Source organism: Ixodes scapularis, unplaced genomic scaffold (assembly GCF_016920785.2).
Source record: "Ixodes scapularis isolate PalLabHiFi unplaced genomic scaffold, ASM1692078v2 PGA_scaffold7__128_contigs__length_106722199, whole genome shotgun sequence".
Lineage (NCBI taxonomy): Eukaryota > Metazoa > Arthropoda > Arachnida > Ixodida > Ixodidae > Ixodes > Ixodes scapularis.
Window position 1 is genome coordinate 28,080,770 of NW_024609882.1, and position 144,179 is coordinate 28,224,948.

General features: G+C 46.2%; 2 protein-coding genes and 3 pseudogenes across 2 annotated transcripts; 4 read left to right on the plus strand and 1 right to left on the minus strand.

Moving 5' to 3' along the window:
• The first annotated feature begins 24,946 nt into the window (after positions 1-24,946).
• LOC115320678 lies at positions 24,947-57,830 on the plus strand (annotated as a pseudogene).
• On the plus strand, positions 34,137-35,450 carry LOC121833327 (piggyBac transposable element-derived protein 4-like). Its single transcript, XM_042286520.1, has one exon. It carries the CDS (start codon positions 34,149-34,151, stop codon positions 35,448-35,450), a length of 1,302 nt encoding a protein of 433 aa, XP_042142454.1. The 5' UTR covers positions 34,137-34,148.
• Positions 57,831-61,076: 3,246 nt separating the features above from the next.
• LOC115320682 lies at positions 61,077-94,014 on the minus strand (annotated as a pseudogene).
• Positions 94,015-95,881: 1,867 nt separating this feature from the next.
• Positions 95,882-96,601, plus strand: LOC115313875 (annotated as a pseudogene).
• Positions 96,602-117,056: 20,455 nt separating this feature from the next.
• LOC115329367 lies at positions 117,057-119,381 on the plus strand. The gene has a single exon (XM_040214511.2). It carries the CDS (start codon positions 117,089-117,091, stop codon positions 118,328-118,330), a length of 1,242 nt encoding a protein of 413 aa, XP_040070445.1. The 5' UTR covers positions 117,057-117,088; the 3' UTR covers positions 118,331-119,381.
• Positions 119,382-144,179: the final 24,798 nt, after the last annotated feature.

Here is a 144,179-nt window from a genome sequence, read left to right on the forward strand (position 1 = left end):
CGGCCACTCAAGCAACCAGCGACGTCATGAAGGAGATTATTTTTTGCTTGTTTTTGTCATTTTAATGTGTCTATAACTTTTAAAATAAAGCGAAATTCGAAAAAAAGAAAAGTTTCATTAAGTTACTACGTTCAGTGCAATCAGGTTCGGTGCAAAATAAAAACCAGTAAAAAAGTCCTCGCAGGGCCCCTTTAAGGGAGGCATTGCTTCATGTCTACAGACGACCCTAGAAAAGTCTGCCACCATCAGTGATGAAAGTGGTATTTGACCTTTTAGTAGCAGGTTCTGTAGCAGGCAAAATATTGATTTGGAGCAGCCACTGATGTTTTCGAAGCAGATGCCAGCATCTGTCAGCACAACACTTGAGAATGAAAAAGTGATTGCATCCCTACATAAGCTCATTTAGGATGGTGATCAAGGGTTCCTCTTTGATACTCGAGCATATTATTATTGTTTGTGATAAGAAAAAAATGAAAGTCATTTACAACTCCCTGTAACGCCGAATTAGAGCACAGCTCTCGAAAAGGAGGAGGGAAGGGTACTGGGAGGGGGGGGGGGGGGGGGGGGGGGGTGTCAAGTAACCTCGGGGGGGGTGGGGGGGGTCACGTGACCTTGGGGGAGTCATGTGACCTTGGGGGGTCATGTGACCTTGGGGTGTCACATGACGTCGGGGGGGGGGGGGGGGGGGGGGGGTCACGTGACGATGCCCATGGCGTCATCAGTGACGATCACGATGCGGATACCGATGACGTCATCAGTGATGATGCCGATGACGATCCGTATGCCGGTGACGTCATCAGTGGCGATGACGTCAACGGGGGGTCACGTGACCTCAGGGGGGGGTATCCCCAGGTCACGTGGCCCCGGGGGGTGTCACGTGACCCTCGTGAGGGTAACCCTAGTAACCCTTGTGAGGGCAACTCTCATAATCATTGTGAGGTTAACTCTCATAACCCTCGCGACCCTCGTGAAGGTAACCCTCTTGAGGGTAACTAACCCTCGTAATTCTTGTGAGGGTTATGAAGGTTAGTAACCCTCGTAGCCCTCGTGAGGGTGACCCTCATGAGATTAGCCCTCGTAACCCTCACGAGGGTTACGAGGGTTACTCACGATTACGCCGACGGCGACAGCGACGCCGCTCAAGCTGGGTACGGGTGCCTAAGAGCTGCGCTCTAATACGAGGGTTACTCGCGGTTACGCCGACGGCGACGCCACTCAAGCCGGGAACGGGTGCCTAAGAGCTGCGCTCTAATAGAAAGGGCATAAAGGGTACATAGTTTTCTTATATAAGGCTCTGGCCAGAATAGGTTTCATGTAAAACGGGTATTAAAAATGGTTGAAAATTGAATCGTAACACAATAGTTCATTGGAAAAAAATCCTCTCTATCCTCCACATTTTACACTGGGTAGTTTCTTCAGCCTGTAAATATTTCTGTAAAATTCCAGGAAGAACCAGCATATCCGCTAACATGTTTACTAGGATAAAGGCGTCTACGTTCAATGAGCTTGCCATACTCAAGTCTTCAATATCATACACTGGAAAAACAACTGCCAATAAATAATATAAAAGCCTACACTGGCACTTTAAAGGTGACACTGCTCTTTAGCGGCGTAGAAACCAGAGTTACGTCAAAGTTTGCTGCTCTTTCGATCGACAGCTGCACAGAAACTACCATGACTAGCGTATTTATTCAAATATATATAGATGCTTTCTTCTCTCCCTTTTTCTACTCATTTTTTTTATCATTAAAGATTAATTTAAATTTAAGACAAAAAAGGTGTACCCGAATAATCCTGAGCATAATTTGCGTCCGTATCGCGCTAAGCCAGGAGCTCCCCCGGGTCAGCCGCTGCTCCTAGCACTCCGGTGCAAAGCGGTGAAGAACGAGACGTGCACGCCGGTGAGAGGCAGTAAAGGTTGACGCACACGGCACAAGTGCCACGGTAATTTGCATCCACGGAACGAAGGTATTTGGAGGACATGATTATCGAGTGATCACATCAGGAGTGCCAGACCCTGGTTCGGTTTCATCCCAGTAGCCGCAATCGGCAATCCTTCTATTTTGCAAAGTTTTCTCTGGACTTTTAATTCCTGACGTCAAAGAACAGCCTCTGCAAATTTAGACAATGTCGGAAATCAACCAGCCAGCACATAAAAGAGCCAGAGCAGTTCATGCCCAGCATCAACGCCTCTGACCGGATGATTCGCAGCATTAAAGCACGACATCATGGCATTCGTCACCTCCTTGGGCTGCACAGCCCTATATGTAGGCCAGACTGGCCAATCTGGGAATGATCGAGCATGCAAACATGCACTTTTGCTGCGGTCTACCACCTTCCTTTACACTGTCAAATGCACGTGTCGGCCGAAGTTTGGCAGCATCACGATTTTGGGCAAAGGGGCTGATAAAACTGCGAGAGAATTGCTGGAAGCCTACAAGATAGGAAGGAGGGTGATAAATGTGACAAACATTGCTGTATTTATACAAGAGATAACTTTTTGAGCATGTGTTGGTGCTATGACGGTGTGGTTGTTTACCTCGGTGTTTTCTTTTCATTAACGCAGTGTCTAGCGTTACTTCCGACAGAACCCGAAATAAAAATTCAAGTTATGTCCGACCTAATTTTACCCCAAGGTTTCGAGTTACGTCCGACGTTACCCAATATGAAAAAAAGTTACGTCCAACAGAACTCAAAAATAAAAATTTAATTTACATCCAACCAAACTCCAAATAAAGAATAAAGTTACGTACGACAAAACCCGAAATAAAAGTTAAAGTTATGTCCTGTGTAAGCTACGCAATCTCTGCGTATGCTTCGCTTTACGACTGCTACACGACGTAAATACAAAAATATTGAGAATTATTACTGCCTTACGCCCGATCCAGCGTTCGTGAGTCGATTAAAATCTCAACTCTATGGGTACCTTCAGCTTCGTTGGGAAGGCTGGAGTGTGTTGCTCGCACATCGAGGCTGCTGAAGCTGGATGGGTTGGATGCCCGTCACATACATTTCTTTCTCTTTTTTTCCCTCCTTTAAGACAATTTATTGCATTTTTTGTATGAAAACACTTCTTCCTATTTTTGACGCGTTTGTTACACCCGCTTGTAGCCCATGCTGGCTCGGGCTGAGAACATAGTTCATATGGCTAAAGGTCGAGGGTCTATTGTCATTCTCATACCCGGCAACCCCCTCAAAACATCTCTTTATTTAAGACACCCTGGAAGAAAGCACTGCCAATAATGCGCATGGCGACTTGGGTGGTACGTGAAGATTGTGCCAGTTTTCAACAAGTCTGCCGGAAACCCTGCTGCCGTAAAGAGCACATTAGTATCTCATTGCCATTCATCTGTCTTAATAATTACTTTGAATGTCCACGATTCTCAGAAAGCATTGCAAGAAATCGTCTTAAAGGAGAAAAAATAATTGTCCTGAAGAAAGGGAAAATAGGAGAAAGAAAAAATAATAATGTGATAGGCATCTGTCGCTGGAGGTACAGATAGTCGCAATTTTAATCAATTAACGAATGCTGCATCGGACTTAACCTAGTAATACTTCATGATATGTTTGTGTTTACGTCATGTATCGGCCATAAAGTGCAACATTAAATAAGGCTGCGTAGGTTACACAGTTAAACTTTAACTTTTATTTCCACCGGACGTAACTCAAAACCTTGGGGTAAAGTTACGTCGGACGTAACTTTTATGGGCCTGTTGGCGGCATCTGGACGAGCGCTTCTACGACGCCTCAAAGTCGGCGTATATATACGCACATTTGGCGACCCTACCGAGACAGATCTAGGCACTTCAGCGTATTTCGGCATGGCGTACCTGGAAGCGTATGCAGTGATGTGATTGGCCTAAGTCGTTTTGGAGCACCTTTTGGAGCAGCCAAAACAGTGTTTTGGAGCAGCAAAAGTGGTTTTTGGAGCAGCCAAAACAGTGTTTCGGAGCAGCAAAAAGCAGTTTTTAATGCAGATTTTTTTTTTTTTTTTATAAAAAAAAATATTTGTTTTAACTGCTGGACAAAGGAAGGCACTTTACTCGCCACAATAATCAAATTATGGTCAAGTTAGACGACCTGGGAGTCTTTCAAGTTGTTAACTGAAATGGCAATGATACAACATTTTTTTGCAATGCTTCAGTTAAATTACATATATATACATATGTACCCGCTATAGATAAATAAGAACCAAATTGCACACACTAAATTTATTTGAAAATGACCAGCTTAGCAGTAAATAGGAAAGCATAAACGTCACTGGTTATATAATATAATAAATTGAAGCAGTATCCAACTGATGAAACACGTAACTACTGCAATGCGATACGAAACTGTACACATGAAAAAGGTGCAGTGCGACTGGTGGGTGCTTTTCCTTTTGCTTGTTGAAACTTTCTGCAAGGCTGCTGCACGCCTCGCTTAGCTTTCGGCAAGTAATGAATGTCCACTTTCAATGTCTCCAAAGAGACGTTGAGACATCCCACAAGTGTACAGTGCTGTAGGCGTTGCCGAGCAATTCCAAAACGTCTCCCACCGTTTTACTGGTTCCCGACATGCCAGATTTTCGTCAGAAGCAAGCAAATGTAAAGCAATGGATTGCAAGCGTCCCGGCTGGTACCTCTGTCGTGCAATCATGTTCACATGCACGTGAGGGCAACTTCGGCAGCTTGCAGTTGCACGCGCTTCGTTATGCGAGCGGAGACGGCTGTTCGATCGAAACCGAAACTCTGCCACTCCGCTCCGTCGCCATCTGGTCCCCAAAATTGTATGCAAAGTGTAACAATCCAGAATAAAAAAAGAAAAACAGTCCAGCGGCGCGTGCTTGCCAGGCCAGTATGCGAGGCACAAGCTAAGTTAAAAGGTTAAAAAGCGCAAACAAAACAAGGAAAATAAAGCTAATAAAAAAAAAAAAGAACCTGAGCGCATCAATGCAAGACATCGCGAATCAGGGTCAAAAAGTTCTCGGAGCGCTTTGTGCAACAACTGAACTCAAGATAAACAAGCGCGCTGTGCGGGTTCAGCGTGCAGGCATTGCCTTTTGTTGCTTTAGCTAACTTGTCTTAAACTTTCTTTTGCGACAGACTTTTCACGTACCGGTGTCCCTCTCAAAAGAAATCCGACCGAGAGAAACCTAGGTAAACAGTACTTCGACACAACAGTCTTTGAGCTAGAGGGATTTTTGTAATACCGTTTAAGTTAAACAAGGACAAGATTGCTGATTACCCTGCAGCGGTCCTTACGTTTCATTTTAGAAAGCGCCATATCTGCAGCAATGTGTGGACGGGAACACCCGACGTCATAACCACGGCGACTGGTAGGCAGGGACCAAAGATAGTTTTGCCACGGCCGTTTCTTTCAGAAGCGAGTGCTTCAGATCAGAAGCAACTCCCAATGCTCAAAAACGTGGTTTCGTTTTACAACATGACGGGAGCACGAGAGCGCATTCGTTTTACAACATGAATGCGCTCTCGTGGCGAGACCCACGAGAGCGCGAAATGAGGAACGGCGGGAAAAACCATGCTGGACCGGATGGACGATTGATACAGCCTACCTTCTGTCGGGCGGTCGCTTGCGCCACCTAGCTCACGCATGCTCAATTACGGTACTCAGTTTAGTTTCGGTTTTGAAAGGCGACCGAAACTGGTCCTTTGGCGCAGGCTTGGCGCAGATTACCCGTATTTCGGCGAAATGTAGCAGGATGTAGCAGGGTTAGCCCCTTGGCGCAGTTTTGCGCAATTGGCGCAGCAATCACATCACTGCGTATGGCGTGGTGCCGGCCAATCAGCTCCCAAGTTGACAGCCGGAAGTTGCTCCAGGGTTGGCTTGACTAGCTATGCGGATGGCAGGCTGGCTTGACTAAGCCGCCGAAACGGGAGCTCGCTTGGCGCGTTCGACGGTTTACTGGCGAACTGTACAAAATCGCGACATCTCTTTGGAACGAGCAATGAACGACTGAGACAGAAGAAAGTACTATCTCTGTTGCGGGTGATGTGAAACAATTATAAAAGGAAGGGTTCTGAGCGGAGATCGCAACCGTCCTCCTGCTAGGACTTGTTGGCAACTTGTCGATTGCAAGGAACATTTATGAAACAGGCGCTAGCAAATTAGGCTTTCGTGGTTGATTAACATTTCTTTCTGTCCCCTTGTGGAACGCAATAATATAGCAGCCGATCTAAATTTTGCCTCCTTTCATAAAAGGCGAGAGTCGGGATCCAATACACCAAACGTCGCGGAGATGTAGACGAAAAGCGCCGCGTGCGGTTTGGCGACCTTCCCCTCTTCCATTCTGTAAAAAAAAAAACGCTCGCCAAATGTTGTGATTACGCCCGCTGAAACGCGCGTAAATTCGTCGAGAATATGCCGTATGTGGGTCGGCCTTAATATTTTTTTCCCGGGTTCCGTCGGATGTAACGCTAGACACTACGTTTCATTAAAAAACGTTCAGTTGAAGTTGGGCACTCGTCCTGTCCATTCCTCCCTTTGTCTATTTTTTGCGCGCTGCTAACAGTTTGTATTCACGAACCAATTCGCCTGCATCGCTCCATTGATCCACTACAACAGTGGTTCTCATATGGGGGTCCGCGAAGGCATTTTAGGGGTCCGCGAAGCCCTGCCTCATCAGTCAAGCCCGGCAATAAAAGTTGTCTTTTTTCAGGTCGAGAAGGAATGTTTCAGTTTTTGGGCGAGGTTTCTTGTTTATATGTCAACAAGAGAAGTCTACTTCATACTAGCCTTAGTTATATCCGTTCATTAAATCATTATTATATTACACCTACACCTTTCCCCTCCTCTCACCACGAACGGGGTCCTCCAATATTTCCGCCGATCCACAAGGGGTCCGCGAAACATCGGTAGTTGAGAACCACTGCACTACAACCTCAAGGACGAGGGAGAGAAATGTACAGGTCCCGTCAAAGTAAAACGGAGCGCCGGCGACCGAACTGCATCGCCGCGCTATCTAGCAGCGCCGGCTGGAACTGATAGGTGCCGTCTGCGCACGCGCGCGTGCCGTTTGCGGTGTCCTCCGTTTTCTTGTTTGATCCTCGTACTATTGGCGTCTCGAGCTGCCAAACGCTATTCCGATAAACACCGCTAGGTGTTCGACTCACACTCGGAGATAACGTTGAATGCAAGTGGGAAAGGGCCAGTGTTGTCAATGAGCACCGCCCCTTGTGCTATCAGGCGTCGATTTAAGGAAAATCGTTGCGCCGCTCGAACCACCGATAACGTGTGGGTCGGAAGAAGAAAACGGAGGCCCCAGCGGAAGGCACGTGCGCAAGCGCAGATGTAGCCTATCAGTTCCAGCCGGCGCTGCCAGATAGCGCGGCGATGCAGTTCGGACGTCGCTCCGGCGCTCCGTTTTACTTTGACGGCACCTGTACACGACAAGCGCTGACTTACAACTGAATTTTTATTAACATGAGACCCTCGAACCACCAAAACATAAAACACCGCCAATCTCATCAGTGATTACAATCTTGCTTCGTAATGACACATGTAAGCAATCTGCAATCTCGCTGCCAAACAAGACAAAGGACGCCGAACTGACACACATACCCTCCCGCACCGTGACACTCGTCCACTACTCGTTTACCTGCGAGTCTCCTTTTAGTTTTAACTAGTCCGTTTATTGCTTCAAACGGGCAGGTAAGCGCGACGTTTTCACGGCTTCAGGTGACGCTACTTGGGCGCAAAAGCGCGAAAAGTCGACGTTGAAGCAACGGCCGTAAGCCCCGTAAGCACGGCCTTCCGAAGTTTATGTCAAAACTATCGCCTCGCACCTAACGATTCAGTCTAAGGAACAGTACCTGTTTCTTGACCAGTGAAGTCTTCGAACGTGAAATGAACTTCACCAACTTCACTTTCACGCGGGGCTGTTGTTGCTGAAAATAATGCAACACGAACGATGGATCAAAGAACACAGCTGAAGCTCAAGCCCTTGAATAGGGCGGCGGCTCGCGCCCTCTGGTCAGTGAGAAAAGGGTGAAAAAGGCTCCTCTCGCCTAACCAAAGGACACACCCCGCCAGAGGATTGCGTTTCGCTGCGTTTCCATTTCGTTGTGTCACAGCTGTGCATCCGTCGTCGTTGCCATATGAAAAAGACTGGTTATTTTGAACCGGGTCCTTCGGAACCGAACAGAGAAGCACAATCGCTACACAAGGATCATGTGACGGGCTAGTTGGTTATACATTACGAATTTAAAAGTAGCGCTAAAGACGAGGACAAGTAAAAAAAAAAAAAAAAAATTGGGTTGTGTAATATGTTTATACAGCCTAGAACTTGGTCTGCCTCACAGGGGCGACAAGTCTCCCAGCTGTAGATGAGAAATTTAGCCAGTGCAGTACAACCGCTAGCCTGGGGTCTTTAACGTGCATCACGCAGTAGCGATACACGACCGCACGCCGGTACGATGCTCATCCATGATCGAAACGGGCAGGGGTGGGGGCTCGAACCCAGGATCCCTGGGCTCTGCAGCGCGAGCTTTCGCTCCACGTGCTCCGAGCTGGTGTGCGCTAGACCACTCGGCCACCGATCCCCCCACGAGGACAAGTAGAAGACACAGACACGGACAGGCGCTGACTCGCAACTGATATTTAGTGAAGAATAAAAGGAAGATAAAGCAGAAGTGCAAGGACATATACGAAATGAAAAAGAAGACTAACCAAAACGAAAGAAAGCAACAATTATTTTTGACTTCAAAATTAAGAAATAAGAAAAAATACGGTAAAAATTAAAAAATTTTAAAAATTAAAAAAATGTTTACACAAAACATTCAAATGAAAACCTACTCTAATTAAATGAAAGAAAGAAAAAGAAGAGGACTCTGAAAATTAATCTAGTTAAACGAAGTTCTCACACAAAACGTTGTAAGTAGTGCAATTCCTTCGCCGATACGGCTACCGACAGTGCACTGATGCATGTATCCCCTTTAGCTGCTATGACTTGCGCCTCATAAATTTCTCTTGTTCGTTGATCACTGAACTTTTTTAGAATTTTTGTTCGATGGAATAGAGGAGTACACTTGCAAGTATATGTCGTTAGTATATGTCCTTGCACTTCTGCTTTATCTTCCTTTTATTCTTCACTAAATATCAGTTGCGAGTCAGCGCCTGTCCGTGTCTGTGTCTTCTACTTGTCCTCGTCTTTAGCGCTACTTTTAAATTCGTAAATTCACAATCGCTACATCGGCGAGCCCTCGCTCGAGGTACGGCCGGCTTTTCGCACCGCAAAAATAAACTACACAGTTTGGGGGGAGTTCCAACTCCGTCAAAACACAGCCCCAGCTGTTCGAGCAAGACGTGAAAACGTCAACACTTACCATTACCTGAATAAAAAGTTTGAGGTAAAAACTGTTTTCGCCTATGAGGGGACGCCGTGCGTGAGAAGCAGCAGACGAAATGCCTCTGTTTACGAAAGCACCTCACAGATGACGCTTCAATCGGCCAAGTGTTTTCTCGTTAGTTTCGGTTTCGGTCTGGCGGTTTGCGGCACAGTACCGCCACACCGTTTCTCAAGTGCTCCGCTCAATTTGGGTACAATTCCAGGTTGTTATACTTCGTCTCACCTTAGTATGAACTATTGTTAGCTGCGCCTGCTAAAAGCGCGAACTAGTTGCTTCGAATGAAGCCTCGGCGGCTGTACGAGCGCTCGTGCAGCAAGTGCTCCTGTCAAGACAGGCAAGGCTAGCTAGAGCACTGAGCAGAGATGATGATGATGATGATGATGCGGCTTTTCCCTTTATACCGGGCGAGCTCGAAAAGTCTTCGTGCCCTAGCCAAAAAAAAAAAAAAACTATAAGCTATCTGTTCTAAATTCTCTTCCACCAGTGTTCCAGACGCGCTTTCGTCCTTCGCACGCACTGCATGGTAGAAATCTCATGCCTGTCTTGTGGAGGGTCGTCTGCTTCGCCCGTGTAGGGTTTGTTTGAGTCAGCCGTCGTTTTAAAGCCCAGTGCATATGCTAGCATCGCCTCTGAGTGAAGCCGGCGATCTACCAGTGGGGTTGGCAGCAGGCACTCACAGTAGAGCACTATGTGTTCAACTGTCTCAGGTTCTTCTCTGCACGCGCGGCACATCGTGGAAACCACCTTGGGGTCAAACCGCGCCCGGTATACCAGAGTTCGTAGAGCGCCCGCTCGCGCCTCGAACAGAAGGCGGCTGCCCAAGCTGTTGTCATAGAGCAGGGTTTCAGCCGCGATCAGTTGCTTGTTTTTACTGTACACCAGCAGCGTTGGCTTCGCTTGAGCGGCTTCAAACCACTGGAAGACTTCCCTCTCACGTACTCTGCTTCTCACTTTCGACTCCAACCTCTCGCCCGTCGCTACCTCTAAGGGTTCTGCAAAGAAGCCATACTTTTTTTGGAGTTGATAAAGGCGCTTCTGCCACCTTGTTCTTGTCCCAGTCATGTGAGTGTATACAAAAAGTTTTTTGACCCATCGGTTTCGATCCATGTGGCGGAGTCGTGTATCATAACTTATCTTGCTGGTGGCTTCCCTGGCTTCGAAGCTAGACCATCCTAGGTCTCCCTGGACGGCTTCGTTAGCCACATTTCCGTGGCAGGCCAGAGCCTGTCGTCCCACTGCTCGTTGTCGTCGCTCCAGAAATTCTCGTAATTCACCAGGGACGCACACTACAGCATTCGCGAAAGTCAAGCCTGGAATCATTACTGCCTTCCACACTTCCCGTGTAACTAGGAACCTATTGCAGCTCCAGAGTCTTCTTTTTCGGAGGACGTTGGCCCCTCGCCCTGCTGACTGGCGGAGATGGATGAGCGTAATGATCTCGAAGGTATTCCGGCGTATTGGCAAGGACGACACCCAAGTATTTGTACGAGTCCTCAAGTGGCACAACCTCGTCACCCAACTTAAGTGTGCAGCAAAGCGTGTCTTCGACCCCTGAGAACTGTACAAGCGCAGATTTTTTTGCGTTGAAGCCTAGGTGTCGCACAGCAGCCTCCGCAGTGCATATATCCAATAGCCGCTGCATATCTTCCGCTGTCTCAGCCATTAAAACGATGTCGTCGGCGAACGTGAGCCCTGGAAGCACCCAGTTCACCTCCTCGCCGTCCTCTAGGTGGGTTAAAGAGAAGCCCACTCTTGACTGAATTAGCCTCTCCTCCATCCCAGCCACGTAAAGCATGTAGAGGAGCGGGGAGAGTGGACACCCCTGTCGAAGTCCCCTAGTCACTATCACGTCTTCGGATTCTACCCCTTTCATTTCTGCCCTCACCTTATTGCCCTCATAAAGAGATTGGACGAGAGAAACACACTGTTGTGGCAGGTCTAGTTGTTCCAAACACTGAATGAGCAGTGAATGAGGGACACTGTCATATGCTTTGGCAATATCCAGAAAGCAGCACAGTAATTGTCTTTTCTCCTTTCTGGCTACCTCAATGCACTGAGTTATTGTGAACAGATTGTCCTCAAGTCGGCGCCCTCGACGAAAGCCTCCCTGTAGCTCAGTAAGGTGCCCAGCCTCTTCTGCCCATGCAACCATCCTCTCCTTGAGCATGTATGCGAATACTCTGTATATTGTGCTCGTCACCGTCAGAGGCCTGTAGCTGCGGAGATGTTGGCGATCGTTCCCTTTTTTCGGGATCAAGACCACCTTGCCGAGCCTCCAATCATCTGGTATAGATGCTGTGCCACAAAGGATGTCGTTTAGTATAGACGCGAGGTGTTGTCGGGCGTCCTTTCCTAGGGCTTTGAGTACCGTTGCCGGGACACCATCCAGGCCTTGGGAGGTGTTCTTCTTAAGGTGGATTAGTGCACGCACTACACTCACTTCACCGATTTCCCACCGGCTGCCGTCGGATGAGGACTCGGCTGTCCATTCGGCTTTTGTGGCAGTGGGCTTGCACTCGGGAGAAAACAAGAGTAGCGCAATCCAGAACGCCGCCTCTCGGCGACTAGCGGCGAACGCCCGGAGGTTCCAACTGCGGTCAGAAATGCATGGAGAACGTGAGAAAATCGTTGTTTCTTCAGCATTGTGGGAATATACGGAATGGCAATCGTTTGTGACATAATAATGGAACATTTTAGAATAATTTGCGCTAAGTTTTGTGACCCGCAAGAACCTGACTTTTTTTTAAAAATTGCTTGAGCGGTATCATGCAGCAGACGACACGGCGACGTCACACCATTCACGTGACCCGCTCCGGCCAACCCGAAAAGCCCATCTCCGCTGCGAGCAAAAATCGTCTGCTTCAAACGCCATTGCCTTGGAAATTGCCTTCTCAAAATTTGCACACGCATCCGATATTATTAAAACTTTGACAAAGTGTTTAGTGCTTTACTAACTTCACGACAGACTAGTTTTGAAAAGTGTGAACTCGCCGTTCATTTTTTAATCAGCCGTGTTGTACCGATCTCCATGTATTCTCCCATAGGGCGGGCCGCCTCCTGGAACCCTGAGTACCACGTGACTCGCGCCGAGCCGCTCTGTCGGCCATCTTGTCGGCAAAACACGAGGTTCAAAGGATTGCGCTACTCTGCTCCGTAGGAGCTATATAGTGCTCTAAGGCTAGCCGCTCGTGCTAGCACAGCCTTCGCGGTTAGTCCCTACTAGTGCCACTAAATAAGCTACGCTTCAGAGTAACGACACTTGGCCATATTGTGTCGTAAAATCAAGGTTGCCAGTTATCTGAAGCTTTATCTGAAATTACAGGAAATGTTTAAACCGTTCGCGACAGAGCAAAGCAATATTACATGACCTTCCTAACACCGAATCTAATGCTGAGGAAGTGGCACTTTTGAATCATGACGATCGGCCGTTGCGTCTGTTCTGCATACAAGCCAAAATGGCAGCGCCCACAACAATGTCGGGGAACGGAGTGCCGATACTCTAAGCGCAGCTTATTTAGTGGCTCTAGTCCCTACTAAGGTGAGACGAGGTATAGTGGACTGCTTTTTTAAACTCAGGCTAGGCTCGCTCAGTTGTATAATGCTTTTGTTGATCGTGAATAAAGATGTTTTGTTGCTTTATCGGCAGGCTCTGCATTTTTGTTGTTGTGACGTCATCCTTGAAGGTAATAAAGCATATGAACTCTACGTAACAAAGTAAGCGATATCTGAGAAGAGAAGACGGCACATACAAAGAATCTAATCTGCATGGGCATTCAGAGACACGGGGAAGCAGGCGCGTCAAGATTGTGCCAGGCTCCGTGACGACAGCTTTTGGCAGCCCTAAAAAGGGGCTTTGTATTAAAATAAATAAACCATACACTTGAAGGGAAGGTGTGAGTTCGTTCCGTAGACTGTTTTCAGATCTATTCTAGGCAGGGCAATATACGGCTCTAGCTCGGTTGGAACCAGGGTTTCGACGTGGCCTCCTAGGCGCCAAGTGCACAGGCCAAGTCCTGGTCACGTACTTTCCGAATGCAGCAGCTCGAATCTCGTCCGTGATGAGAGCTGACGCTGCCTCGATGCGCTGCTTAAAGGGACACTGACACCACCCAAAAAAATTTTTTTTATTTTTTGCCAGGCGCTTCATTATGGTATCGGAGGACTACCCAATAAATATTTTGCAACAGAGTAGCGTATTTTTTTAATAAAGCCAAAAGACGCAACTCCTCGAAACCGAAACCGAAACCCGACGGAGGTCGGAGAAGTGGAGAGAAGAGAGTGAGTGGCGGAAGTCACGTGGCTACACCCCACCGTGCTTTTTTTTTTTTTTTTTTCTCCTCTCCGGTAGCAGACGACAGGACCAGAGGACATGCGGCGTGCGATGGGGCGTGCGGGAACTGCTCGCCGTGCGATATTTTTGCAGTTATGTTTGTTCCGCTCGTTGTTCTGTACTCCAAGACGAGTTGTTTTGTACATTGAGGAGTTGGAGATGAGTAGTGAGTGCCCGTGGTGAATTTCCATGATCGGCTCCGAAAAGAATACACCCAAGATGTTGCGTGAAGAGCTGGCTCACATGCCCTGCATCCGAAAAAAAGTGGCATTGTGCGAACGAGTTTCCGAAAGATCAACGGGATCGGGACCAACGGCTGGCTGCAATTCCTGTAGAACATATACGGGCACCTCGGAAAGCGGACGTTACCTGATTTATATGCTCCTTGCATTTTGTGGAAAGTGATTACATTGAGCTCGCAGGTGTCAAAACGGAAATCCCGTACCATTTAAATTTCAGCGAAGTATCGTCCACAACATTAGTTTGTTATTTTTTTGTTTGTTTCTTCAGTGATGATTGTAAAAAAAAATTATATGTAAACATCGGAAAATGTTTGAAGAAAAAAAAATAGAGGTTCACGGGGGATAGAACCCGGTCCTACCGCGTGTGAACCGGACGTCTTCCCCACTGAGCTACTGAGGCATCGCTTTTCTGTTGGATCTCTTTCCTTAATAACAATTCAGCCGGTAAACTGTAAGTTGGAAAGTTTGCTGTCGATTTTTCTCCAGCAAAAGCACTCCTGGGTCGAAGTCGAGAAGCACCACGCTTTGGGGACATTCGCACCTAGTAAAGAAATCGTGCGCGTGCATATTGAACTCCAAGTAGACACGTCGTGCTTGACGTTTGCGCGAGCGATGTCTTCAGCCACGAGAAGGGAGCGACGGCTCGGCGACGTCTTCGTGCAAATCGGCTTGGTGGCCGGGAGTGTGGTACGGGATGAATACCAATTCTTTTGATCAGTCCCAAATTTCTCTTTTAACGGTAGACAGAATTCGCCGGTACCGCGAACGACAGTTCTGAAATAGAGGTCCCACGCCCGTCGTCCGCTGCCATCGCCGTCCCCGCGAGTCCCACGATACGCGAAACGACGAACGCACAGAATGCTTCCGGTTGTCTGTGGAACTTTTTTTTTTTCAATCAACGTATTTACAGCTTTTTAGAAGCCACAAAAAAATGGGTTTCATATTTTTTTCTATTTTTAATAATGAGTGTGTGCCTTCAGTGACCCACGACTTTGATGAAATTTGGTGGTCGCATCGATACCTTAGAAAACGGCCCGTGACCGCGAAAAAGAAAGTGAGCGAGACTCGAACAGGCCAGTTCTTGATCGGCGGTTTTCGGGCGGAAAGAAACCGAATTTCGAGCCGCAAATTCTGTTCTGGGTAGTTGAGCTCTCATATGTCACGTACAACTAAGAACCTCGGCGAGCATAAATACCCTGTCAGTGTCCCTTTAAAGGGACACTGACACCACCCAAAAAAATTTTTTTATTTTTTGCCAGGCGCTTCATTATGGTATCGGAGGACTACCCAATAAATATTTTGCAACAGAGTAGCGTATTTTTTTAATAAAGCCAAAAGACGCAACTCCTCGAAACCGAAACCGAAACCCGACGGAGGTCGGAGAAGTGGAGAGAAGAGAGTGAGTGGCGGAAGTCACGTGGCTACACCCCACCGTGCTTTTTTTTTTGTTTTTCTCCTCTCCGGTAGCAGACGACAGGACATGCGGCGTGCGATGGGGCGTGCGGGAACTGCTCGCCGTGCGATTTTTTTGCAGTTATGTTTGTTCCGCTCGTTGTTCTGTACTCCAAGATGAGTTGTTTTGTACATTGAGGAGTTGGAGATGAGTAGTGAGTGCCCGTGGTGAATTTCCATGATCGGCTCCGAAAAGAATACACCCAAGATGTTGCGTGAAGAGCTGGCTCACATGTCCTGCATCCGAAAAAAAGTGGCATTGTGCGAACGAGTTTCCGAAAGATCAACGGGATCGGGACCAACGGCTGGCTGCAATTCCTGTAGAACATATACGGGCACCTCGGAAAGCGGACGTTACCTGATTTATATGCTCCTTGCATTTTGTGGAAAGTGATTACATTGAGCTCGCAGGTGTCAAAACGGAAATCCCGCACCATTTAAATCAGCGAAGTATCGTCCACAACATTAGTTTGTTATTTTTTTGTTTGTTTCTTCAGTGATGATTGTAAAAAAAAATTATATGTAAACATCGGAAAATGTTTGAAGAAAAAAAAATAGAGGTTCACGGGGGATAGAACCCGGTCCTACCGCGTGTGAACCGGACGTCTTCCCCACTGAGCTACTGGGGCATCGCTTTTCTGTTGGATCTCTTTCCTTAATAACAATTCAGCCGGTAAACTGTAAGTTGGAAAGTTTGCTGTCGATTTTTCTCCAGCAAAAGCACTCCTGGGTCGAAGTCGAGAAGCACCACGCTTTGGGGACATTCGCACCTAGTAAAGAAATCGTACGCGTGCATATTGAACTCCAAGTAGACACGTCGTGCTTGACGTTTGCGCGAGCGATGTCTTCAGCCACGAGAAGGGAGCGACGACTCGGCGACGTCTTCGTGCAAATCGGCTTGGTGGCCGGGAGTGTGGTACGGGATGAATACCAATTCTTTTGATCAGTCCCAAATTTCTCTTTTAACGGTAGACAGAATTCGCCGGTACCGCGAACGACAGTTCTGAAATAGAGGTCCCACGCCCGTCGTCCGCTGCCATCGCCGTCCCCGCGAGTCCCACGATACGCAAAACGACGAACGCACAGAATGCTTCCGGTTGTCTTTGGAACTTTTTTTTTTCAATCAACGTATTTACAGCTTTTTAGAAGTCACAAAAAATGGGTTTCATATTTTTTTCTATTTTTAATAATGAGTGTGTGCCTTCAGTGACCCACGACTTTGATGAAATTTGGTGGTCGCATCGATACCTTATAGCGAGTTCGTTTCACGGCACTCGTGCCCACGCGTGCCCACTCGCAGCGTGGAACGGGTTCGTTTCGGCCGGCACTCCACGAGTGGTTGCACTCTCCGAGTTCGTTTCAGCGCTGACACCCCACGCGTGCATGCACTCGCTGCACCGAGAAAATCGGGAGTGCGCCAAAATGCAATCCCGTCATGCCTCGCTCCGGTCGAGCCGGCGAGGAGCGGGAGCAGACGACGAGGGTTCGTCTGCTACGATGTGTCGCGGAACCGAACGGGAAAAAAAGTAGATTTTCTCATAGATATCGCGTCCCGCGGGCCATAAAATCAAACGCGAGCTTGAATTGTGAGCGTCTGCTATTTCCCGAAGGAAGCAATTGACAACCCGTGATTTATTTGCAGGTTTTAAATCGCTCTGTTGCCGCACAAATGCTGAAATATACCAGTGTGTAAAGAAATGCTCAGAACAAACGCAACAGCGGCCCCCGAGATGTCTATCACCATCCGTGTGCGGGTGAAAAATTTAACATTTTTCGACAAAACTCCCCCAGCAGAAACCTCTGACTGCCCAATGAGCATCAGAGAAAGCTAAAGATGGAGACTTTATCCGAGGATTGGGCAACATCATCATGTTTAACATTTACCTACGTCAGCTAACTTACCCCGTCGTATTTTGTTCGAGAAAGCTCTCATTCTCGACGCCCTCGCGCCCGATCCAAATCGAAAGTCCCAGTTTTGCTGGATATTCCAACAGGATAGTCTTAAGCCGTACCCTTTCAGTGGTTCACGAGTAATACCATGCTCAAACGGATCAAGCTTCTGCTCGGACAGCATCATCAGTTTTCTTCAGTGTAAACGGTTATAAGAATTGAAAGATCGCAACCAGCTGGTTTGTAGACAGCTGGTTGCGGAAATTTACGCCGTCTGTAATTATCTCTACGGCAGCCTAGCTGCTTGAAGACATTGCAACTATAAACTACAGGTTGCAGCGACCAACGTTTGTAGATAAACGTTGGTAGCCGACTGCATTCTCGCATTCCCACGCATCACTCCGAACAGAAAGGCGCTAGTTTCGGTTTGAAGTCGCTACCTTTTCTACAACATAGATGGCGGCAGCGTCAGTCTTCTGCACTCGGTGCATTTGGCGAGTTCGTTTGAGTCCAGTTTTCCGTGCAACACTCTGTGAGTGCGATGCATTCTGGGAGAGAACTCGAACGGTGCCAGTGCGTGTGAAACGAACTCGTGATTAGAAAACGGCCCGTGACCGCGAAAAAGAAAGTGAGCGAGACTCGAACAGGCCAGTTCTTGATCGGCGGTTTTCGGGCGGAAAGAAACCGAATTTCGAGCCGCAAATTCTGTTCTGGGTAGTTGAGCTCTCATATGTCACGTACAACTAAGAACCTCGGCGAGCATAAATACCCTGTTAGTGTCCCTTTAAGGCGTCGAGTTCGGGGATGCGGCCCTTGTAGACCTGGGACTTCACAAACCCCCAAACGAAACAGTCGGACCTCTTGGCGAATATGTGCTGCCACCTAGACACCCGACTGGGTTCGAGGCTAAGTGGCGAGAAAACAACGCGCGCGCAAGGCCTCTCCCACCCGTTCCACACCCAAAACGTCAGCTACATCCTGTTCACCCATTGAGGCGCTGTGACCTAGATAAGGCTCTCCCAAGCTCTCCTTCGTCCACATCGTGCGTAATCTTCCTCCCGAAGTCGACACAACGAAACCATCTTCCCTCTCTGCTCGGCCAGAAGGAAGAGAGAGAGGGTACTGGAACCATTTACTCTCGAACCGATGTTTCTACAGAATTAAGGTCTGGCGATCGGGCGTTCCCACGGCATGTTCGGCGATCCCCGGCCCATCCATGGCATCCTGGGAAGGTGTTGTCCAGCCAGTGCCTTACACTCGTCGACCAGTGGGGTCGCGCATCATCCTGCATAAAGATGCATATACGTTCCGCTGCATGTGACGTATATTTCCAACTCGGGAAGGAACTCATATGCTGCAGCATCAGGGGCTTCCATGTTACGTTGTCATTGAAGAAAAAGGGGCCATGCGACGCCCTCTCGCCAAATTCCGCACCAGTGCATGTGGATTTAATTGTCGAACACCGATAGCGGTAAGTTGTCACCTGCCCGTCCAGGTGATTTGTCGCGCCTCATCATTGAACAACAGAAACTGCAGATGATATTGCCACGCGCGTCGACGAGCAAGCTCGTGCGTGGCCCAGTGTTTACCGTTGGCTTACCACGCTTGACTTTCCCGCGGAAGGTGTATACTATAGGTTCGATTCCAGTCAGCGGACTGTCCTTTTATTTATTCTTTCAATTCGGTCTTCGCGTAATTAAGTTCGAGAACATTCTCGTCTGATCGAGTTCGGAATATTCTACGCACCGAAAGTTCTACGCCGAATGATCCAGAAACCCACGAGGGTACATAAGGGACTCCGCAAGGCGAGCGGAGTCAGTTTTCGCCCCAGCGTTCGACGCTGCTCAGACCGTTCCATTAGGGTCATAGCAGAGAGGGTAAAAGAGAAAAAGAATGCACTCCCCCTCTCACCCCGCACGTTGACCGCTCCGCCGAGTGGGCTGTAGCTAGCGTCCGGCTGGCGTGCAAACTCTGTTTAAAATCTCGTCATTTTGGAACTTTCAAGCGCAGATGCGCAGATTTTGGTATGCCAGTTGTCGTGTAATACTATTCTAGATAAAAAGACTCACAGGGTCCAATTGCGGTGTTACCTGCGTGCAAATAAAAAACAAAAATAGGGAAAACTGTGTCAGATTGGCCGGTCTCTTTGGCGAAAAGAAAATCCGGTTGCTGTACCTTTTTTACTATACAAACGTTCGTACTGGTGTAGGCCTTTAGCGACCATGAGTGGAAGTCTGAAATAATAAATAAAACGTGCTCTCCTGCCGCAATACAAGCAGTAGTTGAGGGTAGTACTGCCGGCTGACTCAACTGCTATTTAAGTAACAGAAATAAGATAAGTCAGTTGATCATTTACCGAAATAGAACAACAGAGAGCTAAAGGCTGATTTTGGAGTAGCCACAACTATTCTAAGAACGCGAATCACTTCACAACGGCAGCCACGACCGAGAGTTCGATGTTCGGTAGAGCCCGCCGATACAGCCCAAAGATGGAGAACGGCAACTTCCCGGTTTGTCGTCTGCTAGCGGAGTCGGGCGGGTGCCCTCTCTCTCGTTTTACCCCGTCGAACCCGCTGAACTTCCCGGATGTGTGGAGAGGGCGCTGCGGTCAAACAAAATGGTGCCGCCCAGAGAGCGCTAAATGGAATGCCCCTCAAAATGGCAGCGCGTAGCCCCGCTGCCATTTTTTTTTTTTTTTTCCATCGCGCACAAGTTGGGTGGACTCGGCTCGGCGCCCCCTCCCAAGTGGCGCCCCAAGCACTTGTAATCCCCCCCCCCCCCGCCCCTTCTAGTTACGCCACTGACTCTGCTGTCACGCCGACTTCGACGCCCGCGAAGCTCTATAATTATCTTTTGTACCCTTTAATTTTTGGCACAAGTTCGCCTCATTAAAGCTTTATTTCTTCCTGTTTATTTATCGTCTTTTTGGTCACCACCCGTTACAATATGGATGTTGTCCAATCCTGAGGATCTCGTCGGTGTCGAAAAGATTAAACTCCTGAAAAATATTTTGAAGTGTCTGGATCGGACATGTATATCAGAAAATAAAGTCTCCGCGAACCATTTCTTTAGCTGAAAAACTACTGCATGAGACACATTTTGAAGTAGAAAAGAAACTGAAATTAACACCTACAGTACCGTTCCCAGGGGAAAAAAGTCAATCCATAATATAGAAAATAGGTTCGGTTTCGTTTCTGGATTAGAACGAGCCTGAAACACCGTTTTGAAAGAAATGAAATTAAGAGCGGACAGAAACTAATTGACTCCGTAAGTGTGACGTCATGGGTCCAAACAAACCGTTGCTAGGGTCGCTGCTATGGACAAATACATGTGGCTAGGTTTCGCTACGAAAACCCGACCGTTCAAAGATCGGGAGTAGGTTTCAAACTTCTAAAAATCAGATATAGAAAGCTTGAATGTCATATATGTTTCGACAGAAGCGTGCCGGTAATCGCTTGTTTTCTGAAACATTAACGACTTCAACTACCGGTTCTCAAGATGCCTGCAGCAGACGACGAATGCAAGAATGCCATCTGCCACACGCCCGCCGGCCATGCCGGCGCCGGCGTCTGAATCCGGTAAATAAAGACGAAATCCAGATATTCCATTTGTTTGAAATATAATGAGTTTCAGACATAAGAATTCATAGCACGGTGCGATACGAAATATGGTTTGTCGAAAGTCCGGGCGTCGATCGAGATGGTCGTCTGCTAAGATCGCAATGCACCCGTGAGAAAAGCACTTCAGACGATCAGTAGAGATCCCAAATTTTGTTTGCGGACTCGCGCTGTTGGAGGGTGCTTCGTACCTGGTTGTAACCATCGCGTGGAGAAAGATTCTTGCAGTTTCTTCAGATTTCTGCAAAACCCCAAAAAGCGAAAGAGCTGGATAAAAAAAATAAGGTGAGTTTATTACAGATTGTACGCTCATCGCGGGTTCAATGGAGATATTCACCGAAAGAGCACATCCACTAAATTTAATGTATAAAAAAAAATGCGAAATTTCGATAGACATGCAATTTTTTAATAACCTGACAACCTCAATAATAATAATGTTAACAAACGACTTACCTCGACGGCGTACGATTTGTTTGTCATGCTGGCCTGCACTACGCCAGTAATGCACCTAAGGTCGTCGTCGTAAGTTATCTGCAGGACGTAGTTTGATTTTACGGAATTTTCGCCCCTCTGAACTAAGCTGGGTTCTTCACAGAAAAAAGACGCGCATCGCGGAGGCACTTGCTCGTGTTGCTTGTGTCGTCTGCTACCAAAGCAAAGCGGAGTGGAATACTTCAGAAATTGCTTTCAGCGTTGCAATGCGACGCTGAGATGGCAAGAAGATCTTTATAATTAGATATCAAGAAGTTAGGTTGCTTACAAAATATTATTTACTTACTTGTAAGCGAAAATCTAGCCTCGTGTGGAGTCTCCATGCATTAGTCCATAGCGACGCCCCTAGCAACGGTTTGTTTGGACCCAGACGCCATGTTGTGACGTCATCACTTACGGGGTCAATTGATAATATAATAAATTAAGCATATTCATAATAAAAATAAATTAAGAATATTCATAATAAATTTTACAAATTTGTTTGAACAAAAAAATTCTAAAATCGGGAAATATTTATAAATGTATTCACGGCCGACTCGGTGTTGCAATTTTTGGCGCTGCTTCCACCTAGAGCACTATATAGCTCCTACGGAGCAGAGTAGCGCAATCCTTTGAACCCCGTGTTTTGCCGACAACATGGCCGACAGAGCGGCTCGGCGCGAGTCACGTGGTACTCAGGGTTCCAGGAGGCGGCCCGCCCTATGGGAGAATACATGGAGATCGACATAACACGGCTGATTAAAAAACTAACGGCGAGTTCACATTTTTCAAAACTAGCCTGTCGTGAAGTTAGTAAAGCGCTAAACACTTTATCAAAGTTTTAATAATATCGGATGCGTGTGCAAATTTTGAGAAGGCAATTTCCGAGGCAATGGCGTTTGAAGCAGACGATTTTTGCTCGCAGCGGAGATGGGCTTTTCGGGTTGGCCGGAGCGGGTCACGTGAATGGTGTGACGTCGCCGTGTCGTCTGCTGCATGATGCCGCTCAGGCAATTTTTTAAAAAAAGTTACGTCCTTGTATGGCACAAAACTTATCGCATATTATTCTAAAATGTTTCATTATTATGTCAAAAATGATTTCCATTCCGCACATCCCCACAAAACTGAAGAAACAACGATTTTCTCACGTTCCCCATGCATTTCTGACCGCAGTTGGAACCCCCGGGCGTTCGCCGCTAGTCGCCGAGAGACGGCGTTCTAGATTGCGCTACTCTGCTCCGAAGGAGCTATATAGTGCTCTACTTCCACCCCCGGTCACAGTCCCAGTTTCGCGGCGCTGACATTAGCGTCGCCACCATCAGCGGCGCTGTGCATAGCGTCGCCACAGAGCCGTAAACGGCTCTGCGTCGCCACCGGCAGCAGCGCTTAGGTGGTGGGGGGCTCTCATTAATACAAAAATACAAATATAAAACTTTGTCCGCTAACAGTCATTTCAACAAAACGTCTTCACCGCACCATGAAAATAAAATGCAATTTATTTTATATATTTCTTTCTGTTCGTTCTGTTTTCGGTCTAAAACCAAAACTCTAAACCGACCCGCTGGCCTCGCCGGTGCCCTGGAAGGCGCCGCTCTCCCCCCCCCCCCCTTCGCTCTACCCTCGCCCAAATTTGAAACTTCGTAACGGCGGACGGCGGCGTCGCGTGGTTTTGTTTACCCAAGGGTCGTGCGAGCGTAGTTTCGCGCTCCGGCGTTCCGCGCGCCTGTCGAACTCGATGGATATTTTGGTACGAACTTTCAGAGACTGTTGAGAGGTGCATTTTACGTGGCCATATCCCGATGGTGCACGAACAGCTCAAATGCCAAGACCACAAGTTTTTGTTTGTTCATTTTTTTTTTTCAAGATAAGGCAGTTTTATTTGCTCAGCGAACTTACCATTAAACTTCTGCTGCCCATAGCTGTTAGTTTGCAGGCTCGTTCTCGCAGTAAAAACATATGCTTTCCCCCGAACAAGTACGGTTTTAATGAAGTTAATGGTATACACCTAGCTCCACTTCGATTTGTGCACAACTGCTTATTTAAAGTGTAACAATTGGGTTTAATCTTGAAAATGGTCTTTGGCGGTCCTCGAACAGACGGAGGATAATAAAACAAAAGAATGAGGCTTCCTATATATTAATTTGAAGTTTCATTTATTTCTGCATGGTTCCGGGTGCGACAATGGCATTATGTCATTAGTTTGTTCGCTGTAGATGGACATTTGTTTTGTTTTAAATCTGTTTAAAATTTTAAACATCATGACCACATTGTCATTACAGATGCTGGGACATATAGAACGAGCATTTGAACGTCGTCTCAAGGAGGAAGAAAGCTTCGGACACTTCGTGGTTCCCAACAAGTTATCCAGCCTGTTGAGTGCCAACATTTTTCGAAGCTTTATTTCACATTTTCATCTTGCTTGCGTGAGAAGCTTTGAATATGTAAAAATTAAGGTAATGATTGCTGGGGGCCACCTAAGTAGCTTATATTTCTTAAATCAGTGAACAACTTTACTTTCAGTGAACAGCTGATCCAACTTGGCATGTTGAATGCGTAATTATGTGGGTCAATGTGTACACTTGTAAAGATATATGTTAGTGACCATTCCCAAGAAGTGATAGTGATAAAGTTAGTGATAAAGCCCATTCCCAAGAAGGTGTGCGGCCAAGCATGTAATAATGAAGTGATGAGATCGTGCACAGATGACTGAGATCGTGCACAGATGACAGAGAGGTGCTGGCGATGTGCAACTGCAGCTGTGGGCGAGGTTGACGAAATGATTTTGCCAATGTTTTATTTTTGCGCGTATGCAGGTGCAGTGCTGTACTTAATTCCGTTTTAGCATCTGTGCAATAAATGTGCCTCGAAATATTTCGGTCGCAGCTGTGGATTCCTTACTGGACGGCGGGACGCCTCGAAACAGAAGAACAACGAACACACATGACTACGCACCTTATACAGCTGAAAGCGAAATCGAACATCGTATATTACGTTAGGGACTTTTAGCGAACTGTTACCGTGTTCCGCGTACTGCACTATCGGAGCCTTTGAAACATGCTTTATAGGCGCGCACCCGGAGTGATACCGTGACAGCGGGGCGCGCACTTAAAAGCATGCTTCAAAGGCTCCGATAGTGCGATACGCGGAACACGGTTTGTTAAAAGTCCCCTATTATTACACTACCGGGACCGGGCGTGATGCTCAGGAGCCTGGATCCAGGCTCCAGCACGACCCCGAAGCGATCCATACGAGAACCACCCTACAAAAATAAAGAGACGCCATGTTGGATTCTTTACGGCTTGGCTTAGAAACGGCTTCAAAGTAGGCTACTACGTCCCAAACGTGTATATAGAAGTCGTTTTGAAAAGTAAGCCAGATATTTTATTAATAGCATGGTTAGCTCTTAATATAATTTTACAATTTACCGAATATAAAATAATAAGTTAACTCGTTCAAGTAATGAGAGCCCCCCACCACGGACGAGGAATTCGGCGCTACTGTACAAAACTCGACTCCATTGGCCCTATGGAATCCGTCCGGGGTTTGCTGCTTCTGTTCTGGTCGCTGTTGGTGGCTCTCTCTGGAAAGCTTCGTTTGTTGAGATCTTCTGGGGTAAATTTCAAGCACTTCAAGGAGCAAAGGAGGGCGCCGATACGGATGGACTGGTTTTGACTCTGTGCAAGCCAGCGGTAAGTGCCGATCTCGACAAAGGGAAGATGGGGGAACTACCGCGTGTGTCAAAGGATCGACGGCCGTTTCAAGGCTCTGGTATGCCTGTCCCCAGCTATGTTAATTAGTTTTACTTCATTCAGTTTTCCCTTCATGACTTCCATCAATCTTCTAACCTCCTCTTTGTGAGTATAATCCTTTTCACCTCCGTTATTTCATCCTCACCAGCACCTTTGCCAATTCAAAGAAAGGCTCTCATCACATGACAGGATCACCTTGAGCAAAGTGGTGTCATTTTTAAAGGGATGCTACAACGAAATTTCGGCCCTCATTTTCTGGTCTATTTGTGATCAAAGGAGCAGCATCACATCGAACATACCAATATCTTGTTAGAAAAAGTCACGCAAAGGAATTTTAAAACGAATTAAACGATTAGCAAAGAGCACCTGGTGGATGTCGCTAACGCCTCGCTTGTAATGCCCGTCTAGGAACCTTGACAGCTAGTGACGGAGGTTGTGTCGCCTCCGGCCACGACGAGAGAAGAGGGGCAGGAGGAATTCCCCTCTTCCCGAGAACGCCTTTTCTGTGTCGCAGAAGTCGCTGTTGTCCCCCTACAAGATTACAGAAGATTAACCCATCACTCAAACTCCGTACAAAAGCAGCCACTTCGGTGGCTGGAACGACTAGGCTATCCTCTCGACGTCAGCCTCGCCGTAGCTTTGCTCGTCCTGAGACGACCTACGTCACGATTGCGTTGGATGTCACGTGGTCTCCGCTGGGCTTTCTCCGAACACTTGCCAGAGGGGGCCGTTTATAACGAAAAATACAGCCACCAGGCTCAAAATACATACGTGCGATTGTCATTTACGGATACTGTGGATTATATTCAACCTATTTTTGAACACGACGGGAATATTTCAAATTTCGTTGAAGTGTCCCTTTAACGTATAAACCGCATGCAAGCGATTAGGCGAGCGACGAGACATGCGACGGCGACCCGCTTCGCTGTCGCTCGCTCAGTCGCGCGACGAGGCAAACCGCAAGAAAGCGACAAGAGCAAGCGACCGAGGCGATGCCGTCCGACGGCACTCCTCTCACTCCTTCAAGTGCCATCCGAAAGTCTCGTGTAAAGTGAAGTGTCAAAATGAGTTTTTCGAAGCTGTAGCGTAGTAACTTTACTTCAAGGTTTTGAGTTATGTCCGACGGAAATAAGTTACGGCCTGGTAATTTACGGAACCTTATTGAATGTTACGCTTTGTTCCCGAAACACGACGTAAACACAAAAATATTATAAATTGCTTCTGCATTACGTCCGATGCAGCATTCGAAAATTGGTTAAAATCACGGCTCTATCCATATCTCCAGGTTTGTTGAGGGGGTTGGAGTGTGTTCCTCGTATGTAGAGGCTACGTATGCCCGTCACATACGCTTTCTTTTTTTTTTTCTCTCTCTTTTTTTAACAATTTTTTTAAGAGGATTTTTTTTTTTTTTATATGAAATTAGTTTTTCTTAAGAGGGCGCGGTACCTCTATTTATTCGTCCGTTTCAGCCACCAGATGGCGCGCGGCTCGAAACGTGGTTGAACGCGCAACTTCTAGATGGCGCCAGTATCGAGGTGTGAAAAGGCCCGCGTTATCCGCTGCGTGAAATAGATCCCGAAATGTGCCGTGTTCTCCCGGCGGAGGAAGTTTCTCCCTCCCTCGCGCGCGCTTGGTATGTCTGTAATCAGTCAGCTCAGTGTGCATAGCATCGGACGTCAGTGATAATACGCACGGTGGCCGAGTCCAGCCTCTGCACTGTGTGATGCAGTGGGTGGCGCTCGTTTCTGTTCGGAGGTGGGAATAAAAATGCCGGTCCCCTTTTTTACGACGCTCGTTTCTATAGCTTGTTTTTCTTTTTTTTATCTCAAGTGACCTACAGTACCGCCTGTTCGAAATCGTCCTTTGCGGTGAGCGATTGAGAGTCAGGTTAGCATTTTATTTGGGTCAGCACTACACGTTCAATGGAGACCTCGGGCGGCGATGTAAATATGCATTGCTCCCCAAAGTGTGTCCAAGGTGCGCAATGACAATTGGAAAGGGTATTGAAGGCGCGCGACCGTCGGTTGGTAAAATACGTGCGTTAGATTCACTTATTCAGTCTAATCATTTTTGCCAACGTCTTCTATCTGTTTCGACAAATGACATGGTCGAGTCTATTGATAACCTTAGCTTGATTGGACGTACGGAGTGTCCGGGCTTTAAATAAATTTGCTTCGTTTATGTGAATGAATAACTGTTTTCTCTTTTCCGTGCTCGGTGCTATGCAAAAATCGCTGAGATGTTATGGTAGCTCAGTGTGGCGGCGTTTTGCACGCTGACTCGCTATTGCATTCGCTGTGCACAATATGTGTTCAGATGGAATGTGCCAAATCGTGTTTCCGATCGATATGATAGATTTACTTTGCTACAGTGTTAATTATATTTTCCTGATTTAAACTGGTTCGTCCCTGATCCGAGCCTAAGTTCAAATTCGAAGGGCAGACAGACTTAGCGTCGTAACAGCCGTAATGCGCAGAAAGAAATTAGTACCATGAAAGAAAAACAAAAGGATACGAGGTGGCTCAGTGTTATAGAAGTAATGAGTGTGCAAAAAATGCCATCGTACGTGTTTTTTTTTTTTTTTTAAGTTTCCGCATTGCTGGGAAACGCTCAAGGTACCAGCAAAGACAGCGAGCTGGCGTGAAATTTCCATCGAGTGGAAAACGAGTGTCATTTTTATTTCATCATGCGCTTTCATTTTGATATGGCTCAAAATGGGCGCGAAATAGTAACAGGTAAGGCAACAAAATTTAGATGTTAGGTCTGGAGCACCGCCATACTCAGTCGTGTTGGGGCATCTCTCGCGAGTCAATACGGCAAAGGTATTGCGCGTCGAACTGTACGTCAGAGTTATCCATTTCAGCGAAACCTTGATTTCGCAAAACTATTGTGGCTCGAGTCGTGGCTTCCAGTGCTTGGAAGCCACGAGCGAGAAATAAATGACAGTTGATTTTGAAGGACAATCGCGACGTGGAAACCCATAAAAGAGAGTTCCAATAAGACGAGAGCTTCCCCTTCTGTTCAAGTGCGTGGGTTAAGCGCGAAACACATGTACGACGAAACCGTCCGATCCGACGTCCGACTGCGCAATACGACGGGCGGAGGCGACGACGAAAACCTTCCGATCCGACGTGCGGACTGCCGGAATGACCTTGGGGGGAGAGGGTTTTCGTAGCATCGGAGAGCGTTGAAAACCCTCGCCTCCGCCCGTCGTATTGCGTGGTCGGACGTCGGATCGGACGGTTTCGTCGTACATGTGTTTCGCGCTTTAACGCTCTCAATCCTGCACCTGTGGTAACACTGCAGGCTCCTAAAATCGCTTTAAAGGGAAGATGGGGCACTTCTACATTTGAGAAAAAACGCATGAATTGCGTTCATTTGGCCTTTAGAATAACAGATATCAAAATTATATTTCAATGCGACGCGCCGGAGAGCCACAAGAGCAATTTCAAAATAGGGCTGAAGCCCCGCCCCCCTAGCCTTGGGCAGCCAAAAGAGCCGTCGATGACGTCACGGACAGCGACTGTCTTTCGCGTTTTTCTCGCGTTTACCAATACTTACGCAGCAAATGGTTTGGGTATTCGGGTTCACGGGGTAAAAATACACTAGAATTCACTTCTAACTCATTTTTTCCAAGAAGCTCCGTAGCTTCCCTTTAAAAACGTTCCTGATCGCAACAACTTTTTTTTTTTTTTGTCGAGGCGCTATTTTCTTTTTTTTTCTTTTTGTCTACCTTGATACCCATCAGCACAAAAACTACCATAAACTAAAAAAAAAAAATAGTGGGCATACAACGACAACGCACCCACTGGGACCCGAGTCAAGGCAAGAACTAACTACTAAAAGGGGAAAAAAATCATGTTCGCATACACAGACAGAACGCCTCCATCGAAAGAAATGAATCATGCGCTTGTTCTGCCAGTCTCGTTGTGCGTCTGTCAAAAGCCACAAAGGAGGAAGACAATCAGCGCCTACACCACTCCCCTCCCCTCCCCCCCCCCCCCCCCCACCACCCCTAAAAAGAAGAAAAAAAAAGGTTTCTTGGGCGCGCGCGCGGTCGCCCAAGCGATGACCTTGGAAGGGAATGCGATTGTAGCACGTTTGTCCCCCGGTTGTGCCCCTGTCTCAAATGCCACGGTCCGTTTCTCCCAAGTGCCCGTCTTATCTTCCCGAGTATCAACTCCGCAGTGATTCTGAATCATTCCGATGCTTTCCAACGTTGCAAAACTGTTAGACGAATATTTGCACAGAAGTATACACTGTTCGCAGAACTATCTACGGCGCTAAAATTCAAAAGCGCCGTGTTGGATTTGGGAACTCGTGTAGGTTTAGCTCATTGTTGGAACATTCTTATTCGCTCCATGAATTCCACAAAACGTGTAAATATTAGAATGAACTTTCCAGAGAACGATAGTTGTTGTCGGGGTTCCAGGCGACCGGACAGGTTGCAATTATTGGCTGATTAAAAATTTTATTTCATAATCACAATCGTATCATCAAGGGCACGCCATTTCCTCATCATTTCTTCTACGAAAAGAGCTGCTGTATTGGTAGCACAGACAGACGGAAACGGTTGAGACTGTGCCCAAATAATATCTTCTTTTGGCAGGTACTGCGCAGCGATTACACACAATGCCTCTAACATAAACATGCTGCTCCACATGTCTATTCACAAGATGCAATACATCGTTCTCCCAACTTTGTTGAAATGGGCATGAAAGCGCGTAACCGTCACTTTTTTTAAGTTCTATTTAGAGGTGAAGTGTTTACCGTAAAAAGTCGTTAATTATTTATTTTTTTCCGTTCCACTACAAAGCTTGATTGACTTAAATTTTTGTTTTTATATCGTCTCTACAGCGCTTTTACGTCGGTACTTTCGTGTTAGAGGACATCACATAATATGCGAAAAAAAAACAACAAAAAAACGGTAGGATCGATGCTGCATAGCCTTTTTTTTTGTGGACATCAAGAAAAAAAAAAGATAGTAGTTGTCTTCACTTCGCACTGCATGTTTTAGCACGGAAGTTCCTATTTGGTTATGATGTCTTTATTTTCTTAAAAATTGTATGCAGTAATTTAAATTACCGAATTACAAAAACGTCGAAATTGTATAATTGTTTTTCGTTGGGACGCCATGACGACAGCGACACTCGTGTTTCCTCGTGGTTTTCGCCAGCATTTCTACGATGAATTGCCAGGATCGCGATATGCTACAGCGTGACACTCCGTCTTCTGTGACGTCATTTTTTGCACTTCGGGACCACTTTTGATGTATGGCCAGCATAAGACGCTAAACACACCAGTCGGAGACGCGCTGCAGGTGCCATAGTACTGCTCCTAAAAGTAGCTGTCATGTGCTTTGCTCCGCGACTGTGACTCCCTCACAGCAGCTCTGACTGAGGGTTGCCAAATTACGGTGAAACGGAGTATAGACAAAACAGACCGGAAACGAGCTGCCAGCATACTCCAACAAAAAGGATTAGTTTCTTCCCAAGCTGGACGACATTTACCGGGCATCTTTGGAGCTGCGAAGCTCAAAATCACGCATACTCAAGATTTTTTTTTTCTCGCGTGTTTGTGATTTTTATGATGTCCTGCAAGCAAGAAAAAATATATATATGGTGAAGTCACTCCGAGGGGGTACCGATAACTGCGAGCCACGAACATGAAGGATTCGCTAACATCCGTCAGGAGTGTGAACGGTAAATCGTCACGCAAACATATTCTCACAAGCTGCAAATATTTATTTGGCTTAGCAAGTAGAATAGTAGTATACTAACGACATGTGATTATTGTACACAAGATACCATTTCTCGGTTCTTCAAAACCATTTCCCTAGTCTGAACGGTCGCGCTACGGGCCGCGGCTAGCCGTGCCCTCGATAGACTACGGAGCTGCGTTGTGTCGTCTGCTACTGTACCGCCAACAGGAGAGCGATAGCTCTGTGTGCTCCACAGATGCGTGTTGCGGTATAACTCTGTACGTCTGTCCTAGAGGAAGACAAAAAGAGAGGCTCTGTGACCCCCTCCTAAGCTAACAAAAACAAACAGAAGTATACTCGTTTGGACTGAAAGGTTTACAAAATAGTGACCAGACATTGGAAAAGCATATGTCACAGAACTTGGTTTATGAAATTGCATCATTGTTTCGAGCAAGAAATCACCTGCTCACCACTGGGACGATGAAATCGTCACTATTTATTGCGTCAGGTATATTTGCGCTCATGAAGAAAAATCTGAACACATCCTTCTCCCAAAGTCCTATGTCGAATAATAAACACTTTTTTAAACATCTATGCACAAATAACTCATTTTTTTCTACACTTGTATATACACGTTAATTAAACGACGTCAAACCGCATTTTTGATTAGATCTTGATGTCTACACCAACTACATTCATATTTTTAGGGCTTTATTGAACGATAACTTCAACTATAGTTAATGGAACACGATGGCTCGATCTCAACAAAAACCTCAACGTGCGAAGCTTCCACAGACGGTCGCTTGCGAGTATTCTCAATGTGAGACTTCAGAAGCTTTCGCTTGCCATAGGGAGCTTGATTTCGACTACAGCACTGCACGGGCCCGGAAAGCGCGGAGCGCGCTGCTGTGGGGAGAGGTTGACTTACAAGATGACGTGTTACGTGGTCACGTAAGATGGCGTCATTTCGTGCAGCGTGATCACGTAAGATGACGTCATTTCGTGTAACAAGATCATGTAAGATGACGTACGTGTTTGTGTCACGTGATCACGTAAGATGACGTTAGTTCGTATGAACTGACGTCATCTTACGACAACGCCAACAACATTAGTGCTGTCCGGAACCATTGACCTTAGAAGCGCCTCTTCGCTTGAAGAGCTGATATGCGTTGATTGTTATTTGTTTCTTTTGCCTACTACAGACCATTCAAAAACTCGCCTTCTGGGTGCCACCAACTTCGTCTAATGGGCTGTGAAGCGCGTTCGAGCGTGCGCAATACCTCTCGAGGCCGAAAGATTGTACACTGAGTATGCGTTCACAGCTCAATGACTTAGGCATTTTTCGTCAGGATAGATGCTCCCACGAAAAGAGCGTAATGGATATGTGATTAGAATTGGAAATTTGAAATGTTCTTGTCCAATCGCATTTTTCTTTGGTTATCAACGCTTCTTAGCGTCATCACAAGACGTTCAACCCATAATACACTGGTGATTAAAAAATAAGCACCGAAAAACATGCACCGATTTTCGCTCAAAAATAAACACCGGAAAAAACATACCGTAATCATTACCCATGCCACCTTTTTGGGTGATATGTGAATTTCCAGAAGAGCAGCGAGTTATCACCCTCCCCTAGGAATACCCTGACTACAGAGCAGGCGACCCGTTTTTCCCCGCGTTAGATTGCGGTGACTACGAACCGTACGGAGGTCACAGGACGTCCGTGAAAAATAAAAAGGAGGCAAACAACGATCTACTCTGTGCACGCTTCATTCCCGATTTCCACGACCCCAAGGCCGAAGGACGTTTGTGTGAAGGATAACGATAAAATAAAACTTTGCGTCAAAAAAAAAAGCCCGTTTTTAAAAGAAAAAAAAAAGTAGAAACAAGCACAACGCTTTGACGGACCGCGAGGTTGTGGAACACCTCGCGGTCTGCTTGCCACAGGACGGTTGTCTTCGACCCATAGCTTCAATGTGAATTTGCCACTTGCGAAAACACGGAGACCTACCCAGCGAGAACCAGGAAAGTAAGACACGCACACTGACGCCTCGGCGTGCAGAATGAAACAGGATACGGGCGCGGAATACGGCCGCGGAAGAACACCTCGCACAGTGCCGATCCGGCCGATCTCCGAACGGACGATTTCGCATTTCGTGGACAGCGAGTGCCACCGCACGGGAGAGAGAGGTACCTTAAAAACGACGAAAACAAGCACCGACACCTTGGTTCTTTATATTTGCTGTAGTTACGGAACAAATCGACTTACATGAATAATTTGAATATTATTCGATTCCGTAATAAATTTAGAAGACATTAAGCGCAATACTTCTTATGTTTGAATTTAGATAATTTTGTAAATTCGCTCCGAATGCAAGAGTGCCGAATTAGCCGATTTTGACCATTTTCATGATTTTTTAAAGAATATAATTAAATTTATGATGAAACATTTGTTGCCCTTAGTGTCTCGATAATGACTCAATGTCTTTAAAGCCGAAAATTTCAAGAAGATCCGCGCAGCCGTTATTATGTGAGAACTTTTTTAATTTGGTGAAAAACCTCATGTATTCTCTATAGGGCTCTGAGGTGCGCCCCCTCTTAACTCTTTCGCTACCGCGCCTATTCAAATCAATCAATTTGATCGACGCACTTCCAGTTCGAATTTTCGCTCGCTCGCGCGGTTTACGGACGCCTAGCGCCATCTAGGTTAGAAAGTGGGAAACACAACGTGCTCCGCTATGTTTTGTTAGTTTCCTGCTTTGCGGCGCTCCTCCCCGCGTCGCAAAAAGTTTAGCTTTGACGGGCGAGCGCTTCGATCATGGCGTCGTCATCGTGCGCGGGCGCTCCCAAAAGATGTCGTGCTTCTGGCCTTTCAAGCTCTTTAGGAGCCGATTTTGCGGATGCAATCAGCAGTAGTGAGACTGAAGATGATGTGGACACATCAGATTTCAGCACCGATGACGAGGATGCACCAACTCAAGCCGGAACATCCAGCGGGTGAGTGTCAGCTCTATGTGGGGCGCACATTTAGATTACTAATAAATAGTTATGACCGGCGGAGCATGTACTCACAGCTATATTATTTATTTTCAGGGTCTCAACGTCATACGGACATGATTCCTTGCCAGCAGCTGTGAAGCACGTACAGTTTTTTCCTAAACGAAACCCGGAAGTCAAAGTTGGCGGCGCGGTCCGGAGTAGCGCACGGCGGTTCGTCCGGGCCGTCGATGTCTTCCAACTCTTCTTCACCGCAGAGCTAATCAACATGATCTGTGAGAACACAAACAAATATGCGTGGGCGCATATTTTAGAGAGGCAAACGTACACAGAAAAGGACGGCTCATGGAAAATGTTCAGTCCCAATGAAGTGATGCAGTGCATAGGAGTCCTGATCTACATGGGAATTGTGGAACTGCCTCGCCTCCATCTATACTGGAATACCTCGGAGTTATTTTCCGGCCTCATTCTTCCAAAGATTATGGCCAGAAGTCGATTTTTTGCGTTTCTTGCTTTTCTCAGTGTCATGGACCCGGAGAAGACTGACGCTGTCCGCGATGGCAAGCTGCACAGGATCACACATCTGCTGCAACATATGAATGACGTGTCATGTCAGCATTTCCAGCCATACCGAAATTTGTGCGTGGATGAACGAATGGTCAAATCAAAAGGACGATCGGGAATACGCCAGTATATGCGTGACAAGGGGGTCAAATGGGGGTACAAGCTGTGGGTCCTTGCTGACTCAAGCACAGGCTACACTGTGCAATTTAGCGTTTACACCGGGAAGCGAGAAACACCCAGCTCAAAGGGACTGGCTTATGACGTTGTAACGCGCCTGTGTGATGCATATTTGGATCAAGGCTACATTATCTACCTTGACAACTTCTACACATCCACCTCCCTCTTTGAACACCTTCTTGAGAGGAAGACTCTCTCTTGTGGAACAACGCGCAAAGATCGGCGCGGATTTCCCTCCCAGTTGAAAGACACCACTTGGGAGAAAAGAGCAACTCGAGGGGACATTCGCTGGCTGCGGTGCCGTGATGTGCTGTATTTGCAATGGAAAGACAAGCGCACTGTAAACATGATGAGCACAGCCCACACTGCCAACAATCACGTCAGTGCAATGCGAAAAGTGAAGAGAGGAGACCGATGGACGAGGATCCCCATAAGGAAGCCACTCATAATAGAAGACTATAATAAGGGCATGCTTGGTGTTGACAAGTCCGATCAACTTATCGCTTCTTACAATGTCTTGATGAAGTGTGTCAGGTGGTGGAAGACACTGTTCTTCCACTGCATTGACATTGCTGTCGTCAACAGCTTTGTCATCTTCCAAGAACACAGGGAACATCACCCCGAGATAGAGGAGCTCACCAGAAAGACTGGCTTTGACCAGCTCGCATTCCGTATTGAGCTGGTCAACCAGATTTTCGGGATGGACGACAGACATGTTCACCCTCCGCCTCCTCCAAAGAAGTCTGAGCACAAGCCCCAGGTGCAAGAAAAGCGCCGTAACTGCAAGCTCTGCTACGAGAAAAAGAAGGTCGAAAGGAAGACTGCAGTTTTTTGTGAGCCGTGTGGTGTGTATCCGTGTTTCATCCCAACGAGGGACTGCTTTGGAGGATGGCACGCCACACACCCACGCTAACTTTTTTTTTCGCGCAAAGAACGGTTTTCAGCAATACCCTCTGAAAATTGTGTTATCATTTTATGGCATAATAAGCTACAGAATGCATATCTTGAAATTTTTTCACTCTTGATATTTTTAGAGTTGTCCACCTTTGTCAAGCAGAACAACATCCTCACTGTATAAAGTTTTACATTAAAACATTTTTTTTTATTATGTTGTGCAATAAATGTATATGCAGCATTTATGTTATCGAATAGAAAATTCTTTTAACTACATTTTGATACCAAACAATGTAAATAAGGCATTAGTGAATCTGCACCAAAAGATATTTCCTTCCACCTAGTAAAAATTGCCCTTTCTCCCGTGGTAGCGAAAGAGTTAAGGCCCGTTCACACTCTTGCGACCGAATACGACCGAGAGAGACCAGACCGGTTTTTAAGCCTCTTGCAATCTCTTAGGACCAGCTCCGCTGCATCGCATCCGGTCTTAAGAAGTCGCAAAAGGCTTAAAGACCGGTCTGGTCTTTCTCGGTCGTACTCAGTCGCAAGAGTGTGAACGGCGGTGACACAAAAAAGAAAAGAAAAACATTAACACAATGGAAACCGCAGCACGCATGCTGCGAGCCTGAGATATCAGTGTTGGTTCGTGGTTTGTACGACAGATTGAGGGCCCATCGTCTCATCTAAAGTGTCTAAAACCCCTATATGTGCCATGATCTAGAAAAACCGTGTTGCTCGTATGTTTCGACAGTTTTGATGCCAGTACACTCCACAGGTGACTTGTCTCTTAGCTGTAGATGAGAAAGTTAGCCGTTGCAGTACAATCGCTAACCTGGGGTCTTTAACGTGCACCACGCAGTAGTAATTACACGAACCGTTGCCAATACCACAGCCTGCGCCGGTATGAAACTTATTCAGGTCGAAACGGCAGCGGGTGGGGGTAACTTCATTTTTTATTTAGAGTTCCGTCGGACGTAACTCGAAACGTTGGGGTAAAGTTACGTCAAACGTGACTTTAATTTTTATTTCAAGTTCTGTACGCAACTTTAATTTTCATATTGGGTTACGTTGGACGTTACTCGAATCCTTGACGTAACCCGGGTTCTGTCGGACGTAACGCTAGACACTGCATTCTGTTTTTACGATTAACATTGATAAACAAAAAAACGAAGGTTGTTGACGAAACTTCGCAGAGCAAAAGGGTATGGGACTCCCTTTCCGGAGGTGCATGGGGGACAGCGTGGCTTGTGTTGCTGGCTGGACGCTGCGAAGTGGCGTGTACGGCCGGGCCAAGTGGGTTAATAGTTCTGTAATTAGCAGCCGCATTTTGTCGCCACCAAGCGGCGTGAATGCAGGCGGGGGGGTGGTTTAACGAGCTCTCCTGTGATACACGCGTCGTCCGGCTTTTTTTCGGACGGCACTGCAGACACAACCTAAAAATCCGAAAACCGAGCGATTCGGCAAGCGACAGTGAGAAATTTCCGTTGCTCTTCACCGACTCCCGTCGCCTTTTCTGTCGCTTGCAAAATCGCTCACATGCGCTTCAGCCTTTACTGTAGCACTTATTTGGACCAAATGAAGTGTGTCATCAAAGTACTTAGAATCTGCACACTATCACGCAAGGCATTTTCTTTTTAATTTTTATCTGAGTATATACTCTTCAAAGACTGCTGTGTCGGAATATTGATTACCTAGGTTTCTCTCGATGGGCTTTTTTTTGAGAGGGACCCTAGTATGTGATAAGTTTGCCGCGAAAGAAAGGTGAAGAGAAGTGAGCTAAAGCAAAAAAGGCAATGTCTGCACGCTGAACCCGCACAGCGCGCTTGTTTGTCTCGAGTTCACTCGTTGCACGAAGCACTCCAAGAACTTTTTGACCCGGACTTGCAATGTCTTTCATCGATGCGCTCAGGTTCTTTGTTTCTGTGTGTTTAGCTTGTACCTCGCCTGCCGGCCTGGCAGGCACGCGCCGCTGAACTGGACTGTGTTTTGTCATATTCTGGACCGTTACATTTTGCATACAATTTTGGGAACCAGTTGGCGACTGAGCGGAGTGGCATGGTTTTGGTTTTGATAGAACAGCAGTCTCCACTCGCACAACGAAGCGCGTAGGGTGACCACCTACCTGCTAGTGAAATGCTGGACACGCAAGGGGGGAGGGTCAAGGAAATTCATTAACACATGCACCACGAACCGAGGCTCTGTTAACACATTTAATATCCTGTGCTGTTTATACACCTGCTAATTGTATTGCGCCCATTAAGCTCGATTAATTTTCACTCCCAGTGATATATCTTCTATGCCAAATGTGTTATTAATGTGTCGAAGTTGAAAATATAAAAACCGACTGTAGCAGAACTTAATGCATCAAATGGAAATAAGAAACAGTAAATCTTTTTCGGGCAATTGTTTCCTGTCAACGCTTACTTTTATCAACGTGGTCCTACACAAATTTTTAACATTATATTCTTTTTCGACCGTTGAGAGTTGGAGGCTTTTTTGCCGTTTATGGCTGCCTTCACTAAAACAAAAATCCACAGCAGCCCTTTCGCGTTGACACAGTGATTTCAAAATAATTACAATATTTTATATTGAAACCTTTGGTGAGCAATTCTTAAAATATTTTGCCAAGGGGAGAGGCACAACGGAGCATGCGCGTTGGTTCTCCTGCAATAACGACGGTTGCTTCCCACAATGCTCGGATAGAAAATGGTGTACCATTGCGATTTACACGATAACCAGTGACATCCGCGCTTCCCTGTGCCCTGTTTTTCGGCAACAACATGAGTTGCAGTGCGAATTTTGCTACAGTATAAAATGCGGGACATTTTGAAGATTTGAGAACTTCTTGCGGGACGCGGGACACGAGCCCTCAATGCAGGACAGTCCCGCGAGTCGCGGGACGGGTGGTCATCCTAGATGCGCGTGCAACTGCAACCTGCCAAAGTTGCCCTCATGTGCATGCGAACATGATTGCACGACAGAGGTACCAGCCGGGACGCTTGCAATTCATTGCTTTGCATTTGCTTGCTTTTGTCAAAAATCTGGCACGTCGGGAACCAGTAAAACGATGGCAAGCAGTTTTTTGGAATTGCTCGGCAATGCCTACAGCACTGTACACTTCTGGGATATCTCAATGTGTCTTTGCAGACATTGAAAGCGGACATTCATTGCTTCCGAAGGCACACCGAGGCTTGCAGCAGCCTTGCAGAAAGTTTCGAAAAGCAAAAGGAAAAGCACCCGCTAGTCGTACTGGACCTTTTTCTTGCGTATAGTTTCGCATTACACTGCAGTAGTTAAATATGTGTTTATCAGTGAGAGACTGCTTCCCTTTATTAAATTATATAACTAGTCAACTTTTTGCTTTGATATTTTCTACTACTAAGCTGGTCATTTTCAAATAAATATAATATGTGCAGTTTGGCTCTTACTTATCTATAGCGGGTACATATATATGTATCATTTAACTGAAGCATTGCAAAATGTGTCATGTCATTGGCATTTCAGTTAACATGTTCAAAGAGTCTGAGGTAGTCTAACTTGACCATAATGTGTTTATTGCAACGAGCAAAGTGCCCTTCATTTGTCGAGCACTTAAAACAAATATTTTTATTTTTCTAAGAATATCTGCTCCAAAAGCCACTTTTGCTGCTCCACAACGGCTTAGGCCAATCACATCACTGAATGATGTTAGTGTGGGTTAGGGTGCTTGTACATAAGCTCCAGTGAGCGCATTCAGTAGCGGCCCCTTCAGCTCCGAATGGAGTCACGCGGCTCCTCAGCTGCTTTAGTGCGATTTCCGCTTCCTCCCCTGCCAGACGGTCTCCGAATAAAATGGAAGCAGACGATGCCGAGCACGATCGCTTTTATTTGACGCCTTTATTGAAGAAGTCTTGACAAGGTCGTTAAAGAAAAAGCGAGTGACTGTACCCATCAGCGCTGCTGTTTGAAGCGATTCAACGCCTTCGAGCCCTTCGCGGGGCGGTGCAAAGGCTGCTTCTGTTTTAAAAACCGAGAAAAACGTCGTCAGCACACCCAAAATATGGAGCTCAGTGAATCTCTTTCGCCGGTCGCGATACTTTGATACGGCCATGCGTTTGTTCTGCCCTTCGTTACAAACTTCCTATAAAATGTATTCGTATATACACGGGAAGTTCGGCCGCGCTCGGCGATCAAGGTTTTGTCGGCCGAAGCGAGCATCAGCCAACGTACACCCCGATTTAGCTACGACAACAAACCATTAATCGGGATCATGCTCTGCGTGAGTGTCCGACCGGCTACCAAAGTCGCGTTCAGCCTGCCTTGCTCTGTTCAGCGTGGAAAGGACTACCGTCGATATTCACCGAGTTTCCATGCAACGGCGATCAAGACAAGGCTACAAATAAACCATCTACGTTGTTTATTAGCATATTCAAACCGAACAAAATACGGTCCAATGCATTTTCCGAAAAGAGCCTTACCTGGAAAAAAAATACAAACGTGTTATTCGTCTTACCTTGAGAACTTTTCACTAACAAAAGCAATCAAACTGCACACCCGCAACAAAACCAACGTAACTTATCCTGCCATTTTATTATTTTTTTTCTCTTTTAGCGTTGGAATTTTGTCAGCGATCCGGAATTACATCATGTTGCGCCCCTTTCCCTTCTCATGCACCATCTCCGGAAGTCGGTTTTCGCCGTCTAGTGGAAGGAGCGCTGACTCCTTGACTCCTGGAGCCACTACTGAATGTGCTCATTGGGAACAGAGTTGTTCGTTCATCCATCTTGAAATTCAAAGTTATGCAGGAAAGTCACTATTCACGCATGCAGGTGCCATGCTTTGACGAGTACGGCTGGTGCTTTGAGCTCATACTTTTCATTATCACTTTGACGACCACGCCGCACTTGATTCTGTACTTGCAGGAAATATTTCGCCGAAGTACTATTTAGAAGATGAGCCATGCAGCACGACACGCAAAGAAACTTTCAAGTAGGTATACTTTTTCTCAACAAATTTTGTTTCGTGAAGAAGCACGCCCATCCATCGTTGGTTTTGGGCTCTCGATGCCAAGCAATTATCGCCAACTTTTTATCGCAGTCTCCATACTAATTCTGGCTGCAGGTATCAAATGTAGGGGTGCGACATTGAGCATATTAAATGCTAGCAAATTTGTGATTTAGTGTTAACAATGAACTGTGATTCAAATCTATAAAAACATGTTTTTGGTCATCTGCTCTAAAAAAGTTAAGTGCCGATAATCCAGTAGTTAAGAAAAAAACGTTGCTTGCCTATTTTATTTTATTAAAGAATCGGTGAAATTATGAATGCTTAGAAAAAAGCTTTCCCACTAGTTCAAAGAAAACATATTTGCTGCAATAAATTAGCTGGGATACCATGGTTCTATAATGTAATGGCACAGACAGCCCTCATACTAGGACTTGATTTTTCGTATGTGGTGAGTTATCTTTCCCCGCTAAAAAATCAATGTGCTTGGTTTCGTGACGGGATTAGTCAGCAACTGAAAGAGTGAGTACCAGTGGCGTACCAACTTGTTTTTGAGTGGGGGGGCAAACCCGACCCTCTTCCCCCCCCCCCCCCCTTAATCGAAAATTCGGCGCAACTTTTGTCGAAGTTTTCTAAAGATTTGGCAATGATTCGGCAAAATTACAACGTTACCAGACTTAACATTGATATTTTGTTTTTTCTCACGAAAAAAAATTTGCTTCTTCTTCTTAAAATAAATACAACTTGTAGTACCTATTGAAACAGTTATGATTAAATAAGGTGATATTCTACAAGATAATTGTATCGATGTCGCTTTTGTGTGTTTACTGGCAATTTTAGTGTTTGCTTGCAGAAAGTGGCGTGACAACGAGGTTGGGTAGTAGCCGGAGCAGTCACGAATCACACTACGAGAGTTTTGATTTTGAGGCTTCATCAGCGCACGCCTGCAAGTGTGTTTACATTGTTAAAATGAAGACAATCACTGCGTTCTTACTTTCTCTGGGAGTCACCGTTTCGTGCGCGAAAACGGATGCAACGGTTGTTTAGCCTTCACCAGAAGAGATAACAATACTGTAAATATGCATGTTTTTCGATTTGAGTCACTTGACGTCAGCTTTGCATGAAAGTGCGCGTTCCATATTCGCAACGTGCCGTTTTTAACCTTTAAAATTCCGGTTTCTGGTGTTAGGACACACACGGACGTTTAGGAAGATGGGGAGAGTTAGGAATGTTGGATGTGCAACGTCGAGCATGATAGTTCTGTGTTTAACGAATACTTTTCATCAGTGTTTACTAACGAGTGCTTGGACTTCGTCCCCACTCTCCCTGAACAGCTTTACGAGCGCATGCATCCTATTAACGTTAACTCCGCTGGTATTAAAACATTGATTGATAAACTAAAACTTACTTCGTCCGCTGGAACCGATAACATCAACCCTAAAATTTAAAAGAAACACCCGTGTTATTTCTAGTGAGTATTTGAAACTCATCTTCATTCAGTCCTCATGTCAAAGCTGCCTTCCATCTGACCAAAAGGAGGGAAGGGTAATTCCCAGTCTTTAAACAGGGCAGCCGCTCTTCCGCATCTAATTATCGCCCTAATTCATTGACTTCAATTTCTTGCAAACTACTTGAGCATATCCTCTACTCCAACATCATGAGGCACCTATCATCCCATTTCTTTTCTTTAAACAGCAGCACGGTTTTCAAAAGGTACTTTCCTGCGAAACGCAACTCTGCGACTTCATCCATGACTTGCACACTAACCTTAAATGTCACGTCCAAACTGACACAGTTTTTTTTTTTTTTTTTTTTTCCAAAGCGTTCGGCCGTGTTCTCCATCAACGCCTTCTTTCTAAGCTATCATCTTTTTGCCTCGACCAATAACCGTTTGCATGGATTCGTGACTTTCTTTTTTCCCGTGTACAGGTCACGTCCATGATGATCATGAATCTTCCTTAATAAATGTATCTCCTGGTGTTCCCCTGGGGTTCGTACTTGGGCCCTTACTCTTTTTGATATTTATTAATGACATTCCCATTGGGATTTCTTAAAAAAAAACGCTTTTTCGCCGACGACTGCGTCATCCATAACAAAGTAACTTGTGTGCAAAATAATAACCAGCTTCAGGAAGATCTAGATAAAATTAACAATTGGTGCAAAGAGTGGATTATGTCACCAAACAAGTATAAACGCAAACTAATCCACTTCACCAAGAAAAAAACCACTCTGTCATTTAATTACTTCTTGGACTCCGATCTGATTGAGACCGCTACTGTGTATAAATACCTTGGTGTAAGACTAACATCTGACCTTCCCTGGAATAACCACATTGAAGTCATTACCGCCGATTCATCTGGAACTCTTGGACTAAGCAGACGTAACTTAAAAAATCGCTCCACCCTTTGTCCCTAAGCTAACCTTTAACACGTACGTCAGACCAAAAATAGAATATGCTTCAACCATCTGGAATACCCATCGACTGTACCTCATCAATACGCTGTAGAGGCAGTTCAGAACAGAGCTGCTCGCTTCATTTCATCCACTTATGACTTTTCTTTCAGTGTCTCGGCGCTAAAAACTGAACTAACCATGTCCTCTTTGCAGCTTCGCAGGAAAGTCTCTCAGCTGTGCCTTATTCACAAAATCTACTACCACACTCCCGACCTCAAAACCACTTTGTTATTACCCCTCGACCGAACATCTCGCCTCAACAACGTCTGCACCATCAAACACACTTCTGGCTCTATGAACGCTTTCAATTGGTCATTCCTTTCTCAAGCCATCAGCCACTGGAACAGTCCCCCATCCTCCATTGTCACCATCTCGGGCCCTGCTGATTTCTCCTCTGCAGTAAAACTACACCTTTCTTGGCCCATGTGATGGTGTGCGGGGCTAGGCAGATCAGTGAAAACACTTACGCAGAGCGCTTGCCAGGCCAGACTTGTACGTAGTTCAACTACTTTACTCAAGTTACTGTAGTTTAACTACTTTTCTGGGTAGTTTAGTAACTTTTAATTACATTTCTATTGTAGTAATCAGTAGTTTACTTTAACTACTTTTCCGAGTGACTTCCACTCAAATTACAAATTACTTTCTAATTTTAGTGGTTGTTTTGCCTATCAACAGAGAACAGAGGTCGGAAGGTCAGCTGATATTTGCAGAGGGGGAAGCATGCAGAATAGAAAAGGGGGGGATGGGAAGGAAGAAAGTGATTTAGATAGTCCAAAAAACCCCAAAATTTTAACGAGCCCCCCCACTGCAACAACACTGCTACGAGGCGCGGGGAGCGAACAGACACGACGCAAGAGAGGTCGAGTAACTGTGGGATTAGCTCCGAATAGTGGCGTTTCTTTGTATTCCGAAGCTCAAGGAGACTTGACGCATTTGAAGAAAGGGCTTGTCCCCACTTCTCTCCAATGTAGGAATTCTTGCCCACTACAGGAGGTGCACACACTGCTCCTTTTACGGTGCAGGCGATAGAACCCCTAACAACGACGCTCACGCCGGATGGGCTGCTCGTGTATCACTCGAAGCGCGTTAACCCACCCCCGCGCCTGCGTTCACGCCGCTTCGCGGTGACAGTGTGCGGCTGCTAATTACAAATCTATTAACCCACCTAGCCCCCCCACCCCCCGTACACGCCGCTTTGCGGCGTCCGGTCGGCAACTCAAGCCCCGCTGCCCCCCATGCACTTCCGTAAATAGAGTCGATACGATTTAGTTTAGCGATGTTTCGTCAACAACATTCGTTTTTTTAGTGTTAATGGTAAAAAAGAAATGTAAATATCGCCAAATGCCTCGACAAGACAAAATGTTCGAGAAAAAAATAAAAAGAAGTAAGCCGGCCCACACCATAAATAGAACCCGGGTCTGACACGTATGAGGCAGACATCTCACCACTAAGTTACGCTACCTCTTCGGAAACTCGCATTGCATCCGCTGCCTATGTTGACGGCGGCAGCGCCTATCTCCAAGCAAGCAAGCAAAACTTTATTTTGTGTAAGGGCCTACGTCCTGGTCTGGACGGCCCGTCAGGCCCATGTCTCGCGGATGGATTCCGTAAGGTTACCGTGTAGCCTTGTTCGTGGAGCAAGGCTTTACGAACCAGCCAATCCGGCGTGCGTGAGCACCGTTGCTAGGGTTTGTATCGCCTGCGCGTTAAAAATATGCCCGCGCGGGTCGGGGGGCAGTGCCCTTGGTATTCCTTGGGCGCCGCAGGCCTGTCTGCTCTGCCCAGTGGCGGCCGTTTCAGGGGGGGCAAAACGCATGCCTTGCCTTCCCACTCTGAGAACTGGGGGGGGGCAAGTGCCCCCCTTGCCCCCCCGGTTGGTACGCCCATGGTGAGTACATGTATTTATTTTCTGCTTCATTTCGAGACAAAATATTTTCGGAAATGTATGCCATAATTATCAAAGTTGCAACTAAATTGTGAAAGGCACTTTACCTTTCACAATTTAGTTACAACTTTGATAATTATGACATATATTCCTGAAAATATTTCGTCTCGAAATAAGGCAGAAAATAAATACATGTACTCATGATCATACATTTATTAATATGCTGCTAAACAAAGGTCACAGGCTAATAATGCACTTTTGGCAAAGAACTCTTGTTCCATGAACCCTTGTGCAGCAAGTGTCTTTTAAGTTGCTAGCTTGCCCGCTCCTTTGACTTTCAAAGCAGGAGGCACAGCGTGTGGGTATTTTTATTTTTAATACATTATTATAATATTAGCAGTTTTCAGAATTGGGATGCAAAAATTCTAAGGACGTCAGGTATGAATAATCATTAACTATAAAAATCATGCAAGGAAATTTTGTTTATCTTGTACAGGTTATGTTAACAACATTTTTTTGCAACACTCCGAAGTGGACTGATTGCAGAAACAATTTTAAATATGAAGAAACATCTGGCATCAAGTAGGATTTGATGCAGAAGGTCCCTCAATTCTCCCTAATTGAAAAAAGAATGACGGACAAAAATAGATGAGGAGAGAAGTAGAAACATGACAAGTAAACGAAGATCACACTTTTACTCTCCAGCGTTAAAAAGAAGGGTATATTTTTCCGTTCCTCTTTTTTATGCTCCGATATACCTTAGTAGAGTAGTCTGTTTGGTACCAAGATAAGTATTTTGGGCAGTACTGCAAAGTCATAAAGCATTACGGCTTTACAGTAGCTTGGATCCCTGCATACTGAAGGAATTCCAGAACTGCATTTTCCGCTAGCTGTGTACAAAATTTCTTGGTACAATCGCACAAACAATTTTGGTATGATAGCATTGAAGTCCCATATGTTGAGTGTTCACTAGTTTCACACTCTAATGAATGTAGTCTCACCAAATATGAGCATATTTTCAAGTTGTATTACAATTCCACTGATTAGTAAAAACATTGTAGCACTAATTCCGAGCATTGCGATTATTTTGTATAAAGCAAGGTTGATGCTGCTCCTTCCAAAACAAAGATCAGTGCGAACAGTCTTCCGGTGACGAGCGGCCGCCTGTGCCAAGTGTTCCTATGACAACATGACCTAGATCGAGTAGGCCGCTGTGACCTGTTGTAACAAGTTTTCCGGTGACGAGTTGGATTATGACGAGTGACCTGGTTCCAGGGGAGAACAATCAACTCAGGCTCCCTTACAGAAAGCCAATCTAGGATGTCTAGTCCGAGCCATGTGTAAGGCCACAATAATTAGCTGCAACAATCAGGCTCTGTGCAGTTTTCATTTCAACTTCGTAGCTCTTTTAAACACTCATCTATCACTTGTTGGACCATACGTTCGGGAACTGCAACATCTGCCTTCTGCCCTGCTCGCGTAAGACCAGGTGCAAAGATGCGGAGGTGGCATCCTCCAAAGTTGATGTCACTTCATTGCAGACTATACCAGCTGTTTTTGCAAACGCTTTCAAAAGTTCCTACTACTAGGGTGTTCGAGAAATAAACTCTTTTCGGGAACAAACTTCCGACCACGGGGGACGTCGAAGATTGCAGAAAAGAACCACGAATTATTGAAAATGAACAAATGGTCCTGACTAGAAACTTGCTGAGCGTCGTTACAAACTCAAAGATTAGTCAATTATAGGAAGACAAAGCATATGCGAAGCGTGGGGATGTGCTGAAGTTCCCACTCGTGAAGCAGGAAGAAGGCTGGCAATGTGAAAATGTTGATAACAAAATGATCAGTGTTTTTGCATCGCCAGCCTTCCATTCGCTAATTAAGTGGAAACTTCAAACACATTTTCACGCTTCACAGATGCTTTAACTCTTCCCAAGGTTATTTAATTTAAGGGTTTTTGATAAGTCTTAGCAAGCTTCCTAATGAAACAGTGTTTATTTTTTACAAATTAACAAATTAGTACAATTTAAGTATTTGATTTTGTAAATATTAAAAATACCGCAGAAGCGCCCACTTCGTTCCAGCGCCAACTAATTATAATAATAATATTTCTACCGGCTCAGGACAGCCGTGACGCCACAGAACATTTTCCAAACTTCGGAAGTTTACAAATTATATGTTAACGGCCCGATTGGACTGGACAAGTGCCCATGTCTAGATTAACCCTATTTTCAGTGAAAATGGGGTGGATGATTCCCCAATATTTTGCGGTAGTGTTTTTTTTCTTTTGTTTTTTGTAATTTCTGATATTTGCCTTAACTGCCAGTTCGTTCCCGAAAATATTTTTTTCAACAACCCAATTTAAAGGAATTTTTGAAACTTCACAGTGTGCGAATGCTTGCAATGTTAAGCATTAAGCGACACTCGAAACATTTCTTGGAAAGAGGGACATGGCGGTCATCCTGTATGGGTGGATCTGATCATCCCAAGTTCAGTCTGATCTATCTAGAAAAATTGAGCGCTCTCTACTAAACAAATTTAGAAAATATATAGGGACAAGTAATCGTTTCCATGGCATAATTATCTCAGATTTTATCTTTTGCCAGTCTCCCCCTTAACTGATAGGAATTTTACTGTAATGGCAATTCGACAGAAAGCCAGAAAACGGATTGTGTTAACATACACAAACAACCACCCATTGCTAGGCACACGGCATTCTGTTTTCTCGTCCATTTGTCACCCCAGTTAAAAATAACCATTGGGTCCAATTAGTTATTGACAATTAGAACCAATGGGGAATCCTATCTGTGATTTCGGACTCCTAGTTAGGAAAAGTCAATTGGTTCTAATTAGTTATCGACAATTAGAACCAATGGGGAATCCTATCTGTGATTTCGGACTCCTAGTTAGAAAAAGTTGATTGGTTCCAATTGTCGAAATCTAATTGAACATCAATTCGAACCAGTTCGGCATAGTCAATAGGATGCAACCAATTGGAAAAACCTTTTTCTGCTTTCGGACTCCCAATAGGAAAAAAGCAATTGGTCCAACTGTTCAAATTATATTGACAGATACGAATTCGGACAACTATTAGTGTTCGGATATCCCAAACTAGAAAAAGTTGCACCTAGATCTAAAGGTAGATAATCACGACAGTCTTTATTTAACTTATTAGAAATGATTTCTTGCTTCTAGGCACCGTTGTTTTCTTCCAGGATAGCAGCTGCAGCTTCCCTAAAATAAAGGATAAATATGCATTAAATGACCTTATGGGACTATAAATGTTTAAATCAAGCTTAGAAACATACTAAACTTTTTTTTTTTCGCTGCAAAGAAATTAGTTGCAGTGGTATAAACCTGCAGGCCTTGCATTAAAAGGCAAACATCCCTGGGTGACTGAAACACATTGGTCAAAATTAGGAGATGAAGCTTTTGCCGAGACTGGGCTAAATTCGCATCTGGGATGGTTTAAGTACTAAGTTTCCTATGAGCCTGTGAGACATATTCTCTGCTATAAGGAGAAAAAACAGTCAATTCAAAGGGATCTCTGTAAAGCTGGCCAGTGCACCTGAAAAATGCTTAAAGTGTGCATGGGTGAAAAAATAAGTGTCTTTCGTATCTCGAAAAGAAATCGTGCATTGCAGGCTGTGTTCCAAATCTTACTCGAATGGATCAGAGGCAACGCTGGATGCGGGTAGGTTTTTGAACTTACCCTGAGTGAGACAGAGTAAATTTTGAAACATAGCTGCAAATAGTCCGCCGGATGAGATGCAAAATTTTCGGCACCTACTGTTATTTTATTAAGAAGTCCTCAAATTCTGGAGGTAATGACCCGACATCACCGACCGACCGGCCCCCCCACCCCACTTCCCACTCATCGAAAATTCCTCCAAAATTGCTTAATTTTGAATCCCAAAGCTTCAATTTTTGAAACTGTGCCCAGTCAGTGTTTTCAGCAATTCATAGTTCAGTTTTGAGATGCTTAAAACGCACTTAACTTTCCTCGCGGATACCCAACAACTTCCGAACTGATAGCTGCCCGGAACATTTTCTTCTCTAAAGCTATACATTCACGCTCGTATTGTTCACTGAAGATCAAGCAACGAGTGTCTCAGCAGATCTAACAATCCGAAATCCCAAAACTGTAGCGCAGCAAGGACAAAGAAAATTTCTTACCTTGCTCCCATAAACGTTTGTTGCCAATCCTTCGCGCTCTAAGAAGCTGGCAGGTCAAATGAAGTAATTATCACCGCACCATTGAGCACTCTGCAGCAGTAAAACACTAAAAGGAACTTTCTTGAATCATTGCCAGAACCATGCTACGAATGCCGTGCACGCCATCGGTGCCATGTGCCTCATGCATCCACCGTCCTCGCGGCGCCATCTTTGCCGCCCAGTGTACATCGACGCTGCCGGCAATTCCGACTAATTCTAGCAACAGATTTTTTTTTATTTTTTTTTTATTAAACAGCGTACGACTTTTTTTCCCCTTTTCAAATTGCGATGTTGAAAAAACTTATTGCAACGCAATACTGAAAACAAAAAAAAAAAAACAAAAAAAAAAGAAATTGCGATCTTTGGAAACTTGAAAATTGGAAACATTGAAAACATTATTGGAAACATTGAATCCAATTAGAGTGACCAATTAGGTGACCCAGTGCCAACTGAATTTTGTTGGTCCTAATTGGGATAACCAGTTGGAAACATTGAATCCAATTAGAGTGACCAATTAGGTGACCCAGTGCCAACTGAATTTTGTTGGTCCTAATTGGGGTAACCAGTTGGAAACATTGAATCCAATTAGAGTGACCAATTAGGTGGCCCAGTGCCAGTTGAATTTTGTTGGTCCTAATTGGTGTGACCAATTGGAAACATTGAAACTAATTAGAATGACCAGTTGGATGACCCAGAACCAATTGAATTCCATTGACTCCAATTGGTTCCAATTGAACATCCTAATTGGAGTCAATGGTTATTTTTAACTGGGACTGTTATCTCAATATGGCAAAATTGTGGATGTCTCTTGTGTGTTGTCCTCATAGCTGTCTGGCTAACCTGATGTGCTTGGAGGGTGTGCCTACTTTGTTCTTAATCACGGCGATTGCTTTCTACATTTGGTCCCAGTCATCTCAAGTGGTCCTCTGCCTCCTTCGTGATCGTCCATGCTTACGAACCTGATGACAGCCAGCAATTCTAATGGAACCGATCCAGTCCTTATGTCTTGGTAAGTTTTTCATTTCCACCTCTTTCATAACGAGAGTACAGTGGCTGTGTCTAGACTACAGGTGGTCATAGCCCAAAGCAGCGCTTTTTGTACAGCTGTCCACAGATTCCTACCAGTTTGTGCCGATTCGGAGATCCTCCACCAGGGACGCTCAGATAAAAATGTGCAGAGTGATATGGATTATGCTTCTCAGGGAGGGAAGCAAGTACTAGGATTGAAGTTTAGGGGAAGCTCATGGCAGCGGGAAAAGTGTGTGAGGAAGGTAAATTTGGAGTTCCCATATACGGGAAGGTGAAGATGAGATAGAGGAAGCGGGCTTTCTGCGAGGTACCAGGATAACATTGGTAAACAATGAACAGTGTAGAATGTCAGCCATTGCTTCCTAATTTTTTTTATTCGCAAAGCATGCCACAACGTTTTAGTGAAAATCTATAATTTGTGCAAACATTAGAAAACATTCCTATTCTTGGCCATCTGATGCATCCATTTAATAGGTGTTGAGCATGTCATACTCTTGAACAGATTCAGGATGGCAGAGAGCAACATCTAAAAGCCAAGTGCTTTTTTAATTTTCTTGCAAATTATGGTTTTAAAGAGAATGTTTAAGGTGGTCAGAGGGGGGATTGCAAACACTTGCAAACTAAAGTCCTTGAGTATTTCTTCTTCGGCTAAAAACATGCACATTGAGGTCATGCCACCTTTTTTCATGTTGCTGACATCTAATTTTTTCCGGGTTTTGTGTGTGTGTGTGTGTGTGTATGTGGGGGGTGTCAGGGTCGGCAGTTTGATAAATATAAAACAAACTACAAAGACCCTAAATGCTGCCATCTGTTGGAAAGTGAACAAATAAGCTTCCAAACTCAAGCATTAGCCAGACTTGTGGTTCATTGTGGTCCATAACAGAAAGCACGAAAGAAACTCCTATTACCAGCCTACCGTGCGTAAAAATTGAGATGTAGAAAGGAGAACCTTTTTATCAGATCGAAATGGAATTGTCTATCGTCTGAGGTAAAGACGGGGGTACTAAAGACCACGAGTTATAGGTAGAGATATGAGGAGACACTCTGGGTACAGGCAAAGGTAACAGCAGAGCATGTAAGTATGGAGAGTCCGGTACATACATAAACAGAGGTGGACTTTTGTATTGCTTTGGGATGGGAGGGGCTGATGAAGGAACAGGGGATCTCCAAATGGTTAAGCAAACTAAGAGAAGGCTGGAAGTATAGTGGGAAAAGCTAAAGAAGGCAGTTTCTCAAGGGTTTGCTCAAATCAAAGTGCCATGCCCCAATTCATCCAGGATAAAAAATATTGTTGAGCCAGGAATCTTTCTATCCAAATTTCATGCAACGCTAACTGTCTGGTTGCCAGAAGGCTGCCTTCCATTTCCAGCTGTTTTCCTCTGAGACTAGCAAAATCTATAGGTAGCACTGACCACATGAGAATGGTAACCTTTTCCAAGGGACAACAGTAAACTGCCACTGTTGGATGATGGCCATTATGTTAAGAATGGCAATGCTTGCCACCTCTATGAGGAATGGACCAAGCTGGTTCCAAGTTTATTGGCATTTGTAAAGATCAAAGTGAAGCAAATATGTGTGACGCACGAGTGTCACTTCAGTGCGTGTGGACCCAACAATGGCGTAATAGGGCTCTGACCATTGTAAAGTTTACTTTTGTGCACTGGCACCATAAATGTAAGCTAACTCAGATTCTGCTTTCTCGAAGTTCATTTTGTGGCTAAATTAGCGGGTGTTATACCTACCTAAGCCACATACCTAAGCTTGCCTCAGGATGGGAGGATTCAATGAAGGAATAAGTGATCTCCAAAATGTTGAAGCAATCTAATGAATGCTGGAAGACTGGTGGGAAGGGCTCAAAGAGTTCAAGTGATCGCTCAAAACAATTGCTTTGACCTAATTCATCCATCCAGAATAAAAAAAAAATTGTAGAGCCTAGTATCTTTACATCTAAATTTTACACAATGCCGTCTTGCTGGTTTCCAGAAAGCTGCCTCTCATTTGCAGCTGTTTTCTTCTGAGACCAGCAAAAACCTGGGTAGCACTTGCCAAATGATAATGGCAACCATTACTCTAGGGACAACAGTACACTGCCGTCTTATGATGACGATTGCGATGAAAAGGCAGAGCTTGCCGCATGGGCTGAAATGGTTCCCACTTTATTTGCATGCATGGTGCTCCAAGTGCTTCTCATGAGGGGCACTTCACTGCATCACCTTGTGGGCTAAGCTATTGTGTGGAAGGGCTTAGAGCAGAGGTGGACAACATGCGGCCCGCGTGCTGCATCCGGCTCGCGAAAAGATTTTCACATTTATCTTGTAATATAATTACAAGGAAAAGCACTTAACTTAGCAAACAACATTTGTATATTGCATATCTCTTAAGGAAAATGCTGCTCAGCAAGATATATTTTTGTGCGGCTTTCATGTAGAGAGAGCCTATTTGGTCCTTATATTGCCTATCAAAGATCTGCTGCTTCTCACGCCGAAGGCAATGGGTAATTAAAACTTCTGGTATATCTGTGATAGTATTTTGGTATAGAAAAGTAGGCAAGTCTTACAGAAATATTTGTTTATGTTAGCATCATCTTGTAAACATTGAGATAAATGGTATGTGCAGAAATTAAACATGAAGAATAATTGGTACTTTTTTCACTGATATAAATGCAAGATATTGGCGAGCTAGAAAGTGAAGGGGGCCGCCCTCAATTTTCTTGAACCAGGCCTTTGAAAGACTTAATCTGGCACTGCACACGGCCAGCACCACACCATTCATAATAGAGCCAATGGTACAAAATTTGAACTTCTCTAACAAGTGCTGTGTCAAGGTCAATCAAACCACGAGGTTTTAAGCAATGCTTCTCTTTCCCCTGTTCTACCCCTTACAAAAGTAAAAACTAGTGATGGGCCAAACTTTTGCCGAATCCAAAATTCTGCGCTGAATCTTAGGATTCAGCAATGCCGAATTTTTGCCGAACTTTTCGAAAGATTCGGCAAAAATACATTGTTGCCAGACCTAGAAGTTGATATATCGTTTTGCGTGCAAAGGGAGTTTTTAGGATTTTTTACTACATATTGACACAGTTATTACTAAACAAGCTAATATTCTACAAGATAATTGTATCGGTGTCATTTTTGTGTGTTTACTGGTAATTTTAAATTGACTTTTTGCAGAAGTGGTGTAACAATGGGGTTTGGTAGTAGGGGGCGCAGTCAGCGCAGTCACGATATGCGAGTTTCGGTTTTGAGGCCTCATCAGTGCACGCCTGCAAGTGTATTGTTGAAATAAAGGCGGTAACACTGTGTTCTTACTTTCTCCGCTTTCTCTGCGAGTCACCGCTTCGTGCGTGAAAATGAAGGCAACGGCTGCTGAGCCTTCATCCCAAGAGATAACAATGTTATTGTAAATATGCATGTTTTTCGATTTTAGTCACTTTAGCTTTGCATGAAAGTGCATTCCATATTCGCAACATCTCGTTTTTCACTTTTAAAATGCCGGTTTCTGATGTTTGGACACACCGGACATTTATGAAGATGTGGAAGATTTAGGGATGTCGGTTGTGCAACGTCGAGCATGATAGTTGTGTGTTTAGTTTTGTGCAGGTAAAGATGGAAACCGCGAAATAACATTAACTGAAAAGCAATATTATTTTGTTTTGGTACAAACTACTTGTCAGCCGAAAACAGGATTGCTATAATGGCGAGGAGTGCTTTAAAGTACTTGTCAGTTGATGCGGCAACTACCTCGTTGCATCACTGGAAAGATCAAATTAAAATCATTTTATCCCAAATGTACCACATCATTTGTCAGTTGCGCAGTGGACTGGGTCGTTTTTGCGTCAATTTTTGGTTTCTGGTCGATCTTCCGTTCTTGAGGCAGAGAATATTAAAGAGAACCACACTCACAAAGGCTGAACACAGTTACGATGTCGCCCACTCCGCACCCTGCCTTAACCGCTGGTAGCACTACACAGTACAGTGGCAACCGCACAACCACACGGCAGCCATTTGCAATCCATGGCCCCATCGCGTTCTCGGACGTGCGCAGACGCTTGCCGAATTTTTGCCAAACATTTCTTCAAAAGTTCGGCATGTGCCGAACTTTGCCAAATCTGAAGTTCGGCAGATTCAGTCCATCACTTGTAAAAACCTTTGCATCGCCAGGTCCAGTGCAATTGATGTTTGACCATACAATTTCCTACAGAGCCAATCCTAATTGTCGCTTAAACCTGTTTTGTACAATTTGTCTCTTTAATTAACACAATAATGTCCTTCTCACACTGGCAAACAATTATTGCCTCGTCTACATCTCGCCATTTCAGAGTACCATTGAGACAGGTTTTCGTCTTCTTGTCTGTGGTCTACTTCTTAGAATCATGTGTAACATTAACTAGCCCTCAGTAACTGTCTCTTGTGGTAATCTTGCTTGAAATCAAGGCTGCAAACTTTGACTCAGTTGTCTGGAACTCATGTGCTGTTTCCCTGAGCCTTGCAGATACTATTCTGAAAGCAAGCAGCAACAGTGTGTCAACTGAGTACTTAGAATCTGCACACTATCATGCAACACTTTTTTTTAAATTCTTATTTGAATATATATAGAGGGTGTCTCCAAGCAGTATTCAGGCCTAGCAAATTGTCTGTTAAGGGTTATTAAACTTTTTACTGTCTTTTGATAATGCATTTATTATTCTCAAATTTGGTAAGTAGGTTTTAGAGAAAACATGTTGACTGAAAAATTCTTATGCACCTACCGTAAAATATAAGCGCCTTCCCAAAATTTGGAGATAATTCGCCTGGATATAGAGGGGGCTCTTACTCGGATTGGGCCTAATATTCAAGATGGCGACCACAAAATGGTGGCCAGTAAAAGTAAAGAAAAAAAGCATTATAGCCTGCATTATTCAAACATTTATTTACGGACACTCCAATCAATATTCAATTCAGAAAACGGAAATTCTGGTATTCACCTCAGTCGCTATCAAAGCCACAAAATAATTCCTCAGAATCAGATCCAACTCAGGTCTAGGCCCTCAGTCCGTAGCTCGTTGGGTTTCTTGGGGACAACGGCGCCGTTGTCAGACAGCCGTTCATGAAGATCGCCCTCCTAGCCGCACGTCCAGAGTTCATTTCGCGCTCTGAGAACTAGTACAAGGTGTCGTCAACTTCACTAAAGATGGGCACCAATGCTCCATTTGCGTTATACCTTTGACTCCTCGAAGTTGTGTTGCAGCAAAACTTTGTACTTCGTGTCCCTCTTGCGTACTACCCTCTTATGTCCAACTTGAAATGGCAAGAGGTCAGATAGACATTTTTGCCATTTTTCCGAGGTCAATCCACAAATTTGAGTTTCTTTTGCTCCGTATACGGATGCTTGGCCAACAAGACAACCGCTCCCGACGCAAGCACTAAGGAAATGGCAGCGATGGCTGGTGGTGCGTTCTAGCAGCCTCTTGAATTGGATGGGATTGAATATTGGCTTTGCACACTGTGACAGCCGAAAAGCCCGAAACAAAGCTAGGAAATGCCTTCGGGATGGGCGGCTATGGGAGGGGGACGCTTGCTCGGTCGTGTACAGAAATGGGAAATTCCTAGATGTGGGGGGGGAGGGGCCACTTGCTCAAGTAGGGCGCAGGCTCGGTATTTTATGGTGGTCAAAACCTTCTAATTGATGCCTTTTCACAGATTGCACAACATAAAGCAGACAAAAGTTTCTTTGATATGAACGCCCAAAAGCAAATCCAGCAGATTGAGTGTGTGGTTCCATCTTTGAGTGGCAGTTCCAACCGGATGATTCTAACTTTTTCGCTCCCTGTTCTTTGGCAAAAATATGATGTTTCAACTTAGCTAAAGTCTACACCCATGAACTTTGAATACAATAGAAGCCCCACCTAAACACAACTTCGTGAAAACTTTCATTGCAGCCAGTTCAATGGATTCTTTGTACAAGTTTTGCTATGTTGCTAAGCACATACCTTCCACATTATTTCACACGACCATGTTTATTTTTCTCTGGATGAACAAGTAGGGCAGATCACCGGCAGGGTGCAATGATGTTAGTGTCGGCTAGGGTTCCTGTATATAAGCTCCCATGAGAGCAGAGTTGTGCATTCATTCATTTTGAAATTCAATGTTATGTGGGTAATCCACTCTTCCCACGTGCAGCAACCGTGCTTTCACAAAAGTGGCTGCTGCTTTGAGCTCATTCTTTTCATTATCATTTTGACAACCACGTCACACTTCATTATGTACTTGCAAAAAGTATTTCTCCAAATTACTATTTAGAAAATCAGTCAGGCAACACAGCATGCAAAGAAACTGTCAAGTGGGTATTCTTTTTAGCGACAAATTGCTTAAGGGTGAACAGAATAGACAGGCTGGCTGTCGTGTGACGTGCTTTGTGGCTTTGTGTCCAGGTGAGATGTTTGGGTACCAGGGATGTATCAGTGAAAAGGCGGATATCTGTCAAAGGACAGGAGGTATGAAATGATCTGTTTTCAGATTTTTATACCGAAAAACAGGCTTTTGACTTTCTAACTTTTATTGGCTTATGAAATATGCTATTAATTTAATGCCAAACTACATTTTTTTATCCCAAGCCAAAATTTGTTTCATTGAGTGCTTCTTTGAACTGATGTAAAAATGGAAAAAATGAAATTCAACCACTCAGCTGATGCAGAACTACAATAATGGCTGCTTATTTCTAAAACATGTGGCTATCTTTGTTGTGCTTTCTTAGTGTATCCTAATGCAATGAGGCCTTGTAGGAGACGGAGCTGCACTTTCGAGAGAGACCAGCTGCCCATTGAAAGCCACTGAGGACATCTGGTTTGGGTGTTGTTCCTGTACCTATGACACCAGAGATCAGCGTGGCATCGTGAACCACCTGGTTGCCCATGGTGATGAACAATCCAAGAGCCAGCATCCTCCCGTGTCCTCTCACTCCAGGTCCAAAGTGCCAAGCAACGCTCAAAAGCACAAAAGCGACAAGTTCAAGTGCAAACTGTGTCCTCAAGCCTTTGCTAGTAATTCCCAACTGACCAAGCATAGCCAAACACACACTGGTGAAAAGCCATTTAAGTGCAAGCTTTGCCTAAAAGCCTTTGCTTGGAATTCTCATTTAAGAAGGCATAATGTAACACACTCTGGAAAAAAGCCATTTAAGTGCAAGCAGTGCCCTCAAGCCTTTTCTCGTAATAGTGCTCTGATCTTACACAATCGAACACACTCGGGTGAAAAGCCATTTAAGTGCAAGCTGTGCCCCCGAGTCTTTGCTCAGAATGGCGATCTGATTCGCCACAACCGAACACACTCGGGTGAAAAGCCATTTAAGTGCAAGCTGTGCCCCCGAGTCTTTGCTCAGAATGGCGATCTGATCCGCCACAACCGAAGACACTCAGGTGAAAAGCCATTTAAGCGCATGCTGTGCCCCCGAACCTTTGCTCGAAATGCCCATCTGCAAAGCCATAACCAAACACACTCAGGTGAAAAGCCATTTAAGTGCAAGCTGTGCCCCCAAGCCTTTTCTCGTAATAGGGCTCTGATCTTACATAATCGAACACACTCGGGTGAAAAGCCATTTAAGTGCAAGCTGTGCCCCCAAGCCTTTGCTCAGAATGGCGATCTGATCCGCCATAACCGAACACACTCAGGTGAAAAGCCATTTAAGTGCATGCTCTGCCCCCGAACCTTTGCTCGAAATACCCAGCTGCAAAACCATAACCAAGCACACTCGGGTGAAAAGACATTTAAGTGCAAGCTGTGCCCCCAAGCCTTTTCTCGGAATTCCAATCTGATCCGCCATATTCAAACACACTCGGGTGAAAAGCCATTTAAGTGCAAGCTGTGCCCCCAAGCCTTTGCTCAGAATGGCGATCTGATCCGCCATAACCGAACACACTCAGGTGAAAAGCCATTTAAGTGCATGCTCTGCCCCCGAACCTTTGCTCGAAATGCCCATCTGCAAAGCCATAACCAAACACACTCAGGTGAAAAGCCATTTAAGTGCAAGCTGTGCCCCCAAGCCTTTTCTCGTAATAGTGCTCTGATCTTACATAATCGAACACACTCGGGTGAAAAGCCATTTAAGTGCAAGCTGTGCCCCCAAGCCTTTGCTCAGAATGGCGATCTGATCCGCCATAACCGAACACACTCAGGTGAAAAGCCATTTAAGTGCATGCTCTGCCCCCGAACCTTTGCTCGAAATACCCATCTGCAAAACCATAACCAAGCACACTCAGGTGAAAAGCCATTTAAGTGCAAGCTGTGCCCCTAAGCCTTTTCTCGGAATTCCAATCTGATCCGCCATAATCAAACACACTCGGGTGAAAAGCCATTTAAGTGCAAGCTGTGCCCCCAAGCCTTTTCTCACAATTCCAATCTGATGCGCCATAATCGAACACACTCAGGTAAAAAGCCATTTAAGTGCAAGCTGTGCCCCGAAGTCTTTTCTGAGAGCTCCAGTCTGATCTGCCATAATTGAACACATTCAGGTGAAAAGCCATATGAGTGCAATTGTGCCCCCAAGCTTTTTCTCGGAATTCCAGTCTGCTCCGCCATAATTGAACACAATCAAGTGAAAAGGCATATAAGTGCAAACTGTGCCTCCAAGCCTTCTCAGAGTTCCGGTCTGATCTGCCATAATCGAGCACACCCAGGTGAAAAGCCATTTAAGTGCAAGCTATGATCTCAATCCTTTTCTTGGAATCCAAGTCCAATGTGGCATAATTGAACACACTCGGGTGAAAGCCATTGAAGTGAAGCTATGCCCCCAAGCCTTTTTTCGGAATTCAAGCCTGATCTGCTATAATCAGACTCAGGTGAAAAGCCAATTATGTGCAAGCATTGCCCCGAGCCTTTACTCAGAATCGTAAATTAAGAAGGCATAATCTGACATACACTGGTGAAAAACCATTTAAGTGCAAGGTATGCCCCCAAGCCTTTTCTCAAAGGCATTCTGGTCTGGCATAATCGGATCCATACAGGTCAAAAACCATGCAAGTGTAAGTTTTGTCCCCAAGCGTTTGCTCTCTATTCTGAACTGAGCCACCATAACCGAACACACATTGGGGGAAAGCCATTTAAGTGCAAGCTGTGCCCCCAAGTCTTCTAAAAATCCCGATCTGATCCGCCATTATGGAACACACTCAGGTGAAAACCATTTAAGTGCAAGCTGTGCTCCGAGCCTTTGCATGGAATTCACATCTGAGACACCATAAGCGAACATTGGTGAAAAGTAATTTAAGTGCAAGATATGCCCCAAGACCCTTTTTCAGAGTTCTTATTTAATCTGCGATAACTGAACACAGTTGTGAAAAGCCATTTGAATGCTAGCTGTGTACCCAAGCCTTTGCTCAAAGAGTAAGCTGATTAAACACAGTCAAGCACACGGATTATAAGCCATATAAATGCCTGCTTGCACCCCAAGTCTTTTCTCAATATTTTCATCTCTGATGCCATAATCAAGCACACAGATGAAAAGCAATACAAGCAGGGGTGGAAGCGCTGCGCCATTGTGTGCCATTCCACTTTCGCTGGGCCATCCTCTCCCAAGCCCAAATGTTGCACCAAAACTATCCACAAAAGTTTTTTCAGTTATGAAAGCAGGTGACTTGTTTGTTTGATAAAAACAGGTGTTGATTGCCCATTTTAATCTAATGAAAATTATGATTTATTTCAGACCAGGTAAGTAGACAGTGCTCCATTTCGTTTCATAGTCATATGTTGATGAGCTGTCAAGCGCCAGCAGCGCAAGGGAAGATCGCGTGAGTTAGTTTAAGTTTCCGTTCCGTACCAGTGCCGTCGAAGCACTTGTCTGGGCGTGTTGCTTTGTGCCATCAGTGCCACAGCTCGGCCAACATTGCATGTAGATGTCTGATCTTTGAAAATGGGAACTGCATAGGTGGCTTTGTCAGAAGTATTGAGACTTACTTGCTAGTTTTGTCAGCCACTTTTTTTTAACAAACTCCTAAACAAGCTTTCTTATTCTATTCAGTCATGCTTGTTTTAGTACGGTCGTAGGCACGTGTGTATGAGCAGAGAAGATATGAATTTTTCAATTATCTGCATTTGTACTATAATGAGAGATTTGTATTCTGTTGACTTGAGTATTGGAATACATTTATGTTTGCTAAACAGGGACTTGGGGAGCATTTGTATCCCCTAACAATGAAAACTGTAGTCAGTTAGTATTGGGCTTAATTTCATCCCATACTATTGCATTTTTAAATGGTTTTGTTTTCAAGTTATGGATACTTGTGATTTGGGTTGTTAAATATGCACGTTTTGTTTTCATGACGCTTAAGCTGTGCTTATTTTGTTGACTATGCCTTCTATTGGAAATCCATAAGAGGAACGAACCCTCTACCAGGACAGTTTGCAATAGCTACCATTTAGATAAATTGCATTTATGATGTTTGCTTTTTAATGGTAAGGGCTGGATTAGGATGTAAGGAAAGGGTATGTTTGGAAATGGTGCTGTACGTTACATGTAGATGCTTTTTCGTTATGATATTTGTTGTACTTAGAAAAACATCTCTGCGCTTACAGACCCAAGTTCGACCTGTGGGTGACCAGCTCCAGGATTTACTTTAGCCGCTACGAAACTCTACTTTTGTAGTTCCTGAACTGTTCCAAAGGGGCATCTTTGCTGCTCTCAGACCTGCTACAAAAGGCTGAAGCTTGCTTCCACCCCTGTACAGGTGTCCCCAAGCCTTGGCTCATTCCGATCTGATCCACCATAAACAAACGCAGCTGTGAAAAACCTTATGGTGCAGCTGAGTTTCCATGACTGCTCGGAATTGCAACTTTATGAACCTCACCAAAAACACTCATAAGTGAAAAGATATACAAGTACAAGCTTTGTCCCCCAACCTTTGCTTCAAATTCTCATCTGGCTTATTATATTCAAATGCACACAGGTCAGAAGCCTTATAGCTGCACACTGTTTACCGAAGCCTTGCATCAGAATTGAAATCTGATCAACCACAGGTGAAAGGACATACAAGTGCAAACTTTGATCTGAATTTTCGTATCCCTCCGTAACCGAGTGCGCACGGGTGAGAATGACATTTTGATCCGCCACAACCTAGTGTACTTTAAAGTACACTAGTACACTAGCTGCAAGTTTAGCCTTCCATGTTTTGTAACATGTGAAATCATTTGACTCATGCAGAGATATACACCATTTCAGTTGAAGTGTATAAATGCATGCGGTGCCCTAAAATGACATTAATGCATTGGCTTAAAGAGTACAGCAATGTTCCTGTAGACTTTATGATGCATCCGCCTCATGCTAATCTGATCCACCATAAACAAACACAAAGCTGTGAAAAACCTTATAGTGCGGCTGTGTCTCTGGATGACGAACCTAAGGGCGATTGCATTAATCAGGTGGTAGGGAATGGCCTTTTGCGCTGTCGACTTCTCAGAACGGTTGGTTGCATATCCAGTATGGTTACCACATTGATTGTGCACACATAGCCGAACTCTTGCATTGCTACAAGCCTTTCATCTGAATGCTACTGTTTGTAATCACATAAATGTGTTGACAAGTAGGAAGCAATTCCTTGCCAGAAGTGATCAAGGGGTTGGTCAGTGTAATGACAAACCTTTAAAATTTTCAGTAGATTGAAATAGGTCAATGTAGCTCATTTGAGGTTTCGTCTCATGTTTGTTTTTACTCCTGTCTGTATAAAAAATAAGCACTTGCAGAAAATAAATGTGAGCAGATTTTCTTTCGATTATCAAAAAAAGAATCAGTTTTAATTTCTATACTGGCTTTTTTCTGCTTTTGCGATCCTAGTACCCTAGTGTAAAGTAATTTTTTCGGTTTTAATTTTTTTATCCTGTAGCATGCCCTTCCATTTTAGCAATCAACTCGGCTTGGAACTGATTTTTGAGTGTGTGTGCACTGCAGCGGTTCCTGCTCCCAATTTGAACTTTGCTATACTCGGGAACAATGTTTTTTTGGAATTACCGTCAAAGGCACTGGCACGCATTCCTCTCCGATTTTGAGCACTTATGGAAGTTGTGCGTGCGCTCTCTTCTCCGAAAGGCAGAGAAAAGCTATCCCCCTAGTATACCGTAAAATACCGGGCAAGCGCCCACTTAAAATTTAGAGATAATCGCAAAAAATGGGGAATGGGCACTTGTCCGGTCATTAATTTTACACATAAATGTACTGTGCATATTTTCTCAGATCTTAGAAACTTGTATATCGGCGCTTAATGTGGAATGGGCGGATGCATGGTATTCTACGGTAGTCGTATTCCCACACCACCAAGCAGGTTTTACAATGGACAGCGTGTCAAATTTTAATACTCCATAATGCATGTTCAACACTCTGTTGAAGGAGGGATGTAGAGAACTGAACTGGCTTGAACTCGCTTGTATTATAAGTGTTCTTACTTGTGACAAGTATGTAGCGCCCCCCTCCAGTCCACCCGTCTGCGGCCACCTGGCTCGGTGGGCAACATTGTTCACCGCGCTAATAAACACCGTTGAGCACACGTGCTCCGGTCAGTCATCGTCCACCCTCACAACCAGGCTGCGTGTCGTCTCTCCTCGGCGGGTGCTTCGGCCCCCTTCGTCCACGTTCGAGAAAGATCGTGACACTGGCGACGAGGAACCGTGGCACTGGAGGCCACCAACGTGCACGGTTCGGCCCACGCCGCCGAGAGAGTCGCAACACCGCCCTCCGCTCCTGTCGCCATGCCGCTGTACGGGAGGCTCGAGCCGTTCGAGGGAGATGGGTCCGCCTGGCCTGTCTACGAAGAACAAGTCCACGTGTTCTTCGAGGCGAACGACACGCCCGAGGCGAAACGGCGGGACATCTTCTTGGCCAGCTGCGGGACCCGCGTCTTCAGCCTCCTGCTCGACCTCCTCAAGCTGGCCGCGCCGCACGTCAAAACGCTGGGTGAGCTGCTCGCCACGTTGCGCTCGCACTTCAGCCCGGCGCCATCCACGCTTATGGAGTGGTTCCGCTTCAACAACCGGAGCCGCCGGGACGGGGAGACCCTCGGGCAGTTCGTCGCTGCGCTACGAGGGTTAGCGAGCACCTGCGCCTTTGGCGACCAGTTGGACTCGCTACTCCGGGACCGGTTCGTCTGCGGCATCAACAACCCTGCCATGCAGACGCGACTCCTGGAGCTCCCCGACCCCTCGCTGGACGACGCGGTGAAGGCAGCGCAGACGATGGAAGCCGCAGCAAAGGACGCCAGCGAGATTGCGCGTGCGGCCGGCTCACCGTCGACGGAAGCAGCAGAAGCGGCGATGAACAAGATGGCGACAAGGAGCGGTGCCTGCAGCCGCTGCGGTGCTGCCCACTCCCCCTCGCAGTGCCAGTTCGTCCAAGCACAGTGTTTCACGTGTGGGAGAACTGGGCACCTCGCACGTGTCTGCCGAGGGGGGAGGACGAGCGGCGGCCAGCAGCAGCAGCCTGGTTCAAGCCCGGGTTCCAGCCAAGCCCGCGGCCAGGGTGGTCGTCGCAAGAGAACGCGGCGGGGACGAGCGGCACCAGGTCCGGGTTCGTCTTCAGCCAGGGTCCACGTCGTGGCCGAGGACCCGCAGATTTTCGACGTGTGGCACACCAGGAGAATTTCATCGTCTGTGCCACCATACATGGTGTCTGCCGAAATCTGCGGCCACCCCATCACCATGGAGCTGGACACAGGGGCCAGCGTGTCTGTCATGCCCGGGAAGCTGTTCAAGCAGACCTTCCCCGGCGTGTCTATCGAGGCGTCTGACGTCATGCTGCGCAGCTACTCCGGGCAGCTTTCCCAGGTCCAGGGTCGGGCCCAAGTCAGCGTTCGCCTTGGCGACAGGGAGGCAATCCTTCCCCTTTATTTAACCAAGGGGTCGTCGCCGACGCTGCTGGGCCGGAACTGGATTCACTCGCTGGGTGTTCGGCTGCCGGAGTACCAAGAAGCTGCGCTGCACGTGGTGAAGGACGTCTTGAGCCTCCTGAGCGACTTCCAGTCCCTGTTCCAGCCGGGGGTGGGCACCTGCGCCGGCACGACGGTCGGCATCCACGTACTCGAGGGAGCCCGGCCTCGGTTCTTCAAGCCGCGTCCGCTGCCGTTCGCCCTGAAGGACGGGGTCACCCAGGAGCTGCAACGGCTGCAGCGAGAAGGAATCCTGGTGCCCGTCAAGTCTTCCGAGTGGGCCGCACCGATTGTGCCAGTCCTCAAGCAAGACGGCCGCGTCAGGATCTGCGGGGACTTCAGGGTCACCATCAACCCCGTCGCTACCGTCGAAAAGTACCCGCTGCCTCGGGTAGAAGATCTCTGGTCGGCCCTGTCCGAGGGACAGAAGTTCTCCAAGCTCGACCTTCGAGATGCCTACCAGCAGCTGGTGCTCCAGGATGCCGCCCGGAAGTATGTCACCATTTCAACAACTATGGGACTCTTCCAGTACACGCGCCTACCGTTCGGCGTGGCCTCAGCCCCAGCCATCTTCCAGAGAGAGATGGACAACCTCTTCAGGGGCATGAGGCACGTGGCGGTGTACTTGGACGACATCCTGGTTACCGGTACCGACGATGGGGACCACCTGCAGAACCTGCGCAAAGTCCTGACACGACTACAGGACGCCGGTCTCAAGCTGAGGCTGGACAAGTGCGTGTTCCTGACCCCCAGCGTGGAGTACCTGGGACACATCATCTCCCAGGCTGGCCTGGCCCCGGCACCCCGCAAGATTGAGGCCGTGCTCAAGGCGCCGAAGCCCAAGAGCAAGAAGGAGCTTCAGAGCTACCTCGGCCTCATCAACTTCTACAGGAGGTTCCTGCCCAACCTGTCGACGCATCTGGAGCCGCTGCATCGCCCGCTTCATGATGGGCAGCAGTGGGCCTGGAAGAAGGAGCAGGACTTGGCCTTCCAGCGCAGCAAGGAGCTGGTCGTTAAGGCTCCAGTGCTGGTGCACTTCGACCCGGCCAAGCCTGTAGTCCTCACCGTGGATGCGTCGCCGTACGGGGTAGGAGCCGTCCTGTCGCACCGGGGTCCGGATGGTCAGGAACGCCCTGTGGCGTTTGCTTCTCGTCGGCTCCATGCGGCAGAGCAACGCTACAGCCAGCTCGACAAGGAAGGCTTGGCCCTCATCTTCGGGGTCCAGCGCTTCCACCAGTACCTGTGGGGCCAGCAATTCGAGGCGGTCACGGACCACAAGCCACTGCTGGGGCTTCTGGGACCTGACAAGGCAGTCCCAGTGCAAGCATCGCCTCGTGTGGTACGCTGGGCCTTGACGCTGGCAGCCTACAGGTACAAGCTGGTCTACCGCTTTGGGAAGGACCTGGGACCTGCCGATGCCCTGAGCCGCCTGCCCCTGCCGGAGGTGCCTGCTGCCGTTCTAGAGCCAGCCGACGTGTTCCTGCTGGAGCGGGCCTACCCAGGGGTGCTCACCAGGACTGCGGTGGAGCAGGCGACCAGCCGGGACCCGGTCCTGTCTCAAGTGGTCAAGGCGGTTGCCCGAGGGGAGGAACTGCGTCACCAGGCCTACAGCCACAAGACCGCCGAGCTGAGCTTGGAGCAGGGCTGCCTGCTGTGGGGTTCCAGGGTGGTGATTCCACAAAGTCTGCGGGCCAAGGTGCTGCAGTTGCTGCACGCGGGGCACCCTGGCATTGAAGAGACCAAGATGGTGGCACGGTCGCACGTTTGGTGGCCTGGCTTGGACCAGGACATCGTGCACCAGGTGCAAGGCTGCCAGGTCTGCCAGGAGAACCAGCGAGCCTCGCGCCACGTGGAGATCACCCCCTGGCCGTTCCCACAGAGGCCGTGGTCCCGCTTGCACGTGGACTATGCGGGACCCTTCAAGGGCCACTACTTCCTGGTGGTAGTGGATGCCTTCTCCAAGTGGGTGGAGGCACTGCCAGTCACCAGTCCATCGGCAAGCGCGACCATTGCGGCTCTGCGGCAGGTCTTCGCGGCGCAGGGATTGCCAGACATCATTGTGTCCGACAATGGTCCCGCTTTCGCTAGCGCCGAGTACCTGGACTGGCTGCAGAGGAATGGGATCCGCCGGATGCTGGTTCCGCCGTACCATCTTGCTTCCAATGGTGCAGCCGAGCGAGTGGTCCAGACCATCAAGGACAAGCTCAAGAAGAGCCAGCCCGGAGATTTCCGAATGCAGGTGGCCCGGGTACTGTTTCAATACCGGACCACACCGCATGAGGTCACTGGCCGTGCCCCCTGCGAGCTTCTGCTGGGCCGGATGGTCAAGACCCCCTGGACGTCTTGCATCCAGACCTCCGGTCCACGGCGCTCCTGAAGCAGCTGAAGCAGAAGCTGGCTGCTGACCGAGGGTGCCGTCCCGGGCCTTTGCCGGAGCCGGGAGCGTCGGTGTACGCCAGGAACTTCCGTCCTGGCCCACCATGGTCTGCCGGGCGTGTGGTTTCACCAGCGAGTGCCTCGTCGCTGCTCGTCCGCATGCCCGACGGGACCACCATGCACCGGCACGCCGACCATGTCAGGCCTCGCTCCGGGACCTGGCTTGCACCCTCAACCGTCGCTTCGGAGGACCAGCCTGCAGGGGGCCCAACAGCACCAGTCGTGGCCAGCGGAGCGCCACCCACCCCGGAGGCGACAAGCATCGCCACTCCTGTGGCACCAGTGCCACCCCCAAATCCGGTCCCTGCAGCTCCACCGGGTGGAGCGCGACCGATTCAGGCAGCGCCCGGCGTTGCCACACCTGGCCCGTCGACACCAGTGCCCAGGCAGAGTGCACGGCAGCGGAGGCCACCTGACCGCTACTCGCCGGGGTGACCTTCATCGTCGACAGGCCGGGACTTTGCATGACCAGACGCCGAGATGGTGTCGGCCGTGCGCGCTGTGTATTTAGTTATTTTGTTTTTTAGAGAAACAAACTGGGGGGGAGGAATGTGACAAGTATGTAGCGCCCCCCTCCAGTCCGCCCGTCTGCGGCCGCCTGGCTCGGTGGGCAACATTGTTCACCGCGCTAATAAACACCGTTGAGCACACGTGCTCCAGTCAGTCATCGTCCACCCTCACAACCAGGCTGCGTGTCGTCTCTCCTCGGCGGGTGCTTCGGCCCCCCTCGTCCACGTTCGAGAAAGATCGTGACATTACTTCCTTTCCTCCACTGGCACCTTCATAATCATGTATTTATATGACACCTGCTTTGAGATATTGCTCTTGTGTTTAAGTTATCACAATTTTCTGTTGCTCTGTATTCTTGTTCTTGATACAGTCAAACCCACTTATAACGATCCCACATATAACAAACTATTGGTTATAACGACCAACTTTCAGAAAATATACAGATTCAAGGCCCTCCCCATTAAAATTTGTCCCGATAAAACGTCCGTTTTTCAAAGCATTATACTGTTGCAACGAACACAAAGTCCGCTTTCGAAAGAAAAAAAAAACAAAAAAAAACTCCCAGGCGGAAAAAGGAAAAAAAAAAAAAAAAAAAAAAGAGAGAGCAAAGATTAGAAGAGCTACACTCCGGGCGCGGCGGTCCGCGAGACGCTCAAGGTCATTTTCACGGCCTTGGCATCGCAGGAGGGAAAAAACAAAACTACAAAAGCAAAAATGCCCTCCCGGCTCTGCTCCCGGATCGCGTAGTCTGCTCATTGAGCTTGCGCGGGAAAGAGAAGAGGAAGAGAAAGTCAACTCTCATACCGTGCTGCGTTCGTTTGTTCTACGTTTGCAAACTCAAACTCTGTATGCAACTCAAGAAGAGCTCAACGTTTGGTACAAGTTGGCTAGCCTCATCGCCATCGTGACAGTTTGTTTATGTTTGCCATTTTGGTATCATGCACATTCTCTCGCGTCTACGGACTCGTGTCTGTCGTTTTAAGATGGGAAAAAAAATCTTTTAAACGAAAGGGCATCACGCTGGCGGAAAATGACAACGGAGCAGCACTGCGTGGCCTCGCAATCCCAACCACCTGACGAGCTCGCAATTGTTTGAAAGGCGACCCTGCCAGAGGCGACGGCCTCGGACTCTTACATGCGCAGGAAGCGCGGCACTTAAAACACTTTAGGCCAAAGCGAGTATTAATTATCTTTGTGGACAGCGAAGAACCATCGTCGTACTAGTGCACGGCATTCATTTTTGTGCTGGCGTGCGTTTCATAAAGTCTGTTCTATGAGGTATGTGATCAATCTACATTATTTTACTTGGGCGGTAGAATCCACAACAATTTACTTTTTATTTATCTGAAAGCTAAATCTGCAATCGCGTTACAATTGGGGGCCCGTTAGAATCGTGTAAACAGTTTTTTTAAATAAAGAGCTGGCAGAGTGAAACTACCAATACCAGCTTCATTATCCTTATTTATAATGTTTTAAAGGGAAGTCCAGATATAACGAACTACTGATAAAACTACCACATTTCGCGGAGCTATCACGTTCGTTATAAGTGGATTTGACTGTAGTTGTTTCCGTGTACCTGTATGTCGGAGTTTTCGGACCGCAGGTGTCATGTATGCCAGACGATGACTTTTGTACTACCACATCCTTTTTTTTTTTTGCTTGATTTACTGCATCCTGTGTATTGTTGGTCAGTGTGTGCATAGTTTTGCATTGTGTTATGCATTTGTATATATCTTAAACTGCAGATAAATGTGTAATCAGAGTTTTGTATCGGTGTTCCTCCAAATAAAGCTAGACAGTTCGAGCTGCCAGTGTTAGTTTTCTTTTCCAGCCATTGCATATTTTAACTGAAGGAATGCTGTTAGCAGAGAAGCTCTCTGGAAAGTTTTATTTCGGCATTTCCGCCCCCCATCAAAAGAAAAAAAAATTACAGCATTTTTTTACCACGAAAGTAAACTACGCATAGGTGAACACTCATTCTCCACCCAAATAATATCCTAGTGGTCTGAACCAGATACGAAAGTTCCAGAATTAACCAATATCTATTATAAACAAATTTCTGAAGTTTTTATCAGAAAATGGCAGTTAATAAAGTTTTCGAATTCATGAAGCTGAATGGCACCAGTCACCTAAAAACGAGCTAAAATGGGCCGCATTTTTCCCATTAAAATGTTTTAGAAAATCACTTAACTTTTAAATGAGATGATGGTTAGTTCTGAAACTGGCATCAGGTTCAGACTGCTAGCACTACACTTTGCCTTTGAATCATCCATAGCTTATTGTTGCAGTGAAAAAACGCAACATTTTTTGGCGGGAGAACACGTACATCATATACTTGCTCTACGGCTCTTGTGCTGCATCTGCCGAGTCTATGGTGGCTTCTGCCCCTGTCCCAATAGCAAGAGCCTCCAGGAACAAGTCGATTTCTGGCTGTGACCTTATACCTTTGCAGTCCATCACTATATGCCTCCTCCCCTCAGCTGGCGCAAGCTGTCTCTAGGTCTTCGGTGAAGTGGGTCCTCCACTGCCGTCTTTGGAGAGTCCCTGCCCCTGCATTGATTAAGAAACTGCTTCCCCCGGTGTTTTCGTGAAAACACTCTCAATTGTGTCCTCTACCCCGTGCATCCATGACGATGATTTCTAGGCCATGCTATTTCTCCATTGTTATCTCTCTTGCTCTTGCACGAGCATCCTCGCCGCCTTGGCTTTGGCTGCAGCGTGGTGCTCCGGTCTTTGCTATCCATCAAAGGTCGTGTTGGGATGTGACAGTGATGTGCGAGTGTCCTTGTTTTTTCCCACCACTTGGTGTTCTGGTCGCTGGAGACCATGTAGGTCCAGATCTTGTCCACCTTCTCTGATCCATCTGTCTCGGGTGTCTCCTAGCTGGGCTTCACCACTGTCTCCTTGTCCTCTATGCTCAACCAGCCGAGGTGTCCTTGGACTGCTCTATTGGAGCCGCTGGAGGAAGCTCCAGGGGCCATTCCTTTTGCCTCTAGCTGCCTTGTCTTTAGAAAATTATGCTTGTTTGATTCGAGGCCAGTCGCCCCATTCCCGTACGTGATGCCTGGAATAACTGCCACCTTCCCCAGACTTCTTAACAGTTCAAAACCGTATACATTTTCTTCCAAGGATTAATTTTCACTCGATCGCTCTTTTGTGGACCTGTTCTTTATATTGTGCCAGAGAATTCCGCCCGCCCTGCTGTAGAACTTTCCGGAAATGTGTGGTGCCCTACCATCTACTTGACGCATTGTGACGTTTCTATGTGTAGCACGTGAGGTTACCAGGAACTGAAGGCAAAGTTCATGTTGGTTGACTATTTTGCAATTTTAAAGGCAGATAAAAAGCAAAGCAGTATGTGATAATCAGGGTTGTAAAGTGTCTACCGTAAAAATACCGAGCAAGCACCCACTGAAAATTTGAAGATAATTGCAAAAAATAGGGGATGGGCGCATGTGAAGTCATCAATTTTATCTTATGTTCTGTGCATATTTTTTCAAATGTTTCAAATTATGGGGGTGGGTGCTTAGTGCCGAATGGGCGGATGCACAATATTCTGCGGTAGGTACACGTACCTGGCAATCGGTACCTAGGTATTTTTGTTGTACCCGAGTTACACACCTAGGTACTTTCATTTCTCAATTTCTGTATACTATGTATCTTACGTACTTTTTCCAGTAACTTGTAACTAAGTGAAGTTACCGTAAAAACCCACATAAAATATGAGCCCGCGTATAATACGAAGCATGACTTGAGAACAGCGAAGGAAAAAAAAAGTTTTATTCACGTATAATACGAAACAATTTAAGGACCGCGTAAAATGTGACCCAGGAAGTCTTTAAAAAATTTATTTGCGTCGTAATTGAACCTTAATCACTGTCATCATTTCCATCAGACTCCTTATCCGACGCCTCCTCCCAAAGGCAGTCGTCTTCAGTGCCGTCGAGCGTATTTGAAATCCCGCACTTCTTGAAAGAGCGAGCGATGAGTGTGCGCCGACGCAGTGGAAACGCGGCGCGGCGCATAAAGCGAGCAACCCAATGTCGGCTCGCCGAAGTTCTCTTGCAGCAGCTCAATATTTACGGCGAGGTGCTGTTCACGTTGCTCTTGTACGAAGTCGCCGAGACTTGCCTCGACGTCGGCGAACATGCCATTCTTTGGGCTCCTAAAGCTTCTCGTTCCGTTGAACGCAAACAGAGCTTGCTTTTGTCGTCTCCATCCGTGGATGCTGCCTTCATTTACGACTGATTGTCGTCCGGCAGCACTGTTGCCGATGTCTTCCGCAACCAAAATGACTTTTCTTTTGAAGGCAGCCGAGCCAGCTGAGCTATGGTATTCTAATACATGTATGAAGGGTCAGTTCTGCGGGCACACATGTTGCATAGGCCCCCACCTTCCCGCAGAACTCGCACGCCCTCCATACTCTTCTTTTTAAGTGCAATAAAGTACAGTATGATTACAGTGTACTAAAAAAATTGGGTTGTGTGTGTGTTTATACAGCCTAGAACTTGGTCTGCCTCGCAGGGGCGACGAGTCTCCCAGCTGTAGATGAGCAATTTAGCCAGTGCGGCACAACCGCTAGCCTGGGGTCCTTAACGTGCATCACGCAGTAGTGATACACGACCGCACGCCGGTACGATGCTCATCCAGATCGAAACGGGCAGGGGTGGGGCTCGATGTACTAGAATACTTGGGTAGTGTTGGGACCGCAGCGGCTCGGCAACGGGAGCTCGTGAGGGCGCGTGTGTTGACAGTTCGTGGCGCGCTGTAGTGTAGTTATCCAGCTCGCGCAGCCCGCCTTTTTTTTTCACTCTGAGCGGTGCACGTGTCGGTACCACGATTTTATACACTCCGTTTCACCTTATATTGTACCGCAGCGAAGGCTAGAAGTGCGAGCTCAGCATTGGCAGCTGCATGCCCTTAGTGCACGAGAGCTTGTGCCGCCGAGATGTGCCCTAGAGCAAGGAGCTCGCGCTTGTAGCCTTTCCTGCGGTACAACACAAGGTGAAACAGAGTATAGGGCACATAAAAAAAATCGGTATTTTCAAATCTTTTCTTTTTTGAAAATTTTGCGGTAGGCAAAGGGTTAATGAACGGTTTAATGGGCCATGTTGCAATTGCAGCTTTAAAGGGAGCCATTGTTAAAGGCCAACCCACTTTAGAAAGTTCGCGAACAAACAACACGCTTTGACCGAAAGCAACGAGGCGCTCGTTTTTGTTGTGTCTGTCCGTCCCTTCTCGTTTTCTTCCTCAAGATTAATTATCTCTACCAACCCCGGCTCGTTCTGTTTTGAGATATTCATCGCTAAAATTTTGCCTTTCTTCGCTTAATTAAAAAACCGGGCGCTGAAAGCGCGAATGAGGTTGTGCTGATATCGATGCGTAGAAAAATGACAGTTGTTTCTGTCCCCTTGTCACTAACTCGACAGCGTGTCTTTGGTGGACTCGCCGGCGCCACACATCAAGACGACTATTATTATTCTACATATTTTCATAACGCGGTTTCTGAATCAAGCGAAGGAAGGCAAACTTTTACGATAAAATTTGCGAGCCTCGTTGCTTTTTCGCGAATTGTCAAAATTGTGCCTTTAAAGGGGCGGTGAACCGATATTCAATTGGAATGTTTTTCATTTTACACGAGCTTACTGGCACTAGTGGGACTCAAGGATACTCACATGGAACGTCACTGGCCAAGAAACTCCTTTGTTGCGGTGTAATTTCAAGGACAAAAGCGATCATTTTCATTCCATCTCTCCTTTGCAAAATTTGATGATGTAACGTGGGGATCGCACTACACCCCAAGGACGATATTTGAATGCGGTTCATAGATTGGACCCGCGAATTGCGTGTGCACTCGAGTTGGGCTTGTGATAATTGCTAGTTTTAGAAGCATTCGGGTAGTGGCCCGTGTCCAATCGCTGCAACGACGACAACAGCCGAGCCATAACAATGTCTGGAACTAAGCGCGTGTCCTGTGCTTTGCCAACCCCAGCGCGTAGCTATGATCAACACTGGCGGCATATAATCGGCTCTAGATCACGTGGCCGCTTGTTCTGGCTGCGAGTTGAGGGGGTGGGCGCTGCTCGTTTTTCTTTAATTTTATTCTGGGACTTCTATTGCGTTGGGTGAAAAACGAACGCGTGTTTCATAGATCATTAACGTGAGGGATCCGTTCTAAGTGGTATTTGCACAAAGTACGAAAATTGTTGCATTGCCCTTTTAATAACAACTCCTTTTAAAACTGCAATTGCACCATGGCCAATTAAGCCGCTAATAAACAAGTTAACTAACAGATTTTGGTTAATTATTAAACATTGCAACGGTTATTCACCCATTTATTGTCCACCGATCAAGTCTTACAGATATTGTCACGAATGGCAAGTGATGAGGCGATACTAACTGAAAAAACTAAACGTTTAATGGGGCGAACTTGTGCCCAAGAATAAAAAGGAAACAGAAGAAAGCAGAGCGTCGCAGGCGTCGAAGTCGGCGTGACAGCAGAGTCGAACGCTGGGGCGAAACTGACTCCGCTCGCCTGGTTCTGGATCGTTCGGCGTAGAAGGTTCGGCGCGTAGAACATTCTAACCTCGAATCAGCAAGACGGTCTCGAATTCACTAGAACATCAAATTACACTGTCAACAAAAATGTGTAGTCGCGGCCAGGAATCGAACCCTGGCCTTCTGCGTGGGAGGCAAGCGCGATAACCGTTAGGACACGCGCGCGCTGCCTACTTGTCCAGCTGCGCGCGCGGCAATATAACGAAACACGGCATCCACATATCTGCCACATCCTTTTTTTGTAAAATATGTAAAGTTCTGTACATAATAAAACAAAAACACCCTGTATGTCTGCGTGAACCAGATACGCCCCCTGTGGAACCATGGGTCTTTCCCTTCAAATACCCAGCTCAGGCGAGACTTGCCTGGTTGTCAGAAGGCAGCTGTCGGTTAAATGTATTGTTATGAGCGTGTAGGTTTCAGATGGTTTACCCTCAAGAGGATAATGCGCTGCATTGTAACCATGTATGTGCTGCACATTGTAACGATTATTTCAATGCCGTGCTGTAAACTATTACAACTTTTTCTTTGCCTCATCTACGTCTGCTCATGTTTTCTGCTCAAAATTATGTGAAATACTTTTTTTTTTAATCTTATAAAGCATTACTTGTTCAGCCCACGTTGTCTCAGTTTTTGGACTTAAGTTCAATGTTAAAACGCGTGATAAAAATTGTCACGACTTATAAGCCATTTATTACAAGTGAACGTCGGGTGTTCCTCGGATGGTCGTGGCAGCCATGAAGAAATAGAAGATTCTCACCCCTTTGCGACCGTCGCTTGGGTGGTTCGTCGCATAAATGAACACACGAATGAGTGACAAGTGAAGCGAGCTGATTAAGGTCAAGAAAAAGAAGACGGGCAGAAAAGATGACAGAGAAGTTAACCTGGGGTATTAAAAGCATACTAAAACAATCTCGGACTTTAGTATGTGCCGTTTCGTTCCATTATAAAATAAAATAGGAAAAAAAAAAAAACTGCTTCCGAGTTTTAGATATTCCTTTCAAATATCTAATGTTCGGCCTTTGCGACCAAGGAAATGGGCATTTCATTTAAAATGCTCGCCATCAGACAAACCGAAAGTTGCAGCTAATTCTACGCTGAAACAACTTGCAATCCGCTTCTTTAAAGTCGCAATTGTTTTTATGTAAAGGAAGGGTAATGTAGCTTGTACCGTCCAATACATTGAAGCATCATGTTGCTAACGTTCGTGTCGCAGCGTAATTGATGCCGCGGTACGACCGCTGGCAGGTCGTAGCTGTATCAGAAATCCTATGTGCACTCCACCAAAGTGGCACCAAAGATTCATAATTTCGCGCGTGCAGCCGCGCATGCGCACACCTTCTGGATAACGCGCCGGTGTCGACACCTGTCGCGATCAATACCACGCGCTTCAGGCGAGCCCCTCCGGTCCCAACACTACCCAAGTACTCTAGTGCACTGTAGTATGATCATTGTTTTCGCGTCGACGCCATTGTCTAGCCTGACTGTGGACGCATGATGGCGCCTCGGACATTGTAATTTTAATGATAGCTGCTTTGAACGGCATATTGCTTTGAAACCGAAACTGCGTTAGATCGCGCCTCATCGAAGCTGAAAATTGTTGGGACCCATGTATAATACGAGCCGCAAATTTTACATGGCAAAATTTGAGAAGAAATAAACAAAAAAAACTCGTATTATATGCATGTTTTACGGTTCATTTTACAGGTACTTTTCTACTCACCTCGTCAAAATGGTAAACGCTATAAATCTTGAAGTATTGGCACACTACCATGTGCAATGATTAACGTTGAGTTGGGCACTACCTGGGAGGCACTGACTTGATCGAGCGACGTTTTAGCAAACAAAGCCCCGCCCATGATGTTTCATCGAACGACACTTTAGTGAATGGCGGTGTTGATTTGAGCAAACGGTGGATTAGCGATGCTGTTCTAACGACACCAATTTATCTAATCGCTTCGGAACTTCGTTTAGAGAAAATAGCGACCTGCTTCCCTCATCTCAAACCAAAATCGACTTGAAAGATGTGCGCAGTTTTTGTTGCATGTATCTTGTCCTGGTGGTGGCTCTTTTCTGCCATAAATGCAATGTAAAATATAATTGAAATTAAATTATAATTACAATCTTAAAGCAAATTAACATCGCGTAAATAATAGTTTCCACTCAATAAATCAGACTCAAATTTTGCAGTTATCAAAACTGAAAAGTTCCGAAAGAAAAAAAAAAGCTTCTGATTAAGATGCAATTAATACAAAGGTGCAAGCGAGCTGGACAAGAATGGCACTAATAATCCCTGGAGAAGGGGAACAAAGGGGACAAAGGACAAACACTAATCTCCAAACGCAGCTATAGGTGACTGCTGCCCGACCAAAAGCAATCCGGACTCCGGATTTTTTCGGTTGCGCACCAGTCACCTAGTTGTGTTTGGAGGTTTGTGTTTGTCCTCTGTCCCATTTGTTCCCCTTCTCCGGGGATTATTTTCGTCATTCTTGTCCAGCTCGCTTGCACCTTTGTATTCATTGTATCTTAATCATATCCTTAAAAATGCAGGCCGTTCACCCTTGTTGGTGTTAGACTGGTGGCAGCTGGTAAAACCCGTTTGCTCTACTGACGTCTAACCCCTGGTTAATTCAGTTGGTAGAGCACTCCTCTGAAAATGGAGAGGTCCCGGGTTCGATATCCGGACCAGGCGGATTTCTTCGGTTCAGACTTGGACGTAGTTCAACTACTCTACTCAAACTACTGTAGTTTAACTACTTTTTCCAGTAACTTGGTAACTTCCAATTACAACTTGATTTGGGTAATTAGTAGTTTAATTTAACTACTTTTTTCAGGTAACTTCTACTCAAATTACTAACTACTTTCGAAATTATATACTGCTAATGTTGCCCATCTCGAAAGTTTGAGCGCAGAAATGAATAAGACGCCGGCAGATAAAGTGGCATTCCCGAACAAGGGGCCCCCTTGTTCGGGAAGACGTCCTTGGGCCAAGGTGGCGACGAGCAGCCAAAACATAACACCGGCACGCACGAACGCAGGAAGAGATGCTTAAAGGCCGGCCCGCAAGCAGAGAGAAGGAACCCGACCCTCACTTTCCTTCTCGCCACTGTAAAAGGAGGAAATCGCCTCTCGTTTCCTCCTCGCCATTTTCCGATTTTTTTTTTTTTTTTTTACTAACTGTTTTTTTTTTTTTTTTTGACAAGTTTGGGGTGGAGGAAATGAAAGCTTCAAGGATTTGAAAAGATTATCCAGAAGCCAGCCGGCACACCTGCGACAAGGAGCTGACCGAGTAGCTGTTTTGAGCGAGCTTGGAACTTGCTCTTCCCGACGAGTTGCATTGGCTCTTTTTTAGCATTGGTTTGGAACACGATTCTTTGCTGTTGTGAGAGCACCAATGCCTTGTTCTGCTCAAAGAAGTAGTCATTGAAGTATAAATTCCAATATAAATATCTGATTTGGCATCTTTCGTTGTTTAGGCGTGTTCATGGCGACAACGGGATGTACGAGCGGCGTTTTCTGTATATTAGGGATGGTGCTCCATAGACCAGTGCTTCTGAATCATCATAAACGATCGTAAACCGGCAGAGGTGACGGAGGATCCTATCCGTAGTGGGTCTAGTACTTTTCGGTGTAGAGCGTTTTGCTCTTGGGCATTTCGGTGCGGACTTTTTGGTGCACAGACATTTCAGTGTATGGATTTTTTGCTGCAAAGACTTTTCGGTGTGGGACTTTTCGGTGCGCGGATATTTCGGTGCGCGGATATTTCGGTGCACGGACATTTTGATGCATGGACATTCGACGCTATGGTTTGCTCGCCGGTATCTCTTTTCCAACGTACGCAGACACGCTTCACATCGTGTTTGTGCGTTGAGTTGATAGATTGTCTCCTCTATAAGGTTTTGGCTTTATTATTGGTCCTGCGTGTAGGAAACGACCCAAACAGTAAGTCGTTTGAAGTTGTTTGTGTATTCAGAACAATTTTGAATATCTTCAAATGCGCCTCCTCCGCGTAATCGCAGAGCTCCGATTGTTAATAATAAATTGTAATGACCTCGCACGACAAAAAAAAAATGTAATTGTCACTTGTAACTCATTAGGGAATAAAGTAGGCGTGTGCGGGTTCAAAATAAGTGTAATCAAATCAAATACCGATTTGAATCAAGTAAACAAGCCGAATTTGGTGAATGCTCAATCTATTTTATTTGGTATCAAATGTTGCTCATTCTGGTACGAAAAAAAAACAGTGACCACAGATCATACACAGAGTATGATCAGTGGTCAACGTCCTTCCATGCCGTAATGATGTTGCCGGACGTAAAGAACTGCCTTACAATCGTGCTTATACAGGGCAATTTTTTTTTTTTTTTTTTAACGACTAGACATTTTTCTAAAAAAGACGTCAGAGTTACGCAATTGCGGTTTGTGCCTTATCTGTACTCATCAAAAACACAAAATCATTCATTTTTAAAGAGATGTAGTGGACGTGAAGTGGTTCACGGCGTCCTAAAAAGCCTAATTTGGACGCGAATCGTGTTACCGCAATCTTTTCGCCCACCGCGCTCCTCGCCCCTTCTACAGTGGCGTTGTCACAGCGATGCGCATGATCTGTCGCTTTGGCTTCATGGCGTTAGGCTGTGCCACGCGGAGATGGAGCCCACATAAAATCAGAACTATATTTTCGCGCCCAATTTAGGAGGACGCCGTATAATAAATAGTGTACGCGCGTTACATCTTTTTTGAGAATGGACGGTTTGGTGGCTTGCGATTATGGCCAACAACGTTCTAAATACAAGATGCCGTTTTCTTTTCTAATTAAAAGGTTAATTAGCGAATTTTAGGCAATCGGTCGTTTTTCAGTTGCGTTCGTTATTGAACCTAATCCTCGCCTGGCCGTATAGCTCACCTACACAAACCGCAATGGCGCTAATTTTCACTGGACAATTTGGTGGCTTTCGATTATGCCCAACAACTTTATAAATCAACTATCCCGTTTTCTTTTATAATCAAAAAATCCATTAACAAATGTTAGGTAATCAGTCGGTTCTTGTTGCGTTCTTTCTTGAACCCAATCTTCGCCTGCATTTACAAAACGTTAATTTCCACGTTTTGTCTAATATCTAGTAGGTGAAAAAAAATAAAATAAACGTATATAAAACAAAGGGCAGTTCTTTTCTGATATAAATAAAGCGTGGGGCACGCGTCTTGCATGCATCTCTTTTTTTCTTTTTTTTTTTCCGGCCTATGAAAACAAATCCCGGGACATTCGAAATTGAGTTTATGATGGTGCGGGCGCTTTATCACGGGGTATTTTGTCATGTTTCATAAGCTTTATTACTAGTCAGAAGGAAGCCACGCGAGCCTTATCACGTTGCAAACAGCTAGTCGGGTGTTTCTCGAGCAGCTCTAGAACTTTCCATTTGACATTTTGGTTCTTAATACATCTAAAAAACGTTTGGTACTTAGTCCTAAACATTCAATTTATTAGGCATAATTAAAATACTGCAACTCTCGCAAGACGTCTGCCCAAAACATAAAGTTGGTTTCATTGGCGTAAAGTGGCTGCGTCTTTCATTTTTATGCTTGGTCTTTAAAGATTCGTGAAAAGCATTCGCGACCTTATCTGTCAAGCCGCGTACGCGGACAGCGCGGCCTCCTCGGCAAGTTGTTCCCTCATCGAAGACGACAATGAATAAAAGGTACGATAAAAATCTTAATGCCTGAAGAAAGCGCAAGTTTAAAATAATTCTAAGGGTGTCAGTTGATTTTATTTCTACTATATTCAAATTTCAACTCTTGTCGCGGGCAGCATGAAAGGAAGCACTGCACTCTTGGCGCAAACCAGTGCCCAGTCAACGGTCCTACACTCAAACAGGCATCACCACCCGACCTGTTTGAAAAATAAATAATTTCCAGTACTTTTGGTAGAAAAGGCGAATTTTATACTGAGCGTGATATTTTGTGGACCCAAAAGTCCTGTAGCCGAGATCGGTAGTTCATAGCTTCAGGAAGACGAAGAACGACGGATGCATTATTTCTTGCGGAAGTACTGTTTTGACTTTGAATTCCACATAAAATTGTATATGCACAAATCGTGGCACGATACCGAACTTGCTTGATTACTTTTCTTTTAAAGACAACATAACCAGGCATAATCTACATATATTGCAGAATTCATTTTAATTGGCGTACAGCGCGAAAGACAAGTATGGACATAAAGAACACAATAGAGCTCTGCATTTCTACTGCATTTCTTTCCGTACTTGCGGACAGTTAGTCCGCATGACTATATTCAAAAACTGCCAAATCGTTTAAGCCTACCCCTTTTTATAGTTTTTTTCGTAGATGAATTGTGGCGAATCCCGGCTGGGTTCGGGTAAAGATCTCGCACGTGTTCAAAAACACATTTCGGCATGATTTCCTGCTTGGTGACGACGTCGAGCTGACCGCTATTCCGCTTCTTTTCTAATTATCGGGGAACGCCAGACGCCCAAATTAGCGAAGCAGCCCCAAAACTTGCGGCAGCACAGCTTCCGAACTCCTGGGTTTTTTTGGAGATGGCCTTCGCCCACCGTGACAAAGCCCCAAACAATTATGTAAGGGCTGCAGAGGCTATCTGGGCATTCCATTTCTTCATCAGCGAACAAATGCGAACAGAAGAGAATGAAAACTTCGTAATACCTGCTGTCTTTTAATAAATGGCATAATATGCTACTATTGCTAGTTGCACTATTTTACGCGAAGAAAATTGTGATTTTGAGGTTCAATCTCCGTGTTTCTCGTTCTCTCTGCTAATACGCAAGATATTTGTCGGGTGTCGAGTTTTCAGTTACATTGGTTGACAGAAACTAAATGCACGTTTGGCCACGAAGAAATTTTTTTCAAAGGTTGAAGATACATGAAATATGCCATAAACCGTTTCAGTTTTTATGGAAGTTTGTTTTTACTCTTCTTAGTTGCTTCAACGAGGCGGCCGTCACTCTAGAAAACACCTGTAGTACGAACCTATATATTATGCCCCAGAAATGGTCAGACTGTGTTCCTCTGACTGCAATATCTTTGACTTGTAATTACTCATGATTATTAGTTTGTACAAAAAACAAAAAACAAAAACACAATAGTGATACAATCACTCTTCAGTGTGCCATTGTTAGAACGACAAATTTTCAACTCTCTGGGTAGAGCTCAAAGTTCGGATAAAAATACCCATCTTTTTTCCTTCTGCGGTGATGTTCAAGTTCCGTTCACTCGAGATAAATATGCGGTGTTGTAGCGTGTGTGGCCGCATGCGGAAGTATCTGAATATTAAAGAACTTGTTGTTGGGCTAGTTGGTGTTGACTATCTGAGTGTGTTTTAGAACTGCAGAAAAAGAGCAAAAAAAAAAAAGAAGAAAAGCGAGTTAGCCCGAACCCTTCCGAGCTCATATCCAGCGTGCCTAACTAATCCCTGGTGTTTGGGATTGAAGCAAAGAACCTTGAAGGGTTACAGAGATTTTGTCGGGGGGCCGGTAAGCCCATTAGCACTCGCGCGAGAAGGCCATAAAAAGCGAGGAGGAAAATGGAGGGGGAAAGGGGAGGGGGAAAAAAGAAAAGAGGGGGAATCTTCTGCCACGCTGAAGAAAATTTTGAGCGCCCGCCTTTAACAAGCCTTGGTCGGGTATTGACGTAATCCGGTAATGCACGCAGGCGCCGCGTTTCCAGCTGCAACCATGAAAGACGAGGACACTCCAAGAGTTGTTCTTGTTTTCGTGTTGTCTGTCTTTATTGAGTTCTGACTCAAGCGGCAGGTTCCACGGGAGGCGCCACTGGAATGACCTCGCAGCTGGGCGCCTGTTCCCATGGTCGCGTTGTCGTCAGCGCATATGCCTTTCCAAAGCCGGACTCCCCCGCGCACAAACCCTGGCACGGATAATCCGTTCATGGGAGCACGTTCCCGCTTCCAGCTGCAACTGTATACGAACGACGATGCTTGTACACGTAATCCTTCGCGTCCTTCCGACCATCCATGCCTGGGCGACCTCCTCTTTGTTAAAAACGATTTACTTGTCAGGCGTGTCAGGCGCATCAGAATATTGTAGTCGCCGGGGAGGATTGCGAGTTACCCTTGGGAGATCATTTTGTTGGACCCGGCGTCAGCGGCGAAGTATACTTCGGTTCATCATCTGTTAAACCAAAACAATTTTTTTTTTTTCCAGTAGCGTAGCACTAGCACTACAACGGGACGCGCAGTCGTCCGGATGATCTCATCGTCGTGGCGCGAGACTTGAATCCTTGACAGTCTGGTGCACTCGCTAAGCGTACTCTCAGAACGACGTCGGAATAAAGAGAGCCAGTCATAACAATCTCAACTTGACGAAGAAAAAAGAGAAAAGGAGGAAAATTTGTTATAAAAGTTCCTCTACCCGAGGCAAACCTCACATGTTTCGTCATGGACACCTAAGATGCCGACACTCGCTTACCCGACCCTGCACAGCCTGTTTCTCGAATTCAACGCTGCCGTTCCATCCAGCCCGTCGGTGGAACGTCTATTTAGCTTGGCTGGGGACGTCCTTAGAAGGAAAAGGGGAAAACTCTCCTATCAAGAACTTTGAAAGTCAATTGCTTCTGCGAGCGAATAAACTATTTTGGCGAAAACGCAAGCCATAGATAGACTGCATTTATTTTAGGCTCGCAGGGTTTTTCATTGATCAAAACTGCTGTTCATTTTGCTACCACAAAAATATAAAAAAAGTAACTTCGAAAGTAACTTCAAAGTAACTCGCTACTTTTTACAGTAGTTAGTAGTTTACTCAATTACTATTACAAATGCGTAATTTCTACTCTACTCCAATTACTTTTGGCGTCGATACTCAGTAACTTAACTTAACTACCTTTTTTGAGTAATTTGTACATGTCTGCTTCGGTTGCGCACCAGTCACCCGTAGGCTATAGCTGTGTTTGGAGGTTTGTGTTTGTCCTTCGTTGCCTTTGTTCTCCTTCTCCAGGGATTATTATTGCCAAAAGAAGCTTGTTTTTTTTCCGACTAAAAAAAAAAAAAAAGAAACGAGGAAGCTTGAAGTTTTTCGCTCGTCGTCGCAAAGGTTAGGTGCATATGCACTCGACTCATGCGTTTCTTCATGCGACCGAAGTCTTCTGGGCCCGTCGACGTCGGCACCGGCTCTGAGGGAAAGAACGTCAATAAGCGAGTTTCGGTGTGATGGTAAACACTGGAAGCTGTGTCCGCAATGATCCAATCGGAGCATGGGGATAAGGCACGCGATGACTCAACTCCGATGTGCACATCGCATTGACACCAATAAAGCACATTTATCGAACGCGTTTTTCTGTGTATCCTTAGTGCAAAAATCTTGACTTCCAATATATTCTGACGAATTTGGGGAAAATAAGTAAAGTATGTGAGGTAACTGTACCTGGGGGGTACCTAGGCACATTTTTAAGCGAGTACCTAGCAGGGATAGAACTGCTGTGCCATTGTGCACCTAATGACTTTTCATGCGCCAGACTGATACAAAAGTATTTACAAGAACGAAATTGTTCCAAGAAGTGCCCAAACAATTGTGTCGTATTACACCTGAGACTGCGGTGGAAGAAATCGGAAGAACTTTCAGTAGAAGGAACAGACACAGAGAACGTCTCTGTGTCTGTCTTGAGACGTTCTCTGTGTCTGTTCCTTCTACTGAAAGTTCTTCCGATTTCTTCCACCGCAGTCTCAGGTGTAATACGACATGATTAGCTACCACCAGCTCGCCTGCACTCTCACTGTCTTTTCACCAAACAATTGGTTTTATTTGGGGGTGGGGGGGGGGGGGGGCTACCCATGTCAAATTGCTTTCCGAGAAGGGGGGAGGGGGAATTCCCTTATTTTTTATTTGGGGGGGGGGGGGGGGGGGCGCCCACGTAGCCCCCCCCCCCCCTTCCCCCCTTGGATTCGCCCCTGCTCGGCGGGAACCTGCAGAGCTTCTCGCCTGCTAAGCTACTGGGGTTGCGACAGTCCGGTACGCAACAGTGCCTACAGCTTCGGCGTTTGCTCTTCTGCGACATCTGATAGCAATGTTAAGAATAAAAGACCAAAAACGCACGACTCAACACCTTCAAATCAATGTGTGAACAGCCCCATGAGCAAGCAGGCTGGCGAAAGGGCTTTCCCAGTGTTGCAAATATTTGGAGCTAGATGGCGCAACGTGTCACACCCAACCAACGTTACTAGAACACTCAGTTGGGAAACTTGCCGTCGAAACCTGGGCCGCTGGCGTCCACCGAGACCGAGCTAAATGCGACAGCAGCGCCACTCTTTATCGTTTGTACTGTGGTCACCTTGAGCTTTTTGAAAGCCTGTTTTTGCGTAAAAACAAACGGAAAAGACTCTTTTTGTATGAAATTTATTGGAGGTTAGTACAAAAAGAGGGGCGCGTTATGTTTTTAAAATCTTTAGTTTGCAGGGTTTTGCGGCACAATTAATATTGTTTTTATACAACCATGCCTCAGCGGGGCTTTCAGGTAGCGCGTCCCGACCTAGGTGCATTTTAACTTCGGTACTTCGACGCGGCGCGTCCGCCGGGGAGACAGGGGTGGCACCCCTGTAACCTCTTCCACTGTATCTGTTCTTAAAGCCAAAATAGAAGTCACGTGCACTTCCACGAGTGGCCGCTGCGGGAGAAGTGGTGGCGTTGTGTTCGTCATTAGCTCGGTGCTCGAAGACAGATTGGGGCCACTTTTTCGAAGCTGTCTCTATGGGAGTTTCCCAACTGAGTGTTTTACAAATGTTGCTATACACCAACTCATGTTTGGATGGATGATGGATGGATGAATATGGCTGAGCCCTTTGGATCGGGCGGTAGCTTACGCCACCTAGCCATTTTGTTTTACCATTTAAGCTTAGAATATTTAAATGTGAAATCTATATTCACTCCGCATTGCAAAGAAAGTGAGGCTGTGGAACCACCTTGCCATCAGTGAATAAGAAAATACCTAGTTTTCTCGATTTCTGCCACCATTCACTTAATCTTTGCTTGGTAATCTCTACAGTCTTGAAATCCACTCTCCCTTCGCTGTCTCTAAAACCCAATGACTTTATTAAATCTATGTTGTCTTCGGTAGGCATAGGGTGAAGCCCTTTACAGTAGAGTATCAAGTGCTCAGCCGTCTCGTCCTCCTCTCCACAAGCAGTGCACACTGTATCCGTTTCCTGGTACTTCACTCTGTATATTCTGGTTCGCAGAACACCCGTCCTCACCTCAAGCAGCAATGAGCTTCCCCTAGAATTGTCATAAATGCTTTCTTTGGCAATAACTGTTTTGTTTGATCTATAGCTTTCCAGAGCCGTCTTTGTCTGCATTCCCTCTAGCCACCGATCTCTTTCTGTGGCCTTAACTTTCTTCTTAACTGAGACTTGCCCTTCCGTATCTTCGCTATAGCCCAAAACTTTCCTCTTAATTTCCTAGTGCGCTGTCTCCACTTTGTGTCTACACTCCTCATGTATAAATAGCTGAAAACCTTTCGTGCCCATTGCTGCCCATCCATTTGCCTCAACCTATCCTCAAATTCTATCTTGCTCACCGCTTCCCTGCTTTCAAATGACGCCCATCCCATGTCTCCTTGTACTCCCTGGTTTGGCGTTTCGCAATGTGCCCCCAAAGCCAGTCTACCTACTCCGCGCCGTTTTATTTCTAGTCTCGCATGCACTTCAGATTTCATGCATAGCACTGCGTTTCCAAAAGTCAAGCCAGGCACCATGACTCCTTTCCAAATCTCTCTCACCACCTCATACCTGTTGTAATTCCAAAGTGCCCTATTTTTCATTACAGCTGCAGTTCTGTTGCCCTTGGTGTATTTTTTGTGATTCTGACAAAATAAAACTTGGAAACGAAGATTTCATCAAATTGAAAATAGGAAAGCGAAACTTGAGAATCGCTGAAGCAAACACTTAAGTGAAAGTTACTCCGTGTATTCTGTTGGTTCCAATCTGTTCTGCGAGTGCTGGTCTCTTATTATTTCCGAGGCTATTCCTTTTTTGAATTTTGTAAACCTAGTAGACAAACATTTTCGCAAAACAACTGGCAGGATGAAGTGGTGGCTGGCTTCTGGAGTTGTGTCAGCTAAATCCCTGCTCATTCACGCGGTCGAAGCTTGCGAGGTCCCTCGCAATCAAGGTCTTAAATCTAGTACGTGGCGACACTTCAGCATCCCAAAAAATCAGGTATACACCTGCTATAAATTGCTACCTTTTGTATGTTTAGTTTTACGAATGCAAAGAATTGAGTCTAGTGCATGGTGTGCTTCTCAGCGAGCAATTTTAAATTTGTAATCCATTCTGAGTAAAAAATGGATAGAACAAATTAGTGGTTTGATTTTGCCGGGCCATGTCCGACAATTCAAGAAGTCATAAAACATTCTTCTTTTCTTTCGAGCAGAAGTCGCAATGTGACAAACTCCTTTGCCATGTATTAGATGCGGAGGAGCTAAGCGTCGGTTACTGACAAACAGCCACATTTTTAAGTTATCAAAAACATAAAATTCAGTTAAATAAACTTCTAGAGCAGTGTTTCTCAAATGGGGTTCCGCGAAGGAATTCTAGGGGTCCGCAAAACTCAGCCTCATCAGACAAGCACGGCAGTAAAAGTTGTATTTTCTCAGGTTGAGAAGAAGCGTTCCAATTTTCGGGTAAGTCTTGTGTAATAAGAGAAGTCTACCTTACACTCGCCCTTAAGTATAACTACTTAATAAATCACTATCGTAAGTAACCTATACCTTTCCCTTCCTCTCACCACCAACGCGGTCCTTCATCATTTCCGCCGATCCACAAGGGGTCCGCGAAACATCACTGGTTGAGAACCACTGTTCTAGAGGACTGCTGGCGCCAGTCCGTGTTGTAGGTCTCTTCTTCGACCGTGTTTTTCCCTCTAGATCACAATGAACCAACTAGCCGAATCCATAGTTTTAAATAAAGTTACCTTTGTTAATTATAAGTCGTATTAATTATGTATTTTTGCATAAGTGACACAATTTGGGTGATCGCAATGCGGGAGCTGCATGAGCTATAAATGAGCTGCATCGCGATCGCGATGTGTCGTTATGGCCATTGTAAAGCCCCTTGATAAAGCTGTTTTCACAAGTACCGCCAACCATTGTTGTGGAAATGCGCAAGACACGTGCCACGAGCGGGTGCTCCGCCGCCATTCGCTTTCAAGGGCCGCTCATTTCAGTGCTGCGCCGCCATTTGCTTCCAAGGGCTGCTCGAGACCTGGGCCACGTGCGCTCGCGCATTTGGCGCTACTTGCAAAGACAAACGAAAACATATCGAGGGGCTTTAGGCCATTGGCCCGCACAGCGCCGGCTATGGTGGCTAAAGAGTTGGCTGTGTATGGTGTATGGTGGATGCTATGACCGCAGCACGTGAGCGGTTGTGGGATAACCGGGAGGGAAGGAACCTAGTAATAGTTCATGCGGGGCTTAATGATGTGCTCAAGGGTAGGAGCCAGAACCTCGGAAAGCAGCTAAGCGTGGGAATACGTAAGCTGAGGGACGTGTCTGAGAATGTGCATGTGGTTGTGTGCACCATTCCAGAAGTTCGGGGGCAGTCCGGGTTAACGGAGAGGAGGGTTGTCGAAGCCAACGGAGTAATTAAGTGTATGAGTCGACAGCTTCGGTACGACGTAATGGAAGTAAACAGAGAAGTGTACGAGGCTGGCTCCCGCCCTTTTGCAGATGGCATTCACTACAGTGAGGCCACGGGTTACAGGGTGGGGGATAGGATGGGCCGCACGGTGACTGCTTTTTTGGGGGGACCGAGGGCCCTGGGGGCACTGAAGTAACTGAAAACCCAACAGTCAGGAGAGGCACCCAGGGTTAAAAAGAGGAGAAAACGTAAGAACAGGTATAAAAAAACAGCACAATCAGACATTGGATATATTAACATGCAGGGTGGTAGAAAAAGGTTAAAATGGGAAGAGGTAGAGGAGTTACTAAGAAAGGAGGATTTAATGGTGTATGGGTTTGTGGAAACACATCTCAGAGACATGGAGCAGCCACCTTGCAACCCTGACTATGTGTGGGAAGAATGCAACAGAATGGAGGGAACGAGGAAGGGAGGTGGAATTGGAGCATTTATTAAGAAGAATATGAACTTTCAAAGGATCAGAAAGGAGTGCGCCGAACATTTGTGGCTGAAAGGTAAAGTCGCTGGGGAATCAACAGTTCTTGGAGTTGTTTACTTATGGACAGGGACAGGTGCTAAAGAGGAAAACAGAAAAATGATTGATTGCATATCAAGAGACATTAGTGAACTAGGGGAAGGCTCCGAAATAATTATTATGGGAGACATGAATGCCCATATTGAGGGTCTGGATGGGTGTACGGACTCAACTGGAAGCATATTACTAGAACTGGTGGAAAAACATGAGTTAGTTTTATGTAATACCAGTCAGAAGTGTGACGGGCACATAACTTGGGAAACTGGCAATCTGCATTCAACTATAGATTACATACTCATGTCACACAAAATATATGGTAAGTTACAAGTAATGAAAATAGATGAAGAAGGTTTCAAAAGTCTTGGTAGTGATCACAAACGTATCAAGCTGAATTTTGCCAGAGAAGTAAATGCTGAAACTAGACAACATAATTCAAAGCAAACTTTCTGCAGCGACAAAGAGTTGGAAATAGTTGTTGAAAGAATAGAGGCAGCAGTTTCAGGGCAACGGTATACAGATTGAACCTATGAGAGCCTAACTAGGCTTTTTGCTCTAGAACTAGACAAAGTTCAGAGTAAACGAAAGGGGAAGCAAGGACATAGACCAAAAAGCTGGTGGGACAAAGAAGTGAAGCAAGCGATACAAAAACGTCAGGAAGCCTCTAGAGAACACAGGTATTCCAAGCGTAGTGGGGAGTCCGAAACGGAAGTAAAAAGAAAATGGGACGATTTTATAACATGTCGCCGAGAGGCATCCAGTTTGATCAATGCGAAAATTCAGAGAAAGGGTGAGGAATGGATGAGTAATGTAAGTAAGAAAGATAGAAACGCTGCCAAGAAGTTTTGGGAGCACTTGAACTCACTTGGTGAAACGACGCAAGCTAGACAGAGGTTCATACTCTCGCATCAGGGAGATCAATTAGAGGGAGATGATGCGATACAATATATAGGAGCAGTGATGGAGGAGAAATTTCGGGAACGGGTACACGTGGAAGATAGGAGAACCGAAGGAAGTAGCAGTCCAGTTTGTGACATCGCGGATTTTGGACAAAGAGAATGGGAAAAGGCGGAACGAAGAGTCCCTAGTGACACGTCGACAGGCACAGATGGTATCCCTATCAAGCTGGTAAAGAATTTGGGTCCTAAATCTAAGGCAAAACTAAGGGAGGTAGTGAGTACCATGATAACAAAAGGAAATATTCCAGATGAATGGAGGCTTAGTAGGATGAGTATGATATATAAGGGAAAGGGAGATAAGTCTGATATTAGGAATTATCGTCCCATAACCGTGACACCGGTTATTTACAGGTTGGTAATGCAGATTATAAAGAACAGACTGGAGGAATGGGTAGATTGCGAGGGAATACTGGGCGAGTTACAGAACGGGTTTCGGAAACAAAGAAGGTTGGATGACAATTTATTTTCTCTAACACAGTGTATAGAAATAGCGCAAAAAGAAAACAGACAGCTCTGGCTGGCATTTCTGGATATCAAGGGTGCCTATGACAATGTGAACCAAAGGAACCTGTGGGACATAATGGAGAGCTTAAACCTAGATGAAGGACTAACAGCACTATTAAGGAACATTTACAAAGATAACAAGGTGATTATAACATGGGAAGGAAAGGCGACAGGGAAAATAGAGATAAGACGAGGCCTTAGGCAGGGGTGCCCGTTATCGCCTTTGCTGTTTATGTTGTATCTGAGAGGATTGGAGGGTAGACTAGAGAAGAGCGGGCTTGGATTCGACCTTTCTTACAGTAAGCTAGGCCAAAAAATTCAGCAATCCTTACCGGGATTGATGTATGCGGATGATATCATACTAATGGCTAACATCAGGACAGAGTTGCAGGAATTAATGAGCATCTGTGGTAGGGAAGGAGAGGAATTAGGTTTAGAATTCAGTAGCGAAAAATCAGCAGTCATGATTTTTAACGAGGATAAAGTTGAGAGGCTGAAGATACAGAATATTACAGTTGAGAGAGCTAGTAAATACACGTATCTAGAAGTATGGATATGTGATGGTGCAGAATATCTCAGAGAGCATGAAAAGTATATAATAGGTAAGGGCAACAGAAATGCAGCTGTAATGAAAAATAGAGCACTTTGGAATTACAACAGGTATGAGGTGGTGAGAGAGATTTGGAAAGGGGTCATGGTGCCTGGCTTGACTTTTGGAAACGCGGTGCTATGCATGAAATCCGAAGTGCATGCGAGACTAGAAATAAAACAGCGCGGAGTAGGTAGACTGGCTTTGGGGGCACATTGCGAAACGCCAAACCAGGGAGTACAAGGAGACATGGGATGGGCGTCATTTGAAAGCAGGGAAGCGGTGAGCAAGATAGAATTTGAGGATAGGTTGAGGCAAATGGATGGGCAGCAATGGGCACGAAAGGTTTTCAGCTATTTATACATGAGGAGTGTAGACACAAAGTGGAGACAGCGCACTAGGAAATTAAGAGGAAAGTTTTTGGGCTAGAGCGAAGATACGGAAGAGCAAGTCTCAGTTAAGAAGAAAGTTAAGGCCACAGAAAGAGAGATCGGTGGCTAGAGGGAATGCAGACAAAGACGGCTCTGGAAAGCTATAGATTAAACAAAACAGTCATTGCCAAAGAAAGCATTTATGACAATTCTAGGGGAAGCTCATTGCTGTTTGAGGCGAGGACGGGTGTTCTGCGAACCAGAACATACAGAGTGAAGTACCAGGAAACGGATACAGTGTGCACTGCTTGTGGAGAGGAGGACGAGACGGCTGAGCACTTGATACTCTACTGTAAAGGGCTTCACCCTATGCCTACCGAAGACAACATAGATTTAATAAAGTCATTGGGTTTTAGAGACAGCGAAGGGAGAGTGGATTTTAAGACTGTAGAGATTACCAAGCAAAGATTAAGTGAATGGTGGCAGAAATCGAGAGAAAACTAGGTATTTTCGTATTCACTGATGGCAAGGGGGTTTCATAGCCTCACTTTCTTTGCACTGCGGAGTGAATATAGATTTCACATTTAAATATTCTAAGCTTAAATGGTAAAACAAAATGGCTAGGTGGCGTAAGCTACCGCCCGATCCAAAGGGCTCAGCCGTATTCATCCATCCATCCATCCAAACATGAGTTGGTGTATACATGCTTTGAACCGGGCATCATCCAGACAGCTCTACGGCCAGCACAAGAGAACAGAGGAGGGAGGAGCTCCCCACTCAACCGGGCTTTCTTTTGTGTGTCCCAGACGTTGCTATTCTCCCTCTACAAGATTGTAGAAAATTAACCCGTCACTCAAAATGCTCACAAAATCAGCTTTGCGGTTAGTTGCGGAGGCCCGATCGCTGGCGTGCTTCGACCGCTTCGGCGGCTGGAACGGAAAGGGCATCCAGACGACGTCTGTATCGCCGCAGCTTTGCTTATCCCGAGACAGACTGCGTCATGATTGCGCCGGAAGTGACGTGCTCTCCGCTGGCTGCTCTCCCGGCGCTTGACAGAGTCCGCCGTTTATTACGAAAAATACAGCCATCAGGCTCAAAATACAAACGTGCGATTGTCACTTACGGATATTGTGGATCTCAATCAGCCTATTTCTGAACACGACGGGTACATTTCAAATTTCGTTGAAGTATCTCCTTAACAAACAAGTGGATGTATCACACCCAACGATATACAGCTCTGACCATCATTGACCACACCACTGAATTATTTTATTCAAACAGTAGCTTTCAGCATCTATCCAGAGGATCTGCAACAAAAGCGACTTTTCGCAAAGGAGTACGCACCTTACCGAGTCTGCATGTAAATAATAATAAATGTGCATTTTTCTCTCAGCTAACATGCCACAAGTGAAGTGTTTGATTGGTTGTCTTCCTTTACCTTTGTCTCCACCTTATTCTTTTTTAGTTAAATGTTGAGTAGTCGCCATCCGGCTTGAGGGGCGCAGCTTATGCGCGATTATCGGCAAGTGGCCTTGCGAGGGACCATCAAATGTGATTTGACTGTGGGTCCCACCGGGTCCCACGGCTCGCTTTCTTGAGCGGAGTGTTTGTCGTATAGACCGTTCCATTAGGGTCATAGCAGAGAGGGCAAAAGAGAAAAAAAATGCACTCCCCCTCTCACCCCGCATGTCGTCCGCTCCGCCGAGTGGGCTGTATGCGTCCGGCTGGCGTGCAAACTCTGTTTAAAATCGCGTCATTTTGGAACTTTCAAGCGCAGATGCGCAGATTTGGGTATGCCAGTTGTGTAATATTATGTTAGATCAAAAGACTCACAGGGTCCAATAGCGCTGTTACCTGCGTGCAAATAAAAAAAAATAGCAAAAACTGTGTCAGATTGGCCGGTCTCTTTGGCGAAGAGTAAATCCGGCTGCTGCACCTTTTTTACTATAGAAAGTTCGTACTGGTGTAGGCCTTTAGCGACCATGAGTGGAAGTCTGAAATAATAAATAAAACGTGCTCTCCTGCCGCAATACACGCAGTAGTTGAGGGTAGTACTGCCGGCTGACTCAACTGCTACTTAAGTAACGGAAAAAAGATATGCTAGTTGATCATTTAGCAAAATAGAACAACAGAGAGCTATAGGCTGATTTTGGAGTAGCCACAACTATTCTAAGAACGCGAACCACTTCACAACGGCAGCCACGAGCGCGAGTTCGATGTTCGGTAGAACCCGCCGATACAGCCCAAAGATGGAGAACGGCAAGCTCCCGGTTTGTCGTCTGCTAGCGGAGTTCGGCGCGTGCCCTCTCCCTCGTTTTACCCTGCCGAACCCGCTGAACTTCCCGGATGTGTGAAGAGGGCGCTGCGGTCGAACAAAATGGTGCCGCCCAGAGGCGCTAAATGGAATGGTCTATAACGGCGATCAGTTCCTCGGGAGACGTCAGCGGCTGCGGCCGCTCTGGGTCCCCAACGTTTCGTTGAAACTCATATCGTAGAATTACGTTTTGGGGACATCTTTCCATGGACGCATACTTCATGGACACACATTTCGTCGACACCAACGTTTCATCGACACTCGTTACGCGAATTGCACGCTGTAGGGACATTTCATCACGCGGGAATCACTGGAATGCGCATAACCCGCCCGCCCCCCCCCCCCCTCCCCTTCCCGGCCTGCATTCACCCTGCATTGCGACGACAGTCTGCGGCGGCTCGTTACAAAAATGTTAACCCACCTGACCAACCCGTCCACGCCGCTTCGTGGCAACAGTCTCATGCAGCTTATCACAAAAACAAGCTAATCTGAGCTGTTGATAAAACGATTCGTCGGTGAAACATTGCGTGTCGATGAAACGTCGTTCGATGAACTGATTGCCACCGGCTGCTTTGTTCCAGGGTGCTCAAGCAGTAATGTTTCGACGCGAACGAAGACACACGTGTCTTTATTTGACGTGCCCAAACAAGCAGATCGCAAGCGTGGCAGCGCATCCTTCCAAGAACCGACAAAGAACTCGACGACAGGTCAGTCCCCTGTGAACTGAACTTTGACGAACGCTATATCGTACGCCACTTCACGCATACGGTGAAGGGGGAGCTCGTTTAAATCCCTCGCGACCGACCTATGCTCATGGACGATGCGGTACCAGCAGTTTTTCTTTTTTTACAATCTGCCAGCCACTGCCAAAGATCCGCCAAACAAAAATGTTATGTATAATACGAGCAACATTCTGCCGCTTTGTGGAACCCCCTACGGCGCCAGTCGGGCGATCACGTAGTGCCGCCGTCCCGCCGCCGCGGCATCCGGAGATCGGTTTACCCGAGCCGCCCGTGACGCGAGCGGGCTTGGCCGTACGAAGATCGTGGGAATAAAAGCAGTTCATACTCAGCCAGCGACGGAAGTAGTCTCCCTCTATATACGGGCCGAGATGCCCAACATAACAAAAAACATTGTCTGAGGAGCTCCCTTCGAAAGCACCTTGAGCTGACATTGGGTCAGATTCTGCACAGCAGCTCAACGACCCTGATCTGCTGTGCACCAGCACGGGCATTCTTTAGAGAGTGGACCTGCAAGGCTGTGCACTTCCTAACTACTGGGAAAGCCGGGCCGAGATGCCCAACATAACAAAAAACATTGTCTGAGGAGCTCCCTTCGAAAGCACCTTGAGCTGACATTGGGTCAGATTCTGCACAGCAGCTCAACGACCCTGATCTGCTGTGCACCCGCACGGGCATTCTTTAGAGAGTGGACCTGCAAGGCTGTGCACTTCCTAACTACTGGGGAAGCCATCTGGTTTCAGGTGCTGCTGAGGTGGTTGTGTTCTTAGCGTGCGAGATAGGCAGAGGGACGGTAGGCTTGGAGCGGTTGGTAGCGTTCAAAACGAGCAACGGGATTTGCGCCCTTAAGATGCTTCAAAGTGCAACTCTGAAAACAGTTTAAGTAGAGAACATACAAGAAGCCAAAGACTTGCTTCGAGAAGTAGATTAAAGCCTGCAGCGGACTGGGAGAAGTGTAGGACCTTGATGAGCTGCATCGCGCAAAGTGTAGGCACCGCGCATTTAGATGGAAGGTATTCAGTTTGAAGTGCACTGGCACTGTTCAGAGCCAGAACAGCAGATCTGTGCAGTGTAAATATCCGTGCAATCTGCTGCTGAATGAACTTTCGCACAAGAGGAGGAATATCAGGTACCCTGTCCAAGCAACAGCTCACAAGATGCAGATCAAGATGCTCAAGTTTAAGAGCAGGAAAAACAACTGCTAACATAAAAAAAAACAAAAAAACTGGCAGAAATGAAATTGAAAAAAGCACAGGTTAGGCCATCAACCCTGTATGAAGAGCTCGAGCTGACTTGCCAAGCATGCAGCAACACCAGGTGAGAGCTTGCCTTGAGGCATTTAAGCGTAAAAGGACATGTGGAATGAAGTTCACAGATGAATGGGCACTGGAGTGCATCATCATGCGAATGAATGAAGAGCCCTCATCTGTACCCTTCGCAAACAAAAGACGGTAGTCCTATTAGGGCGCACTGGCCTCCGCACATACGCTCGTGCATACAGGGGTGGATTTGGCCTCAACGTAAGTATGTTCCGCTGTCTAGCTGAGAAAACAAAAAACCATTGACCCGCCATGTGCCACGGCGGGTTGCTCATTGATGAGATTAGGCTTTCTGAGCACCTAAGCGTAGGCCAACATAGCAAGTTTGAAAGGTTTGTGGACTTGGCCGACTACACCACCGCCAAACGCCAAAAGGGGCCCGCCCCCCCCCCCCCTCCCCCGAAATTTTCCATTTTGTTGGGGCCTCCTCTCCCCTCTCCCCCTGCACAACCCAAAGATGCCCATGACAAAATGCTGTATGAGGGGGAGAGGAGGCCCCAGCAAGATGGAAAATTTCGAGGGGAGGGGGGGGGGGCGGGGCCCCCCCCCCCCGAATCAAAATTCTGGCTACGTGCCTGGCACCTAATGTGAGACCATGGACTGCTTCTGTTCTTTCAGCCATTTGGTGGAACGCCACATCAGATCATGGGCGTCTTTGGGTCACAATATAATGTAAAAGCCGAAATGCTCGTACATATCGTAGATGCTATTCTGATGACTTAGAAAGCTGGGCTTCTCATTGACTTCGTGACATGCGACACTGCTGCATAAAACGGGCACATGTGGAAAATATTTGGACTTAAAGCAACATCAATGAACATCTTCTACAAGATGGAGCATCGTGCAGACCCAAGCAGAAAGCCGCACTTCATTTCGGATTTTCTACACCTGGCGAAATGCTCGAGAATCACCAATGCTGATGGCAGTGTTTTGCACACCAGAAGGATGAGTCCTAGTGGAGCACATTCAAGAAAGCTGGAAGTGTGAGAACAAGAGCCTCACACAATGGAGAGACATGCCGCGCATCACAAAGCCGGTGCTACACCCGAAGAACTTTGAGAAAATGAGCGTCAGCCACGCCATCTGCCTATACAGCAACGAGGTAGTTCGGGGCCCTTACCTGTATAAGCAAAAAGTAGAGCGCAGGTTTGGTACCACAACAGCGACAGTGTCAAGAAGATGAGGGACCTCAACAGTGTTAACACATCCCGCTGCAGCAAGGATGCCTTAAGGCCTGGGTCAAGAAAGGATGCTGTGCTGCGAGAATTTCTCGGCTACATCAACACATGGCAGACATCGGCAAAAATGCAGCGGCACGGCTTCCTCAGTTGCAGCACCGCCGAAGGACTTCGTGTTACGCTTTCAAGCACGCTTCTCTCTTGCATTATGTGACAGAAGTGTTGGGGTACCTCCTCACATCACGACTTAGTCAAGAGCCGAATAAAACCTGTTCAGGATCCTCCGTCAAATGTTGGAACGTAATGACCATCTAGCACCTTCACAGTTTCTCGTCTCTGTAAACTGCATGACATTCACCAAACTTACAAGATTGCTAACAGAGAGGTATGTTACCGGAAGTGCCCTGAGGAGCCTTCTTAAGCCAATTAATGCAAATAACGGTCAGCAACGAGTCGATGACCTGCTTGACCTTAGCAACCTTCAGGAAGTCAAGGCTACGCTGGATGCTTGTGGCATCGTTACTGACCAGCCGTCCCTCATAAGTAAAGGAAGTGACTCGCACTTGGTGTTCTACGTCGCAGGGCACCTTGCACGCAAGTGCATACGGAAGACAAAGTGCAGGGAATGCACTTAACGGCTGCTCCAGGACTCCGCAGCAGCAGCCAAGGAAGCATGCCTGATGAGTGCTTCAAACCAGGGTGAACTTCTTTACCGATAAGCAGCTCTGAACCTGTTGGTGATGTGTTCGGAAAATGCGTTCATTTCTTGCTTTAGTTCCCGAGAACTTGGAGCGGACAGCATCCTCGATGTGTGCTCTTTCCTGCAAGCATGTGCACTAGGCTCTGTTTGCTGTACTACACACAGCACCACATTGAAAAACATGATCATTAAGTTGATCTTCACTTTTACAAGGTTACACTTCCTTGTCGCCACAAAGAATGCAAGTTGGCAGGAGAGCCGGGGAAGGAAATAAATACCGGTACCTAAAGATAAGCCGTGTGCGGTAAGACCCTGTATTGACTTTGTTGCTAGCTTGCATTATTGCACTTTTTTTAATTATCTATGAAAGGAGCTCAATTTGCACTATTTGTGAACCTCTGGAGCACATCATAAATTCCCGTCATGCACGATTTAGAGGACCATAACATTATTTTCAAGTATCAGCACGCTTTTTGCAGAGGTTACTCATGTGACACTCAAATTGCCGGTTTCGTTCACAACTTACATATATTGATGCTGGTTTTCAGGTTGATGTGCTTTTTGCCAACTTCTCAGATTTTGAGAAGTTCGTACAGGCTTCAAAGAAAAATATTCAAGGGTTTTCAAGGACCTTTAAGGACCTGGAAATATATTTTAAAGGATTCCTTCAATACTGTAAACGACTTAATTTTCGCGAATTGCCCACGATTCGTGAAAAACAAGTCCCGCGAACAATTTGGGCTCAATATCAACACCTCGGAAGCTACATTCGAGTCGCAAAAATTAGAACCCGCGAATAATTCCAAATTTTCAGCTGTGGTACGGTTTGCGAAAATTCGAGCCCGCGTAATTCGATCCCGCGAGGAATGATCGGTCACTAAAGCACGGAGTCACATAGTTCTTCATAGAGCTGCTTGCTGCCGTCTTCGTGTTCCTACTATGCTTCGCACTTTCATGTGGCTTTTTAGTGCAGACTCGCCCATTGACGAGACGTCATACGTCTTCCCGCAAGGTCTGCATTTTGCCCGATTCATGCTCTCTGGGTCCGGCGCAACCCAGTGTCTGTAGTCGTCATGACCCAATAACGACTGCTGGAAGTTGCACTTTCCGGGCATCGCGCACAGCTTAAACAACGTCCACTATGTGCTGCGTAAAGCAGACTCAAAACAAGGAAACCAGGGCTGTAATAGCAAACACTACGCGAGTAAGCGACCGACGGCGCGAGATCACGAAAAGCGGACGGGCGAGACCGGATTCGAAACCACCAGGACTGCTACCATTGTAGCCAGGCGCTTAACGTGTATCAACCAAATATGCCGAGTTGTATGTTTCGAAAATTTTTTTTAACTTACACGTAAAAATCATGATTCTATTTTATTATTATAAAAAATGTAGCACCACTGACTATCATAGGGAAGTTCAAGGGTTTTCAAGCACCGCTACAAATTTCAGGACTTCCAAGGTGTGGAAAATGGCATTTTCAAATTCAAGGGTTTTCAAGGTTTTAAAGCACCCGTGCGAACCCTGCTTTTGACCGCGTCTCCCATCACAGGCTATTTACTAAAACCTGCACAGTTTAACATGTGTCCTCTAATGGATAAAATACTTTCTCTCAAGTAGACTTCAGTTCACCTCCATTAACGATTCCAGCTCTTTTGCCCAAGTGGAATCTGGAGTTCCCAAGGGAGCGTGCTGGGTCCATTACTTTTTCTCATATAATGACCTACCCACTTGCATTTCACCTTTAGTCAGTTCTTTTGCTGACTGTGCCATCTACCATAACATCTTTTCTAACACCGATCGCCAAGCTCTCCAATCAAACCTGGACAAGATAACTACTTGGTGTTCTTTGTGGCTAATGACCCTCAACCGTAATAAAACAAAACATATCATTTACCAAATGCTCTACTCAGATTCCAACCTCTTACCTTCTGAAAAACAATATTGTTGCTCACTTCTACATATAAGAACGTGGGTGTCCACTTTCAGTCTGATTTATCCTAGCACTACCAGATTGATCTCGCTTCCGCTAACCGTTCCCTAGGATTCATAAAGTGCAATCTTAAACAAGCACCCGCTCATTTACGAAAACTTGCTTATATGACTCTAATCTGCCCCAAAATTGAATATGCTTCTGCCATATGGGATCCTTAGCGAGCCTACATTATAAGTAACATAGAGTCCCTGGAAAACCGTGCTGCTCGTTTCCTGTTTCAACTACTCTCCATATTCCAGTGTCACCGCATTAAAAATCAGGCTGAGTTGCAAGACCTGTCATGCCGCCGTAAACATGCCAGTCCGTCATTATTTCACAAGCTCTAATGCCATGCATCGCTTCACGACGATTTTTTTCAAACGCCCCCAATTATCCTTTCGCGTCGTGATCATTCATTCAAAGTGACGCGCATCACATGCCGCTCATTTAGTTATGCACGATCATTCATACCACGAACCATAATCGACTGAAACAACCTACCGGCTCACATTGCAACTGAACTAGATTTCTGAAACTCCCAAGAACTCGTGCAGTTGTACTAATACTTAGCATTCTTATTTATTCCTGGTTGTTATATTGCCTTGTATGCCTTTTGTTTTTCTGTGTGTAGAGTAATATGTTTGCTCCTCCCCCCCTATGAAACACCCTTCTACAGAGGGCCTTTAGGGGTATTTTGAATAAATAAATTTTTGACCACTGAATTGTTTACATAGTCGTTCTGTTGTCGAGAAATCCTGACTTATGAGACTGACTGCCGGCTCATGTTCGTGCTGTTAGCGAGATTTTCACAACCCTGTTTTCGGTTTTGTGCTTATTAAAGTGTTCATGCATTCTTTGGATTGGCGTTAAAGTATGTTACATTGTGCAATTCACCCTTTATTTTGGTGTGATGTGCAAAGGCTATCAATTATATACACAAATTTATGAAACTGTTAGAAATAGTATTTTCGAGAAAAGTCCCAATAGACATATACAAAGCTCTAAGAATCGACTACCTGCACGCAAGAACACAAAGCCTTAAGGGGATACTGAACCAAAATTTCGAGCTCACTAAACAAGGCCGGGCGGATAGGCGGGAAGCTGCAAAACCAAAAAATATCACTCATACGGCGATATATATAACCGATTGCCATATTTTTTGGAAAAGAAGTGCGCGATCGAATTCGGCCGACGAGGCCGACGAGACGAGGCACGTCACGATCCCCATTCTCTCTCCTCGCTACGTCCCGTCAAGCTGGTGAACCGGAGCGAGGAGGAGAGAAGCGAGGCCGCTTCTCCTCGTTCTCAAATTCTCCCGGAGGACAGTTACGTCAAAGAACTCGCTTGATCACGCCCTTCTTTTCCAAAAGTATGGCCATCTGTTTGAGATATCGATGTACTAGTGATGTTTTGGGGTTCGTAGCGTCCCGTTCAACACTTCTGCAGCCTTACTTTGCGAAATCCAGATTTCGGTTCAGTATCCCTTTAACGTAAGTAAAATTCTGCTTTCTCGGGTACTCAATTTCACATATTTAATATGCATAAACTCGCTTGTACCACTGGATTATTCGACAACAGTTTAAGTAGTGCAGTAAAGAAAACGTGAACATTAAACAATGACAAATCAAATCATTATCATCCTTCGCTTGTAGCACGACACTGAAAATTTTCCAATCCCATCTCGCTCCCCACTGACTCATCAAAAGATAAAGGCAAGTACTTGGATTGCCCCTGCGTGCAAGATTCCGTGATCGGCCAATGATTAAAACTCAAGAGAGTTGCGAATACCCAAATAACATACTACGACGGTCGAACAAAATTAAAATCTAAGTCTATGATTTCTTGTGACACAAGTGTTACATCGGGGCTCACAGAGCAAACTGAAGTGACCGCGACAACGTGCAGACGACAGCGTGGACACGGAACGGGCTGATCGCGCTGCTGACGACAGCGCCACTCGCGGCATGATCACGCAGCGGGACGGCCTTGCCTCCTCCGATAGTCACACCTTCTCCTTTTAGTCACAATAGTTAGTTGAGTGAGGAGGAGTGGCAAATCCTGTGCACTGACATCCGGAGTCCCGAGTGAAAGATCGCGAAAGAGAGCGACGTAACACGAGAGAAAGAAAGCAATGTTGACAGCTGAAGGACAGTCGCAATGGTAATCGCGAAGACTGAAAACCCAGCAATATAAACAGTGATTATTTATTGTTGTAAACTAAATTTTGAGCTATAATAACGCTTATAAAGAGCAATATACTCATTACGCTGCATTAACTTCCCTGCTGTCGAAATCTCGGAAATCTGGTGGTTGCCTGGTTTCGTATTTCTTGGGCGCACCCGACCAGCGAAGCCAGTATCTGGTTTAGTTTTGCGTTGACGAGGCCTTACACCTGCGCGCTACGCAAAAAGCTTCGAAAGGAACGCGAATATCTTTCCACCGGTAAGTATGTGGATTGTTGAAGTTTATTAAACTGCTTTGATGATAATTATAATCGTAAAATCGAAGGCAGTTGGTAACCATGTGTGAGACGCCGAAGGTCTACCCCCATGCCCCGCCGCTAGCGGCAGCCAGAATGCATGGGAAAATGGCGGACCTTTTTTTCTATACTCCGTTCCATCTTCAGTCCGAGCGCAGTCGACGCCACGAGCTATTCCAGCCGATCCAGCGCCGGGAAAAAATCGCGTGACCTGCCGGTTGGGCAGAGCGACGCAGGGAGCTCAAAATCACATGAGACGCTCTCCACGCTGGATTGGCTGGGATGGCTCGTAAGGTCCGCTGCGCTCGGACTGAATGCATAATCTTTATGGCCATGGTGCAGGGGTCGCGGCACGTGGTGCCACCTGCCTTCAATTTCCAAAATAGCTTTGAAACGTTGACGTCAGTTTTCATTTCTCAGGGAGAAAGCAGTTGTGAACTTGATAGTAAGTGCGACAGAGGCTGAAGTATAATGGTAGGTATAGGAAGGTTCTGGGGGTTAGGTGAAGGAACTGGGCTGGAGCACAGCCATCCGACGGCTGGCCGAGGCCTGGCGCTCGCAGCAGATATGCTTTATTAAGCGTGAAAATTATTATTCCTCGTTCGCTTTGCATGCTTGGTTTGTGAAAAAGAATAAGTTTCATCCTATCTCACACTCGTGAAAAAGTCTAGCTTCTTTAATTTTTTGTTTGTTTTGGTGTTATGGTTTGTGCTTTGGTGCCTTACACACGAGCATTAAGAACGCCGAGTTTGAGTAAGATGTAAAATATATGATGCTTTCCTCTCCACTTTAGTGTCAAAGCTCTTTATAATTTTCCCGACAGCTGTACGTTTTCAAGACCTTTAAACGCCTATCTTTTTTTTTCTGGTGTTAATACATCTTTTTTTGTACAGCCTAAATGAATGAAAGTGAGGTTTTCTTGACTTCTGAATTCTCAACTAAAATTAAAGAGAAGGAAATGTCTGCATTGATTTTGTCTAGTGAGCATAAGATAAATGGAGCAACATCAACTGCTGTCTTTCCTGAACGCGCACACATTGTTGAAGTATGCCGGAAGACGTAAAGCACGTGCTGGAAGCTGGACGTTGAAAAGAAACGCGCCGACTTTCTCACTTTTCCAGTGATCCTACATGTCTTTCTCGCCTTCAGCAAATCCACGGATGGCCAAACACCTCTCAACTGAGCACAAAGTGCAAACGAACGAGACTGTTATTAGAATTTGTACATGCATCTGTTGTCATTTTCCACATGCTCCAAACATAGGTCGGCATTTTAAGCTGTCCTCACTCAAACTCACGATCACTATTTTTTCCTCAATCAGGACTCGCGCCCACTCACGATCACGATTTATTCAAAATAGGGTCATCACCCGGACTCGCCCTCACGGTTCAACACAAAACCAAAACTCAATCGCCGTCATCATCACGGTCGTCACGCTCACATATCATCACGCTCACAGGTCATCACAAATCATCAGACTCACAGGCCATCAGACTCACAGGTCATCACACTGACAGGTCCTCACGGTCCTCACACTCACAGGTCATCACGGTCCTCGCACTCACAGGTCCTCATACTCACAGCTCTGCACGGTCCTCACACTCACAGGTCCTCACGGTTCTCACACTCACACAGGCCCTCACAGCCCTCACACTCACAAGCCATCACGGTCCTCGCACTCACAGGTCCTCGCACTCACAGCTCCTCACGGTCCTCACACTCGCAAGTCCTCACGGTCCTCGCACTCGCACAGGTCCTCACGGTCCTCGCACTCACAGGTCATCACGGTCCTCGCACTCACAGGTCCTCATACTCACAGCTCCTCATGGTCCTCACACTCACACAGGTCTTGACGCTCATCTTACCCACAGGTCCTCACACTCACAGGTCATCACGCTTACAGGTTGCTTTCTTTGTTTTTCTTTGGTTCCTCGCAAGCCGTTGGTCTGTCTCCGCGTGAGTCGTGCGACGGGGAAACTACCCCAAAACAGTGAACTTCCGAACCGCTTATCCAATTTGAAAGAAATGTACTATGTTTATGTTTATATTCCGCACATTTCTACCAAATCTCGTTCACCCTGATTAGTTACAAAAAAAATGAAAGCCGCTTACAACTCCCTGTAACGCCGAATTAGAGCGCAGCTCTTGAGGAGGAGGAGGGAAGGGCACTGGGGGGGGGGTTAAACTAACCAGGGGGGGGTCACGTTACCTTGGGGGTCACGTGACCCCCAATGCCGATGATGTCATCACTGACGTCACTGATGACGTCATCAGTGACGATGACGATGCGGGTACCGATGACGTCATTAGTGACGTCACTGATGACTTCACCAGTGATGATGACGATGACGATGCGAATGTAGGTGACGTCATCAGTGACGTCGCTGATGACGTCATCAGTGATGATGGCGATGACGATGCGGATGCCGGTGACGACATCAGTGACGTCACTGATGACGTCATCAGTGATGATGACGATGACAATGCGGATTCCGGTGACGTCATCAGTGATGATGACGATGACGATGTGGATGCCGGTGACGTCATCAGTGATGATGACGATGACGATGTGGATGCCGGTGACGTCATCAGTGATGATGACGATGACGATGTGGATGCCGGTGACGTCATCAGTGATGATGACGATGACGATGCGGATGCCGGTGACGTCATCAGTGATGATGACGATGACGATGTGGATGCCGGTGACGTCATCAGTGTTGATGACGATGACGATGTGGATGCCGGTGACGTCATCAGTGATGATGACGATGACGATGCGGATGCCGGTGACGTCATCAGTTATGACGATGACGATGGGGATGCCGGTGACGTCATCAGTGATGATGACGATGACGATGTGGATGCCGGTGACGTCATCAGTGATGATGACGATGACGATGTGGATGCCGGTGACGTCATCAGTGACGATGACGTCATCGGGGGGTCACGCGACATCGGCGGGGGTCACGTGACCTCGAGGAGGGGGCCACGTGACTTCGGGGGGTCACGTGACCCCCCATGAGGTCAAGTGACCTTGGTGGGGGGCTCGCGCGGTGCATTATGGGACATTTCCCATGATGCACCGCGCGGTTACGCCGACGGCGACGGCGACGGCGACGGCGACGCCGACGCCGACGGCGACGCCGCTCAAGCCGGAAACGGGCCCCTAAGAGCTGCGCTCTAAAAATAACTAAATGCAAGCTGACGAAATTGGGTGTGTTGAACTTTCGCCTGCTGACAAGGGCAGCGGAAAAACACAAACGCGCCTTCCGACAGGTTACACAGACAACGTCGCAGTCATTAGAGCATCGCCTCGCTATGCATACCTCGCTCATTTGTACACAAATGAACGATTAATGCATATATCATCCCCGTTTCTTTTTACGTGTGCCACCCACACGTAATTCTACGGAAGTTTATGCAGCATATATATAATAAACATATGCACTGGCCAAATTTTTTTTCTCTCTTTTTTTTTTGGGGGGGGGGGGGGGCGGTATTGTTAGGTAGGGTGACGTCCGTCTGGTTGGAAATCTCACCATAATCCCTGTTGGATGTGTTGGGTGAGGGGTTCCGCAGTTCTGTGGTGTCCGTCAGTCGTATGCTGTTCTATGAGCAGAGACCGTTGGAGGCCGAGTTTTCCTTCTACTCGAGCTACTTCTGCTTTTGTTGATCGACCGTGCTTGCCGCACTAGGCTGCAATTTAAGGAATCATCAGCCGACATTGTTTTTCAGTCATCTCGGCCTTTATAAAATACTGTCAGCATTTATTATCTTGATACGTGCAGCCGTCCTTGGATTGGTTTCATTTGGATTGGTTTGGCATGGCTTTGCTTAATTTGGTTTAGAGTGGATCCGGGTTTGGGGTCGTCTCCGTGTGGTCTCTTTGTCGCGCTCTCGATCACGTAGGGTGTGCCACATTTTATGTGGCAAGCCGCGCCATTCTTGGCGCGCAGTTCATCGAACAAGTTTTTATAGACAGATCGTTTCATTGACACTGCGATGTTTCATCGGCAGACCGTTTCCTCGACATTCGATACTTAACAGAGTTTGCTACATTTCGTCGACACGTCTTTTTTTTTTTTTTTTAGTCGGACGTCTAGACGACATTTTTCTTTCTCTCTCTTTCATCGACGCGGCTTCTTGGCGTCTCGCGTTCTTCGCATGTTCGCAGCGCACTACCCTGGTGTCCGCTACGGACACCAGGGTAGTGCGCTGCCCTGGTGTGGAGCATTTGCACCAAGCGCAAATGCTCCACTTTCTTTGTACGCAGTGCGCTGTGCGCTTACGTTGCTGGAGTGGTGCGTGCGGCGAGGCGTTCTTTTGGATACGGTTGGCTGTACGGGCGCGTGCTCGGCCTGTCTAGCGGCTATTTGTTTACGTAAGGAGCGTGCCCTATGAAGCTGAGGCTCGGCACTCGACAGCCAGACGGCCGGACGTAATTGTTGCTTTCTGTCGTGCTCTTGGCTGCGTGCACTCTCGAAGCTCGCGAGATGCATAATCGTTCCAAACTTTTTCTAAAGGAGTGTTTCTCGACGCGGTAATGGCCTCGTATACCATTCTTTTTTTTTTTTGTAGAATTATGTAAGGCTTATTTTGTGCCCAGCAATGCACGCAAAATACCAAAACTGATGTTTTGCATTCTCGTCTTGCAAGTTTTCCAAAAAAGGTAGTGACGTAGAGGTTAACCTGTCGGTTTCGGTAGTCTTTAAGAGTCGATGAACGAGGTATTTACAGTGTTGTAGCTTGTAGAGTCGGAGCTGGCGGAGATCTATCGTCTACGTCGTCTTCTTTGCCATTGGGCAGCTGACCGATTCTACGTGCTGGAGCTCTCGCTGGAAGCATAATCCTATTTATATAGTGCTCAACAGTGCTCATCCGTGTGTACTGTAGTGAACATTTCAGGCCGACATATCAATAGGTTCTTGTTATCAACCAGGAAACCGGAATATCTGTAAACACCTCCCGACAAAAAATGAAAACCAGAGCTCGCCGTTCGCTTTGACCAATAGTCCGATCTCACACACTCTCATGGCTACCATAATGACAATAGACCGATCTCACGAAAAGTTGCGCGACGCCACCGCTGCCGCGGTGCATTCTGGTACCTGTAGTTCTCCCCAGTTTTCCGGCCGCGTCGGCGCGCATCGTACGCCCGGTGTTTGGAAATTTTCGGGTTAGCACGAGACTTTTAGCCAGGTGTTGACTCATGGTTTTCAATCGGTGGCTTCACATGTTCTATGCCACGGAGCTACAATAACAGCACCAGGCAAAAATGCCTCGGATATTATGTCTTCCCGCCAGAAAGAAGCATGGCAAAGAAAGGTCGACAGACCCGGACAGAGCGGCAGGAAAAATAGCGTTTTACGATTTGTTTCGCGATTTGCTTCATAATTTAAATCCAATTATTGCACGTCAGCTAAAATATGTAAGATTACAAGGCACGAGGCATAGAGCGTGCCGAAGTGTTCCGTAAGCTGGAATCTCTCTGACCACTTGCTCCGTAGCGGCCTATTTGTTGGTCTATCTCAAATAGGACCTCCGCACTGCTTTGCGGAGGCCGTTTTTAATACACTTCTTAGTGTATTTTGGTGGTTATATCTGTTATTGCGACGACATGTTTCAAGCACAACTGTGCTTCAAAAAATCAGGACAATCACTAAAAAAGAGCAGCGATTCCCGATATGCACCACTTGATAGAAAACAACGTTTTTTTCGGAAGCAGCCTTCATTTTTTTTTTCATACCAACGCGAAAAGATTACATAATGCAAGTTAGAAGTGTAACACGTACTTACCGCCAAAAATGTAACAAACGAACCTCATCCATTTTGTGGTGGTTACTGATCCATTCTGCACTAGCACCAGTCGAGACCGCAGAAAAAAGCTTCCCCCATCGGGCGACTGTTAGCGTTCGGATCTTGCGCAAACAAAATAAAACTGAATAGAAACTGTGCACGAAAAATCATCTCCACCCCAAGCTTTCAGGTATCTGGCATGGTTGCTTCTTTTTGATAGATGTCAATTATTACGGCGCGTCAGGCATGGCCTTTCTGTAGATCAGTTCTTTGTGTGATAGGCTTCTCCCGCTGTTCATCTGTACTCTGTCGCACAGGGTGTCAACCAGAATGAAACAACTTTTAGAAAACTATCGCTGACCGAGAAAGTCTATTTAGCTCCTCTTACTTGATGGTTGATTAAACGTTATGCACAAGACTGAGCACCACCAAGCTCAGTTTTTCATCACATTTGATGCTGTTACGTGGTGCTACACCGAGCCGATGGTCCCTCGAATTTTCTTGTTCTTTGCTATTGCACTAGATGTTCACTTGCTTGCAAGGTAATTCAGACGTCCGAGGAGTCGGAATGCTCGAGTAGTGGCGCCGTTGTTTTTTTGTTTTGTTTTCTTCTCCGCGGCCGCAGTGGGATTACCCCGTGAACGGCAGTGGGCTCAGGCGTTCACAAAGACGGAGTAGCAGACGACGACGTAGCAGACGACAAAGCGATTCTAAACGATAAGACGACTGAAACGACTTTTCTGCACATGCTGAGGAAAGCAAGGCATCACAAACAACACAATCTTATGAAGTAAAAACATGCAAGAGAATCAAGGTGATACCGGGCGTGCCAAATGATAATCTATGATGATGTACCTTCGCGCAACCGTATGTAGCCGGGAAGGGATGACTACCCGTAGCGGGTGTTGCTCCGTTTCAAACATAGCGTGCAACGTAGTCAAAGCTAACGCGCCGGTTTGCACAGCCGACCGCGACTACGTTCGCTCCACAAAATAGTGCGGCCCTTGAAAAAAAAAAAAAAGTCGAAAAATGTACATTTTTGTTGCTAGTAACTAATAGTGGTGTTATGATTTCGAGGGAACACCGATTCTTTTTCAATGAAAAGGAAAAGATAATGTAAACTACTCCAAATTATTTTCTGTTTTCGTTCGTGCGGCACTCGCACTCGCTTCGGGTTTTCGGCTCGGGTTGTGCGGCTGCCCCTGCCTCGCCGGTTTCGTGAAGATGGCGTCTTACGCGGGAAGCTTTCTTTTCCTGCTCGGATATTTTCGAAGATTCGTTGTGTGAAGATCTCGCAAAAGTGCAAGCAGGTGATCGCCAACGTGTACGCGAGTTCAAGAACGTGTTTCCCGGAGACATCGGTCCGTGAGGTCCTGGAGACGGTCAGTAACGACACCGGAGTGTCTGGCAAGGTGGCGTCCCCGAAGCGAAGACCTCGCAACGTGAAAGTTCCGAGCACGCGGACAGTGTTGTGAACTGCCACCTGTTATTTCTGGTGTTGAAATCGGCCTTATGGCTTCAAAGTGAAACAAGCCTCAAGAAGGAACTGTGTCGGTGATGAATCGTGCCTACGGCTCCGTCTGCTTTCGGGACCTTACAGCAGGCGGTGCCCGTGATTGCATTCCGAAGCGTCTGGGTTCTTCTGCCTGCGGGACCGTAACCTTGGTCGGCTCCGTCTGCCTGAGGCACCTTAACCTTGATCGGCTAAGTAAACGACGCACATGCCCGTGCCTGTATTCCGAGGCCCCTGCTTTCCTCGAAAAGGAAACAACACTCGATCCTGATCTCGAGTGCCGTGTGTTGTGTACGCGTCTATTGTGAATCACTCCCGGTTCATGGGGGCGCCGGCACCAGAGCACCGAGATACTGCCGTCTGGATGACTTCTTCCATACACCGGCGAGTATTCCGACTCTGAAGGAAACTTCCATGAAGTCACATCACGTGAGGGAATGCCAAGCCGTCTGAACAATGGCAGTGCGGCCCCCTAATCACAATATTCGTTATATAAAGGACCGTCCACCACACTCTCAAGGTACTCTCTGATTTTCACGCTGCCATGTAAATAAACAGCTTTAAATAGAGACGCCCTGGATCTCGAGCGTTCTTCCGTTTTGACGAGGCCGGCGCAAGTTCGAGCGGAACACCAGCCCCTAGTCTACCTTCTTATAAATAAAAATCAACAAGAAAAGAGGAATTGAAATATGCACTTCCGCAATACGCACAATCTTGCACAAAAAATCGGTCGAGGAAAAAAAAAAAAACCTTTGCGCTTTAAGTGGATTCGAACCACCGTCACCGAGATGTCGGCATCGCCAGAGCAGCGCCTTGTACCGCTCGTCCACGAAATTTTGCGGAGTAACACAATTTTGTGTGTTTTTTCATGCGCACTACTTCAGTAGCTTTCCCAGCGTTGCAGGCGATGTTTGAAACGGAGTATAGACCGGCACGCGGAGCGGCTCTGTTTACCAACACGGCCGGACGGCCGCGCATGCGCGGTACACTCTCAGAAAAAAAGGTGTATTATTACACCCCTTGTCCCATATAGTACACCCCAAAACTTCAATTAGACGTACAGCGCCCCATAATCGAACAGGCGGTTCCAAAGTTTACGAGGGGCTTGATAGCCGTGTGGTACAACTTATGAAGGTAGCTGATGTACGTATTATTGACTACAAAAAAGAGGATCAGAGTTTTCTTTGCCGTACTGCAAAAGCTCCGTGTTTTCTTTCTAATGTCTCCAAAGACACATTGAGATATCCCACAAGTGTACAGTGCTGTAGGGATTGCCGAGCGATTCCAAAAAAACTGCTTGCCATCGTTTTACTGGTTCCCGACGTGCCAGATATTTGACAAAAGCAAGCAAATGCACAGCAATGAATTGCAAGCGTCCCGGCTGGTGCCTCTGTCGTGCAATCATGTTCGCATGCACATGAGGGCAACTTTGGCAGGTTGCAGTTGCGCGCGCATCTAGGATGACCACCCGTCCCGCGACTCGCGGGACTGTCCCGCATTGAGGGCTCGTGTCCCGCGTCCCGCAAGAAGTTCTCAAATCTTCAAAATGTCCCGCACTTTATACTGTAGCAAAATTCGCACTGCAACTCATGCTGTTGCCGAACAACGGGGCACAGGGAAACGCGGATGTCACTGGTTATCGTGTAAATCACAAAGGTACACCATTTTCTATCCGAGCATTGTGGGAAGCAACCGTCGTTATTGCAGGAGAACCAACGCGCATGCTCCGTTGTGCCTCTCCCCTTGGCAAAATATTTTAAGAATTGCTCACCAAAGGTTTCAATATAAAATACTGTAATTATTTTGAAATCACTGTGTCAACGCAAAAGGGCTGCTGTGGATTTTTGTTTTAGTGAAGGCAGCCATAAACGGCAAAAAAGCCTCCAACTCGCAACGGTCGAAAAAGAATATAATGTTAAAAATTTGTGTAGGACCATGTTGATAAAAGTAAGCGTTGACAGGAAACAATTACCCGAAAAAGATTTAATGTTTCTTATTTCCATTTGATGCATTGAGTTCTGCTACGGTCGGTTTTTATATTTTCAACTGCGACACATTAATAACACATTTGGCATAGAAGATATATCACTGGGAGGGAAAATTAATCGAGCTTAATGGGCGCAATACAATTAGCAGGTGTATAAACAGCACAGGATATTAAATGTGTTAACAGAGCCTGGGTTCGTGGTGCATGTGTTAATGAATTTCCTTGACCATCTCCCCTTGCGTGTCCCGCATTTCGCTAGCAGGAAGGTGGCCACCCTACGCGCATCGCTGTGCGAGCGGAGACTGCTGTTCTGTCAAAACCAAAACCATGCCACTCCGCTCCGTCGCCAACTGGTTCCCAAAATTGTATGCAAAATGTAATGGTCCAGAATACGACAAAACACAGTCCAGTCCAGCGGCGCGTGCTTGCCAGGCCGGCAGGCAAGGTACAAGCTAAACACACAGAAACAAAGAACCTGAGCGCATCGATGCAAGACATTGCGAGTCCGGGTCAAAAGGTTCTTGGAGTGCTTCGTGCAACGAGCAAACTCGAGACAAACAAGTGCTCTGTGCAGGTTCAGCGTGCAGACATTACCTTTTTTGCTTTAGCTCACTTCTCTTCAACTTTCTTTCGCGGCAAACTTTTCACATACTAAGGTCCCTCTCAAAAGAAAGCTTATCGAGAGAAACCTAGATAATCAATACTTCGACACAGCAGTCTTTGGGTTAAAGAGGGACTTTTGTAGTAGCGTATCATTTAAACAAGGACAGAAATGTTGATGACCTTGCGGCGGTCCATACATTTCAGCTTAAAAAGTGCCATATCTGCAGCGACGTGAAGACGGCAACACCCGACGTCATGCAACCACGGTGACTGGTACGCAGGAACCAAATATAGTTTTTCCACAGCCGATGATTTTAGGAGCAAGTGCTTCAGCTCACAAAGCAACTCCTGCCGCGCAAAAACGTGGTTTCATTTCACAACACGACAGCATGGCTGGTACCCGGCATGCTAGCATCGGAGCGTCCGCACACGCTTGCATCTATCGTTACAAAAATTTAAGAAAGACGCGAGACCAGACCCACGAGACGACGAGAGCAGGAAACGAAATACGGCGGGAAACACCATAGAAGACTGAATGGATGATTAATGCAGAATACTTTGTGTCAGGCAGCCGCTTGCACCACCTAGCTCATGCATGCTCAATTACGGTACTCAGTTTAGTTTCGGTTTTGAAAGGCGACCGAAATCGGTCCTTTGGTGCAGGCTTGGCGGATATTACCCATATTTCGGCAAAATGTAGCAGGATGTATCAGAATTAGCCCCTTGGCGTAGTTTGGCGCAGCAATCACATCACTGCTCATTGCACCCTGACAGTGATCTGCCACACTTGTTCTTTCCGAGAAAAACAAATATGGCCGTGCGAAACAATAGTGTGAAAGGTATGTGCTCAGCAGCATAACAAAATTTGTATAAATAATCCATTGAACTAGCCGCACTTAAAGTTCTTACAAAGCCGTCTTTTTTAGGTGATGCTTTAATTATATTGAAACTTCATTGGGTGTAGATTTTAGCTAAGCTGAAAAAATCAACTTTTTGCCAAAGTACAGGGAGCAAAAAGGTTAGAATCACCTGGTTGGCACTGTCACTCAATCATGGTACCACAAACTCGATCTGCTGGATTTGCTTTTGGGTGTTCATCTTAAAGGAACTTCCATTTCTTTGCTTTATGTAGCGTCATCTGTGAAAAAGAGCGTCAACTGGACGGTTTTTCCTCGGTGCATAAGAATTTCACAGCTTTGTTCGCTAAAACCTAAAAAACGCTACACAAAAAATAAAAGAACTACAGAGGTGGAACGGCTGCGCCATTTGCGCCATTTTGCGCCAGACGCATTTGTCTGCGCCATCCTGCGCCATGTAGCGGAAACTGCGCCACAGCCAATACCTTGCGCCATTATGCACCAAATCGCAAAACGTGCGCCAAAAAAAAAGTATTTTGTCTTCGTTTCGGTTTTTATCGACTCGATTGGCAAGGATGAGCGCGTTTAGCTTGGTCGGCATTGCAATCTTTTGCTCTATTTATTCTCCCTGTGTATCTCGAATCGGAAGCGTGCAAAAAATTTGGGAGTTGGATTCCTAGCGCTAAGCACCTGCGACTGGATTGTTATTCTTCAAACATCAGTGGTTCAGCAAGTCGGCAGAGGTGAGGTTGAGTTGTTCAGGCGTCAGATCGCCTGAGGCTCTGCGGCCGGGGATCCGGACGTCAGCCAGTTGAAAACAAATGAGTAAAAGATTCCTTTTAGTACTTCATCGTTAGAAGTGGGAACCGCATTCCCGGAAGATATATCGTCATTTGATAGAACTGAAACGCGGTCCGATCCGAAGCCTTGCCGGCCAGCGGCTCTCACGCGAGCGGTAGATCTGCTTGGCGTACTTTAACCTTGCTCCTGCTTATTGCTTCGAATATGATAACTCCGTTAATCGTAGTCTGCTGTTTCAATATTGAGTTGCACAATAAGATAAACTCGAAATTTGTTACCCTGTTCCTCCACGCAACTGCACGTCCGTTGCTTGCGCACGTCACGTGGTTCGCGCATATAATTACTATGTTGAGCATGTGGGGGTTGTGCGATATGCAGTGCTTTTTTTTTAAATTTCGAGCAGCTGTAAGCCACTCAGACAATATCAAGGATACTATCTGCATAAACGTCTGGTACTTGCCTTTTGATCCTCATTAAGGCTCACAAAGTTTCAAGTTTTCGCATCTGTTACTCTGTTATCCCATCTCCCCAGGTCCCTAAACACTCATGTTCATCTGTGCTGCTAAGCACAATTGAAATTGCTCCCGTGCTTGTCTAAGACACAAGCTGAAGTGCAGTGAAAACTTATCTGAGCTGCTCCTAGCCTGCTCCAGGTTTTAGCTGCTCCCAACCTGCTCCAAAACAGCTGTTTCAGCTGCTCCCGTGGCTGCTCCCAAGTACATTTTATGAGTTCCACCCCTGAACTAGCATATCTTGCCTATGTAAGGCCACTTCTAGATTACGCATGCACTGTGTGGGACCCTTCCAAAAAAAAATCGCATTGATGGCTTGGAAAAAATACAAAATCGTGCCGCACGCTTCGTCCTGGGCCAGTACGACCGTTTTTCTAGTGTAACATGAAACAATTACTAGGATGGGCGTCATTGGATCTTCGGCGAAAAAATTTACGGTTGAAATTTTTATACAACATTTATCATGAAGCTACTGGTATTAATAGCTCATCATACCTCTTAAAACCAAATTATTTTTCCAAACGTAATGATCATGTGCACAAGATACGCGAATACTGTACTAGGACGGAGCTCTGCGAAAATTCGTTTTTTGTGAGGACGGTCAAGGACTGGAACGCTTTACAGGAATGTATAGTTTGTGCTGCAAATGTTGATATGTTCTTTTCGTTATTATTCGCCCCCTGCAATAATGCCTTCTAGGCGCTGCAGGAGTTCCCTGAATAAAGAATAAAGAAAAAAACCTACACTCACCCAATTTGAGCACGATAAATGTACCACCAAAAGACATACTAGAAAGATTAATGGCCCTCAACTGAAATTTTTTACGTCCGGACACCGCTTGGAGACATCAAGTATATACTCAGATAAAAAATAAAAAGAAAATGGCTTACGTTATAGTGTGCAGATTCTAAGTACTTTGTAGACACACTTCATTTGGTCCAAATAAGCGCCACAGCAAAGGTTGAAGCGCATGTGAGCGATTTAGCGAGCTACAGGAGCCGGTGAAGAGCAACAGAGATTTCTCACTGTCGCTTGCCGAATCGCTCGGATTTCAGATTTCTAGAAATTTCTAGAAAGTCTGTGTCTGCAGTGCCGTCCGAAGGAAAGTCGGACGACGCGTGTATCTTAATAGGTGGGAACAGCGCAGGAAAAAACCGACGAAGGACGAGTAGAAGAAGTGCACAGACACAGCGCTGTGCACTTCTTCTACTCGTCCTTCGTCGGTTTTTTCCTGCGCTGTTCCCACCTATTAAGATGCTTAACCAACTCGCCCAACTCTCTGCCGTGACGCATGTATCACAGGAAAGCTCGTTAAAGAGGCCATTTTTTGAGCTACCTCGACTAACTATATTTTCTGACTCCCCGGCCTTTCCTTTCCAGTATGCTATTTAGTATCGCGAAATTCATAATAGTTATTGCGAAATCGGCAAATGAAAATGATGCAAAAACCAACATTCAAATATACCTGCACTTTTCAGTGCCGTGACGTCAGTGGCGGGCAGACTTGCCAGTCAAGCGAGCAGTCTAAAAAATAGAATATGCCAATCATTTGTTCCGTGCTGGAGCGCGAGTCCTGGAGCGAGCTTCCAAAGCATTCATTTGACACCATGAAACTGCTTCGAATCAGTTGGGAACAAATTCTACAGTCCAAAGAGTGAACCCCTGCACTTCCACTGACGTCACTTTTTCCTTGTTGTCAGTAGACTTTCAGTTTGAAAAACACGATGAGGACCAAAATTGTAAATTCAATAACTTCGCGGAAAAAATTATTTTGACCTAATATTTGGGATACTATTTTAGCGATGTTGTTTGGCGAGTTTAGAAAAATTTCAAGCAAATCGGAGACCATGAAGAAATTGCCGAAGTACCCCTTTAACCCAGTCCCACCGCCTGCATTCACGCCGCTTGGCGGCGACAGAATGCGGCTGCTAATTACAAAACTATTAACCCACTAGGCCCCGCCGTACACGCCGCTTCGCGGCGTCTAGCCAGCAACACAAGCCACGCTGTCCCCCATGCACCTCCGAAAAGGGAGTCCCATATTCTTTTGTTCCGCGAAGTTTCGTCAACAACCCTTGTTTTTTTTTGTTTTTCAATGTTAATTCATAAAAAAAGAATGCAGTGTCTAGCGTTACGTCCGACAGAGCCTGAAATACAAATTAAGGTTACGTCCCACGTAACTTTACGTCAAGGATTCGAGTAATGTCCCATGTAACCCAATATGAAAATTAAAGTTACGTACGGAACTCTAAATAAAAATTAAAGTTACGTCTGACGTAACTTTAACCCAAGGTTTCGAGCTACGTCCAACGGAACTCGAAATAAAAAAATGAAGTTACCCCCACCCGCTGCCCGTTCCGACCTGGATGACTTTCGTACCGACGTAGGTCGTAGTATTGGCACGCATTTGTGTAATTACTACTTCGTGGTGCACGTTAAAGACCCCAGGTTAGCGATTGTACTGCAACGGCTAACTTTCTCATCTACAGCTAAGAGACAAGTCACCTGTGGAGGCGTACTAGCATGAAAACTGTCTAAACATACGAGCAACACGGTTTTTCTAGATCATGGCACATATAGGGGCTTTAGACACGATGATGGGCCCTCAATCTGTGGTACGAACCACGAACAAACACCCCAACACTGCTATCTCAGGTTCGCAGCATGCGTGCTGCGGTTTCCATTTTGTTAATGTTTTTCCTTTCTTTTGTGGGGGGATCTCTTTGCCCTACTGCCTAAGTGTCATAAAGAGTGGGAACATGCGTGGTTTTTCTTTAAATGCATGTGATGTTAAAATATTAGCGTACGCAGATGATGTTGCGATTTTTTGTAGTGATAGAGAAAGCGTCTCAGCGGCTGTTCAACTCACGAGATCATATTGCGCCCAGACAGCGTGTGCTGTGAACTGGGCGAAATGCTTGGAGATCTGGCACGGCCACTGGGACGTGACTCCGCGTGTGTTTGAATCTATTCAGTGGTCTACAGAGCCCGGTGTATACTTGGGAGTGCCTTTGAACAATTACCGTGAAAGCAACGAGCTCTGGCGTAACAAAACAGAGGAGATGAGTCTTAAAGCCGCGAAGTGGGGTGGCAAGGAATTTTCTATCTTCGCACGGGCAACAGTGTGTAATTTATTTTTTGTTGCAAAGATTTGGTACCTGTTACAGGTTCTGCACTGCTCTCGTGTGCATTTGCAACGCATGCACCGGGTGATGGCCGTGTACATATGGAAGTCTACCTGGGAAAGGACTAGACGAGATAACCTTTTTCGCCGCGTGAAGTCGGGTGGGCTTAGTTTGTCGCATTTGTTCATACGACAGCTGGTATCGAGGTTTTTCTTTTTGCGAGACCAAGCTGACCCGTTTCTGAGAACTGTCATTCAAGTACGGTTGTTCAGAGAGTTACTCGAGTTCATTGTTTCGACGTGTGACACATGTGAAGGCCAAGTAACGGGCTTTCTTAGAGAGGTTGTTTGTGCGTACCAATTTCTTAGTGTGCGATTTTCAAGAGAGTACTTAAACTCTGTCACACGAAAGCGTTTGAAGCGAGATCTTGTTGAATGCCTGTTTCCCGTCCCATTGTATCGCTCTTTGTTCTCCGACAGTACTGACCGTGATGTGCTTTCCCGCGTGAAAAGAATGCTAGTTCCCGGATCTGTGAAAACCTTTTATTTTAAACTACATACCAACACGCTTCCAGTAAAGACATGGTTAGCAAAAAAGGGCATGTTTGTACCATGGAGCGAGGACTGTATTTTGTGCAAGAAACCGGAGACCGTGGAGCACGTGTTCCTGGACTGCTGGGATGCTATCCTGTTCTGGGACGTGCTCCAACGCACTCTTAAAAAAGACCTACCGCTCACGGCTCGGGGAATACACTTTTTGTCTGTGGAAGGGACGCCTTTCCCATATGACCTCGTATTTTTACTGGGCCTGCACGCTATTTGGAGATGTAGGATGGCAGTTCGTCACGCGGATCTGGATGCCCGTCCAGTACGGTATTATTTCATTGAAAATATAAACTTGATAGCAGCTGTCTACGAGAAAGTATGTCTGGAACTGGAGTGGTTGCCTGCATTTTTGAAGCTGTCGATGATGAGAGAATTTTAACAATTCTCACCGCCTCTCCAAACCTTACAGGCGACGTTCTATCGTCGCCTTCACTAACGTCGTCAATATGATATTGCACATGTTCAAGTGAAATTTGTTGTGCAATGTGAATCTTTGTTCACTGTAAAAATCTTGCAATAAAAAAAAAAAAGGATCGGTGGCCGAGTGGGCTAAAGCGCATTCTACTTCCGGTGCTCGTTGGGTGCGGACGGTGGAATCATGAGCTCCGTAGGAGCGTTTCCAACGGCCGGTTTCGGCCGCGGTTTTTCTGCTTATGACGTTCCCCAAGACTACAAGATTCTTCTGCCACCCCTGACTTCAGGTACCGCTTCTTTGAACTCTGTTTTTCTTCACTGTGACGTGTCTGAGCGGCCATATCGACTCGACGATTTTCGTAACGAGATAGCGCGGCTCGCCGTGCTCAAGGACATTGCAGCGTTCGGCGCGTTTCACATGAATCATGTGTGGATGCTTACGTTTCACTCTTCAGCTGCAAAACAGAAGCTCGTGAAGGAAAAACAACTTAAAATTAAGGGGAAACTTTGCCTCGTCATCGATCCGGACACCAGCGACGTGAGCCTCAAGCTTCACTGGGTGCCGTTTCACGTGCCTGATGAATCCGTCCGGAGGGCTCTCGAACCCTACGGGAAAGTGCTAGAAGTTGCGCGAGACAAAGTGCGCTCAGGTTTTTTTGCGGGGATAGAGACGAAGACAAGGCTCGTTCGCATGACGTTGAAAGATGGTGTGACCAGGGAGAGCCTCCCGCATCAGTTGAAAATGCCCGGAGCGAGCGCGCTGGTTCTGGTGCCGGGTCGAGCGCCGTTGTGCCTCAGATGCAAGAAGACTGGGCACATTCGCAAGGATTGCCGAGCTCCCCGCTGCCTGGAGTGTAATCGCTACGGGCACGAAGCCTCCGACTGTGTGCGCACGTATGCGTCAGTCACTAACGCGGAGGTACCGGAAGAAGTTAGCGACCACATCATGGAAGCGGATGAAGCAGAGGCAACCTATGGCACCGACATTGCTAGCACTTCAGCTGACCCACTGCCACTGACAGCGACTGACACAGCAGAGCAATCACCAGTAGAAGCAGCCCAGGGAAGGCAAGACGGCACGGACACCGAGGGCCCAGTCTCAGGAGTGCTCACACCAGGCAACCCCAGCCGCAAGGAACACTCCTCGGGAAATTTGGAGTTCAACGAAGAAACAACTGCACCAGAAAGCACGGCCACCTCAGTGCAAGAAGTCGACACTGCCAGCGCTGTGGAACAATCCCAAGCAGACGCAAGGGACGGCCTCCCCGGACCAGAGCTCTGTGACTGGTCTGCCTGCAGTCAAATCCCCGACAAACCATCACGCTGTGAGTTGAAGTGGAAAGACACCGCTTTGCGAAAGAGCAGATTCGACCCAAAGCCCAGAAACACCCCGGACGACCGCACGCGAGGTCACTCGAAACAGTAAGCCTTTCTCCTTTATTCTTTCACCTCGCCGTAGATTTAAATGCGAGGGCCGCTCAAAGTAGCCACATTCAATTGTGTCAGCTTGATAGCACGGAAACGCAAACAGTGGCTCCTAAACCTACTATTGAAGGAACGGGTTGACATAGCGTTTTTACAAGAGACTAAGCTATCAGGCGAAAAGCACAATGAAGATATGCTATCTTTTTTTGAGCGACACTTTCTTTTTGTTTATTCGAAAGCCGTCGGATACAGTGCTGGCACAGCGTTCCTTCTTCGAAAAGATAAGGGTTTCCAAATCGCTCCGGAATGGGAAACCGACCAAAGCGGCCGTATTTGCTCCATCGATGTTATACATGACGATGCGCTTGTAAAACTAGTGGCAGTGCACGCGCCAAATGAAGCTGCGGACCGCAAGGACTTTTTCAAGAACTTGCGGCAATATTTAGATACGCCATGCCCCACCATTCTGGCAGGCGACTTTAACTGTGTGCTGAGTGGTAAAGACTCTTCAAATGGCCTTCTGTCGGACTCCAGCCGTGTGGAGCTGCGTAAGCTGCTGCGTGATTACGATTTGCACGACGCAACAGAGTCCATTTCGGCAGCTGTGCCGGGCTTCACACATTGGCAGGCGAGCTCGCACGCAAGGATCGACCGGGTCTACGTGTCCAGCGAACTGGAAGCCTCATTAGACGGTTATGAAGCGCTGCCCGTTGCCTTCTCCGATCACGCGCTCGTAATCGTGCGTCTGGGAAAACACACCAAATCGCGGCGGTATAGGTCCGACTGGAAAAACTGGAAAATGAACGACAGCTTGACAGAGGATGAGGAGCTGAACAATAAAATTAAGGATCTCATTACGCAAGCAGCTGGATTACAACATGTGGACGCTGCTAGTTGGGAACAGATGAAAATAAGCCTAAAAATGGAGATTATACAACACAGCCAAATGAAGGCGCGTGAACGAAAAAAAGATCGAAGCTCACTTACAAGATGCCTTAAGCGTTTAATTGAAGAAGAAAACGTGTCCCCTGGACTCTTTACGGAAGACATCCGTAACTGCAAAGAGCGCCTGCTCGCCATCATGGAAAAGGACTATGAGGGAGCAATGATTCGGTCGAGAGTTCTCTCCGTGGAGAAAGATGAAGTGCCTGGAAAGATTTTTAAAACGAAAGAACGGCAGCGGGCTCAATTTAATAAGATCTCGCAGCTTCAAGTAGGCCCGGAGACTGTCTCGGAGCAGGCCGCCATAGAACAAGCGCTCCACATGGCTTTTGAAAAGCTGCTGGGAGTAGACAGTTTTCAAGATGGTGAACTTTTGCAAAGCTTCTTGGAACAGATGCCTTCCATCCCGGCGGACGTTAGGGAAGCCATAAATGAAGACATCACCGAAGCAGAGGTTGCCAGCACGATAAAAGAGCTGTCTCCTCGGAAATCTCCTGGCGTGGATGGCCTTGGAGCGGCGTTCTACAAGAAGTTTGCAGATCTATTGGTCCCTCTTCTCTGCAGGGTTTTCTCCGACATCCTTGCACGAGATCTTCTCCCTCCATCCATGCGGCAGGCGATGGTAGTCCTCATTCCCTAGAAGCGCTCTCCTCACAGCTGTCCGAGCGTTGAAGACTTCCGGCCAATAAGCATCCTCACGACGGACTATAAAATTCTAGCAAAGATCTTAGCGAAGAGGCTTGACCGGGGCATTCGTTGCGTGGTTGGGGACCATCAAGCTTATGGCATTCGTGGTAGAAGCATCCAGGACAATCTGCACATGATGAGAGTCATGTGCGAAGACGCATTAGTGGAGGGCAGCCCCCTGGCCGCGCTCCAAGTGGATCTCAGCAAGGCCTTTGATCGTGTCTCTCACTGGTTCCTCTTCCGGCTGCTGGACCATTGTGGCATAGGCGAGACGCTCGGCAGATACGTCAGGATCTGTTACAAGGATATATCGACCAACATCAAGGTCAATGGAGGCCTCACCAAACCTATCCCCGTCCGCTCATCGGTTCGTCAGGGCTGCCCTATGTCGCCGGTGTTGTTCTCACTCTATCTTGAACCCCTGTGCCGGCGCATCATCAATGACAGTGCCATCAGAGGATTCAACTGGGCGCCAAGTCTACTAAAGGTACTTGCATACGCAGACGACTTAACTCTGTTGTGCTCCTCACGCAGTGAGGTGGAACTAGCGCTGAAGCACGTTTCGGACTTCTGCAGTGTGTCCGGTGCTCGACTGAACGAAAAGAAATCGACCGGTGCGTGGTTGGGAGCCTGGGACGCTCGCCCTGAGAGCTTTCTGGGCATCTCATGGAGTTGCGCAGTGACAAACTATTTAGGCATAAGCTTGGCCCCCGAGTGCCTCAGGACTGGGGACTCGGGTATCCATATGAAAAGTTTGCATGCCAAAGCACAGGACTGGTATGGGAGATATTTGTCCTTCTTTAACCGTAGTAGGGTCTGCAATTCGGTATTTTTTCCTACTGTGTGGTACGCGGCACAAGCGATGCCTTGTAAGCTTATTGATGTTCAGAAAGTGAACCGGTTCTGCGCTGTGTATATATGGGACTCTAAGTTCGAGCGCATGCGGCGCAGCAATTTGTTCCTTTGCCGGGAGAAAGGTGGTCTCGGTCTAGTGAATGTTGAACTGAAGCTCCAAGTGCAGAGATTTATCTTTTTTCGCAGCCAACGTAACGAGCATTTGCGGAAAGCCATTCAAAAGCATGGCGGAAAATGCACAGCTCAGTGGATGCCGGTACCTAATGAATGGTCCGAGGGAGTTTGCACGCTCAAATTCTACAAAGAAATTGGGCGCGCATTGAAAACCTTTCACGCGATGTTTTCGAACGAATACCTTGCAAAGGTGAAATATCGCAGATTGTACTGGGATGCCCTGGAGCTGCTAACCCCCGTGCCCATATACCGTGCGAACCTTCGCGACACATCGTCCAGTGTTTTTAAAAGGCTTTCGTTCTACCCCGTTAAGACCGGCACAAAGGACTTTTTCTTTAAGTTTCATACCGAGGTTTTACCCGTCAAAAACTGGCTGGCCAAGAAGGGCTTCTTTGTGCCATGGTCAACGAATTGTGCGCTATGCCCCTACGAGGAAGACATGAGACATGTGTTCTTTGATTGCACCAATGCTCAATTGTTCTGGGCCCAGCTTAGACAAACGCTTCAGGTGCAGCTCTACCCAGAATGGGAAAGTTGTAAATTTTTGGAGTTTGGCAACGGCACAAACAGAAGCTGTCTCGAGACGCTAGCCCTTCTGGGTCTCCATGCTATCTGGCGCTCAAGGACAGATCACCTCCTGGTTGCAGTAGGTGGAAAACCTGCTTGGCGCCATTTTGTTAATGACTTCCAGTATGTTTCTTCAGTCCTCAGTGCGAGGGAGTGGACAGGATATGACGACTGGAAGGCGTTCCAAAAGCGTTTGTCTTGGCCGAGTTTTTGAGACTTTTTATGGTGCCCACCGGGGTCGCTTCTGTATGTGGATCGATGTAACCGGTTCGTGGTCCCGATACTCTCCGAGGACAGATTGAGTGTCAAGTGTGCTCTGCCTCTGCCACATGAGTGGTGGTTTTTAACATGTACATAGCATCACAAAGTTTTAAATAAAAAAAAAAAAAAAAAAAAAAAAAAAAAAAAAAAAGCCGAGTGGGCTAAAGCGCACACCCAGCTCGACGCGCGTGGAGCGAAAGCTCGCGCTGCAGAACCCAGGGATCCTGGGTTCGAGCCCCACCCCTGCCCGTTTCGATCTGGATGAGCATCGTACCGGCGTGCGGTCGTGTATCACTACTGCGTGGTGCACATTAAAGACCCGAGGCTAGCGGTTGTACTGCACTGGCTAAATTACTCATCTACAGCGTGTGACTCGTCGCAACTTTAATGGCTGACCAACTACACGCTGTATAAATATCCCCACAACCCCAATTTATTTTCTTTTGTGCGTCGCATCTAAGAAATGGTTTCATATCAACAAAAAAAAAATCCTCATAAGAAAATTGCTAAAAAGAAAGTAAAAAAAGAAAGCGTATGATACGGGCATACGCAGCTCCTACCTACATACGAGGCACACACTCCAACCCCCTCAACAAACCTGGAGATACGGATAGAGCCGTGATTTTAACCAATTTGCGAATGCTACATCGGACATAATGCAGAAGTAATTTATAATATTTTTGTGTTTACATCATGTTTCGGCAACAAAGCGTAACATTCAATAAGGTTCCGTAGGTTACACAGGCCGTAACTTCTTTCCGTCAGACGTAACTCAAAACCTTGACGTAAAGTTACTAAGCTGCAGCTTCGAAAAACTCGTTTTGACACTTCACTTTCCACGACACTTTTCGACGGTACTTGAATGCTCTGCAAGGGTGCCGTCGTACGGCATCGCATGGGTCGCTTGCTCCCGTCGCTTTCATGCGGTTTGCCTCTACGCGCGACTGACCGAGCGACAGCGAAGCGGGTCGCCGTCGCATGTCTCGTCGCTCGCCTAATCACTTGCATGCGGTTTATTCGTAAAGAACCCTATTTATGCCGTCCCTTCAAACCACGACCAACTACATCAAACGGCCATCGATCCCTTTGACCCACGCACGACCAACTCTGCGGTAGTTCCCCGATCTTACCGCTGGCTTGCACAGAGTCAAAACCAGTCCATTCGTATCGGCGCCCTCCTTTGCTCCTTGAAGTGCTTGAAATTTACCCCAGAAGATCTCAACAAACGAAGCTTTGCAAAGAGAGCGACCAACAGCGACCAGAAAAGGCGCCAAAAATTGCAGCACTGTTTCGGCCGTGAATGCATTTACAAATATTCTCCTATTTTAGAATTTTGTTTTGTTCAAAAAAATGTTTAAAATTTATTATTATATTCCTTATTTATTTTATTATCAATAAGTTTTTGTTTAGTCTTATTTTATCATTTTTTTTTTTAAAAAACGCTGTTTAAGGCTCGTTTTAATTCAGGAACAAAACCGAAACTAATTTCTATTATGGATTGATTTTCTTTTCCTAGGTTCAGTTTCTTTTTTACTTCAAGATGTGTCCCATGCAGTAGTTTTTCAGCTGTAGAAATGGTTCGCGGAGACTTTATTTTCTGACATACGTGTTCGATCCAGACACTTCAAAATATTTTTAAGGAGTTCAATCTTTTCTACACCGACGAGATCCTCACGGTTGGACAGCATCCATATCATCTGCAGTTTCTGTTGTTCAATGATGAGGCGATGCATTTCACCTGGACGGGCAGGTGACAGAACTACCGCTCTCGGAGTTCGACAAATCCGCACGGAGCACTCGAGAAAGCTTTGCAGTCGCCGAAGGTAACAGTATGCTGCGTAATTTGGCGAGAGGGCGTCGTTGTCCCCTTTTTCTTCAATGTCAACGTAACATGCAAGCACCTAGATGCTGCAGCATGATGTTCCTTCCCGAGTTGGAAATACGGCACATGCAGCGGAACGTATGGATCTTTATGCAGGATGGTGCGCAACCCCAATGTTCGACGACTAGTGAGGCACTGGCTGGAGGACAACTTCCCAGGATGCCATATGGATGGGCCGGGGATCGCCGAACATGCCGTGGGAGTGCCCCGATCGCCAGACCTCACGATATGCGACTGTTTCGTTTGGGGGTTTGTGAAGTCCCAGGTCTACAAGGGCCGCATCCCCGCACTCGACGCCTTATTAAGCAGCGCATCGATCGTTATATATAGATCTCATCACGGACGGGATGTGAGCTGCTGCATTCGGAGAGTACGTGACCAGGACTTGGCCTGTGCACTTGGCGCCTAGGAGGCCATGTCGAAGCCCTGGTTCCAACCGAATTAGAGCCGTATTTCACTGCCTAGAATTGATCTGAAAGCAGTCTACGGAACGAACTCACACCTTACCGTCAAGTGTACGGTTTATTTATTTTAATACCCTCACAAAGGCCCTTTTTAGGGTTGCCAAAAGCTGTCATCACGGAGCCTTGCACAATCTTGACGCGCCTGCTTCCCCGTGTCTCTGAATGCCCATGCAGATTAGATTCTTTGTATGTGCCGTCTTCTTTTTTCAGATATCGCTTACTTTAGTACATAGCGCTCATATGCTTTATTACCTTCAAGGCTTACGTCCAGTGGCGTACCAACATGTTTCTGAGGGGGGGGGGGGGGTAAGCTGGAACCTCCCCCCCCTCCCCCCCAGGGCCAGGGGGCGGTGCCCAATTGTACTCCTTGGGGCCCCGGACAGTGTTTGCCCTGCCCAGTGGCGGCTGTTTGAGGGGAAGGGGGGGGGGGCAAAATACATGCCTTGCCCCCCCACCCTGAGAACTGGGGGGGGGGGGCAAGAGCCCCCCTTGACCCGCCGGTTAGTACGCCCATGCTCACGTCACAACAACAAAATTTAAAGGCTAGCTTATGAAGCAACAAAACATCTTCATTCACGATCAACAAAAGCATTATACGACTAAACAACTGAGCGAGCCTAGCCTGAGTTTAAAAAAGGAGTCCACTAAAAACCGGGAATTGTACCCAAACCGAGCGGAGCACGTGAGAAACGGTGTGGCGGTGCTGTGCTACAAACCGCCAGACCGAAACCGAAACTAACCAGAAAACACTTGGCTTATTGAAGCGTCATCTGAGAGATGCTTTCGCAAACAGAGGCATTTCGTCTGCTGCTTCTCACGCACGGCGTCCTCTCATAGCTTTACTGGTTTTACCTCTTTTTATTACGGTAATGGTAAGTGTTGACGTCTTCGCGCCTTGCTCGAAAGGCTGGGGCTATGTTTTGACAGAGTTGGAACTCCCCCGCACTGTGTAGTTTATTTGTGCGGTGCGAAAAGCCGGTCGTAGATCGAGCGAGGGCTCGCCGATGTAGCGATTGTGCTTCTCTGGTCGGTTCCGAAGGACCCAGTTCAACATACCAGTCTTCTTCATACGGCAACGACGACGGATGCACAGCTGTGACACAACGAAAATGGAAACGCAGCGAAACGCGATCCTCTGGCGGGGTGCACTGAATCGATGCCGGCTACCGAGAGGCGCCCGCAGTGTGAACGTCGGTGGTCGCTCGCTCTCGCGACCGTCGCTAGCCGCCAGAGCGTCAGTATGAGCATTGCAGAAGGGAAAGCAAAGGAAGTGTTTGGCAATCATTGGCTTTGTTGTCCTTTGGTTAGAGGAGCGGGGCCTTTTTTACCCTTTTTCCTCACTGACCAGAGGGCGCGATCCACCGCCCGATTCAAGGGCTTGAGCTTTAGCCGTGTTCCTTGATCCATTGCTCGTGTTGCATTATTTTCAGGAACAACAGCAGCCCCGCTATGGTGTACTAGAACTGGGCAGTGTGTCGTCCGCGCCGAGAAGCAACGGAGGGAGGAGGTCGGCGCAGCGATGACGGCGCGCAAGGACACCAGGGGGCGCTGCGGGTAACAGGCGTGCTCCTTCCCGCTCGGATTGCCGTGTGGTCGTACTGCTTGTGATCGCGTGGTTCGCGTCGTCGCCTTGTTTTGCTGCATTTTTTTTTTCTTTTATTGGTTGAGTGAAATGGATTGTGATCGCCGCCGTTCAGTGGGATGTAGACAACGCGTGCAATTACGGAAAAACGGCGGGACGTGTTTTGTGCCGGGGCAGTGATTTCCCTACACACCTCTACGGGGGTGTACTCCCCCCTTGTTTTTCCGAAAGCACCCTTTTAATTCGCAACTACTCTTATATTCTCAATGCCCCCCGAACCCCCCCCCCCCCCCCCCCCCCCCCTCCCTAACCTCAATTCCTGGGCCCCGTGCCGGGTTGCAACAGTGGCTACCGGTCCTGCAAAGAAGCCCGTTCCCTTTTTCGTGCCCCTCTCGAGTTCGATCGGCGTCAGTCGTCGTCCCGCAACATTAAAAGGAGTGACAGGGAGACTCTGCTTCATATAATGCAGGCTGTCATGACAGTCGTCCTCTACATTTTTTTTCCGGACTTTTTGCAGTCTAAAGTATCTGCTAAATCGGTTTTACAGACACTGGTTTGGACACGCCGAAGGGTCCTGTGCACGCTGACTGCATTAGAAAGGCTTGGAGAAGTGACTGTGAAAATGTGACGTTAAAGGTTATGGCCTCACATCAGAATTTTTTTTTTCCTAACAGCTTTAAAAAGATGAGGGTTGGCCCAGCACTCCGTCTCTTCAATGAGGAGGTGTTAAGAGGCCCAGCGGAAGATACTGAGTCATTTATCCTGAAGATGTCGAAGCTCATCAAGATCATGACCTCACGTTGGAGAATGTAGAGGTAAAAAACGCCACAGGCGCCGACTACGGGGGAGCTCGGTAGCCTCCCTCTCCCCAGCTCTCGGGAAAAGCAAGTACCATCGCCTCCGAAATCCTTGGGTGCACCTCATTAATCTCATCAGTGCGCTGGTGCCCAGTGCATAATTAAAAAATTATCTCTGCGCCCTGGTGCCCACACATATCAATATAGCTGGTGCTCAGTGGATAAATAAGAATTTATCCAGTGTGCATGGTTACTACCACAGCTGGTGAGTGAATAAATTTTTTCTAACTCTTCGCACAGTCCTGTTTGAAGACCCTACGTAGTAACAGCAAACACGATAAAGGCTAGTACTAGAAATTCCTTCGAAAGCCCGTGGAAGTACAGGGTGTCACAAAAGAAAATTTACACGCTCTTTTTTACCGCAAAAATAAACTAAGCGTCGCCGAACGCTCATTCTCCGCCCGAAGGTAGAACTAGAGGTCACAACCAGATGCCAAAGTTTCAGCCCGATCCGATAACTTAATCAAAAGTTATAAGTGATTTTCTGAAAAGTTCAATGGGAAAATGGAGCCCATTTTTGCCCGTTTTCGGTTTCTGGTGCCATAGAGCCCCATGTGTTTCAAAACTCCGTCGGTTGCCATTTTCCCATTGATATTTTCAGAAAATCACTTATAACTTTTGATTAAGTTATCGGATCGGGCTGAAACTTTGGCATCTGGTTGTGACCTCTAGCTCTACCTTTGGGCGGAGAATGAGCGTTCGGCGATGCCTAGTTTATTTTTGCGGTAAAAAAGATGGTGTAAATTTTCTTTTGTGACACCCTGTAGTTGCGAGAGTCGACAGTGGCACCTCCATGCAGCCTACAGAAGTAGACGATATAATCCGTTTTGTAAGCCCCATTTTGTTTTCCCAAATGTTGAAACAATTAATTACGGTCAGTGCTCTTGAACCGCGGAATTCATTGATCACAACTACAGTGACAGCGAAATTATAGGGTCACAAAAGCACACATTTGTTTAAGTATCATGCCATCAGCATGCTTATCCTACGTTATCCTGGGTATTACGCACGTTTGGGACGTCTCTTTCAAGAGACTTCCCGAACGTTTCCCTGGGGAGAACGCAACATTGTTAGCGCGAACAAGCGATCGCCAGTTTTTCTATGAAAAACCAAAGGATCTCAACAAAGTTCTAATTGCTGGGGAAAAAGCTCATTCGGGTGAAAGTTCGTCCTCACTAATACTCTTTTGAAGTAAATCCGAGAAAGCGCCAATGTCTTGTTCGCGTTAGCAGTGTCGGGATGTGTACTGTGGCGTCCTGCCCGAAGATGCACGTCTCGGGCAAAGCATTTGGCAACGAATTAGTGCGATAAATAATATGTGAAACAGCAGAAATAAAGAATACCGTAAAGAGTTAGCCAAACAATACGAAACAATCGAACGCGTGAGGAACGCCAAGCCAGCCAAGCGCTACCGCTGCCTGCGCTCCGCACTCCGGCAGCACGCCTACTACACGTTGCGCCCTCTCGCGGCCACCGATCCGGTCATCGCTGAAAGAGCCCCCCTTCCGCCGGCGCTCGCTACACTGCCCAGTCTTCTAGTACACCATAGCCCCGCGTGAAAGTGAAGTCATTCCACGTTTGAAGACTTCACTACTCAAGAAGCAGGTACTGTTCCCTAGACTGAATCGTTGGTTGCGAGACGATAGCTTTGACATAAACTTCGCAAGGCACTGCTTGCGGCCGTAACACTGCTTCAACGTCGACTTTTCGCGCTTTTGCGCCCGAGTAGCGTCACCCGAAGCCGTGAAAACGTCGCGCTCACCTGCCCGTTTGAAGCAATAAACGGACTAGTTAAAATTAAAAGGAGACTCGCAGGTAAACGAGTAGTGGACGAGTGTCACGGTACGAGAAGGGTATGTGTGTCAGTTGGCCGTCCATTGTCTTGTTTGGCAGCGAAATTGCTTGGATGTGTCGTTACGAAGCAAGATTGTGATCCCATTGATAAGATTGGCGGTGTTTTGTGTTTTGGTGGTTCGAGGGTTTCATGTTCCTTCCTAATAAAAATCCAGTTGTAAGTCAGCGCTTGTCGTGTACATTCCTCTCACGCGTCCTTCGTCTAATTTTTGCGCTCTTTTAGGTTGTAATGGATCAATGTAGCGATGCAGGCGAGTTGGTTCGTGAATACAAACTGTTAGCAGCGCGCAAAAAATAGACAAAGGGAGGAATGGACAGGACGAGTGCCCAACTTCAACTGAACGTTTCATGAAACGTAGTGTCTAGCGTTACGTCCGACGGAACCCGGGAAAAACATTAAGGCCGACCAACATAGGGTATATTCTCGACGAATTTACGCGCGTTTCAGAGGGCGTAATCGGCATTTGGCGGCCGCTTTTTTTCACATAATGGAAGATGGGAAGGTCGCCAAACCGCAGGCGGCGCTTTTCGTCCACGTCTCCGCAATGTTTGGTGTAGTGGAGCCCGACTCTCGCCTTTCGTGAAACGGGGCAACATTTAGATCGGCTGCTATATTATTGCGTTCCACAAGGGGACAGAAATAAATGTTAATCAACCACGAAAGCCTAATTTGCTAACGCCTGTTTCATAGATGTTCCTTGCAATCGAGAAGTTGCCAACAAGTCCTAGCAGGAGGACGGTTGCGATCTCCGCTCAGAACCCTTTTTATAATTGTTTCACATCACCCGTTACAGAGATAGTACTTTCTTCTGTCTCGGTCGTTCATTGCTCGTTCCAAACAGATATTGCAATCTCGTACAGTTCGCCAGTAAACCGTCGAACGCGCCAAGCCAGCTCTTATTTTGGCGGCTTAGTCAAACCAGCCTGCCATCCGCACATCTAGTCAAGCCAACCCTGGAGCAACCTCCGGCTGTCAACTTGGGAGCTGATTGGCCGGCACCATGCCGTACGCTTCTGGATACGGCATGCCAAAATACGCTGAAGTGCGTAGATATGTCTCAATAGGGTCACCGAATAAGCGCATATTTATGCCGACCTCAAGGCGTCCTAGAAGCGCTCGTCCAGATGCCGCTGACACGCCCATAAAATTTACGTCCGACGTAACTTTACCCCAAAGTTTCGAGTTACGTCCACCTACGCAACCTTATTTAATGTTGCACTTTATGGCCGATACACGACGTAAACACAAACATATCGTGAAGTATTAGTAGGTTAAGTCCGATGCAGCATTCCTTAATTGATGAAAATTGCGACTATCTGTACCTCCAGGTACAGATGCCCGTCACATTATTATTTTTTCTTTCTCCAATTTTCCCTTTTTTTAAGACAAATTTCTTGCTCCTTTAAGACGATTTCCTGCAACGCTTTCTGAGAATCGTGGACATTCAAAGTAATTGTTAAGACAGATGAATGGTAATGTGCTACGAATGTGCTCTTTACGACAGCAGGGTTTCCGGCAGACTTGTTGAAAACTGGCTCAATCTTCACATACCACCCAAGTCGCCATGCGCACTAGCTATGGCAGTGCTTTCTTCCAGGGTGTCTTAAATAAAGAAATGTTTCGAGGGGCCCCCTGGGTACGAGAATGACAACAGACCCTCGGCCTTTAGCCATATTAACTACGTTCTCAGCCCAAGCCAGCGAAGGCTATAAGCAGGTGTAACAAACGCGTCAAAAATAGAAAAAAGTGTTTTCGTACAAAAAAAAAAAAAAAAAAAATGCAATAAGTGGTCTTAAAGGAGGGGGAAAAAAAAAGAAAGAAATGTAAGTGACGGGCATCTAACCCATCCAGCTTCAGCAGCCTTGATGTGCGAGGATCACACTCCAGCCCTCCCAACAAAGCTGAAGGTATGCATAGAGTTGAGATTTTAACCGATTGACGAATGCTGCATCGGGTGTGAGGCAGTAATAATTCAAAATATATTTCGTATTTAAGTCGTGTATCAGTCGTGAAATGAAGCATACGCGTAGATTGCGTAGCTTACAAGGGACGTAACTTTAACTTTTATTTCGAGTTTTCTCGAACGTAACTTTATTCTTTATTTGGAGTGTGGTTGGACGTAAATTTAATTTTTATTTCGAGTTCCGCTGGACGTAACTTTATTTTTCCTATTGGGTAACGTCAGACGTAACTTTAATTTTTATATTGGGCCACGTCGGACGTAACTCGAAACCTTGGGGTAAAATTAGGTCGGATGTAACTTTAATTTTTATTACGGGTTCTGTCCGAAATAACGCTAGACACTGCGTTAATGAAAAGAAAACAGAAAGGTAAACAACCACACCGTCATAGCGTCAACACATGCTCAAAAGGCTATCTCACGTGTAAATACAGCGATATTTGTCAAATTTATCACCCCCTTCCCTATCTTGTAGGCTTCCAGCAATTCTCTCGCAGTTTTATCAGTCCCTTTGCCCAACATAATTTGGCCGACACGTGCATTTGAGAGTGTAAAGGAAGGTGGTAGACCGCAGCAAAAGTGCATGTTTGTATGCTCGATCATTCACAGATCAGCCAGTCTGGCCTATATATAGGGCTGTGCAGCCTAAGGAAATGACAAATGACATGATGTCGTGCTTTGATGCTACGAATCAACCGGTCAGAGCCGTTGATACGGGTCATGAACCGCTCTGGCTCTTTTATGTGCTGGCTGGCTGATTTCCGACATTGTCTAAATTTGCAGAGGCTGTTCTTTGACGTCAGGAACTAAACGTCCCGAGAAAACTTTGCAAAATAGAAGGATTGCCGATTGCGGCTACTGGGATGAAACAGAACCTGGGTCTTGCACTCGTGATGTGATCACTCGATAATCATGTCCTCCAAATACCTTCGTTCCGTGGATGCAAATTACCGTGGCACTTGCGCCGTGTGCGTCAACCTTTACTGCCTCTCACCGGCGTGCACGTGCTGTGCTTCACTGCTTTGCACCGGAGTGCTAGGAGCAGCAGCTGACCCGGGGAAGCTCCTGATTTAGTGTGATAGGCACGCTAATTATGCTCAGGATTATTCAGGTACACCTTTTTTGTCCTAAATTTAAATTAATCTTTAATGATAAAAAAAATGAGTAGAAAAAGGGAGAGAAGAAAAATCTATATATATTTGAATAAATACGCTAGTCACGGTAGTTTCTGTGCAGCTGTCGATCGAAAGAGCAGCAAACTTTGACGTAACTCTGGTTTCTACGCCGTTAAAGAGCAATGTCACCTTTAAAGTGCCAGTGTAGGCTTTTATATTATTTATTGGCAGTTGTTTTTCCAGTGTATGATATTGAAGTCTTGAGTATGGCAGGTTCATTGAACATAGACGCATTTAATCAGTAAACATGTTAACGGATATGCTGGTTCTTCCTGAAATTTTACAGAAACATTTACAAGGTTACTCTTGTGAAACGCAACTCTTTGAATTTACACATGACCTTCATTGCAGCCTTCAATCCCGCAACGAAACAGACGCAATATTTTTAGACTTCTCCAAGGCATTTGATCGTGTCCCACATATTCGTTTAATCTCTAAACTTTCTCGCCTTCATTTAGACCCCCACGTCTTAATGTGGATACGTAATTTTCTTGACTCGCGAATGCAGTACACAGTCTTAAATGGGTACGAATCTGATTTAATTAATGTCACATCTGGCGTGCCCCAGGGCACAGTCCTTGGGCCTCTTCTTTTTCTAATATTTATTAATGACCTTCCAAATTCTATTTCTTCTCACATACGTATTTTTGCAGACGACTGTGTTCTGTATCGCGAGATCACTTCACCTAATGACCGCAAACTCATCCAAAAGGACCTAGATAATATATCTCAGTGGTGTAACACCTGGTTGATGCCACTAAATAAATCTAAATGCAAATTAATCCACTTTTCTCGTAAAAGAGTTCCTTCCTCCTTCCAGTATGTGCTGGGCGACGAGATCATTGAAGAAGTCGATAGGTATAAATATCTCGGTGTCGTACTAACTTCCGATATGACATGGATTAATCACATTAACACAATTTCTTCGGACACAGCAAGAACCCTTGGTTACATCCGGCGTTGCTTGAATGCTGCTCCTCCAAAGCTTAGGAAACTTGCATACGAAACCTTCATTCGACCAAAATTGGAATATGCATCTACAATATGGAATCCGCACCAAAATTACTTAATCACCCGACTGGAAGCAATTCAAAACCGAGCAACCCGCTACATTTTATCAAACTATGACTATAAAAACAGTGTCTCTGCCATGAAAACGAGCCTAAATTTACTAACTCTGGAGGTACGCCGCCAGGTTGCACGTCTTTGCTTACTCCATAAACTTTACCACTACCATCCCACTGTTCGAAGCTCATTCCTGCGCACTCCCGCACGGTCATCTCGTCGGCTCAATAACTCTTACAATTTTCAACGTATATCGGGTTCCAGTAATGCCTTTAACAAATCATTTCTCCCACTAACAATTGTGGACTGGAACAGTCTTCCAGAATCACTCATTACAATAACTGACCCTGTGGTTTTCAAAAGCTCCATCATGTCGTATTTTTCCACACCAAGTTAAGTTTTTTAGCTACGTTGCATGAGAGTGCGTTGTTATGCAATTTTAGCTACGTTGCATGAGTGTGCGTTGTTATGTAATTTTTATGTTTTTTTTTTTTCATTTCTTGTATAATTTTTTGTGTTGCCCCCTCCCTATGTAATGTCCTCGACAGAGGACCCTTAAGGATTAATAAATGAAATGAAATGAAATGGAAGGAAACTACCCAGTGTAAAATGGAGAGGAGAGAGAAGATTTATTCCAATGAACTATTGTGTTACCATTCACTTTTCAACCATTTTTAATACCCATTGTACATGAAACCTCTTCTGACCAGAGCCTTATTTAAGAAAACTATGTACCCTTTATGCCCTTCCTATTCTTATCACGAACGATAATAAGTAATATACTCGAGTATCAGAGAGGACCTCTTGACCACCATCCTAAATGAACTGATGTAGGGATGCAATCACTTTTTCATTCTCAAGTGATGTGGCGTCTGCTCCAAAAGCATCAGTGGCTGCTCCAAACCAATATTTTGCTTGTTACAGAACCTGCTACAAAAAGTTCGAATACCACTTTCATCACTGACGGTGGCACACTTTTCTAGGGTCGCCTGTAGACATGATGCGATGCCCCCCTTAAAGGGGCCCTGCAAGGACTTTTTCGCTGGTTTTTATTTGCACCGAACCTGATCTCACTGAACGTAGTAACCTGATGAAACTTTTCTTTTTTTCGAATTTCGCTTTAGTTTAAAAGGTATAGGCAAATTAAAATGACAAAAACAAGCAAAAAATAGCCTCCTTTATGACGTCCCTTGTTGCTTGAGTGGCCGTGAAGTAGGGGAGGGGTAGTGAGCTCAGCGAGCGGTCACAGCTGCCGCACTGCATGTTGACGGCTCCAGAGGGCGCCACTAAAACATGTTCTGACTAGGCTGTATGAAGCGGGCAGCCAGAGCGGCTCTCATTGAATTTGCTGCGTGCTTAAACGCTAATTTGGCATGACACTTGATTGGCTACAAAGGACAGCAAACACGGGATAAAGGTCAGTTCAGAACGGGACCCACTTCACGCTGCCATACCGCGAAACGGCCAAACCTCAAGACAAGGCTGCTCGCTGAAGGCCTTCGGAACGCTCGTAGCTGGTCGGATCCTCCAGTCGATACGACCGCAGAGCCGCCGCGTACATCCGGAACCTTTCCGTGTCGGCGCCTGATCCCACTACCACTTTCTAGTATGCGCCGCCTTTTTCACCGCTTGGTGGCGGGTATGTCGACGGGTCATTTCTTGTTTCTATACTTTATAAACTCCATTTGTTTATTTTCTGATGTAAAATGTTGATCAAAAACTACTTTTTTTAATAATTGAAATGGTTCGCGCCGGTTATATTTTGTATTTTGACTAAAAGAAAGCTTTTAGTTGCTCTGACCAGTAGTAAGCCCAGGACCAAAAACGTCACATATCGCATGCTTTCGGTACCGCGGGTCGCGTGCGTCGGTGGAGGAGGTTTCCGCGTCGTCCGGTTAAAATATGATGCACTGATATTTAGTTACTCTCTTCGTGCCCGCTGGCTTGCCCAAACCCCAAGAGACGTGGAAACCGCAAAAAGGTAGAGGCTTAAATATGATTGCAGGGCCCCTTTAAGTACCTTAAATCAAAAGGCAAGAGTCCTTTCGTAGTGCAACAGTGATCGAGCCAACACACATGGCGCTCAATGAACTTCAATTCTAGTTAAAGAAAGGGAAAGAACATGCCCTCTTGGTGTTTGTGTGCGAACTTTAGTCGCCCTGACAGCCGCGTCCCATTAGAGCGACAAACAGCAACAAACGGCACCTATACACGGCAAGGAGCGACAGACGACACCGACAGACAGCCTGTTTGTCGGAGTCTGCCGTCCCACCATGCGGACACGACTCGGAACATGGGGATAAGGAAACTTCTTTCCTAGTGGGACTAAAGTTGTCAACAAAACACTTCAAAATACACAGACAGACTCTGGCAACGCGGTTTTCATGTTTTGCTCTTTGGGCGCAAAACGCGCCGACAAACACGGTGAAAGTGGAGACGATTAATTTGTTTCTTCTTTAAAGCTTCCGCTTCTCTTCATTTGCCGTTGGCGACTTCCCGCTAGCAGTCGTGACAATCGACACCAAACGTTTTCCGAACTAGAATTCCCAAATAATTCTTTTTTTGGGTCGTTCAATACATTCTAGGTGAGCACCATGGAGTTTCACGTCAATTTTGGAGATGTTTATAACTTCATATTCAAATGATCGAAGGCAGGCGTTTTTCAAGGGACAATACGGCATCCCGATTATCACAGAACGTGATGACAAGTCTTTCGTCTGCTGGAATAGCTTGCCGCGGAATGTGGTATTCTACTTCGTGGTGAGCGGTCTTACTTTGGTCAGTCCTCGAACATGGGTGTATCCATCCTGATGTAGGGGCGCAAACCTTGGCATCTGGAAGCAACACCTCGCGCACCAAGGTTTCGCAAACAAAACCAGCCACAGCAAATTCTCTTTCACGATACGACCGCCAGCAAGCACGCCGCGCCCGCGACCTCTACGGGCAATTGAGAGACCAAAACTGCAGGAACGATCAGTGGCTGCGAAGGAGATCTCTGAAGGTCGAGCAACGGAGCGAGCCACAGGAGGAACAGGAGGAAGGGTAGAGGGGAATGAAGAGAGACAACAGAACGTACCGTCATCAATCGCTTGTTGGCGCTTGTTGGCATTTGTCGCTGGTGTTGGTCGTTGCAATGGGACAGCATCAGCAACACAGAACTTTGTGGGGTCGTCGGACAAAATACTTTGTTTGTCGTTCTAGTGGGACGAGGCTTTAAGTGTCGCGTGAAAATATCCAACACTGAATTGACAATGCTATCATTCGAAGCCCCCTCGAGCGTTTTGGTTACCACGAGGCAATCGTCAACAAATCGAAATACCTTACTGGCACCGCTCACACCCAAATTCTCGCTAATGGTTTGGTTAATCTTTGCCAAAAAAACGTTGCAATACACTTGAGTTACGCATGCACCTATACAAATTGTTTCTTTTTTTAAATTATACTCTCCTTCAAACAGAATGAAAGTCAACTGAAAGAAGAACCTGAGCAGTTCCAAGAAACCATCAACACCGACACCGCTAGTGTCTTGAAACTTGGCCACACCGTTTTCGTCGATACACTCGCGCACTGACGCGAAGAGGCTCTCATGGGGTACAGAGTAAACAAATAAACTATGCCGATAGAGAACGCAGCCACATTCGCGTGGGTACCAGAATTCAAGTACCTCACCAGTGTATGTGATTTTCGCACCTAAAATGGGTCACTAAGTTGAAGGGTAGTTAATTGCTTTAGAAGGTATTGGCTCTCTGACTGCTGCATGCCCCTCTTTAGGTGCCAATGGCCCTAAAAAGGTAAACCGTCCTTATGGGTTTTAGTCGTGAAAAAGGCTTCCAGATGTCTAGGATTGCTTTTTTCTTTATGTTTCTATCCTGGTTGCAGAACTCAAGGCCGGTGCAACCTCAAAGAGGAGCTCTCAACTTTCATCAGATCGAAAGACAACGTCAACTTTCATCATATCAAAAGGTATCGTGGGGCAAAACAGTGAACCCCCCTCTTGTCAGCCTAGAGCAAATTCAGCCTATTTTCCTTTAAAAATGACACCGTTTCGCTCAAGTTGATTCTGTCAGGTGATGAGGACCTTTCCCTGGATTTGGTGGAGGTGCGGGTGAGGATGGAAGAATTGAGGTGAAAAGGATTACACTCTCAAAGATTGATTGTTAAATGATTGATGGAAATCATGTAGGGAAAATTGAATGAAGTAAATCTAATTAGCGCAGCTGGGGACAGGTGGGGCAGAGCAAGCTTGGGACTCCCTCCCGCGTGGCTCTGACTGAATGCCTCAAACTCGTTTGCCAGCGCTTTCAAAGATTTGGTGTTGGGGTAACCAGAGGAAAATTGATGACTCTCTCTCGAAAAGGGGGGGGGGGGGGGGGAGAAGACGGAGAGTGATCTTTCTAGTTTCTTTGACTGATCTGGTAGTTAAAAAAAGGAAGAGGGGAAGGAAAAGTGGCTTAGAAGCTCGAGGGGAGGAACCATACTTTTTCCCTTTTTGGTTTCTAGGCTAGCTGGAGCAAGGTACTGCCCATTACAATAAGTACAGCCATTAACGTCCATCCATCCACCCAATAAAGATATCCAGGGCTAGCCCCCTGTCTTCGATCATGCTTTCGTGCCTTGTGAGTATCTAACGCCCTTGCACAGGTGAAGCACAAGGGAAGGCAACCAGCACTGTTGTGGAACGGGCATACGAAAGAGACGTGCCTTGCCGTTCTCACCCATTCAGTGCCAAATAACTTTTTAATTTGATTAACAAAAATTAAGATACTCTAAATGGCTCGCAAGACATCTGCTGCAGACATTTTCCACCCACTTCCAGCATCTTTCCTGATTTCAACTTTTGCATCTCGATGCCTTGCCTGTGGCCTGAAATGAAGGCTGCAAACTTTGGCACTGTTGTCCGGAACTCATGGCTGTATTCCTGTGCCTACGTTTCTGAAAACCAACAGTGACAGTGTGTCAACAAAATACTCAGAATCTCTGTACTACATACGAAGTATTTTCTTATTCTTTTCTTTTTGAGCAAATATATATGTGGCAGGCATTGCTGTCACACCAGCTGCCATTGCGATGGCCTTGCTGCTGAGTGTACAACCTTCTGCAATATTCATTTCGCACCACCAAATTCATTGTTCCCTGCAAGAACAAGTGTGGAGTGACCATCGGCATGGTGCGATGACTTAACGAGTTTTTGTTCACTGCAAAATTAAGCTATGCATCGGCGAGCGCTCAACCTCGTCCCGAATTTAGTGCTTGCGGTCCAGACCAGATACCAAAGTTTCATAAATAACCCCTCACTAATTAAAGATTTTAAGTCGTCTGTAAATTTCAATGGGCAAGTGGCTGAATACATAGATCTGATTGACGCCACTAACCGAGAACGGGTTCTCCCATTTCCCTATCTATATATACAGAAAATCGCCTATCACTTTTGAATAAAATAAGAGTTAGTTCGGAAACTCTGGCTTCAACCGTTTATCCTATTTGGGCAGAGACTGTCCACTCGGAAATGCATAATTTATTTCTGCGGTGAAAACGAAGAGCGTAAATTCTTTTGGGAGACACGCTGTTTGTTAATACGATTACAACCTGAAGTGATGAGGGTTTGCCTGGTTTTCATTTCAGGTCTGTAAATGTTGAATACTTGTTGATGAAGCATGGACCATACATTTTATATGTATGAATGCACTTTAACATTGTCCCACTTGATTGCATAAGACCTGGTGCAATGATGCCAGTGCAGCGTCTTCCAAAGTGCCCCTTATGTACATGCGTGAGCTTCTGGAAGAATCGGTGTAGAATGTTCGACGCGTAGAACATTCGGACCTCGAATACGCAACATTATTCTCGAGTCTACCAGAAAAATAAATTTCAGGAATAACAAAAGATGCTCCCAGGAATCGAACCCTGGCTTTTCGCGTGGGAGGCAGGGGCGATAACCATTGGACCCCACGCGCGCTGCCTACTTGGCCAGCTGTGCGCGCGGCAATATTGCTCCATTGCAAACTATAAACGATTGCTCAATATGTTAAGGGGAGATACGGGTCGAATAATGGCAGTCTTTTGCAAAACAACTGATTTTGGGGTTTTATGGTGTTTAATTTTTTTTAATTTATATTTCATTAAAAAATAGTAAGGACCGGTTTTAAGCGAAATGAGTCAAATAAGCATTTTAAAAACTGGCAACTCATAACTGCATAAATTTGAGCCATTTTTGTGTCCGCTGTTCTTCAGATGGTTGTCGTTGCCATCACATTGTCTACGCTCCATTGCGGTTTCAGTAGGTTTAATTTGTCCCAGATAATTAAAAAAATTCTTCCTGTGTGGAAGATTGTCACTACACATCTACTCTAACATTCAAACACATTTTTCTCTATGTAATTTTAGGGCTTTTTCCAAACAAGAATTATTTTTAATACTATCCTATAGAACCAAAATTGCCTGCATATGCTTTAGAATTAATGTTTTACAACTTTCTAGGTGTATATATATATATATATATATATATATATATATATATATATATATATATATATATATATATATATATATATATTATATTATATTTATAAAAACATAGAGAAACCTTTGTTAGCCCTTTGAAAGTGGTGCTTTCAATGTTTTCAAGTATTTTAAAATAGCATAGGTTTAGCACAGAATATTTTTGTTATTCATTACCACATGCAGCGGTTTAAAAAAAGCAAATTAGTTCTTTTTGCTAGGCTCTTTCAAGTCTGTGCCATGCCCCACGTATCTGGAAGAACATGTTTTTTTCTGCATGTTCAGAGCATCCAAAGCATAAAGGACAACCTTTATCAAAACTGATACATGATTTATATTAAGGAGATCGAGCTGTATAAACTAGAAGTTTAATTCAAATATTTTATATTTTAAATAATAAAAAAAGAGTTTTCTCTGGTGCATGTTCCACGTTTAGCAAGACTCGAAACTTTGTGGAAAGAGGAACATGGCAGCTCTCCCGAATGGGTGAATCTGAGGCTCCTGTGGTTCAACGAATTTCAAAACAAATATACACTTTGTGTGACGCAACTGGCGCACCGCCGCGCGGCCGGTACCGAAGGTAGGTTGTGAGAACCCGAGAAAACGAAGCCGAAACCACGCCGCGTACGTTGGTACGCATTGAAGTTGGAGTGCTGCGGTTGCGCTGGGTTCACAGCATGAAGTGCTGCCTGTGCTGCTTCATTAAGTGCTTCAATAGTTATGCGTCGTATCTCGCGGAGACAAAGTTTCACAGTTTTTCACCTCGCCAATGTTTTGTGGGACTGCGACAACGATGGAGCCGTGTTGTATGACGCGAGAAATTTGGTCTCCCGATCATGTCTGCCACAGTGTCGGCACGGCTGACATATTCTACACCGCCGCTTTGCGCTCTGCGTTTGTTTTCGGATTAGTAACGCCTACATGTGTTAGCGCCGATGGGACGAACTGAAATGCCATCCCACACTCGCGGGTATGCAGTGCCAATTTCGTTGGAGGAATGCCCTCCAAAAAAGTTTCGTCCTCATCGTATGTGTGGATGATATTTCCGGACAAGTATATGGCACGCAATCTGTACTTTATGAAGAAAAATTCGAACGGTAAAAAAAGTGACAAATATAAATCTAAAGAATACAACAATGAAACTTTGAATCACTGGAGAATCGGTGTTTGTGTATGGAAGTTTATGTGGTGTGCTTTCTTTCTTGATCAGCCTCCTTTTGGATGTGGAAACGCTGACACCCCGAGGTCTGTAGACCACATTTTTTTTCTCGGCTTTAAAGCCACCTATCGCAAGGTGGTTCGAACTGGAAGTACTGTCCACTGGTCCCTTCCTACCTGTAAAGTGTGCACCTCCCACGATGAGTGGTATTATCTGACAGCCTTTGACGGTCAAAGCCAGTTCCCATTTAGTTATGCCGCCCAAACTAAATTTCAACTTGGTTTCGCTCTGATACCTCTTTTTGGCATAATAAGTGTCGCGCGAAGTGACGGTCATGTCAAAGTACCTGTGCGCCGAAAATCAGCACCTCGCACAACAGGTTATTACACAACAGCTGACCGCAAAAGCCCTTGGCGGCCAAACCATGTGTTGGCCGACAACTTTGTTTTCTCGGCTTTGGAACCACCTTTCATAAAGTTGTTTCAATCGGAGGTACAGTCCACTAGTCCCTTCCTACCTCTAAAGTCTCCACCTCCCCCGACCAGTGGTATTCTCTTGACAGCCTTTTCATGGTCAAAACCGGTTCCCATTGAGTTACGCCGCCCAAACCAAATTTTCACCTGGTTTCCCTATGCCACTTTTTTTTTTGTATAATAAGTGCTGTGTCATGTTACTGTCAAGTCCAAGCACCTGTGTGCCCAAATCTGCACTTTGCACAGCCTGCTATAACACATAATTTTGGGTCCAATATTGGATATCTCGTAGAGCTTTATTTCTTTGTTCGTTAGAAACATAACTTTCCCACCTGTTGTCTTAAAGAAACTTGGCACTCTTCGTGCACAAACTTAGTGAACACCTTACTCGCCTGCAAATATCATAATTCAAGCAGTCCTAGGTTTACAACGACGAGCGAAATAAATTTCCCACTCAGAGCAATTATGGTGGCGGCCGTCCTGTTTTTTGGAAAATTGCTCCAACTCCTTTTTCAGCCACAACTAGAGAAATTACCCCTAATAACGACTCAAACTCCATATATAAGAAGTAGAGAACAGCTAAATGCCCTTCTGCCCCAGCACTCGTGCAACGTCATCCTGAACTTATCGGCTGAAAAAGCAAAAGTTTCGTCCGTGCGCGCTTCCGCCGCCACAGCTTCGCATGCAAAAAGACGCCGCAGGCTGCTGAACGCGCCTCACAGTCGAACGCCAGCTCCTCCGCTAGCGGCGCTGCGCGCATTTTTCAAAGCGCCCCCTATAGTTCCCGCACGGAGTGTATAGCATTAATATAGGGACATCTAATGCAGTGATGTGATTGCTGTGCCAAGTGCTTACCCTGCTACATCCTGCTACGCTTTACCAAAATGTGAGGAATTTGCGCCAACGTTGGGCCAAAACTTGATTCCACTTTAATAATGCTCACAATATAATAGCTCAGGCCGTGCTGCGCTGGCGGATGGTTGCGATATGGTTATGCGAGTTTTCAGAACTTTTGATTATTTTCTCAACTAATGTACTATTCGATCGCATTTCGTATGAAAGACTAACAGTATTTGGAAGTTTCGAAATTATTCTCATATTCGTCGTCTGTTTTGCTGGAAGGTTAGTTAGCCTCGTTGAGTGCACTTCTCACCACGTCCTGGTTTACTGCAGAAAAGTGAAAACTGTGGAGTAGTCTTTGCCAGAGCCGTGTACAGGGAGAGTTTGTTCAATGGGAGGCGCAAGCTGAGCCAGGGCGTGCACCAGACGCAAAAGAGGGCTTGGCATGCTCTCTTGGCCAACCAGAAGCTGAAAAGAATCCCCTAGCGGTGGTAGCGAGAAGCAGTTTCAATCAATTTAATAAGCACGCAAGAGTTAAATGTACTAATCCTTCATGGTTGACATAGAGTGCACATAATGTTTTGGTTATGATCGTGCAGAAAGATGTAAGAAACGAATGCACCGCTCAACTTTATTTTGCTCGGACAGTGTGTGACCACTCGGATGGCAGATTCCCAGCCCTCAGGGCCTGGCATATGGATTATGTCGATCGTTCCACTAGTCATACTCTTGCACCATGATCTTGGATGACCGTGTTTGAAACATCACGTGCATCATATTTTCGGTCACCCAGAGTTACTCCGACGAGCTTAAGTTTGTTTCTTGCGACCACTGTCAGGGTATTATTTCCGGCTTCTGGTTGGCCACATTCGAATTTGTGAAGTTGCCCTGGAACAGGCCCAGCACGCTTTCGGCCAATGGCGCCTCCTCATTTGTCTCCTATACTTCCCAATGAATGGCCAAACTCTTTACATATACGGCTCTGATCATCGTGATTTTCTGTCTTGCTTCGCCGCAGTGCACCTTCGTGCTAAGGTGAAACCACTCTTCCAGAGTGAGGCGCGACACAATTCCTGAATAAAACTTCGGCTCGTATATATGATAGATTGCGATATCCTGGCAGTGCGTTTTTCCAGTTCGAGATTTAGCAAGGATACTTCGCTTTTGCAAGAGCATTTATGTGCACTCTTTTGTATGTTTATTTATTTGTGCCAACTCATTTGTTTAGCTATCACTTGTCTAGAGATGTTAGTAAATTAGAACTAAATTGGCAGCTGCAGTGGATGGAATCTCGGGAAGGGTTCTGCGGGATTGCTTTTAACCTTCGTTAACATGCCATTTCTGATATAAAGTTCTATGCATAAAACGTAATTGATGTTCACAATCAAAAGACAAGTGATGTGCTTTTTTATCTGAATTATAAATTGCAGTGTTATTACAACCTCCAGATCTTGAAGAAAACATTAATATATCTCAGGGTTTACAAGATGTCGATTAATTACCAGCTCGCCTGCACTTTATCACTGGTTACAATATATGTGCTCAATATTGTCCTATTTCAGTGGGATTCAGTACCTAAAATAACAATTCAGAGCAGTTCACGCTCCCCTTCATCAGTCACCTTCTTGTGACCCTGTCTGGTGCTTTTTCACTAATCTAAACACTAGTTTTTGTATTTGAGGGACTCACTCCTGTTGTGCAATTGATGCTAACACAGGGTTGCACCTATATGCAAAGGCAATGTAGATATTACCTTTTAGTTGGACACGCCGACATATTAATCTTGACATAATGTTTGCATTGGTATGAATAAAAATGATGCTATAAAAGTTATTTTTGCTGCTCCAAAATTGACTTTGGGCTGCTCCAAGAGTTGGTCCAAAATCACTCAGACCAACCACATCACTGCTAATGGGTTCCAGCCTTACAGTTATCTCAGGTTTTGTATTGTGCAAGTCCTAACTCTTTTGACAGTCAGTATTTTTACCGTACTGGCAATGCGAAACGGAACAGGTTGTTTTGAGACACCTTCAAACTCTTAAAGGGTAACTGCAAAAAAAAAAAGTTTTTTTTTTTAAACAGCCTAATTGGGACAAGCATGTCTCAAAACAAATGTTCCGCGAAAAAAATGATTTTTTTATCAATATTTACGCCACAGGACGTAATTTAGTAGAGTCAGAACCTCTCCACATTTTAAACTCCCGCTCTTTCGACCCCCGCGGAAGAGGAGTACGCCCCGCCTCTCACTCTCCTTGCGTTCCGGAGTTGAACGACGCAGCGTCTCGACTTCCGGCAAGATCTGGCAACTACGCGACTACGCCAGACGCCAGACCGCGGTATTGTTTTGGTTTGACGTGGTTTGCGAGCACATGTAGCGAAGACGTGACCGGAGAAGTGCCCCTGTGATGTTCCCGGAAGACGGAAAGTATCGTTCGTAATCGTCGTGCGTACTTTGAAAGCGAAGGGAGTCACAGAATCCACGAGTGCGCAACCACAAGCCAAGGTTCACGACAGCGCTGCGTTGGTTTCGGCGATCTCGTTTTGTTTGGTGCAA

What these genes read in the sequence shown, in the direction of transcription:
- LOC121833327 (XM_042286520.1), top strand. Translation starts at nt 34,149, where the DNA reads ATGTTCAGTCCCAATGAAGTGATGCAGTGCATAGGAGTCCTGATCTAC.
- LOC115329367 (XM_040214511.2), top strand. Translation starts at nt 117,089, where the DNA reads ATGAGCTCCGTAGGAGCGTTTCCAACGGCCGGTTTCGGCCGCGGTTTT.